This window comes from Toxotes jaculatrix, chromosome 8 (genome assembly GCF_017976425.1).
Source record: "Toxotes jaculatrix isolate fToxJac2 chromosome 8, fToxJac2.pri, whole genome shotgun sequence".
Taxonomy (NCBI): domain Eukaryota; kingdom Metazoa; phylum Chordata; class Actinopteri; family Toxotidae; genus Toxotes; species Toxotes jaculatrix.
In genome coordinates this window covers 16,074,773-16,215,317 of record NC_054401.1, presented here as the reverse complement: position 1 = coordinate 16,215,317, position 140,545 = coordinate 16,074,773, and the positions used below count along the sequence as shown (strand labels likewise).

Genomic DNA, 140,545 nt, shown 5'->3' with positions numbered 1-140,545 from the left:
CCTGGCCAGCTGCTCAGGCAGGGTGCAGGGTGGGTGGGGTGTGTCACACACATGGAGGCTGCAGGAATGTGATTTCCCGCTCACTTTCTGCTTTCCTCCTTTCCATCCACTTTCTCTGTCCAAGTGTCTGGATCTGTTTCTCCTGCTATCTAATCCTGAGAACCTCTTCTCTGGAATTTGAAGAATGACTGCTGCATTTTTGAAATTGTATTGGTAAGACTTGTCTTATTACCAAAAACATTTTTATCACATGCAGCAGCTTCCATCGAACTGGAGTCCATCTTGCCTATACATCATCTGTATGCAGCAGCAACTTAAGGTTTAAACATTGAGGAAAAATGATCAGAAGATTCAAATTTTGAGCTGTAAGAAGGTGGTAGCAATAATGTGGCGAGTGCATAATTTGCCCAATTTGTCACACAGCTAATTTGGTCTCCTTACTACACTGACATTTTAAAATGAACAGACATGACCATGACAAGTAACAACCGTAATGGATCACAAAGCCACATCAACCATCTTAACTTCCGAGAATACACACAGAGACTGGGGTAAATTAAGAAAATATTTCTGTCCTTTCTGTAGCTATTTCAATCATATTACGCAGCCTCAGAGGAATAGAGTAAATTACTTAAACAGAAACTTGGAAAGAAATTACCCAGTGGCAGGAATCAGGGACATCTAAACCGCATTTTTTTTTTTTTTTTTTTTTTTGGATGGACAGGGATCTATTGCAAAGCAGATTCACACAGAAGCCTACATACATACACAGAAACGCACATGGAGACCATAACATTTGAAGAAAAACCCCCCAAAGAAACGCTCACGGTGATGGCATGACATGAACATGGGAACTTACATGCACATATGTGCGCACAAGGGCACTGGCATCGCATGTTCCGGGATGTGGGTGTTCTACATTTACCAGAAACTGTATTAACAATAAGAACTCTAACAAGATGATTATATGATTATTACTCTCTTGGCCAGAGAGAGAGTTTAAATCGAAGAAAGGGCAGTGTCGGTCAGAAGGAAAATGACATGAAAGAATCGGGGTGGAGTTCTGGCCGGCCTTGAAAGGATTTAAAATTTTTCTTTAAATTTCAGGGATTTTCTGATCTTTAAAGACAGGCCTGACCTTAAATGAGACACACGCAAACATAGACCAGTATCTCTCAGTGTACACTGGTAATGTCGCCACGATAAAACCAGGGTTGTTCTTTTTGTTTAATGGTAATACAACAATAAACAATACTTTGTGCTCTTGGTGACCTTAGTTCAAATGCAGCTCACAACATTCATCATATACAATAACTGCTTTTATCTTTGTTTTAGTGTTTCTGTAGAGCTGTCTACCAAAACAGAAAACGTGTTAAAATTGGAAAGGATGTTTGGAACATAGGCGTGAAGAGATGTTTTTGATATAACTTTCCTGAGGGAACAGCCTCACACACATTGTCTCAATTCTTGCACTTCGTTACCTCATTCCAACTTTTGCTCTCACAGTAATCTTGGAAACTCAGATCAAAGGCAGTTGTTTCATTGTTTCGATTTCACTGAATCCTGCCGCAGTACACAAGCACTGATAGATGATTTAAGGCCATCATTGACCATTTGAGCCTACGTCGACACGCAGAGCCGCTTTCCAGATGTTCATTGATAAACTATGGACCCGATTTGGCCAATCCGCTCATGCTGGACCACAATACTCAGCCATCTGAATGGGAGCATGATGGAGTGGCCTTGTCCCCAAACCTCACCGCTGCTTTGAACTTCCAGAAGGTTTAGAGAGAGACTTAGGAGCTCAGCTCATAATATGGTTACTGGTTAGCCACTAGCGACCACACTCTGCTCTCTGATGTTGCCTTCAGAGGCCCTGTGCAGCTGGCTGATGGTCGAGGCTTGGCTGAGCAAAGCTCTTTGTAGTGTGGCAGGTTGCAAAAAAGCACGGAATGCCCCTTCACTGGATTTCTACCCTCTGAAGCTTATTTCTTATCAAGAAATGGAAACAATTGCAACTTTACACAAAGAAAATGTAACTCATTGACTTTCCCAGAACAAAAGGGCTCTGCAGTGTCAAATGCTTATTAAAGGTGATTTTAGTATAAACTAATCTGAGTTGTAGATGGAAGGAAATAAGCTGTGACTTCTGTGGTGGCGTCCCTCTTGCCAGCCTGCACAATAACACTGTAATTCATGGAAAGGATTTAATTTGAACCTGTTTTTGAATAGCTTTTACCTAGAACGATCCTGTAGAACCCCAAAACATAAACTTGTCTCTAATAACATGTTTCATTTGGAAATCACCAAAACCACACTTACTGGGCTGTGTTCTTATCAACTCCTGCAACATCAGATTCTAACTTTGGAATTTAAAAAAGCAAGAAACTCCAAGAGGAGTTGAACCGAGGGCCTCTGGACTTGGGTGTAGATATTTGAAGACGTTTCAGACGTTAGAATCGATGGAGTCACCTGAGGCTAAAAGTGAATGGTTGCTAAATCTGAAAGGATGGCACCATAGGTGGAGGAAAAGTGGTGTCATAGACCTCCTCCTCTGAGGAGGAACAGTTTCTCTACTTTAACGTAAATAGCCTTCCTTCACTCCTCTTTTAAACTACCTGTCCTCCTCACCAGTCAGTAAGAAAAGAAGAAGCCTTGGATGAGAGGTGAAACGTCTTTGGACAACCATGTCCAGCTGCCCTTGATTAAACTCTTCTTGGATAAGTATGACCTGGATGACTGAGAATCTTCACAGTCACAGAGAAAAATCCACCTCTTCTGGCCATGTCCAACTCAAGACAGAGCAGCCTGCCTGCACAGAGCCAATGGTGAGCTGTACAGTCGTTCCAGCTGGAGACTGTCATGGATATTTCTCTCAGCCAGAGAAATCATGGAAGTTTGTTGATTTATGATCATAAGCTAGCAAGTAAGCCCAGCTAGGCTAATTAATACACAGCGCTCCACACTGTGGAGGTCCGACAGAAGCGGTATGTTAATGTTATTTTTTCCACAAAGTCTGTGTCATAACCAAGTGATCAACCCAAACATCCATGCTTTGACTGTCAGAGAAAATGGATTCCCTGTGACTCTACCACCACAGTAATGGCGGGACTGAGAGAGCACCACACGCCACACATGATAAATCACCCCATGTACATGTGATCTTCTTCCCTCTGTCCAGAGGAATCTTTTTTAATGCGGTAAATTGTCCATAGGTGTTAATGTATTTCTCTGTTAATGTAGTGACAGACTCGGAAGCAGTGTTTTTCTGCCTGCTGACATTCTGGGAAGGCTCCAGCCCCCTGTCTTACCCTCAGCAGTTAAAAGTGGGTTTTTCCAAAATGGACAAATCAAACAATTCTAGGGAACCAACCGGATTCAATCTTAAAGGAATAGTTCAAACACAGTTGTGAAATTGAGTTATTTGCTTTCACCTCCCCCCAGACAGTTAGATGAGAAGATCAACACCACTGGCGTGTCTGAGCATTAAGCTGTTAAAGTTAAAGCCAGGAGTTAGTTCGCCTATCGTAGCATAAAGACTGGAAGCAAAGGGAGACAGCAGGCCAGGCTCTGTCTGAAGTTCAATAACACATTAAAACTCATTTGTTTCATACACAGAAATGTAAAACTGATAATTTGTGGTTTTAGATTTACACAGGCAACTATTTCTTGATGAACAACAGTTTATCTTGTCCACACAGCCCTTCTGTTTAACATCTCCACTGCGACCCCTTCAGTCTGTAGCAGCGTACTTAATGCACTGGTATCGATTTTCCCATGTAACTCAGAAACTCAGTGTATTTCCCAAAATGTCAGTTTTCGATCAAATGGGATCGAAGCTGTTGGGTGAAACTGACCTGAGCAGGAGAAACCTATGAAGAACTGAACCAAGATGAGCCCAGCTCAGTGGGCCGGACTACCAGTTCCATGTTATTAGTACAATGACATCTGGGAAATCCAACAGGAACAGGGATCGGTTAACATCAATCACAGTGTGAAAATGCTCAGCCACAGAAACCCATGAATCACACCGTAAATATGTGCTGTCTCGGCCCAGTCATAGACCAAGGATATCCTTCCTGATTCGGTTCACAGACAGAATAGATAGGGCACTTTCACATCTGTGTGTTTGTGTCATTGAATCATTGCACATGGTTCACTTGTGCTTTTACACCCTGGCACAACCACACCCTAACACACACACACACACACGCACGCACACACACACACACTGTAGGCTGTTCTAAGCTGTGCTATCATGATCATTTTGGTTTCTGTATGAAGACTTACCACTCCCTTTCACTTCATAACCTTCATTAAATATTTCACTGGTGACTCGTGTGTTTGTCATAGCACTGATGGTCTTGTTAAAGCTTGGCGAGATATAAATACACGTACTGGAGGTTTCGCAGGGTGATGCTTCCTCTTGGGCTACAGAGAAGTGAGAGTTCTCCCACCTCAGTGACAGCAGACTGCTGCAACTCACTCTGTTTCTCTTTCACTCTATATTAGTTGCTAATGTAATGCTGTAATGCTGCATCATCTCTGTTTCGGGGGTCAGGCAGTCGTGCTGTGAGTCAGGCTTCCCTCGGCCGGAGGTGAGCTGGAGGAGGATGATGAGTGACAGTATCCACTCTCTTCATAAAAGTGAGTGAAAACAGTTTGCTGGAATTAGCATCATAAACAAACTTTTCCTATTAAAATTCGGAAAATGCCCTCGGCCTTGTTTAGGACCGATAGCAGGGAAAATTGTGGAGGGGAAAAAACGGTTTTAAGTGTTTTCCTAACCCAAAGCCTAAAAACATATGCAGACATGACAGTAATTATGACAAACATGACAGTAACAGCACTAGCAAAAAGAGCTGCAGTGACTCAAGGAGCAGTAGAGAGGAGGACTGTGTTGGGAAAAGGGGGCTGGGTTGGCTGTTGCTTGGTTGCTTTGTTGAAGGTGTGTCTACATGAGAAGCACCGTAGCTATGTCAAAGCAAGTTATTGCATGAGAGCTGTTGCATGGTGTGATCTCACACTGCTCAATCACATTTTGTACTCAAATCATTTCGTGAAAATTTCACAACAACCAGATATCACTCAGATTGAACTCTAAGATGTCAGATAAGGATGTTATGCACAGTGAAAGCATTTGATTGAAGAGTATGAATTTTAACATACTAGACAGCTCTACTTGGTGGGTCTGAGTAAACTACAAAGTGCAGCTTTATTACTGTATTGCTGTTTATTACTTTATGACTGATATTGATATTCAAGTGTAAAAAGAAGAACTTCATCTGTATTGAGTGAAACATGTCATACGTGAACAATAAGAGGGTCAGGGCTCTATGGTGGACCCAGTCCACTGCCTGTTTACACGTGCCCAGCCACGGGGATAGAAACCATAGCTCCAAATAGTAATCATAGTAAGCATAAAGAAAAATGGTTAATTCCTGGCTCACTGTCACAATATTACAACCATCAGCAGTTTGGAGAATGTGTATTTCTGCAAGATTATCTCAGAGGCATCCAAGTATGTGAGCTCAACTCAGCTAATCTCATTCAAAATGCATGCGAGAGATATAAAAACTGTGCAGCTGAGTTTTTATCAATCAAGTTAGGGGAGTAACATAATCCTCTCCAGAAACTGAGACAAACCCTTATCTGCAGAATGTCTTTGTTCAGCACAGATTCCATGAGAAAAGCAAGAAAATGAAAACATTTCGTCATTTGTACCCTTGTCACTTTTGATAAAATTTAGCAATTCACTGCCTCTCTGGACACTGCCAATATTAACTAACTGTTTCACTCAGCACTCTGTCTAACCTTGCTAAATGCACTGTTTCTCAGCATTGAAATGCTTCACAAATCACACAGTGCTGTCGGTTACTGCTGGAGGCTTAGGCGTCTTGGTAAAGAGCTGTTTGATACTGGTTCTTCAGGGAGCTGAGACTCTTGTTAATTTAGCTTTCCCACCCAGATTTTTCAGCCTTGCACTGAGATTAGATATGTTAGCGTTACAGTCACCACCCTATTAGCTATGCCAAATGCTGTTCCACATCTGTTGCATCTGTCCACCATGGCTCTAATCTTGCAGAGCCCAACCTCAGCTCATTCAAACTCACAGAGCTCTGCAGAACATCTTGAGAAAAAAAAAAAAAACAAAAAAAAACAGCATAAATCTTCAGCAGCCATTGAATTGAATGAGTTAAAAAGCTTTCGCCAGGAATCAAAACCTCAGTTAATCTTTTGTTGGGGTAAAAACTAATACTCTGTGGTATATTCTGTTGGTTTGTAATACTGTATAACACACAGCAGTCATTAAATGATCCAGGCCACACAGCTCAGTGGCCTGGATCAGCAGTTTAATCACATATTACACGCTTTATGGGTCCACTTTCAACTTATTATTAAGGGCAAGGCATTTTACTTAAGCATTATTTTAAGGCTGAATCAGCAACAGCAAGCTACTATTTTCCTTAAAATAATAATGTGCTGTGTTTGTATATTTTTAAAAAATGCCTGTCTTGCTTCAGTACTTTCTGCCAGGTATGTCTAGTTTAAAAAAAAAAAAAAAGGGTAGGACTTGGGTCATTCAACAGAAACAGAAATGTGTTTGAAAAGAGAAAGAAAGAAACAGTATTTATAGACCTTACACACAGATGCCATAGTTAGTTGTGGAAATAAAGTGCAGTGTTAAGAGTCTACAGCCCTGCGAGCAGCTGTGAGTCTGTTCACAGTCACAGAAGCACTTTAGCTTCTATCACTAAATGCTAATGTCAGCATGGCAACATGCTCACGATGAGAATGCTAACATACTGATGTTTAGCAGCATGTTTACTGTGGCTTATGCACTAATTAGCACTAGTTATGAAGTGCACCTGAGACTGATTTGGATGTTATTGTTTTGCAGGTGTTTGGTCACAAGCCACAGTACTGACAAAGAGGCATTTAGACCTGATGACAGTGCCAGACAACATGTAAGGGGCTCACCACAGTTATTACATGAATTTATGTCTGTACCAAATTTTATGGTGAAGCACCCAGTAATTGTTGAGATACCTTAGTCTGGACCAAAATGGTGGACTGTCTGCCCGACAGGTGGACACAATATCCCCAGAGCCATGCAGCCAGCGTAGGGCAAGCATGAGGTGTCAACAAAACAGAACAGAAATATATCTTGACCGAGGATTTTGTCTTATTTATAATGTAGACTGTCATCCCTGTAAAGACGGTGTTTTTATATATATCATTACTATTATTTTAGAGTTGGATATCTTCCATCCTGGCCAAATGTACACATACTTCTTTTCTACCCGAAGAGAATTAATAGCTACTTGCTGTGGTTATTCCTTTCTAATTCTAGCTTACGTGTGATGCATTGCTGCTAATAAATGGGATTCTAACCGTGAGAGCCTTTGCCAACCATTACAGCAGCAGACCTCACTGTTTATTCACCCCTGACACATTAAGTGCTCTCTACCACCCATTGCTTAGCGTTACCAGCAGAGGCACTGGCTGGCCCACACACCAATTCATGACCTGTATATTCTCCTGGCTGGCCCACACTGCCTTCCCAGCACTGAGCCACTGTGTGATTCCACTGAGGAACATTCATTTATGTTTCCTATGGCCTTTGAATGTGGAAATAAATAGTTTCCGACCAGACAGGGATCACTAAACTGATCTCTAAGGCTGTATTTATACAGGAACAGAAAATCCCATTTTTAACTGTTTATAGCACACACATGTTCTCTGACAGGCTGTCTCAATGTAATGAATTCTGATGAAACTCCTGTTATTGTTTCTTCATCAGTTCTGTCTCGACATCATTTCTGAACAGCAAAGAGGAGGAGAGTTACACTGAAACATAGTTTCAGTGTAAATCCATCCATAAACTCTAACTCAAACAGTAATTTGATGACAAACGCCAAGAGGAATTTCAGAACTAGATCATGTTACACTTACTAAATAATAGTATGTATTTTCCCAGCATCATTTGTTTTCTGTGTGTGGTTCAGGGAGATGATAGGATGGATGGTAAAAACAATAAGATTACACTGATTTACCACAGTAGGAATGCACTGAACTAACTAACTGACCTCAGATTGTCCTTGGAGTCCGAAAAAATGAAGTGTGAGTTTTTCTTTTGAGCACAAAGTCAAACTGGTCATGTCTAATTAGTCCAGAGAGGCAAACTTTGGGAAATACCCCAAATAACTGTCATTATAACTCAAGACCTTGATAATAATATGAACCTGGAGAGAGGAAAGAACAGCTGTTGGACTGCTGTGAAAATACTGAAAGGATGATCTTATACCTTCTTCAAAATGCCTGATACCTGAGAGTTAAATTGAAAATATTAAAAAAAGATACTCGTGCCAGTCACAACCAATACATGACATGACTCATTTGGAATGACACAGACATACTGGATGAGTTGAAAAATAAAAACAGATTAAATATTAGTTAGCTTTCATAACGGAATTGAAATTAAAATGTAAAAATGTCGTTATGAATGTGGAGACATGTTTCTACTTTCCCTACCAAGGTCACAGAGAAACTAGCCGGAAATTTGCTAACAACAAGGGATAATCCAAACATACACACCCTTTGAAGACATCTGATCTAATGAAAAACATAAAATCTGGAGAAGCTTAAGAGTCGGTGGCCTGAAGGTTTGTGGCAGTGGAACCTTAAAGTTAGATTCTCAAAGAATCCACTGAGATATAAAGATTTAATGAAAAACTGACAATGTCAGTGTAGCAGGTAAATTTATGTCTTTGGTTGTTTAGTTTTTAAATGAAATAATCACTGAATGCAAGATACCACGCTGTAAGAATACAGTGCCTTCATTCACTTCAGACATGTGTTTCAGATTATTTCTAGCATTAAGCATGTGACAAATAATCTGGAACACATGTGCTAAAATAAATAAATAATTTCATGCAGCCTGTCTGGAAATTTGGAAACAAACAATGCTGAAAATATTGCTTTGAATAAAAATAAAAAAAACAAAAACAAAACAAAAACAATACAGCCATTACAACTGTCACATTACACCACTTCTCCAGTTCAAAACACAACTTCGCAAAGTTGTTGTGTGCAGCCTAAAGGACTTTTTCAATAAAAGTAATGAGTGCAGATTTGAATGGCGTCAGAGGCTGAAGCACGGTTTCTCTTAGCCTGACACAAAATTAAAGACAGCTTTCCCGCCCACAACCTGCTCGAAGATTAAAATTTCAGACATCAAAAGGAATGTGAGGCATAAATTTCTGACTTCATCCAGTGAGAGCTCAGAGTGATATGTGTGACAAACAAAGACATTAAAGCTCCTGTGCCCAAAATTTTGATTTGTAGAAAGATGAGAAAATCCTGATGAGATGAGACATCTGATGCTGTCCTTGTGTTTCTTTTAACCCTTCGTTTTCAGTGTCCCAACAGCTAGATACATGCAGGGTGAGGAGAGGGGTGTGTATAGACATACACTGCCACCAGACCCTGGTTTCTTTGATACTAACAATGGGAGTCAGAAGAAGAAGAGTCAGCAAAGTCAGAAATTTTCGCTTGCTTCTCATAAGCTTTAAATTTCATTAATTTTATTCACCATGATGATTTCTGCAGTTTCATTACAGACATTGTCATAGATTTAACAGTTTATACCTCTCGAAATTCTTTTCTCAATTGGTCACCCCTGTCAAAGTAGGTCTCTGATATCAGGACCATTAACTTTTCAGGAACTCGTATCATTGCAAAGGAATCAATATTAGGTATTTGAAAAAAAAAAAAGAAAAAACAAACTAATAATTATAGCATAGCTTTTCATTCTGTTTTGTCTTGTCTTGTATCACATCACCTCATAGTGCGTTATTTTGTATTTCATTGTGTCACACTTTATAAAAAACACTAAGGTGGTTCTCACATTGGTCTCAATTCTAGACCTGGATATTGGATCATATTTATAATACCGCTGTGCTGAAACAGTTTTAGTTGTGGCCTGATTTTGTTTGCCTTTATTCACGAAGGCTGTTGTGAGTCGCTGCTCTGTTCTTTCTTCCAAGAGATCCTCATAAAAAACAGGTGGAGCTCACATTTGATGTCAATTAAACTGACAAGCAACAGCAATCTAAGTAGTTAAAGTAAACTAAACAGCAATCGCACAAACAATTGACAAAATTACCATTGAGATACATGATCACACAGTGTACACACACGTCTCCTTTGTTTTCTCTGTTCTTTCACACATCCATGCACAGTGGTGATACTTTTCCTGGCAGGGAGCTGTTTTGGTGATGATTCCCATCCCACCTCTTTCTTCTGGCATAAGAGGTCATTTGTCTGCTCAGGTTTTGTGTGTACGCAAGTGTGTGTGTGTGTGTGTGTGTGTGTGTGTGTGTGTGTGTGTGTGTAAATGTTTCCTGCCCGCCTGCCCTGCACACATGCTTACAGGTCTTCGTCTTCTTTTAACAGAATCATATGGTATTCCCTCTTTCTCTTCATGTGGTCGTAATGACGCTTCCAAGAAAGTCGAGCAGGCCGAGAGTTTGGCCACAGCGTGACCGTCAGCAGACCGCTGCTGTGGTGAGAGAGGGAGACCTTGCTGAAAAGAAAACCTCCCTTAGATCGATGGGGCACAGCTTAACAAAATTCTCCTCTTGACAACCCCTGTTAAACAAATATGGCACTGTGTGGTGAAGGCCCAAAGGAACACATTCATTGATATTTATTTATTCCCTGACTCCACTGATCTCTTTTTCCTTATTTGTCATCTTGGAGATGAGATCTATATATCAGATGAACTTTTCTTGTATTTATTTTCCTCCTTCAGTTTCTTTGCTGTCTCCCTCTTTTTTTCTCCTCTCTCCCTCACTCATTTTTGTGGCATTTTTCCATCAGTGCACCTATCAATTTCTCTCTCCTGAAGGATTCAACAGTTTCCTCTGTGTCGTTTCCAGTCATTCAGACCCCAGTTCAGACAAATATAGTTTTCAACGCCCTTTTACTGGCAGTGAACCCATCAGTGGATTTAGATCACACTCCTTGCTGGCTGGAAGTTTAACATGTAAAAAAAAAAAAAGAGAAATTATGCGTCTGTCTATCTGTCTGTGCGTTTCAGTACAGTCTAGTAGTGTTCTGCCTTCACACTTCCATCACCATCACTGTAAAATTAGCCTGAGCATAAGTACGTCTTGTAAGAAAAGCAAACAAGTATAATTGGTTGTAAATGAAGGAGGGATGTTGACTGGAAGTCCTGTGTCAGCCCCTGGGCCTCCTAAATTTATATATACTGGTAGAAATAAGCAAATGAAATCAGGAAGGCCACATAATTTAGGGATTTTTCCTCTTTTTTTACAACCTGGGTCTTATTTTCCCAACGGTTGTGATCATGTTTTACTCACCAGCTTAACTGCTGAGATTTGGGGAAGGTGACGACATTGCTAGTATAGTCCAATAGGGCAAGCAGCACAAACAGTTAGACAATCAAACAGGCTGTAAACAACCCCCCCATTGTTGCTTGTTTTGGAACAAAGTCAATCTATTACTGAAATTGCCCATTGTAAATGTTCATTAGATAACTTTTATATATCTTTATTAAATTTTAAATAACAGCAAATGTTTTGCACAGGCATGTTACACATACATGCCTGTATCATAGCCCATTCAAATTTGAATAATAAGTAAAATCAAACCAAAGAACATAGATTTTAAGATTCCGAGATTTATTAAAACTCTTTTGCATCACAAAATAAATCTCCATTTGTTAGTGCACTATGAACTGTAGAGTTCATATGTTGATGACAGGTCAGGTTTGGCATGGGTGGCTTAATGAATGTGTTCATGTGTGTTTTTGTTTACAGTAGACAACTACTCATAGTCATGCATTTTGACCAACATGGGACTTTAGTAAGCATCAGGTGATTCCTCTTGTATTAGGTCAGCAGGATTACTTGAAAGCCATTAAATTTTCCACATCTTTTTTTATTAGGTGTGTGACTCACTTAAATGAAACTGTGCATGTATTGTTTTGCTCCTGTTTCTGTTGCGATTTCTGACACCTCATTTTTCCAATTAAATGTCTCATGTTGTCAGCTCAGAGAAGTCTAGAAAACTTCCCAGTTTATTTCCATGTGATCAACTTGACGTTGTCTCTGCAGTTGAGATTCCTTACATTTATATTTTTAATCTTATACAGCGAAGAAAAATCAATTTCAACCACTTTCAAACATGTTGTGCTTTGGTTGCTTTCCTTCTGGCTTCTGGCTGAAAACAAACCAAAAAAAAAATGGTTTACTAAACCTGCCAACATAAAAATTAAGTATTGGTACTGTTTAACTGTGTTGGTACTGTCTCCACCCCATCATCCTGCATCCTGTTCATAATCATAGTGATTATAGGAATATTAAGCCTTAGATTGCTTTAAGCATGGCGCAATGTCATTATAGTGTAATGTTTTTTTAAGGATTGAAAAGGGATGTCTAGGAATGCAGGAATATGCACTCCCTTCATTCATTGACCTAGACCTGTATACTATCTTTTCTTTTTTTTTTTTTATCAAGAGGTGAAGGGGGCAAAAAAACACAAATGAGGGTCAAAAATGTGGGCCACACGTGCCTTCACTGGCACACACGCCCACCCACACACTCCCAGACACACATTTGCTTGCAGACATTAAGACAGGCAGGCAGGCCTTTCCTTTGAGCAGAGCTAAGTGTTTGGTGCTGGGAAAGCCTAGTGGACTGCATGCCAGTGGCATCCTGGTGAGAGAGCAGGAAAACATGCTGCTGTTTCAGAGGCTGCTGGCCTGTTTGTCATCTTTTCCAAGGTAACCAGAGACTGCAGGAGATTAGCCCCAGTGGAAAATACTCACAGAGATAATGATGGAAAAAGACAACAAAGCGAAAATGTACAACTCAAGTGGAAACCCCGCTGTCAAGTCGTGATTATGTCACGTTTGAATAAGCATACTTCACATTAAGTGTAAAATAATGGGGCGATAGTAGGTCTGGGATGGCGAGAAAAAGAAAGCACAGAAAAAATGAGGACAGAGACACATGGAAACCCAGTCTTCAAAGCAGGTCATTTTTACGTAAGCATACGTTTTTTAGCAATGTTAGCAGCATGTCTCTAGGACTGGAAATGTTGGTCTGTGGGTCACTCGGTCAGTCCACCACTTTGGTCCAGGCTGAAATATCTCTACAACTACTAGATGGATTGCCATGAAATTTGGTACACACATTCAAGCCCCCTTAAAGATGAATTGAGAGAACTTTGACAATCCCTTGATTTATCATCTTCTGCCAACATCTGGTCAAAATTTCAGTTTGTCCAGTACTTTGGACTTCATTAACAATTATCTACAAACTAATCACATTCCCATCAGTCTCAGCTGTACTTTGTGTTGTATGCTAACTTTCAAATGTTGGCATGCAAACTAACACAAGACTAAGGTGATGAACATGGTAAAATTATACCTGACAAACATCAGCACGTTAGCATTGTCACTGTGAGCATCTTAGCTTGCTGATGTTGTGATCTCCACAGAGCCTTTCCCATGGCTGTATGCTCTTAGTTTTATTTTCTGGTTTTCTGAAGTTGTTGTGCTTTTTAGTGGTACTTCTGATCTCAAATTATTTAATCATGCTCATGTTTCTGCTTCGTTTTTGTTTTTAGCATTTGTTGCTTCCAGCTTTTTGTAACCTTGTTAAGAAAAGTGCTTTATTTATTTTAAAGTAGTAACACTTCTTAGACTTTATAAAGTCATTTACATTTTTCTGCCCTGGGGAACATCTGGTTTGGCTGAGAGGACTATTAAATATTTCTTAGTGAAACAGAGATATTCCAAAATTATGAGCAAGATTAGAGGCTTGAAGCCAAAATCTACTTCCTCTTTCTTTATGTGTGTATATGTTTTATTTTTACTCTGGTTATTTTATGGAGGTGTGACTGAGGTCGCCAGAGGTGAAGACTTGTAAGCAGACAGTGTAAGCACAGTAGCTTCACAGTAAGACCATCTTTACTTTGGGACCGCGCCACTGTAGATTGTGGCTGGTGAGTAAGAACTTCTTTGCCACGCGCTCGTTTTGGACAGTAAACATTAGGCATAAATACACACATTCAGCGCTCCCCTCATGAAACGAATTAGACAAACAGGGAAGCAGGCTGCTGCCTCTTGTCTGTTGACTTTCCCTGACCTTCACATTTCCCCTGTTGGTGGCAAAATAATTAAAATGCAGTAAAATACGTCCTTGTAATTCAACTGCGAGTTTACTTAAGATTCATGTTACAGTATCCAGCAGCTTCCCCAACAAAGAATTGTCTGTAAAATAGTTAATTCATTCTTAAAATGAATACACTGCAGTCCTCTCTCAATTTCTTTCTGAAACCTGTAATGCTACAGTGCACCTGACTTCATGGACCTCATAAATATCACTGCTTTTAACTTGAAGCTAAATTCCTATTGGTGCATAGTCCACGGTCTAGTTCACAGCGAAGTTTATAATGGCCAGGAGGAGACTCAATATCACATTTCCCATTTAAAACAATACACGTGTTGTTTCAGCAACATCAACTTCAATATCCTTTAATTATGCAATCTCTTTCTCTCTGTGTATCTTTAGCTCTTTTGCCTGATAAGACCGAATTCTGAACAACACACTGTTGGCACTCAAATTGTTTAATATATTGCACTGCCAGAAAGCCCTCATTAGCTTGTCAACCAGTGGTGGGAATGTGAAATATTTCTTATTTTGTACATTACTTCAGTAAAGCACTGCATGCCAGGGAATGTCAAGGTCAACTAGAAACAGGAGAAACATTAATTTGAATATATAGTACACATGCAGCATTTAGCGGAAAGCCACTGCTTAAGAGTGGGTGTGTTTTTAACATGAAAATAACAGTTAACAGCAGTGAACAGTTATAATTGCCTCCTTATTTTTTTGCCCTCTGTTGTGTGGGAGTTTTCCTGGTAGCAACTATGTCATCTGCATGCTGCAGAGTGATTTAGAGAGTCACCATATTCTGGTCACAAAGACAGATGTACTGACCTTAAATTGTAACTTGCAAATCAGGTGGTGCTAATTATTTGAGCAGGGTTGGTATAAGTTAGTTTATCATCCAATATAATTTGAATTTACGGCCCCCGTATGGTTTCAGGGGCTCACAGTATAACCGTGTCACAATTGATCTGGAAGTAGTAAATGTGTATGCACTGCTCAGGTTTCCAGTTTATTGATTGTATTTGTTAAAATCACAAGTACGTGTGCAAGTAACATGAATATCTGTAGCCTACAACATTTCATGGCAATCCATCTAATGCTTGAGATATTTCAGTGTGGATCAAAGCGGTGGACTGACGACTGACCGACCTTTGCTATATAGCTATGTTGCTAGCTTGGTCATAAGCTAATTTTCTTGACCTTGACCTATTTGGTACTTTAAAGACTGGTCCAAAGTATAAAAATACCACACCATGTGCATGGAATATTGAGTATTAAGTTTTGTATTTATTTATTTTCTTAGTCAGTCTCCTGCTGTAGAGTTTGGTTGAAATAAAAACCTGCATGCTCCCCAACCAGATTAAACTGATCCCGAACGTGCTCTGAAAGCTTCTCTGTCAGACAAGCATGCAAACATCTCCTGAGAATGAGTGTTGTTGCATGCGTCATTCTCGACACCACGCAGTCCATAAGCCCAGAAGAGTTTCCTCTAAATCATTTTCAGAAACCTCACCAGAGAAAACAAGGTGACCACATCAGCTGCCGTGGAAGTCCAGGGATCCCTCTGCTGTTATTTCTTCTCTCAAGGTCACAAGTGACTCACTGCTTTGACTGGCAAGACTTCCAACGCTGGGCACAAGGTCTGCTGGAACCCTCATCCTCTTTTCATGCCTGTCTCACTGTTTCTCTCTGCTACTGCTTCCCTTTCCCTCTTCAGACTCTCTCAATGTGTTGCTCATGGGTTTTCATCAGATGAAGTCCTACATCTCTTTTACTTCTACAGCTTCATTCAAATCTGCCGGCTTCCTCCATGTGTCCACATTTTCTCTAGGTATCTTTGCCCCACGTTGATAATTTCAGCATCCTGCTGAGGCTTTTTTCATCAGTTAGTAAAATAAAGACTTGTCCACTGTGATTTCCATCTGAGGGGCCCGGGCAGTGAGAGATATAAAATATCCTGAAACAAGAACTCTGAGGTGGACCGCAGGAAGGCAGAGACGAGAATATGAGAAGGTCAAGAACCTTAACAAGGCAACATGCTTCTTCTCTGTCTGTACAACAACATAGATTAAAGTGGTGTGGCCTGGGTTTCTTGAAAACCTTTTGCATTAAGGTCACCTTACTCCACTGACTTTCAGGAGAACTAAACTGACCTTAAATAAAACAACGCGTGGATTGCAGAGTTTTTTCAGATAACGTCTTTGCATGTCTGAGCACAACTTAGTCAACTTAAACATTTAGTAAAGCTGACATAGCTGATCATAAACCTTTGTTTATGTTGGTTTTGTCAGACAATGTTGCAAAATAATGTTTTTTCAGTTCCTTACCAGATGTTGGCTGCGATAGTTTTGTTGTGTACCGACTGAAACAACGGCAAAGTAGAGAGTTAGCTGTTTCACTGGGGACAACAGTCAATATGTAAAACAACCTGAAAGCTTGCAGATATAAATAATTTTCACACCAAACTGTGTTTTAAAATTTAGTCGCTTTAATGTAGACACAGTTTCAGAGTGCACTAAAATATGAAAATCATAAAGCACCCTCCCAAACACCCCATCCCTTGCCTTTACTTACAGGCAAGATGGTAAAACCTTGAGCAGAACAACAGAGAGATAGGGTTCTTTGAACAGACATGCAATAAGCAAGCAAACACTATATATAACTATAATCTACAATTCAAAGGGATAAATAAATAAATGTAAAAGCTTCTATTAGCCAAAAATATGCTTACACAAGAATCATCAACAATACAAAAATGTGAACTTTTCCACTGTAACTCCACTGAAAAGGTTCAGAAGTATCAGCAACAGTAGCCATTAAGTGGCCTGTAAAAGTTACCACCACAGGCATGTCAGATATGTACAATTCACCAAGGAACTAATGCAAATCAAGGTCTTTGCTGCATCAGCACTTGGAGATACATGGTGGGCAAAACTCTTTCAGAACCAAATCTAACCATTTCAGGTCAGTGAACCATGGAGAAGAGCATCAAGACCTTTTTTAAAATCTTGTACTTCTGAGCTGCTACCATAACACGACCACCACAATGAAGCACATCGCACAATTTTTGCAGTTGATATTATCCCCACTGTTAATTTCAGGCACTTTATGGGCCTGATGTTTGGACCCTCTTGTCCTACTTTGTCTCTTTTTCTTTCTGAGGTTTACCTACAAATATATCTTATTTGCATGAATGGGTAAAAACCTTTGATGCACAAGTGCCAAAAAGTTATCTCTGTGTCTTTCACCTTTCTCTGTCTCAGGTCACTATCAACACAGCAACAGTTATCAGTTCCCTTTTCCATTCATTCGTTTTTCAGATATGTTATGGAAATGAGAAGGACTCTGATGGATTAGGTACCGATCAACATCCACCCACACACACACACACACACCACACACACACACACACACACACACACACACACACACACACACAAAGAGACTGAGGTAATACAATAAGTGCATTCACACACAATGCTGGCTACCACACAACCAAACACAATACATACACAGAAGTTACCATGGATCTGAACAACAGTTGACTATGACAGTGAGAGATCTCCAATTTGCCTGTAGTATGCAAACCATATGGCAAAAGCATTACAAAGAAATAACCTGGGCATCTTTGCAGCTGAATTGAAATCAGGGATTATTCACGACACCTTCACTGCTTACCTTTTGGAGTCACTTTACTGTGACCAGTCCAAATCCATGTAATCAGTGGGGTGTTGTGTTTAGTCTGAAGGGACAAAAACTGAAATACATTTTGACAGACCAAATTAGAAAGTAGCACAATTGTTGACAGGCCAAAACCAGCCAACAATTTATGGACACAAGGCAAGTCAGCAAGTAGGTTTATTTTGATTTAAATGCCAGCCTGTGAGTGTGTGTGTGTGTGTGTGTAATGGTCACTGCAGTTGCATCTGGTTCACCTCGTAACGCCCACGTTTACCCTGCACTTACACTACAGACCTCACCGCCAACTAACACGTCAGGAAGGCGCATACTGAATGTATTTGAATGTGTGTATGTGTTTGAAGCTGTTTGAGTGTGTGTGTGTTTGAGAGGGTAGACGTCCAACTTCCATCCCACTGTTGTTGCGTTATTGTTGCGGTGTACCCTGACCTCGATGCTGAAAGATATGTGTGTGTGTTTTTCTGTGCTTTTGTATTAATGCCTGTGTGTGTGTTCAGTCATCTTGTGGTGAGCTGTGACCTCACCACTAAGATTTCCCTCGCAGGCCTCGGGGGACTTGTAGGTGGGTGAGTGTGTATTTACTCTGATTACGTAGAGACTTTGTGATTCTTCGTCAGCGGGCTGTGACATTTTGTCATGCCTCACAATGGGCTGGACAGCGAGTGGCTACAAAAACAAAAATGGAAAAGCAGATTTGTTTTAGGACCTTTGATGTCAGAGGTCTCGCATCAGCATCATACGTTCACATCACAGTGTAGGAGTGAATGTTTTGGGTTCACTACGTGAGTTGTTGGGTTTCTGTAATGCATGGTGACCTCTGTGTGAGAGTTCTTCTCTTGGCTGAAACCTTGATGAAGGTATTTAAAGCTCTCGAATGGTACAGAACTGATGTAAAATACTGCTGAAACACTTATAATTAAGATAAGAAACAGACCGCTGTAGAGAAAAAAGACTGAAATTTGAACAGTTTTCAAACCTGAAATATCACTGGTAAATGTTAATGGATTGGCCCATTGATCAACCCTGTCTCCTAAGTATGTACAAATCAGTGTGTGTTTCTTTTCTTTCAGAAAAAGGAACGTGTTCTTTTGAGTGAATTGTTTATACCCAGAGTGCTTCGTCAGTTTGGACGACGAACGAAACAAAGAGTGAACATTTCTAAAATGTATTCTTAAGCCCCTCAGTTAACGAGTCAATCCATTCACAACAACAAGAACCTTGAGTGTGTTCCCCCTGTTCATACTTGAACAGGGGAAAAAGGAAATGTTAACTTTAGGTCAGCTTTCAACCACATCTCTTGGTCACAATAGATATATTTTCCCCTCTAGATCTGCACAACAACTGTATGTTATGTGGCTCAAGACATCCTGCCACATTCATATGTGCCATTAGAGTTTGTTTAGTGCACAAAAAGGAATCTCAGTAACATTCAAAATCTGAAACATCTGCTCATGTTTTATTTTCAGAGTTGAAGTCTCAGGAGTATAATATAAAAAGAATAAAACATTGTAGTGTATCAGGGTTAGATTGTCCAATCAAAATGAATTTCCCTACACGAGTCCAGTGCACAGCAGCACAGGAGTGGGGACCAACTCTGGTTAGGGAAAAGTGGAAAAGGGGAAGCTTCCAGATCTGAATGTGTGTGACTGTGTTGGTGTGTTCCTGCAAAAAGATTAGCTTGGCTCTCGGCGACGCTTCCCCGAATGATTAAAGGGTTTAGAAAAATAGTGAAATCAGTTGATGGCTACGTAATTATAAAACATACTGAGGAATGTGAAATATTATAAAAACCACCTGGAGTGTATGGATCAAACACCTGAAAATACACTTCATGGAAGATCCTCAAATATGTTGTCAGCACAGTAAAACTTAATGAACTGCAACTGATGCAGCTTCCTCTCTCAACTTTGTGAGCCGCCATGAAGCCGTGATGGTTCGCAGTTTTAAGATGGACAATGTTTCATTCTTTGGTTCTTAGATCTCAAAGCTAGATCGCTTCTTCTCTGCACATGGACACAGTTTTCCATCCACACTGAGACAACATTTTCCAAGTTCCTTCAGGGGATGTTCAAATAAGCAGAATTCATATCATTAAATGACTTTGGCTGGTCCAAATAAACAGCTGTCAATCATTGTATTTACATGCTGTCAAGGCAGGAGTCAAAACATTTATCCTGGAAAATGTTTATTCATTCACACTGGTTAAAGCTACTCTTTTTTTTTTTTTTACTTTGAGACACTAGGTGTAAAACAGACTGGTTGTCATATAAAAACCACTTGTTTGCACTGTAGAATTTACATATGGAAATAGTTACTTTGGACTTCTACTTCACCACTGCATTATTCTGCCACAGTATTTCAGTAGTCCGGAATATTTTAAGCAAATATGTTACTGGCTTTCTTTTCTCTCTCTCTCTCTCTCTCTTTTCTCTACAAACAAAAAAAAACTTATATTTGAAGTTGATGTTTTATCCCTGGACACTATTATGCCATGGTATGGTCTCGTGTTTGCAGCCTATTCCTCTAAATTGTGCTTCTTTTATCAGAGATTTTGTTTCAGGGAATGTCTGTTAAGCTTAAAAAGTCGAGTCCGTGTGATTTCATTCATGAATGGATCCCCGTCATCTGGATGCTGCTTGTCAGACCCCGCTGCGTTTCCTTTGATGTCGCCCACACCATTCACTACTTTGCGTAATCGCCCAACGCAACTCCTGAGGATGCAACAATTTTATTTTTAGGACTGAAGGGAGAGGGAGAAACACAGAAGCAGACAGAGAGAGGGCTGTGCGCTGGATAACGGTGGGTGGGCACATGCTGTGTCTCTCTCTCTCTCTCTCTCTCCCTCTCTCTCGCTCTCTCTGTACTGTATAAGTACAGATCTGTGATGGAGACCCCCATCACACCGCAGTTGACTTTTACTCAGTGGAGATGAGCGCTCGGATAGCGAAATCCAACCCGGCCATGAAGCTGATAGTGGTGAGTAACCCGAGTATCTGCTGCTCTTCTACATGGTTCGCTGGCCCGATCTGATCCGCCGGAACACGGGGGACTCTTCTTACAGAGGGAATAACACTTAATGTGCTTAAGTTATTTCATGGATTATTATTTCGCTACACGCGGTTTCAGATGCATGCGGGTTCACGATGTATCCACAGTAAAGAAAGATAAAGCAAAAGAAAAGTTCGCTCTTTACAGAGTGCGCCTGTGCAGGTAGTTTTATCATGTCTAATTTTTTTTATAGGGGCCAATAATCAACCTGTGCACTACAGTGCTACAGTGTACCTTCACTGCTTTTATTTTTTGTTTGTTTTTTGTTTTGTTTGTTTTTTAGATTTGACGTTTTGATCAGTCTTATTTTACTCAATCTCTGGTTTTGAAGAAAGGAACGATAAGTTTAGACATGGATCATAATGTCAAGTTCATATTCAGACCGTTTTCCGTACCTGTGTTGCTCATATCAAAATGACATGCATCTAAAGACTCAAAGTAAAATCCCTCCACTATATTACGCTGCAGTATTTGTTTAGTAAATTTGTATGACATTTTCATTAGGCACAGAGAGTCTTCTTTCCCTCACAGGGTAAAAAAAAAAAAATCTACTGTGAAATACCAGCAGGGAATGGAGGGCAAATACACCTAAACCCAGTTTGTTGAGGTTGATGTGAATATTTATGATGTGGAGGGTGTGGACAAAATAACGGGAACACCTGACCTGCACTATTATGCAGTTTCATTTAGCAGCTCCTCTAAAATGAGCTTGTGCAGGTAATATTCAACTTATGTTGAGGCTGTTTCACAGACACCATTCAGCTGTTGCATGAGTTTGCATAATATTGTAAAGTGCTTCTGTCCCACTTCTGTATGTTTATAATACAAATTTTGGCAAAGTATCAAATATAGTATGTTTCTTAGAGCTAAATAGTTGTGAGATCCTTTAAAGGACACAAGTGTACTTTGTTTATAGCGGAGGTTGTTTGATGAATGGAGCTCATGCTTGACTCTCCTTTTTTATTCACTGCTGCAAACGCTTGCCGCCCACAAACTGAACCAACAAACAAGATCTATGATTTAAATCAATGAATGAAAGTTTGCTCAGTGTCACATTTCCTTGCTTCTACTACAGCATGTTTAAATTGAATGAAACTTTACACTCTCAAAATAGAGCCATGTTCTGTGTTGCCAGCAGATAGTGTTTGCTGTAGGTGTATCTTTACACTAATTTGTTCTACAACACTTCTCAAGGGATTTTTTTTCAATGTATGCCTCTGGGCTAAGAGCAGTTATTTCATTTGGTGTGTTTTGCATGTTGTTCTGTGTTGAGGCCTTTGCAGGTTTTGCATATGTTCATGTACAGATGTGTATCAGGGCAGAAACTGATTCTACACACTAGCGACTAAACACTGGAGCCACTATCTTGCCTCGTGGACTGCATGTGCATCTGTGTGCGTGTGTGTGTGTGTGCGCGAGAGGTAGAGAGATCTTTGTGATGTGCATGGTTAGTTAGTAGATTTGACCGTTAGATGTGTTGCTTATTTGTATGTGAAGTAGTTGTACAAGACGGCAAAATATAAATAAATATGTGTGCACATATTTCCTCCACCTCTCTGCAGTCTGTACTCTGCAATTGACCTAAAATAGGCAAATATTTTGTTGTTACAGTTGTGTTCTGACGTAGCATTCTTGTGTTTATCCCTCATTCAGTTAGTCAGTCATTTGGCCAGCCAGACAAGCATCTATTTAGCCAACTAATGAGTCAGCCGTTCAACCACTCAGTCAGTCTCGACTGTCAACATCTAGCTAATAAGTCAAGCTGCACCCCTCTGTATCCCCTATGCCTTTGTGCCTGTTTTTCTGCTTGTCAAACACCCAGCCTGTCCCAGTCTGTCTGTAAGTAATTCTATGTTAAAGGGACACTCTGCAATTTTGAGCCAAAACATTGTTTTGGCTCAAAAGTCCCGGTGGAAAATGCACCTCAGACACCTGTGTGCCCTTCCTGTTCTTCTGCATGCTCCTGAAACATGTTGTTGTTCAGTCTGCTGAAAACCTCTGTGATATCGTGGGATGGTGTATAAACAGCACACCACTTTTAAGGACATTTTACGTGTCATTTCTACACATTTTAAGCTTTTCATGTGTCATTTAACTGGGTTTTAGTTAGGGTTTGTGTCAGGGTCAGAGGTTAGAGATATAACATGGCAGAAATGACACACGAAAAGCCAAAAATTGTGTATTGATAAGATGTGAAACAGTTTAAGAAACTGGCATTTTATTCATACACCATTTGGTGATACCAGGCCACTGAAAACACACTTTTTGCTTGAGTCCTCCTCTCCCAGGATGATGTCTGTGGAACAAACATCTGACTTAGTAATTAATGTTGCCTGTGTTTTTGTTTTTGTATCACCACACCAAATGACCACATGTGATTTGTGGTGGAAAAGTGAGGTATGTATTATCTATTATTGGCCCTATCTTTATCTTTACGCCTCCTCTCTTTTACTCTCTGTTGTGGCCGTTGGCATCAGCAACCAACTTCCCTAAACCTAGTACCAGGTTCACACGCAAACAGGTGAAGCTACAGAGAGGTCACTTGGCCAAACAGACTCAACATGATTTCTTTTTTTTTTTTTTTTTTTTTTTTTAGACAAACACTGTAGAATAGGTGAGGAAGTGAGTGTGACGGGGGAGGGAGACATATACAGAGGGTGTGCAAAGGTACAGGATCGACATGTTTTAAACAAACAAAGTACAAACGTTTATTCAGAGAGCAACGATTACCTCTGGAAGTTGCTTCCGCACACCTAACTTCCCCTTTTCCATCAACAGTAGTACTGATAGCAGACGTGTGTGTGTGTGTGTGATTAAGAGACACAAAGAGCAGAAAGTAGGTAGGCAAAAAACATACAGCTGTTGTATTGGTGTCATGGGCACACACAGGCCTTCATCCTTGTTTTATCTTACTACTGTATGAGTCATATTAAAAACATCATGACTGCTGCGATGCAAATGTTTCTGGTAAAAGTTTATCTGACATTAGATATGTTGGGACGTTTGATTTATTTTGCTTGGAATTTTGACAGCCAGAAAATATCATTCACAAATCCTCCTGTTTAAATGTGTAAAGTATTTGAATAAATGTAGCCACTTTTTTCCCCATATCCACATATCTGCGTGACATATCAGTCTAAGTTACTGTGGTACAGTGTGGTAGTACTCAGTACTCAGATCTTTTTATTAAGTAAAGTTTTAATACTACTCTGTAAAAACGCTCCACTTGCAAGTAAAAGCCCAAGACCAAGTGAGAAGAACTAAAAACATCTTTCTGCTTTTAAAAATTGACATTAGGAAAGAAACTAATGATTATTTTCTCTATTTATTGATTAAATACACCCAAAATTTAAAAAAACCATTTAGTTTAATATCCTAGAAAAGAAAGAGAAATTAAGCAAATATCACAATTAAGAAACTGGAGCCAGAGAACTTTTCTCATTTTTGCACTGATCACTGAGTCAAAAAATCAACTTTTTACCTCTAACTGGCACGACACATACATAATCCATGAGAAAATAGAATTTAAAAATGTGTACACGCACTCAACTTGGTTTGCAATACAGTGTTAAAACCTTTTTCATTTTTGTTCATATTCACACATAATTAACTCTATAATTCAGTTTATAATCATTAAGATTTTTAGCAGATAATGGGACAAGTGTGTGGAGTGAACATGCTGAAAAAGTTAACATTGAAACTCATCAAAGATTACCAATAACTGTGTAATGACAGATGTCCTATGATATAGCAAGGCACCATGTGCTATAGCCTGTCTCTGTCTCTGAGTGAAAACCCGTATTCCATATTGATGTGAACCAACACACACAGACACACACAGACACACACGTACGCACACACACACATGCACACACGCTTCCAAGAGTTGGAATCCCCCCTCAGACCACCTGCGTTCTACAGTTAACTGAAGCCATGTGCCTGGTGGATAAGCTGGTGCAGTGCGGTTTGGTCCCTTTGTGCCATGGCTCTCATGTCGTGAATTTAAAGCTGACCTCAGGCAAGCCAAACTCTGCCTTTCCTCTTATTTAAGATTTCAGTGTGCTCCACATTCAGAGTAAACCTGAGCCTGTCGACCCTATCTGTTGGAAATTAGATAAATACTGTGCATCATTTCTTCTGGATGCATTTTTCAAAATTTCCACTGCCTACGCAAGGGAGAGCATGTTTACTATTTCAAAATGTAGTTTGTGATTTACTGAGTTACATTAAATTGCTGTATGCCCTTTTTTTGACTTTTTCGTCATAGCTGCTGGACGGCCTTTTCTTTTTTGCACAGTTTTTGTTTATCGCCTGTGTTCCAGTGAAAAGCATCATAGCTCCAATATAAATTTATTGATTAATTCAATAATTCTTTACAGATGTGTAAAATTAATAAGCACATCACCATCTAGTGTCTGTAGATGCTGCTCTCTTTCAAGTTCATGTGGAAAACATCATCTTTAAGGCTATTTTTGTCAGGTGTCTCAACTCTGTACTTGTGCTGCTACAGCCCATCTGTCATACAAGGCTCAAATGCAGTTGAGCCTGTGCCATCAAAATACTAGGTCATCATTAGACCTTTCTGCAGATACTAATTTGATAACTGACGAGACACACACTGGGGAAGTAGCCGTTAAAGGAAAGGCCAGTGCAACATCTCACTGCCAGTAAACATCTGACCGGATTTCTCACTTGTGTCTCGTGTGTGTTTCCTGCTGTGGGAAACGTGGTCCGTCTCTTCCATCCAGCCCGGCCTTGTGTATCACCACACTTCCAGACTGGAAAACACTTGCTGTGCTGTTGTTTGTTCCATTCACGAGGATAACATCTGTTAAATAACACATGTTCTTTGTTACAGAACTGGTAAAAATTGTCTTTGTGCTGCATAAACACAAGGTTGTCCCTCAAATGGGATTTTACTGGCATGGATTACTTAAGCAAACTGTACCATATGAAGATGAAGATGATTTAACCACCATAAATATTCAGTGTTTTTGACCAGTGTTAAGTCCATTACCTATTTTACGAAAAGGTAATTGAGTGAGCATGCTTTTTCCAACAAGAAGCTTAATATCCTGCTCTCATCAGTTACAGTCATTTACACAGCAGCTGCTCTGCCTTGCTCAAGGGTATTGTCACAGTAGTTGTTTAGGGAAGGTAAGACTGTATCATTACCTTCGTACTGTCATCCGTCCCTTCCTCTCAGCTGGCTGTGCTCCATGTAGGATATGCCTCTTGCTGAGCTTTGCTCTGATGATGCTAACAGTATAATTATGGCTGTCAGTGGCCCCTAGCTGCTGTGTAATTTGGGTTTCCAGCGGTCGTCCATGATGTCGTCAGATGGCAGCTTCTAAGGCGACAAGGAGGGTGAAAAGTTCAATATCTCTTTTAGCTGCTGATAGATGGACTCTCACACACCACAGGACGTCTTCCCAATAAGTAAATTCTCTAAAAAGTTGACAGTTTTTTCTTGTCCTCTGCAGCAGAAAGCTACTGTGCTGGCCGATTTGGAAAAGTGTGGTTCTGCCTGAAATGTGACGTGACCAGATAAAGAATAAATTCTACTTAAGAAATTAAAGCATTTCCCAGGTTTTTCAAAGAAAAACTTTTATGTGCATATTATGTAATCTTAGATCTAGGATATAAATCTGCTTGAAAGACACTGTTCAAGTGAAAGCCACTAGCTTGTCTTGATTAGAAATGGGCCCCATTTCACTAAATGTGAAAGAAGCTAGTTGCTGAATGTCGAAGCTAATTGATGCCAGACTACAATGGTATTCAGTGTGAGCTCATACGCTTCACCAGTGATGACCTCTAATTTTTGTTTTTCATGATTGTAGTTTAACAGTACACTACATTTACTTTGCTGAACAGGTTTAATAGCTCATGAAATCGGAAAAGATAAAAGGCTAAATACCAATTAGCAAAGTTTGTGCACTGACCACATAATGTTAGCACTGGATGTGTGAGGGTGTGTTAAATCATTGAGTCATCGTGTGCTATTGACTGGTTGAAAGGGATTCCTCAGATCTGATCATAAAGATCATAAACTTACATTACTTTTACTTACTCTTTCCCTTAATTGCTTTGCTCTATATAGTCTTTATAAATTGCAGTCTGGAAAATCTACTGTGCTGCATGAAGGATCTGAAAAACAGTACGAACCCGACTACTTCCACATGTGCTCAGGCTCATTGGCTCTGATGACAGAGGAGGATCCGGCTCTGCCAGTAAACTCATCCTGACTCGAACTAAAGAGGCAACAAGTGTAACCGTTCCCAGATTTGCCAAAAGACCCAGGTGACCCTCCGTCAGTCCCTCAGCGCTCTCCATCTTCCTGATGTTTCCCAATTGATTGGATGTGGTCTCACGGCTTAATAGTGTGTACATATCCTTCTTAATTTGAAAAGCAAGACTGTGATTATGGGTTTGATTCCCGCCGGGGCCACCCATGCTACAAACAAACACATGTAGTCAGGGTACTGCACAGCAATTCACTTGCGGATGAAAGCCTTCTACAAAATACTGTGCTCAGAGGTCGATAGGTTTTGCCGGGAAAACCGCTGCGCTCGCCAGGCTGTTTGAAGCTTGGGTTTCTATTATGGTGTGTAAAACCCATTCGTCTATTTTTACTATCTTTTTCAGTGACCTCCAATTGCAAAAGGAACCAGAAACAGAAGAATTCAAAGTAAACCTACATTATTTTTGTGCTTCGCATCATTTCAGGTTGATAACACCTTAAAAAATGAATAATACAGGAATATGGGTACAGTTATAAATTTTTAAGGGAGAACATGAGTACAACAGATTCATATGCAGATGAATAGCAGATAAGATCAATATGGCAGATGGGGAAGACACAGCTGCACTGCACACTGTCTCTTCCCTCCTTCCTCTGATTTTTATTTTGTTTCACACACTCATACACATGCTATAGTAGATAATGTTTTGTGATTACGAGTTATGCACTTAAAGGTAAATGGGATGAGCACAAATATACACAAGCAGGAAGGAGATCAATGTTGTGCGGCGGCTAAACTGTAGAATAGTGGGTGAGTGTTTTGTATTCTGGTGGTCAATGGGGAAAGCCCAGTAACCTCCAACAGTTCTCTTTATGAACAGCAGCCAGAATAGGAGACCGCAGAGCACAGAGGCCAACACTGAGGAAGACGGTAATGGGACAAGAACATGGACAAACACACATACACACACATGCAGCAACACACTCATTCCCGCAAGCGTGCACTCCTGCACGCACGTGCATGAATGTTTTGTAGTTGTTTGTTGTATGGATTCATTTGTTTTTGAAGATGCACACACAAACATGGTGGAAAGCAGAAAACCACATACAAGCATACGCACACACACACACAATGCAAGGACGGCCTATTGTTAGTTTGTCCAAGCAGTGAGGATGTATCCTGGCCAACGGGAAAGTCCACAAAGCCAATCGCTGAGGGCCTTCAGGGTGGAAGGAGCCTGTTGTGTGACATCTGGTCTGCATGTGGCCTCGACCAGCTGCATGGCTGCATGTCAAACATGCTCACCAACTGATATCTCGGATTTTAGGTTTGGCCAGAGCTCTTCAGTTCCTGCTCAGACGATGATACATGGGCTTGTTTTTGAGGAAATAGCTACATATGTCCGTCTCAGAGGCTCGCCAGCAGCCACCCAGTGTACAGCGTGCCCATATGGATGGGTTTGCTTTCAGGGGGGAAAAAGATATATGGGTGTGGTGTGCTCTCGCTCCAGGGCGTCATTAAAGTGCTGTAGATCACCCTCAGATCACGTCAGATGCTTTTCAACTACAAAGCAGCCTATCTTACCGAGCTGCTGACATGAGTAGGAGATCACTGGTGAGGTCAGAGAACACAGGGCTGAGCAATTAGTGTCTATTTTCCTGTGTCATACACTTTTTTATTTTAATTTAATATGTGCGGAACGCTAGCGCGACTGAAACATCTGAATTCATTTAAAAGCTTGAGAAAATCGTTAAAATGTCGAGAAAAGGTGCCAAGAGTTCAAGAAGATAAATTTGAAACCCTAATCAGGTCTAACAGGATAAAATCATGATCACAGCATTTAGCAGACTAATCATTACGATTTGTGGCAATGTAAAGGGTTGATATCGCCTCCAGAAAAAACACAGAGATTTAAAATGTACTGTCATTATCGTTTAAAGGGTCAGTTCTGTCCAGTCATCTGTGTCCATGAAACTGCTGCTGATTTTCTCCTCTGACTCCCTGAACTCTGTAAAAAGAAAATCTAGCACTGCGTGTCCACCAGGAGCTTCAGCTTTACAGTTCTGACCTTTCTTTCAACTGTTACTTACTGGAAGCTTTGGGTTGGCGTGTGCTCCAAAATATAAAAATATCTGAACCTTTCACCAAAGAGGAGCTGCGCACGATATGGGTTTCATTAGAGATTTTGTCACTGCTGTTGACTCAGTGTTACTTTCCCTCTCTTACAGCTCTTCACAGCTTCTCTGTCATGGGCCTTCCAGCAGCAGGCCGTGCCTCCAAAGTACCAGTACCGCGACCCCGTGACATCTGACCTCCTTCTGTGTGACCAGTGCCCTCCTGGCACAGCCGTGAAACGACACTGCACCGCTGACACACCCACAGAGTGCCAGCCCTGTCCCGAGAGACATTTTGCTGAGAGCTGGCACTGGGGAGACACGTGCCAATACTGCACGCCGGTATGTATGAGACCAACACTTTTACACATCAACTTAATATTTAGTTATCTGGTTTTCTTTTTGATAGACCCTTATATGGCATTTTTTATTCAGGCAATGTGGGGTCAAGTAGTGTTTCTTAAGGTTTGTGTGTGTCCATTTACACTTGTGAGAATCAACTGTTATGATCAGGAAATTCAGCATCCTTTCAATGATGTTGTATGACAGGTTGTCCTTTATGCTACTCCTTTGTGGTTTTTCTGGTGTCTTTTCCTTAGATGCGTGACCATACTGTTTGTTTACAGTTTGGTCTTTATTTTTTTTAGACCAGTGTTTTCACTTCAGTTGTTGTTACTAAAAATAAAGTCAATGTGGTAGAGTGATCTTCCCCCAAAGTTTAGATGTTTTTAGTCCTTTCTGCCACTCTAAATAAATGATGTAATATGACCACTGCTCAGCTCTATAGCTTGTTATGTCCTCCTTCAGGTGTTTTTTTTTTTCAAGATACTATACCAGTGAAAAGGTTTAGAGCACCCCCCCATTGTTGGGGTCCAGTGAACAACCATAAATGGTACAAAGGTCACCAAAATGTGAAAATTCATGTAAATTTAGAAAACACATCTTTTTCAGAGAAGGGGCAAGAGGCTGTTGTCTGACCCTTGATTACTCAGTACTCATGGGTCAGACAACACCCATCTTCATATTCTGCCTTTATTTTCATCTCAGTAACACACCTGTGTAATTTTGTGGCTGCATCTCGCACAGTTTGCACAGGTGACAAAATCTGTCCACAGAAAGAGACAGTAGTGTAGTGGTAGTTCCCACTACAGTAAGTGTCTCCATGACCACATTTTGCCATGATGAAACACACACACTCAAGGAGAAAACAGTTCCTACAGGTGTCCCAAGGTAGATTTGAAACTGTGTTACTAAACCCTCTGATGCATTACTGGACAGCACTGTACCACAGGAAGTAGTACTGTGTTTTGCTTTCAGAACCGTAAGAAAAAAACAAGTAACAAATGAAGACAGACTGGTTGGACAGGGGTTCATCTTACAGCAACATTATGACCCAAAACATTAGAAGAAAAGAACTAGACGGTGGCTTCACATGATGAAAGAGCAGCACAGTTTCCAGACCCAAACACCATGGAGCTGGTTTAGTATGAACTGGACAGAAGGGGAAAGCAAAGCAACCTGAAAGTGCAACACATTTGCGGGAACTTCTGCATCAGTGTTGGGAGAAATTTTCCAAACAGGGTTTCATTTCCATTGCAGAAATAACATCACCAGTGTGTTTGGCTGCTGGATGAATTAAAAATTTATGTTAAAATTAGGATTTCAGATCATGTGATTCCTTCCTTTTTTATACGCTTTAATTTCAAAGTACACTGAGACATTACAGCATGAAAATCTCAGTAACAACTGGAAAAACTGAGGTGTTCTACAACTTTACTGACAGTGAATATATTGTACCTGTACGTTAAGGCAGATAGCTTGTTAAGCAACGCCATGATGCTCACTACAACCTGATTCTGTCTTACATATCACTACCTTACATGTTTTTGTATGTATATGATATTATAAATATTAGTTCTCTACTATGGGTTTTTGTGCAAATGTAGCAGCACCCTCCAGTGCCGGCAGGTTTGCAGTGTGTGTGACAGTGCCCTTCTGTCTTTGTTGTGTTCAGGTGTGTAAGGAGAGGCAGCTAGTGAAGCAGCAGTGCAACAGCACTCATGACCAGCTGTGTGAGTGCGCTCCAGGTTTCCACCTAGTGGTGGAGTTCTGCATCACACACAGTTCCTGTCCACCTGGCTACGGAGTGACAGCTTTAGGTAAGACTCAGATTTACATTAAGATTATTATTAGCTGAAGTCAATCATAAGTAACACACTGGGTTATTTTGTGGGTTTCCTGTCCATCCAGTCAATATATAAATTAGATTTCAGCCGGAAGACCAATGAATAACAGTATGTAACTGTGCACCAGAGAAGTAGAATTTCAGTCAGCACACAGCCTGAAAGGGGACATTGGTTTAGTTTAGTGAATAAATGTCCCATCGCCTCAATGTTATAGCTTAAATTTGGGAGAAGTGCAGCGTGTGTGTGTGTGTGTGTGTGTGTGTGTATTTATGGGGATATATGTGTATCTGTGAGAGTGAGTGTTGAAGAACGTGTACACAGCTATTTACAGCTCAGTATGTACTGTATGTGAGTATACTGAGTGGAATATATTGAGTAGAAATCCAGTGTTGTTTATTTTGTCTGTCCTTCAGTCTTCTCATCTGTTTTACTCTTCTGCTGTCTCAAATGACTTCCCTTCCAAAATGCTGTACTGGCTTGTCAGGAAGAAACCCTTGTGCTCAAAAGTAAAGACACACATTAGATACACATCACACTTTTACATTCAGCTGTCCTGTCCCTTGTGTCAGTGGAAGCTTCTCCTCTGATTCTCTGAATCAGATCTATTCCAGATGCAGACGTCTCTTTTCCAAACGTAACTCTGATTTTTTCTTAGAAACGCAGAAAAGCTCTGCTTGTCTCTCTGTCTGTTCAGTCTCTGTCTCTCACACAGACACACACACGCAGGCGCAGAGGGATTTGAGGCTTAGTTTCTTTTAAGGAAGCGAAATAACTCATAGTCTGTCGTGCTGTATCATAACAAAAAGTCTATTTCCCTCTTTTTCCTCTTTTTCCTCTTTTCACGCGTTCTGCATTTTCTCGCAGAGAATAATTATCTTGTGTGCATACACTTTACCACGAGAAGCAATGACATTATTTTGAGTGCATCTGCATGAATATTAAACACATATGTGCGCTTTTTTGTTGCACTTTCACACCTGGCCTTCTCCCGTGAGGGGGCCATGTTGCTTAAAACATCAGTGTGACTACTGGTAGTAGTCAAGTACAGCAGTCAAGTGCACCAAATCCAGTTATAGCAATTATAGATGTTTCTCCGTTCTGTGATTTCCAGCTCTATGAAGTGATGTAACTCATCACTTAATTTGGAATAATATGTTGTCAGAACTAATTTAGAGCACTGGGTAGTGGCGGGCCATAAAGACAAACAAAGCAAGCAGTGCTTGACCAGTTCAAGCTAAAAAATAGACATCAATTACAACGATACCAAAGTGGAAGAGACATCTCTCCTTCTGTCTCAGAACAGTTGTCCTTTTAAGCTGTTCATCTTGTAATTTACTGCCCTCTTGTGGCCGCAGCAGTCTCTAGAGGCAAGGTTGACTACCAGTCCTTGCACCTATCCTCCTGGCCCATCGACAAAGGCTGGGACTGGTCAAGCAGAGGGGATGAGCAACATATGTTGTTCATGCGCATTGTGGATGATCCACAATATTTGGGATATTTGATGGCTGACTAGCTATAGCTAGCTACAGACAAGTGTGCTTGTCATTTGGCACAGACTAGCCAAGGAGTGCACGACCACCTTAATCTGCCACTGTTTCCATGAACTCCATTACTTGTAAATGCACCCTTCTGTGTGTGTTAACTGTCATGTTGATAACTGTAATGCACCATTATTTAATTTCATTGACGTACAACTTCTACGTATAACAGCCCCGGGATGAATATTTGTCTGAGCTGGCTCAGTCTCCTCTATTATATCCTGTGGTGACGTAACTCCTCACACCATAAGGACGTCACACGGGAGATTAATATTTAATTAATTTTACCTGTGTGTAATGTTTGTCAAATGAATCAGAATGATTTTATGTGCTGTTCTGTAGATTCCAATTTTTACTTCCTCATATTGCTGTATGTACGTGAGCTTATGTCTCAATTTTGATTGCACCTTGTGTTTAATTTAGGCGTGCTTCCTCTGAGTTACAGAAGTTGACTAATTCATATTTGTTTTTATGGGAACTTCAAATAATCTTCATATTAATAATGTGACCACAATATCTTCTTATCATAAATCATACACAGTGAGTTCTGCTTGCAATAATACTAAACTGTTGATATGTTCTGCAACAGTACGATGTGTCTGTCAGCCTTCAGCAAAATAAAAAGTCAAATCAGTTCTAAAACTGTAAAATCTTTTGGAGAAGTTTAGCTCGTCTTTAAAAGTCAAGATAAGTTTCCTTGAATTCTCAAGTTTGCTGTTTAATAAGCAATAGAAAGTGACATTTTTTTCCAAAGTGCCTTATCATTTGTTGCTCTTCATACATCACTGAGCCTATTTTACAGCCTAATTAAAGAGGAAGCTGTAAAGACACAGATCATGAGTTAGTTTTCTTTTGATAAAATGGCTTGACCTTTCCCCGACATTCCTGAACCTGTGCTTCCTCTTCAATTTCACTTAACCTGAACACACTCAAATATATTGTCTACCATAAAGATTTTGTAGTAGTCACTGTGTGAAAGGTGAAAGGTTTCTTACTGAGCTCTCAGATGCTGTTTAAGTCCCAACAAACACTAAGAGACCATCGCTTCAGTACTCAATTTTATACAAATATATAAACACCTCATTCATTTCATGAATCAAGTGCAAAGGAAGGGGATAAATGGAGCAAACAAAATCCTGCACTATTTTCTTGCATTGCCAAATCCCATCCCAGCTAATTATTAAGTCAGGCGCAACCAAGGATGTCATTATCATGGTGGAGAGCTGACCTAATATTCCTTGCAGATTCTCTCCTTGGTGCGTCACTAGTGATTGTGGGCAACATAAAGACAGACTGATGCTGAATTTCAACATTCCAGTGAACAGAATCTGATAGTTCTACTGGAACCACAGCATAAACTGGCACAACATTTCTCATGACTTCATCTTAGACCTGAGACGAGAATCAAGCCGCTGCATATATGAAACAACATTTTCCATGGATGCTAGTTATTATCTGACCCCTGTAGTGCTGACACTGCTCAAAGATGACACAACATTTTCCATAAATTCCTCTAACGTGGATCGGCGACTTGAAAGTCTCATGAAACTCTGCAGACATGAGGCAGCATTTCAGGGGATTCCCCTCCTTGAAGCTGAAGGACTTATTATGTAATGCCTTGAGTTGTGGTTTAGACCTTTAAACCACAGGATGTTATAAAAGGCATGTGTTGTTGGAAGACAACGCAGCGTTGGAAGACTCCATGCCTTGATCTCCTGATTTGCCTGTTTGTAGTTTTGATTATTTCTCTTTCTGGATGCAGGATTTAAAGTCTTTCTCAATGGCTTATCTGTGTTTTTGGGAACTGGTTTTATTGAGCAGCAACAAGGAAAGACACAGGGAAACAGTATATAAGACAGAGACAACAAATCATAGAATGAAACAATACAATTCATTTTTTTCCTTTATTTGAGATCTGCAACAATTATTATCAATTAATATCAATCAATTGGTTATTTTCTTGACTGATCAATAAAATATTAGAAAAATGCACGCTTATGCCATTAAATAGCTTCTTTTGTCCAAGAAATTCAAAAATCAGAAGATATTTCTTTGTTTTATACATTTAATTTTAATTTAACAAGGCCCCATTGAGGTTATAAATTTGTTTTGGAGGGGAGACCTGGCAGACGGCAGGATATAAAGTTGCAGACAAAATCAGACGGCAGGTAAAGGAAGACTAAAAAGAGATAATAATGCTAAAATAATTTTAAGAGAATAGAGCACTATTTGGCCAGGGAAACCAGATTCATCAAGTTCTTACTGAAACAGCAAATCTCCACAGTTGAGATTTTTTTTTTAAAATAATTTTTGCTTGAGAAAAAAACATTAATTGATCAATTGACTAAGTCTTTCAGCTCTTCTTTAAATATAGATGTCTTTTCATTGAATTGTAGCCCATGTAGTTAATTAATTATTATGTAGACAGTAGAATTAACTCCACCGCTTGAAATGACATCTAAAGCCATTTCCTGGTATAGTAAACATGCTGAGTTTTGCATAGACAGAGGAAATTCGAAGAAAAAAAAAAGAAAAAAAGATTAATGAAATTATGTTACAGATAGAATGACGCACTGTCAGATTCGTACTGTACATCCTTTGTCATCAGTGGTAAAGGAAACATAAGCGCTTTGCTGTATGCATATCAGCTGGCGGTTTCATGTTTTAATGCTAAATGGTGATTTGTTTTCAAGAAAGAACACACTGTGCCCTGAGAGCAGGAAACTAGTCAAAGGTTAAATCTGATATCAGCATGATTTGCCCTCCCACAGCGCTTTCACTTCAAAGATAAAAATAAAATGAGGATGTGACATGCGGCTACATGGGTCATCATATCGTCATGTGTACCAGAAACTGCTAAGGTTTACTGTAAAGTTACCATGGCAACTCTTGAATAATTTTGTAAGGTGAAAATATAATATGTTATGACTGCAAATGGGTTAAAATGTTGCAAGATGTGATTAAGGATTGGCAATGTGTAAGGATTGGCCAACTGTCAAATTCATACTCATAGGGGGCACAAATAGGGGGCAGCATATTACCAGAAAGTTAAGGTGTCCATCCCTATCACAAGAAACAAGCAAATGCACTCTCTCGTCCCTCCTTCCAGTCCGGATTGGCCATCCGACATATGGGGACAAATCCTGGTTGGCCGTCAAAAAAAATCCTAAAGTTTTCACTGGCTCTCTCTGTGTACCTGTCATTCATGGTGCACATGAGGGCTGCGTGTGTGGGACTGGGCCAATCACAGCCAAGTTTCAGCCGTCATCCTCACATTGAGCTAGCATTAGGTTGAATAAATCTGACCTTGTTGATTTGTTGTTGTTGGTATGATTAGGTAATAATGTTTTCCACACAGGTCTATCTTGTAATCTGATTATGTAACTGATTGACTGGTTGTTTTCTTCAGTCATTGTTTGACTGATGATGACGATTTCACACCCAGTCTGCCCAATGAGAGAGACAGGGAAGTGGTGGTGATGGCAGGAGTGGCATCAATATGTATTTCTTTGACATATAGACCCTTTAAATAAATAGGTCACATTATTACGTCAGAAGGGAAACATGAACTAAACACACAAACTATCAGTGAAAGATATGAAAGTTATTTAAATAAATTCTCACTTGTTTCACATCCTCATAGTATTTGTGAATATTATTACTTCATTACTATATATATTGTGAAGTAAGTCACATTTTCATACTTTCTAATGCTTTCATGTTTTGATAAATTTGTACACACATTATATGTAATAATATTCTAGCTAAAGGCCTGAGAAGGGTTTCAGTTACATTTTACTGCTTATTACAGCAGTTATTTTACCAAAAAAAATTAACATATTGAAAACTGGGTTTTTCCTGTCAGTCAATCTGAAAAGTTGGCTGCCAAAACTCCTTTGCGGTGCGGTTGAAGTCACATGTCGTAATAGTAATAGTAGTCGTGTTGCATGTTCTACACCAGAAACGTTATGTGGTTTGAAAACAAGATATAGGAACCAAAGAGGTATAGTAGTGAAGAAGACCAATGTGAGTCATTCTCAGAATCACACAGTCATCTGTCATGCTGATGAGCTGTCACATGTCGCTGTGGTCGTAGTTCTTGTAATCACATCATCCTGTTTGAGGAGTTAAATGGTGCAAATCATGTGGAAACTGCTGAGATGTATAAGATGAAACTTGTGATTGCAAAGGTGAGAAAACTCTGTGTGATTGCTCATAGTTTATAATATGACAATTACAAATGTTTAAGGTGTACAAATTCTTTCCCAATCATATTTTCATTCATAAAATTGATATAGCATCCTGTGTGTGTCTCCTCCAGGTACACCAATGAGTGACACTGTTTGTGAGCTTTGTCCCGCTGGTCATTTCTCCACTGCCATCTCGTCCACTGAGCCATGTCAGCCCCACAAAAACTGCTCAGATTTGGGCCTGAAGACGCTGAGATGGGGCACGTCCACCTCAGACAGCCTCTGTGGCAGTCAGACGCCTACTCTGGAGTGCTCTCAGCATCACACTTTGTGCGACACTGGTGAGAACATGAAAACATACTAACGATAATGCTGTAGAATGCAGCAAAGGCACTCTTATAGTAATCATATGGAAGGCTTAAGGATCACAGCAGGCTGGGATCAGGGTAGAGATCAATTGCAGAGTATATGCAACTCACACACACACACACACACACACACGTGATAATGATTTTGAGTAAACCTCAATTGTCAACAACTTAAATTCAGTCAGAACTGAATTATTTCAGACTTGTGGTCATTTTCATTCCTGAAAGCAGGGGATTTCCTCGGTCAGGTTCATTGTCCAGATTCCATTCTTTTCCAAATTCCTCTTCTTGCGTGCCTGAAAACCAACACAAGAGAGAAAAGCCAGACTTAAGTGTTGAATGGGGTGTTTACAGCACTACTGTCATAATGACCCATGATGGATCAATTACCCCTTTAACTGCCACATCCTCAAACTGCAATAACAGAGGAAACTGAGTCAAGCTGAAATGAGACAAGAGACGAGCTGGTTGGTCTTTGTTACTCAGACTGTAACTATGGCAGATGCTGACAATTAATTTCAGAGGAGAAGCCTAAGATATGACACTGAATTCCCAGGGTTTGAATCACTGAGGAACACACACATACAGATGTACAAACCCAGGCACACTCATGCGTACTCTTTACCACACTTAGATGAAATCGCAGAGCGCTGTTATCCCTCGGGGAGGGTGATGCTCTCCTCAAACATTCATTCACAAATTGTCTTCCTGTGAACTACACAACCGCAGATTGTCTGCAGCAAATCCTGGAACAGTTTAGCAGGTTTTTTGAGCAAAAAATGCAAAATTGAAAGCAGTTGGGATTCCCAGTGTTGCTACATGATGTGGAATAACCACCGGGATGTCACTGGCAATTACAGACCAAGCCGCACTTACACCATCCAGACATCTGAGAAACAAGCCTAATATCCTCTTCCCATTAAACTCATACTACGTCATACTACGCTGACATCAGTTTCACTACATGTTTTATTTTTTTGTTTATATTTACTGGTTCTGCTAGTCAATCCGAAAATATTTCCACAAATACACGAACAGAGAAATGTTAAGTAATTATACGAAAGTTGCAATTTCATCATCTTCAGCTTTGACTGTCCTGGATTGCCTGTAATGAAAGCAGGTATGGCTGGGGTTTCCCTAGTTTCAAAAAAGAAAAAAAGAAAAAAAAAATGCTGCTCTTCACAAAAACACTTTTACCTTATAAGGGAGGCTCAGAAGATCTCAGCTTGCAGAAATGTAGGCCACGTAATGGTGAAATGCTGTAGGCGTATGTTTGGTGCAAGTCGACAGTAAAGTGCAGCACATTTCAGGGACGGCTCATCTCCAGTTTGTTTCAGTAGATCGTGCAGCTTTCATTGCTTTGCTGCAGTAAAACACAGGCAGGCTCGGTTTGGTTTGGTTACTCGGAATCATGTGTGATTTGTGAATGGGGAACAGAAAGAGAGGAAATCCTTGTTTCTGTTGCGGTCTCAATAGGAGGCAACATTCTCACACACACACACACACACACACACACACACACACACACACATAACAACAAAACACATAACACGCTGATTGGACTCTATGGAGCCCATACCATGCAATCAGAGTCTAATGTAAACATCATGTGTCCCATGAATGAAACCTTTGTTGAAACAATTGGTCATCGGTCCAGCTGCATCGGTGAAGCCACTATCAGCTAAGTTTACAATTAAACTGGCGAGAATAAACTTTAAAAACACACTTACCTTTTCAGCCCTGTTTCCATCTCATCCTCGTGTACTAAGTCCACAGTCGGAAGACTCAAGTGAGACTGTGAGACTTATGCTCCACAGCAGTCACTGAGGCCACAAGTGACAAATGCTGAATAATAGTAAATGTTAAAATATTAAAAAAGAGTCATTATGTCAGTGAACTGACTCAGTATTTTCAGTTACACAACTATATCTAAATCCAGCTTTCTGTCAGTAGCTTAAGTTTCCACCATAAGCTACTGGTCATGCCAGAGCTCTTGCAACAAAAACCGCTGCGTGTGCTGAATTGACCAACGTTGCATTTCATTGCTTATGAAGTCAGCTTTTTATTTCTTCTTACTTTATGCTGTCAGATGTTCAGCAGCTGCACCAGTTTGTTTCAGCATGTTTTCGTGGGAAATGAATCAACATTGTTATATTTTATTGTATGTTGTAATAATGTAAAAATCGTCACGTTTTTAAAGCCCACTCTCCCCGTCTGCCTCTGTCAATTTATTCCAGACGTGACTCTGTGTGAGGAGGCAGTCTTTCAGTCTCTAGCCTCCCTGCGACTGTCCTCGGTGCCCCTGGAGCGGCTGCTGGAGAGTCTTCCGGGGCGGAGGGTGGATCGTAAGAGCCTGGAGAGGCTGAAGAAGGCCTGCTCTCCTCAGCAGCAGGTCCTCCACCTGCTGCGACTGTGGAGGGAGCAGAACAAAGACCAGGACAAGCTGTATGGAATCATACAAGGTATAAAATCTACCTTTTATTTTAGCCACTTCTCATTCAAGCCCTGCAGTTGTGTATTAATGTTTGTGTTCTGTCTCTCCAGGTGTGAACCACTGTGAGAGGAAGGTCTCCCGATGTAACAGCCTGAAGAACCTGACCCTCGAAGACCTCCTGAAGGTCACCAACAGCCTGCCAGGGGTGAAAGTTCAGCTGGAGGACGTCCAGGCCGTGGTCTCTACCTGCATGCCCAGGCAGTACCTCCTGCAGCTTCTTCACCTCTGGAAGACAGCAAACTACGACCTGGACCTAGCCAAAGGTCTGTCTCACAGTCTACGGGTGCTGCGCAGCCAGGGAGCACCGCGCTACCTGCTGAAAGGCCTGAAGAAGATCAGCCGCATCATAGGAACCACCTCCGCGCACAAAGTGTATGAGAAGATGTTTGTCAGTATGCTTCAGGATGAGCTGTGTTTTAAGGCTCATAAGCCTTTAAATGAATAAAGAAAAGGGAGGTACAAACAGGAACAGATCCAATCTGAAGGGTAAACAGACACTAATGCATTGTCAAATAGTGAACACACAAACACAACGAGGCACACACACAGCGGGGATAAACGTATGTGAAAGAATAACAGACATGGGTCACATGATAATATCAGGTCTTAAAGATATCACCAAATGATATCAAGCTATGCACATAGTGCTTAGAGGTGTTTTGTCATAAAGGCAAGATGGGAATTTACAATCTTCCCTCCATCTCTGATCTTCTATTAAAACCCTACACCAAAATGAGGAGGTTTCATTATATGAGGTATGAGGTAACAAGGGATGCTAATAATGTCACCATGAGTGAACAGTATCTGCCTGCAGTTATGAATCTAATAAGTCTTACAATAAAGAAAAAAAAAAAACTATCACACATCTGTGTATTCCAGGCAGACATAAACAAAAAGTTTTTAAAAAAAATGTTTCCTGGAAACTTTTTGACCGGAGTCTGTGAAAAAAAGAAAAACTATTTAAGATGTAAATAGCACACTATTTTATGGAAGATGGGCTGGCAGATGTTGTGTTTTTATTATTGTTGCTTTCTCGTTGTTTGAGAGGAAGGATTTGGTTTCATAATGAAATACATGTATTTTCTACAGTTTTCCTTTGTTTGTTGGTTTGTTCTGGACTGCTGGCAAGTAAAGCTCATCTGATTTTTTTTTTTAAATGTCAGCTTTATGAATGTACAAAGGAGTGCAATTGTTTTTTTTTCTATTTAAATTTTTAATTTTACTTTCTGAATATGTAAAGGCTTGTTTTTATTACTTCATCAGAAATACTGGATTCCAAATGCTGCAAGTTCATGAAGTGATATTTGTTTTATATTTTGTTCTATCACTTTTATATTATTAAATGTATGATCTTTATTGTATATATGCTTGACTGGTCCTCTTTAAGCTTGTGTAACTTGTGAACACTAATGTCAAATGATCTGATTAAAAATCAGTTTGTAAAACTGAATTGTCTTCATAAATATGCAACTGGCAGACAGATCAGTGGTTGACTTTGGTCCTTTCTGCTGTTTTGATAGCAAAAATCTGGAAAAAACAAAAAAACAAAAACAAAAACTTAACAGGTTAAGTTTCCTTCTTTAACATTTTGCTTTTGTCTTATAATTTCCTGTCATGTTATAAACAATATTTGCTAATAGGACTTTGGCACACTACCACCAGCCACTGATCAGGAGCAAATAAATCTTTAACCACTTTCCTAAACACTTCCATGTGTTACCACACTTCACTTGGAACTACTACTGAATAAGTTACTGACGAACCAATAATGTCAACCTGTGGTCATTTTAGTTTTAAAAAAGCATATTTCCTCTTCTGAAGGCAGATATCCTGAGATGGATGAGAGCCAAGCTGCTGATTTGAATCAAAGGATATCTGATACTCTTCACATGAGTCATGAGTACATGTCATGATACACTCACACGCAGTTTGAATGAGATACATGCCAGGCTGCAGTACAGTGATGTTAACAGGCTGTTGCCATAGAGATGTGTTGTGCTCTCTGCACTGTTTGAAACACAGACACGCATTTCGTTTTCATGTTTGTATTATGCAGAAGAAAAACAATTCATCCATCATGTGGTTCAAAGTGACCTAAAGATAAATTAACTTAGAAACAGATTTTCAGACTCTTTTCTTGTCTGGCCAGAGCATAAACATGAACTTTTCATTACCAAACATGGGCGTACCAACTGATTTAAGATGCTTTAATTCCAAGCATAATACATACATAATACATAAAACATTCAGTTAAATTTTCATTTCAGACTAGGGCTGGGCGAGATGGATTAAACTCATTATAGCACAAGTTATGTTAGAAGTGCCTTGCTGAACCTCTTTACCTCACTTGCCAACATGTTGGTGTTCATTCCTTTCAAACAAAATCTCAGCAGCACTCCATCAATCAGGCCTTTATTGTAGAGTGGCTGGACAGAAGCCACTTTGAATAAAAGGCACATGGTGATGCTTAGAGTTTGCCAAATGGCATTTAAAGGACTCTAAGAGCACGGGGGAAAAGATTCTCTGGTCTGATGAGACAAAAACGCAGAATTCCAAACACTATGTCTGGGGCAAACACCAGGCACTGCTCATCATATGACTGATACCATCACTTATGGGAAAGCGTGGTGGTGGCAACATCACGCCATGGGGGGGCACTTCTCAGCTGTAGGGACAAGGAGACTGGTCAGAATTGAGGGAAGGATGAATGCAGCCAAATACAGAGAGGTCCCTGAATAAAATCTGCTCCAGAGGGCAACAGTTCACCCTTCAGCACGACAATAACCCAACGCGTAGCCTACGACATAGAGACTTACCCAAGAAGACTCTTTGTTCATTTCTAAAAACATGTTTTCATTTTATCATTGTGGGTTACTGAACGTAGATTGGTGGGCAAACACTATGATATTTTTTCTCCATTTACAATTAAATATACAACAGAATAAAGAGTATAAATACTGGAGGGCTTTCAATCCCTTCAGAAGCCACAGTATTTCTCAATTTAAATAAAAAAAAAAAAATTTACATTTACACTTTATTCTATTTAGGCAAACTTCTTGTACATATATTTTCTAAAGAAACTAAGTATGTATGCATTTGAGAAGTTTAGATTATTTCTCTTTAAAAAAGTAAAGAAAAAAGTAAAGAAAAGTAAATTTAAAAAATAAGAGAAATGCTGTAGAAAAAACACTACCCACCTAACACTACCCATGTGAATTAATGGCACACCCTAACATGATTGCATTAGTTCTCAGAAACAAGAGATGAGAGATACTGGTTTGACTCAGTACATTCATCTCAGTTTGTTCAGTCAGCACTTTGTTATAATGAACATACGAATGACTCAGAGACACTAAATTCAATGGAAAAAGGTGACTTATAGGCATGCTGACGCATTTTTTAGGCCCTTTCAACAACCAACGAGGGGAAAATCATCAAATTCTATAATTTTGTTTTTTTGTGTATTACTATTTGTAAAATGATGATGACCCACGTGGAATTTTCTGTATGTCTTTTTCAAGTGATTGTGCAAAAAGACATTTCCCTAAAACTTTTTTTTTTTTCATTAAACAGTTTCAAAACATCTGAGTCATGGGCTCTAATACATTACTGTACCGTGGAACATTGCAATGTAATAAAATACATTTCATGTAGCTAGATTATTAGGAAAATGTAAACACCACAGGCCTTATACTGAGGTTTTTGAGTTGTTTTCTTATTTTTATTTTTTTTTATCTTTTGAGATAAAGTACCTGGTACAGTGGGACAGAAAGTGTCAGGAGAGAGAGCAGTAGAATGATGCCTTGCATATTAGACCCCTAATATACCAGGACATCATAGATGATCAACTCTAAATTAAATTCCGGTAAATGAGAATCTGCATGCGTGAAGTGGAATGACTCTCGTCCTAATACTTCCTAGAACCACCATTTAGTTTTCTGATCCAGACTTCCGATTCCCTCTAAGAAGAAGTAGAAGTTGGAAGTTATTTGACCTTTTCAAAAGACAAATCACTATCCACAACCACAACGCCCACACAGAGGACTGTTCCTGTATGAAGCCTATAAAAATGAACCTGATTCTACTGTCAAGCCCTCTTTGACAGAAGTGACAATCTGCACATCATCAGCATGGTGAGTCTTCTGTATAAGAGTATTTTATTTTTAAGATGATAAAATCCAGCAAAGACAGACGTGATGATTAGCAATACTGTAATTGATGTTTGATTTATTTTTTAAAAAAGAACATGGAAATTAGCCAAATTATTATCAAATATTGAGGCAGTTGATATTTTTAATGCTATTTAAAAAAAAAAAAGTCAGTTCTTAAGGAAATTTCTAATGAGAATAAAAATAAGAAGAGAATACTTAAAGAATCTGAAATTGCCAGATTGAACTAATGGGAAATGTATTAAAACATCATCAAAAATAATTAGAGACTGTTTTTAATAAATACAGATATAACTGGCTCATCTTTTTAGAGAAAGTAAATTTAGAATCTAATTTAGAAACACATTTGGCTACAAGTGAATAATAAGTCCTTAAACAGAAATATTTTGGCCAGTGTGGGAGGTGAATGTCTGAGTGAAATAAAATCTGGCAGAATTACTAAATGTGATAACAGCTGTAGACAGTAGCAACATCAATTATAAAACAAATGCTGCTGCTGCTGTGCTTCAGGCAGCACAATAACCAGTTACAGGGATGAGGGAATAGTCTATTTCCATTTAGAAATAAATCACAGACACTTTTTCAGTGCACTTCCAGTGGGTAGTTACAGTAACACTGGACAAGTGTAGAAGGTGTTGAAGCAATGAGAAACTGAAAAATACCACTAAATGATCAGCTGATCTACGTGATACAATGGTTTAGCATTTAAAGACCCTTGATATTTTTTTAAAATCTGGTTTTCCATGTGACAGCAGTGCTGCAGTGTCAGAAACACTAGGCTGCATCAGCAGGTGTTATGATACTTAATCGTTGTAGTCGCAGTAGTAGTAATACTTGCATGGTTGTCTCCTCAGTTCGCCCTGCCTGCGTTGTTCCTGCTCTCTGGTATCCTCCGCGGTGCCTCGGCTGTGGAGTCCGTTCCCACCTTTGTGCTCCAAGACAAGTTCACCGGGGAAAATCTCACTTGCTCCCAGTGTCAACCAGGCTTTCACATGTCAGCGCCCTGCACCGCCACCACGCCCACCCAGTGCGCCCCGTGTGGAAGCAACCAGTTCACCGACCTGTGGAACTACCTGCCCAGGTGTCTGTACTGCAACAACTTCTGCACCTACCCCCGGGAAGTGGAAACTGAATGCTCACCGATCAACAACAGGGTCTGCCGGTGCAGTGAAGGCTTTTACTTGACCAATGACTACTGTAGGGAACACACGGAGTGCGAGCCCGGACAAGGTGTTCAGGCGAAAGGTACGTATCTGTCCTGGGGCCGCATCAGTCGATAAAACACGCATGTTCTCTTGAACGTGTAAATCTTCAGAAGTGTTCAGAAACAATGCATCAGGTACTCCGAAGCAGCTTAAAACACTGTAGTGACCCCAAATGCATTTTTGTCTTATTTCAGGTACGTCGGAGATGGACACTGTCTGTGAAGTGTGTCCAGAGGGTTACTTCTCCAACTCATCTTCTGCGCTGGAAACGTGCGTACAGCACCAGGAATGCTCAACTGGACAGATTACGCTCCTCCCCGGGTCCGTTTACCAAGACTCAGTGTGTGGCACCTGCGAGGAACTTGCAGAGGGAGGTGTGTAAGCTATTTTTTACAGTTGATTGTTACTGTCCAACATAAATTTATATAAAATGTATTAATATTTAGGACAGAAAATAAACCAAAAAAAATGAAGTCAGAAAGGTAACATTGTGTTTTATTTATTTAATTGTTTATTTATTTTTGCTATGACAGAAAAAAAGAAAAAAAAAGGCTGGATTTCAAACTCATTACAACTTTGTTCCTCAGATAAGACACTCAGGATGTTCCTCTCAGGATTCTTCAGTATGCACAGGATGCGTGTTGCAAAGCTGAAGAAATTTGTCACCAGGTGAATCTACACTGCGATTTCCAAACTTTTCCTTACCTCTTTTCAACCTCTACTTCACCTCTTAATTCACTTAATACATAGACTCTACTAAACCATCATGTTCCTCCAACAGGTACATTGGTAAGTCGGTCCGCAGACAAAGAGATCTTCTCCTGCAGCAAATCAAAGTGTGGCTGGCCCATGCTCCAGAGGAGCAGCTGAGAAAACTGCCACAGATGCTGAACGCTTCACATTGCGGCTCCATGGCAGAAAAACTGGAGAAGAGACTTCTGGAGATTAAACAGCAGAATCCAGGCTGTAGCTTAACTCTGTGAGGTACTCTAAAAGACTGACAGAGTCTGTGGTACAAGTAGCAGTATAACATACCTCTTTCCCTTGGTTTACAACGTGATACAGCAGCAGTTTTTTTATTTTTTATTTTTTTTTTTTTTTTTTGGAGATTTGTGTCCATTTGAGAACAGTTATTTATGTTTTTCATTTGCCTGTTTATTGAGAGTTGAAGTTGGATACTGCAGGAAGGCTGCAATCAGCAAGGTGTTAAAAGATACTTATAAACTGACAACCTATATTTAGTGTCATTTGTGTGACTCAAGACTCCAGTGTTGCTTGATAGGAAGTACATGGAAACGATGTTTGATGCAAAAACTGAGCTATGAGTGAAATTAATGTTATTGTAGAATTGTACAAATTTCTGTGAAATTGTGTGAAACCAAACTGGAAATTGTCCTCCTGCCAGACGCAGCAGCTAAATAAAGAACATATTGTAATCTAAAATGTTTCTGACCATCACAAGCAAGAAAACCAGACTGTAAATTAAACAAATTACCACAAGGTGTCGCCATCGTCCCTCTTTAACTCTTTGGTCATTGTAAACAAAGATGTTCTAACAGGTTACATACTTACAGTTTTTACAACCCGCTTCATAGAAAGTGAACTGAATTATTGAAATAGATTATATCCATTTATATATTCACATATTTTCCTTCATATTCAAAAAAGTTTTCAAACTGACCTATTGCATTCACCAAACAAGTCACTGCAACCTGCCTATCAGTGACTTGGTGAGCATTGGATTATTAGAATCAGATCATCGTCCACAGTCCATAATGTCTGAGTCACTTGAAAGAATCGTGAAAAGCATTTTAAAATGAAGAACAAGACTTTAAACGTTTTAAAGGATATATTTGTTTTGAATGTCCAGGATTCAAAATAAACCCAGTGTCAGGCATGGCTTAGTGCTTTAAAAACAGATGTTATTTGTGAATTTATTTATGTATTTGGCTGTACAGGCCACGTGTCTCTAGTTTATAAATGCAGTGGAAGACGTTGTGTTCTTTAACACTTTTCCTTTTGAAATTGTCTTAACAACATTGACAAAAAAGATTCTTTAAAAACATTCTTCCAAAACTTAATCTAGTAATGCCTTTTTCCCCACAAAGCAGTGATATACAGTATGGGCTCCAGTATTTCTCCAGGTACAGCTGTACAGTTTCTGCTAGAGTTAGAAGGGTAGGCCTCTTTGCAGGAACACAACTTCTATCAGTAAAATTCCCACGATATTCCCTGAGTGATTTAGACTATAAATTTATAATAGCGACTGGGGCTCTGTGAGTCCCACTCAACGACCGCTAGGGGTCACTGGTTCCCAGCTTGGGCACCTCTCGGGGTTGGAGCCTTGCTCATTAATTTTAAGGCTGACACCACTACCACCGCCCCCTCCTGCCACGCCACACCAGCTCCGGCATCGCATCGTCTCCCTCGCTGTCGCATCACCGAGCGAGGGGAGGGGCCCCCGGTTTCTACTATTGGCTGGCACTGTATTACCGACAGCTTTACGGTAGGGCTACGGCCAGAGAGGATGTGCGTGAACGGTGGTCTTTTCATCTCCCTGAAGCGCACAGTCTGCTGGGTTTCAACATGATTTTGAGAAGACCATAGCGGGTTTTTTTTTTGTTCTCAGTCTTTATCGTACAACCTCTGAACCCCGCGCTGTTTAAACCGAGAAGAGATGCGCCCAGATAAACGCGGATACATTGTCCGGACACCGCGAGAGGAGGAGAGGAGCATGTAACCGGGAGAAACGCACCGGCGGCGGCGGCGGTGGTGGCGGCACCACCTGACACTTCTCTCCCTCGCTCCTTGTTTCCTCAGCATTTGAGGCTTCTCGACGTGTTGACTGAACTCTTGTCGTTGTTTTTTTTTTTTTTTTGTGGATATTACCTTCAGCAAAATGAGCGAGGAAGTGTCAGAGGTCCCCAAAGAGCTTCTGGGTAAGAGCAGACGCGGATCATTTGTAGCCATGTGTCCAGCCTGGAACAATCACTGATACATCCTCTGTCCTGTTCCCCACAGGAGCTCACAGTGTGCATGTGCTTCTCTGCTTTAATAAGTTTTCTAGTGGCCTTATTGTGTCCATGCAATTTATTCTGTTCTTGAAATACAACCACACGTATTGTGCTGAGACACAATAGCTGTGTTATTGTCTTCCAGCAGGACCCATTTTTATTGTGATGGTTAATATTCCTTTCCTTGCTATAGGGTCCCCAAATCACATTTCTCCAAAACAGACATTACTTTATAGCTAATACACATGCCGTGGTTTAGTTCTGCCTACATCTTCACTGAGACTGTAAATGCTTCAGCTGCAGAAAAGCTTGAAGCTGTTTACACATATAGTGCTGCTGTTGATAATCAAAGTGCAGTGACTGTAATGTGGACAGCAGCCACCTGCATTAGGAGGAAAAGCCAAATAGTCTAGATGTGAGTGGTCAGCCTGTCATCCCTTAGCACATAACTTAAAAAAAAAAAAAGATTATTTTCCCCCACACTAACTCTTCTCCGCTCTCATATCTTTAGCCTGGAGTTTTAACCTGCTGATGCGGTCCTTGTCCTGTTTGTTTGAGTCTACCATGTTTCTCTTGACCAAGCTTACAGTCCTGCAGGCTGTTTGGCTGAAGCTCAGGCTCTCTTTGCTTGGCAATGTAGTTCAGTTTCTGACACCCCAGTGCAATGTTGGACAAGCACAAGCTCTGGTTTGTGTGTGAGAGAGTGAATCTCTCACACACAAGACTATATCTTCCTTTGGTTCCATTTCTTCCTCATAAGAGATGCAAAGGCAGTGCAGACTGTAGATGAGGCTCATAGGAAAATGTTGCTAGGTCATGTAGTCACTTGGTCAATCACGCATTTACTTAGTGAGTCACAGAATGTTTCAGCCAGGCAGTCGCTTATTTTGCTCTATCACAGTACCTGTTTCTTTGTTTCTGTTATCCAGCCTGTTGTTTGAGCTCTTATTACAGTTAGGATTAGGAACAGAACCGGACAAAAAAATTCAAGATGTGCTGTTCATCATTTTCTATACATTTCCCTAAAATGTAGCCTGACATACCTGGTATCATTAGAGACGTCGGGGTCTGAACAAGAATTAAAGTGGGTTAATATGGTAAAAATGGTCTGTCTTGTCCCCAGATTTCCTGTCCTTTGAAAAATGTTTTGGACCTTTACATCTTGTCTTTTTTAATGACTTTATACAGACCATCCAGACCTTCCACTCAGACTATTAGCAAGCAAGTTCTCTCTTCCTCCCCTCTGTCTTCAAGAAATGTTCCTGATTCTCGCTGACTCATTTGACCAGTGCACACTTATCGTTAGGAATTAGGTTTGGCATGATCCTATTCTCATGTGGTGTTGTCTGGATGAGTATATAACCAGCCATTGTTGGAAACAGTCACTGGCGCTGGTGATTCACCATCATGTAACAAGCAAAAACATTCACACAGCAGATTTCAAGAAATCAATACGGAGCATTGGGGTTCGCACATTCAGAAACTGTATTTGTGTGATAAAAAGATAGTTCACCGAAACATACATGATGTCTGGGAAACATTTTCCACTCGGTGACAAGGTAAAGAAATTACATGGAATGCAGTTTGCTTTTTCCTAGCGGTAAACTAGTTTATGTCTGTGAGAGAGATGGGTTAAAGATAGACCTTTGAGGAAACGAGTGTCAGAGGAAGAGGACAGAGCAAAGCAAACCTGACACTGCAGCGCAGTTTGGTCATCTCATCTCTGTGACGCTGTGTTTGTCATTGAGCTCTGACTTGCTCAGAATGACAAAAGAGCAAGCAGGTGTTAGCTGCTGTTAAATGCAAAAAAAAAAACCTAGAATGAGTTTTTTTTTTTTAATCAAAGTTTTTAAATTCTTCCCTGTTTTTTTTGCATACACAGAAATATAAGTAGATGAGGCTACAAAAGACAAGGAAGAGCAGAGTTGTGGATTGTAAAGGGGACAGAACATGAAAATAGACAAAAGCAACTTCACAATTTTCTTGTGATTTATTAGGATTTATTTATCTTCATGGTTAATATTTATCTGTATTTGTTCATATTTGTCTACAAGTCATTATTCAGCACTGTTATTTCTCTGAACTTAAACACCTCCCAGATGTTTGCCATGAACACACCTCTGTGGCAAAATCTAAAATCCAGTGATCTGATCTGTGACATCCTCAACATACAAATCTCCATAAAATGGAGAGTGACTTTATGGGCTTGTGAATTGTTTGTCTAAGATTTTACAAGGCCATAGGTCTCCCACTTCCCCGCCTTACACACAAGTCTCAACTGAAATGCAACCTGGTGTGACCTCGTGCACACGCCTTAAACTGCCGAATATGAACCACAGGGCAGCTGGCTAGTAAAACGTCCACTCCTGTTACAGTTTTAATGAATTAGCAGAAAAAGAAAAAGAAAACGAATGAGATTCTGTCAGGAACTTTTTTCTGTCTGGGACCAAAAACTGCCCAGGCTCATTAAAACCATTCCATGTCTCATGACCCACTGGAGAAATCTCTATAACTTACTGGTTGTCTGAATGAGGGTTTTTGAAATGCTGCAGTGGGAAATGCTGCACATTTTCAGTGCAGTGTCTTCAGCAAGCTCCAGGCTGGCAGATGAACCGTTTTGCAGTCTCCTTAATTATTAGTTTCACTTTGATCTGATGATGGTTCGAGGAAGCCTGTAGATGAGGATGCATGCGTGCCAGCGCAGATGTGTACACACACGCACACACACACACACACACACAGAATCCTTCTCTGTCTCAGGCACATGTGCACACAGACTGCATCAGCTGCTGTGTGGTGGGTGAATGAGGAGCGTGGAGATGCATCTGACCCAGTTCTGCTCTCTAAGCCAGTTCCCTGGCTGTGTACACTTCTGCTGGGTGTGAACAATCAATCTGAACAGCGGAACAAACACTCAGCATAAAGCTCATTCAGATGTACTGTGTATTTGAGTGTACATATTTATTTATAGATTAGAGTCAAATTATCTATTATTTTATTATATGATTTAGACAATTGTTAAGTAAAGAAACCTTCAGCAGAGCAGTGCTCTGAGCTAAATGATGACACCAGCTTGCTAACATTCTCACAATCACAGTGCTAACATGCTAATGTTAAGCAGGTATAATGTGTATACCATGCTTATTGTCTCAGTTTGAGGGAGGCTGATGGGATTCCCCTTCATTTTCACTATATATATGCTGTTTCTAATCAGTGGATATGGGGAATTATTCTCTCTGAGGAAGAAGTGCACTGGTCTGTGCTCTGCTGATAAAGTCGAATTGTCGACTCAACTTGAGCTTTTGGATTTAGATTGGCTCTGTGTTAAGACTTTTTGGGAAAGTGCCTACTAAGTAAAAAGATGCCTTTTGCATTGCCTGATAAATCACTTGGAAGCAGTTTTGTTTTCTCTGTGACCACTGTCAAAATACCTTTTAATTCCAAGCACAGATGTGCAAAATGTTCCATATTTGAGTTTGAATCTCTCCTTTTATTTGTGTAGAGAGTGTGAGGGATGCACTGGGGAGGAAGGTGAAGCTGTCGCTGAGGAAGAGAGTCAAACTGGAGATCAAAGGAGACAAGACGGAGAACAGAGTCCTGGTGAGTCATCTCCTGCTGCTCTGAAGCTATTCTTCATTAAGGGGAGTACAGTCTTTCTCTTTCTCTCTCTCTCTCTCTCTCTGCCCCATTTCTCCGCTCTTGAAATGTACAGTTTTCGCTACAGAACGTCAAAACCTCCCTGCTCTTCTCTCTCCTGTCTTCAGCACTTGAAAGGCGTCCATTTTTTTAAGCCTTCACAGTGAATATCTCTCCACTGCTCTGTCACTTTTCAAGTGCAGTCATACTTTGATGTTGGCGTAATTTCCTACCAATCAAAGTTAGAGAGAATCTTAGAAATAAAACTAACATCACTCTGAACGTCTTCTGTCTCAGTTAGTGTGACGACTGTTGTTAAGTAGGGTCAGATGAGGACGAGCGGGGTGGTCAGCATTGTAGTAATGGGAAAATTTCAAAACAGTTTACTTAAGACATCATTATTTACACTGTGGATTGGTCTTCCAGCACTTGAGTCTTGGCTAATTTCTCAGATAGTTTTATAAATGACTGCCAGTACGCTTCCCAAGTTAAGTATTTGGATCTGTGTAGGGTAAATGTGCACCACAGCTTTCAAGGCTCTTGTGTAAATTGCACAACTAAGTGTTGCACAAGATCTGAATGACTAATTTGGACTCAAATGTGGAAATAAGATAAATAGAATCAGTAAGCTACACTGTTGTCCACAGCTTTAGCGCCATGTGTTTTTTTAGCCTGGTACCATTAAAGGTATGCTGAATAAGGTATTAGTAGTTCTTGTTTGCACTGTACCCATGTACACTGGGATGACTATCACTGTGATACTGGAGAAAACTTAAAAATGTGGTGATTCTCAAGCAAGTTCTGGAGAAATAAGGAGCCCATGATTTTTAAAGCAAATTTATGGGCATTTATTTCCGATGGACATCAGAGATAATATTATCTTCAGAAAGTGTAAATCACACTGAATCTAAAATATCTTGTAGTAAGGGTTTTAAGAGTTCTTAAAGAGTTTTAAAGCTGTGTCTCACTGCTGCTGCTGCACCACATTGTGTCCTGTCATTTTCAGAGGTCTTTATTTAGCCTCAGCGAAAAAGTCCTGCTTGAACAATAAAAGCTGCTTTTAAAGTTAAACACACTGACTCAGTGCTGAGGTCATTCATTCATCTAGGCACACCTCTGACCGTGTATCCACAACAGCCCTCAGGCTGTCTATTGGCAAGGTGGAAACAGCAGCTCAGGCCATTAACTTTTGGCCACGGAGCAGTAAATCTCCTGAATGCTAAATAATTAATACCTGGGAGATCATTAAACATGCATATTGGCTTTTTTTCTGGGCTTAAAAAAGGCAAAGGAGCTGAAGATAGTTAAGACCGAAGAGTGTCCTCAGTAAATCAGTGTCTGAGTAGGGTCCATAAAGTTTGATGGTTGAATCAGAAAACTTTCAGTTGCTGTGAACGAATCTGCACAATGTTTAATATGTGTGGGTGTGTGTGGAAATGGCAGGAGCCTTTTAGTTATACAGCTCTCAGTGGAACGAGAAGCTTTTAGTTATACAGCTCTGTGTGGACTAAGAGACGTCAGGAGGAAGAGAAAGTTTTAAAAGCTCCGTGAAGAGGCCTACAGCCAAGTTGTCTCCTTTAGCACATGATGTTCTCCCACATTAACTCAACTATCATTCAAACCTGCTGGGCATGATGACTCTTATATGATTATCATTTTTTTTTAAACTTTAACATCCAGACACTTGTAGTTACTGCAGGAGCTTAAATGATATAGTAACCACTGAGGGCAGAGAAACGATGAGCTTCACTTTCTCGTCCCCTGTTCTCGCTAAATGATCTGGGACCACGCTGAGGTGGGAAGCAGCAGGAGGAAGTGAATTTCTGTGCTGGAAAATTGCACTTGTCAGTTTATGTGATGTAGTCATTAATTAGAGACAGATCATTACTGCTGGAATCTGGACCCATCTGTGTTTTAGCAGCAAGAAATATGGACGTGGAGTGTGGACATTTACAACATGCAACATTCATTTAAAGCTTTATGTGATAATTTTTTCCATAGGGAAATATGGATTTAATATTTATAGGTGTTGTATTTTACTCTGATATAATATAGCAAAGCATTAATATTGACTTAAAGGAAAATTCCAGTGTTTCTTTCTGTATCAATCACCTTAATTTGTGATAAAAGAAGTGGCAGAAAACCAGAAAACTATTCTTCTGTACTAGAAGATAGTGCTTGGTTTGAGACAAGCTTTCTTCTTGTGTGACTATAACAACAATGTCAGCATGTGTGAGCTGGAGACAGAGGCTAGTAGTGGTCATACACACACACACATACACATACACAAAACAATGTGAAGAAGTGGGAGTCAGTACTGGGAAGTGAGGAATTTCAGTGGAGTGGTTCTGGTATTTCATCCAGACACAGAGCATGAGAATGATTCTGTGAGTTTGTCTCAACGCTCTGCTTGACCGGACTGAACAAATAAACCGCTGTTTGTTGTTCCGCAGAAAATCAGACTTGATTATGGAGGAAGTGGCTTGGAGAGAAAACAAACATGTCATGGAATTTCAGCCTGTGAGTGGTGTAGTATCTAATGTTAGACACAATGAAAGAACAGTGGATTTACAGGTTGTTTTGTTTTAAGACCAGATGTTGTAATCACATCTAATGTAAATTGAAACACAGTCTTTACTGTTTCTGGAGAATTGTACAAGTGATGCAGCAAAATATTAACGTGTGTCAGCTTTCAGAGGGAGAAACAAGAATTAAACACCACATGCAAAACACATCTGCACTTATAACAAAGATAAGTGGATTGGATAAGAGAATAAGCATGAAATACGCATGGTAGATGGTAGAACAACAAGAAAAGCCACAAAATAAATGAATAAATAATGAAGATGAAGACACTACAAAAGTGTGATTATGCAGGAAATTGCAGTTGAGTCTGTTCATGAGTCAGAAGGTGTAATACAGTAAAGGTGTGTTCTTGTACAAACAAATGTGTGTCAGATCTATTAACACATGAAGGTGCAGCTTAAAGCAGAATAATAAACTCCTGTCTGCTAGAGAAGAATAGAGGAATAGACTGGGCCTGCTGCATGCTAATGTTAAAGGGACTACAGCACCATCACCCTCCCTCCACTCTGAAGATCAGATCACAACCTGGTCCACCATCAGCCCAGATACAGACCACTGGTCCCCCATCAAGACTGTGGGGAGGTATTCGGAGGAGACATGCGTTGTTGTTCTGCAAGGCTGTTTTCAGTGCACCGACTTGGCTGTTTTTTCTCATTTCAAATGGTTGATGGACTGATAGACCATTTGAACTTGGTCTGTCTGCTGGGGTTACTATCAACCCTTGATCAAGAAGAAGGGGGAGCTCAGGTCAGGAGACATGGAGGCAGGAAAGTAGGTCCGGGAACAGCTGTCAGTGAATATCAGCGAAGGAAAGGCTGAGGCAGAACGACACCAGGGAGATCTGGAGGGCTAAGAGGACCATCACTGGTGACAAGCCCAGCAGTCTGATGATGTTTGGGAACATCAGCAGACCCTAGGAGCTGAACTGTTTCCTCTACAGATTTGACACCTCCAACCTGCTGACAGTCTTTGCTGACTGGGTGAAGAGGGTGCTGAGTAGGGTCTGCTTGCAAAGGCTGTTGGTCCGAAAGGCTTCAGCCCAAGGGTGTTCAAGGCCTGTGCCCCACATTTGGGTGTCATAGTCCAGCTCCTCTGTAACCACGGGCCTGCAACCACAGGCCCATACCATTGACCTCACATCATTTCTTTCTACTAGGGGAGAGACAGTGGTGATGTACAGGTGTACAAATACTTGAGTGTCCACTTTGGACAGCAAACTGGACTGGACCAAGAAGTCTGCAGATCTCTATCTGAATGTGGTCGTCCAGATATACATTGACTTCCCTTTTCACTGAAGTTAAATCATTTTTACTACTTCCACAATTTACTGCCATTATTGTTAACTTCCGTTTGAATTACTGTAAATCACTTATTTCTGTACATGTCCATCAGTCCTCTGCTGTTAACCACTGTTAATTTACTGGTGACCCACAATTTCTGCGCATTTCTCCATCCTGCACACATGGCTTCTATTTTTTGAATGCATTTTATTGATTGCATCTAAGGCTCCGTTTTTGCTTTTTATATTTATTTCCTTCCTTTGCTAACTGCGTGTTGAGCAGTCGTAACAAAGCAGTGTTTTTGGTTCTGACTTTGTGGTGTCTGTGTGACTAATAACAGAAGAAAAAAAAGAAAGTGACTAATTTCTGAGGGAGGAACATGGAGGTGTGATATGTAACCACTAAACCTCAGACAAAATTACTGGATGAGGTTGAGTTTCACTCCGTGGTTCTCACTTTTTGGATATTCCATTAAAGCCAGTTTTATTTTATACATCCAGACCAATAAAATCTTAATTAAAAAAAAAAATACACTGGGGTTGTATTTGTCGGCCACCTAAACATGTAGATGGTCTAGAATAACTTGTCTTCAGTTTCACATCAAGTTGGACATTCTGTTGTACTCCACGAGGGTGTATGTTGTTTTGAAATCTCTATATAATGAATACTGAGCATTTACCATTATTACGCATTTAGCTTTCTGATGCATACACTGTGAAAATATACCCTTCCCAGTATGGCCTTTCCAAGTATATATCACCTCACATGTCAAACACACAAGCCATCTGTCTTCACTGAGACTGACAGTCCAGGTTTGCTGATTTTCGTTGACATTTATTGAACTTCCCCTGTCAGCTTACTGCAGCCACATACAGTACAGAGCCTGATTTACTTTAGACAATGCAGGACATCTATCCACAGTGTAAAGTACACAGATAATGAAGGAAGGAATATGGTTATTTCCACTCTCAATTTGGTAATCTGCCAAATACACACAAGGCTTTCCCCCCTTTTTTTTTCCCGCCGAGCTTCTCTCAGACTGGGAGTGGAACACTACAGTGCCCGGGGCGTCTCTTAAGCACACTAAAGCTTGATAGATACAGTCGTCTCCCTCCTTTTGAAGACGGAGGGATGAAGGAGGTAGAGATAATAACATCAGTCCATCAAACACACCCTGGGGAGGGGGAGAGGGGAGAGGAGGAAGGAGAGAGAGAGAGAGAGAGAGAGAGAGAGAGAGAGAGGTAAATGATCAACGAAACATACTGTACAGGGCAGAAGGGATGGAGGGAGCGAGGAAGAACAGAAGAATCATAAAGGAGAACAGCTGTGTGCTGTAAAACTCCTGCAGTGTGACAGAGACCTTTAGTCACTTTTGTCCAGACTGAAATATCTCAGCAGCCTTTAGATGGATTACCATAAACTACATTACAGATGTTCATGGTCCCCTGAGGATGAATCCTAATGACTTTTTTTCGCTAGTGTCACCAGGAGGTTGACATTTTTGTTTTTTAGTGAAATATCTCAGTGGCTGTCTGATGGTTTGCCATGAAATTTGTTACAAAAATCCATGATGCCCAGAAGAGAACTTGTATATCCTACTCATGATGGTGATCCCTGGGATTTTCCAATGGTCAACTTGTGGTTTTGAGTGAAATGTCTCAACAACCATTGGATGGATTGCAGGTTTTTAGTGTGACTGCTGTCCCGCCATTTGTCATATAGCTGTGCTTACATAAACTTTGTTCCCACTTACAACTAAAATACTAGAGTGCTGGAGTACTGTCCAACTTCCTCTTCGTCTCCCAGTGTAAAGAGTGAAATTGTATGGGTGGGTGTACTTGTCCTAGCCAGAGACTGTCACCAATAGTTAACTGCTTTATTGAATCGCATTGTTTGCTTTGTATGTGGCAGTAACATAGCACAGATGACATAGATGACAGTGTGAAACCTGCCACACATCAACACAATAAAATCTAGAATGACAGATTGTAATCTTATTTTCCTGTGACATTAGACAGGAAATTACCAATCAGTGAAATTACAAATATAATCTGCTCTGCAGTCATCTCGTATCACACAAAATTAGGACCTTGGGGATTTACTGTATCTGAGATACATGTTACAACATGATAAAATATGGTTTTATAACAGGACCGAAAGTGTGGCCATTTCAAAGTTTCACAATGCAGGAACCATGCTGCTAGGAAGAAACGAAAGTACACTGAAGTATTTCTATAGCCTTTCCACAAATATTAGGCAAAATTGGTTTCTTTGACAAGAACAATATGTCTTGATACTTCTGGTCACCTCAGTGATATTAATGTACTGAGTCCCTGTTTTTACATTTGAGAAAGCCGAGAATCTTGTCCAACTTGTCTTTCCCGTCGTCCCTGTCTCCTTCTTTCTTTTAAACCTTGAGGTCTGTCATTAGGGACAGTGAGAAAATGGTGGTGACCCAATTCCGGGCTCCCAAATGATCACCTGTAATGCCCTCTCATGGGAACCTGCAGTCCTCCACTTAAAGGCTGCAGAGCAACTATCGTCCACACATGACATTCCTTTTGATAATAGACCATGGCATCCTGTCTTTGCCATAGGCTGTTGATGTTTTTGTGTCTTGTGCCACAAAGGTTTTAAAAATAGTCGTGAATATGAAGCTTCTTTTACATTGTAGGGTATTTTTATATCTGGCTGGTTGGTCACTATGCTGTGATCGTAGAATGATAATCTACAGGAAGAATAAGTGCTGGAAAATAATTGTTTGAGCGAGAGAGAGCTTACTATCTTTTTTATGTTAATGTGAAAGTTGATGGAGTTTCTTTTGTGTGAGATCAAATGAAAATCAGATCAGCAAAAAGTAACAGCAGTCCATGTTAGACGTGTATGATCACATACTTTATGTTGGTAGCTGACAAAATGCTAATTGTCACGCAACATCACACAACTTTATGATTTAGTAATGTCACAGCTAAATGCTTTTTATCACAGAGCATTTATTTTGTTTACTCCACTGCACTACATTTATCTAGCTTTTAAAGACCTACAATGCAAGGCATTGTTGTATTTTCTTGTGTGAAATGAGAGTCTATATCATTACTGTTACAATGAAGAGCTAAGTGTACCATACTGTGGAGAGCAGTCATTTTGTTTCTCAGTTGTTGTAAATGTCAGGCAACTTCATGTGTCTTGATGCAGAGACGTAATATTCCTTTCCCTCCTCTTAACTGTTTTTTATAATTTTTTTCCCTACAAGTTATTCAGTTGGTGTTTGTGTTTTGAGTTTTGTGGTCAGGGTGCGGTCTTGACAAAATCCTCAGTTACCTTACAGGGGTCTTCCCCAGCTTAATAAATCTGTTTTTAGTTTTGCTGCTGAAAGTCATTTTGTATAAATAGTGTATGTTCATACCTTTGCTTGGTTGAGCGGACATGAACATAGAGATACTGTTCTTCGTCTTTTAACCGAGTTTCAGCCCGAGTTCAAACAGTTGTAAGGCACTTGATCACTGTGTCTATTAAATAGTTAACTCTGCTTGAAGGTCCTATGTGTTTTCTGTCGTAATGCTGTGGTGATTATTAACATAATTGGGGTGACATTCAGAGCTAACCAGGCAGAAAAAATGTGTCAAACAGGTCACCATTTCCCTGCTGAGTGCACTGCAGTCACCATATATTCCACTATAGTGTTGTCTTTAATGGTTTGTGTTTGGTCAAATGGACTGGATGGAAAACAGAGTTTATACTAAAAATAAAAAAAACAAATGTAACACTGATTGAAGTGTTAAACCAAAATTATTCATCTGGGTTTCTCTTAACTTCTAAATGATTTAAGAAAATACCCATGAAATTTTCAAGAGCACAAGATGACGTCTTGTTTTATCACATCCACAGTCCAAAACCCCAGAATATTCAATTTATGATATATAAAACAGGAGAAAAGCAGCATATCCTCACATCTGAGAAGCTGGAATCAGTGAATGTCTGAAAACTGACTTTACAGATTAATCAGTGATCAAAGTGGTTGCTAAATAAAGCTGCTAATCGTTTCAGTTCTACTAAAAGTTTTAAAACGGCAGAAATTATTTTTGAAAACTCAAACAGATCATGTACTGGGAATTTTAATATCATGTTTTTGCATGTAGCTTGTGGATCACACTTTAATGTGCCGCCCACTTATACTTTCAAATGCAGTCACAGGGCAATTTTTTTTTTTAGTTTCCAATTCACCTCACTTACAACACGGGAGAAGAAACACACACACACTCCAGCACAGAAAGGTCCCAGTTTAAACCCATCTTGTTGCTGCGAGACATCAAAGTTGACTTGTTTCCTCCCTCACACAGATCAGAATATGGATATATTTAAACATGAAGTGTTCTCAGTCTGAAATAATCTCATTAGGTGTACCACTTTGCTTCTCATCAAACAGAGCGATGGGTTATCTCCTCATGCTTTTAAATAGGATGAACAAACTTAAAAGAAACTTAACCAGTGATTCCTCTCAACTTGAGTCTGATTTGCTGTGTCACACTGTGACCAATTCAACCAGAGTCGTCTGTCAGAACAGGCGGAACGCAGATGCTAGTCAGGGAGTCTAATTTTAGTTCTCTGTGCGTCTACACCATGTTATTTTTTTTTTTTTCAACCTCTTTCTGAGTGGTTTACTTCCTGTAAAGTCCTGAAACAGATTCAGTCGAATGAGCAGGTTAATTAGCTGGAATTCTGCATGGGGCTGGTTCTCAGTGTGTGTGTGTTTCAGAAACAAAAAGAGAGAATAATGCACAGTAAGACTGATAAGAAAATGAAAATGTGTGAAAATAAATACATCTTTGACTCAAAAAAAAAAAAAAAAATCAAAATATCCACTTTACACTTGTAATGTTGGTCTCACATATATAACAAAAATACGATGCTAATCTTCCCACGGAAAGTCCAGAGCAAAGAGGTTAGAGGAAGTGCAACAGATACGGGCTGCTTTGTAAAATAAACACTGAAAGTGTTAGCATGTCCCTTTCACAATAAGATTTTATTGTATCAGTTCACACTGATTCTGTGAATTTCTCTGAATACTTGAAACTGTTTTAGATGCCTACACAGCTTCACAGTGGTGTGTTTTGCGATGAGTAACTCCTTCTCCAAGTGTGTGCTTGTCCATCTTGGCGTGTGGGAGAGAATTTCCATTCCCTGTGCGGCCACTCTCAGAATAGATGGAAAGGTTGAACGTGCTCATTATGTCCTGTAGTCTGTTCACTCACTGTCACATTTTAGTGGCTGAGTATCTGACAGTCTCTGTGTTGTATTAGGCCCCACCAGGCTGAATAAGGATTTTGTTATAGCTTGTTTCCAGCCCACAATGCCCTATAAAAACCTCCCTGGAGAGATATTAACCAGCCACATTGCCTGGCTCCATGCAAGCCCCGCCCACAGTCATTCATCAACATTATCTCATAGGTCAGGGTCGTTGTCACTCAGACAATCTTAGTGATATAGTTGACCCTGCCTAGGGTCATTGGCCTGATAGGTTTGGTTTTTATAATCTCACAATATTGACTTCCAATATGTCTGCCTCTAACCTCAAGGCCAAATGGGGCAAATGAGGCCTGTATGCTTCTTTTTGTCTTTTATTTCCATTTTGATTTTTGAGTTTGTTCAAAATCTGTACATCTCTTCCAACTGGTCCTGCCCTTTGCAAATCCTGCTCGGTCATACTGCGTGAACACAGACTATTGGGTGTTATAATGGAGTGGCCTGGTTGGTACAGTATCAGTCTGCTTTAATGGGTGGAATCGAATGGGGTTTGTAGGTCACAGCAATGCACAGTATTGACTGGATGATACTGACATTTGTGGACAGTGTCATAGTAAACAGCCACAGAACAACCAGATATAATCGATGTGATGTTTTCTGTCAAAACGCTGAAGGCTGTGTGATTTAAAAATAAATAAATAACACAACCAGCATAACTTGTCAGCATAATCCAGAGAGGTTTGTTGTTAGCTCTTATTTTAATCAGAGATTTTTCAAACCATGAGTTTTAAACCACCAGTGCAGATCAGAGGACACTGGAATCATGTCTATGATATTGGACAGTCTGCTCTCTCTGTGTTAAAGGACTCTGTCACAGACATTTGCTGGCGCACATGCAGCTGTTTCTCAGCAAACCACTGCTCTGACTTCACTGCCAGCGATGTCATATGCTTTTGCCGCATGGTTGGTTTTTATGGTGTCATGCAGTTTTTATCGTTGCCTTCTGCAAGCTGCTAACCTTCTTAACTTTTCCTTCATTGTTTTTTTTTAATACTTTATTTCAGTATACTGGTTTATTTGATTTTTGACCTTGACATACAGTACACACCTCTCATAGTGGGTCCCATATAGCAGACTTTGTAGAGGAAATACCCAACCTTTTACCCTCCCTGGTCACTCTGGGTTCTGGGTCTTTGTGTGCAATCATGTGTGTCCATGTTTCCATGAGTGTAGATTTTGACAGATCAGCACTGTGTTGTACTGGATATTGATGTTTCATGACCCTAACTCTTATGAAATATGACACATTTTGTCAACACTGTTTTGATGAAAGGGTTGAAATGAAAAAGCCTTGCCAAATACAGCAAAATCCACTGAGTGTCATTTATTCATTTAGATTTTTGTAGAGATTAAACAAACCGGATATAATGTGTTAATTAGTGAGCTTTCGCTGTTTCTCCCTGTTTTCAGTCTTTGTTCAAAGCTATGCTAACTGCCCAGTGGCTCTTCTAATCTAACTCTCCAGCAGAGGGCAAATAAGCATATTTCTCCAAAATGCCAAACTGTTCTTTTGAACCTCAGGGTATAATTGCTGGGAGAAATGTTCATTTTTCCCCTCCTAAAGTTATTGTTTTTTTCTTTCATGCATGAACCACCCAGTTTATTTCAGGGTTCATTCCAGATTTTCAGGTTGTTCTGTTGTCTTTTTCCTCCGAAATGCTTAAATTCCCATTGGAGTCCTTACAGGAAACCCATTATTAGTCTTACATCATCTTCTTTTGATCATTTTCACTTTGACAACATGAATTTAATCTTGAGAGAACCTTTGCTGAACTTCAGGGAAATGCAGTTCACGATCTAAGTCGCACTAATGTTATCATTTAAATCAGTGTTCAGCACTGAGCGTGTGTTTATGTGCATGTGTGTGTGTTATTAGTGCCAACTGATGTTATCTACCCACTCCAGAGGGAAACCATGGGTAATGCCAGCACCAGCCCAGAACTAAACCCCCCCTCACTCTGCCTTTGTCTCTACGAGTCCTTTCTTTCCTGCCTCACTTTCTCTTTGTCATACCTGTGTATGTCTCTCTCTCTCTCCTTGACAAAGCAGTGTACTTCAGTTTCTCGAGGTTTTCCACTTTGGTTTTCTTTGTTATACTTGACTTGTAGAAATAACCCCTCCACCTCGGTTCTCTCCTTCATTCTCTCTGGTTTTCTCTGCCTAACTCTTTCATCTCTTTGGGCTGCAGTGATATCCTATTTACTCAAAAACCTTGGCTCACCAATACATAGCTACACACACACACACACACGGGAACCAATCCATTGTGTCTGGCTGCCATGCTGATGAATGAATGAACCCTTGTGATTATTCCTTATCTCTGTAACCTAAACACACACAAGGTTCTTGGAGCACACCCTGCAGGCTGACACTGTTCTAAGACGAACCCCCTCAATCAGTCCCACCAGAGTCCAGGTTCTAAAAACCCTGACATCTGTCCAGTGTTAGAGGGCATTCGCCAACCTGGACTATAATCCTAATCTGAAAGGACAATCATTTAATCCCTTTGCCCTGGCCTTTTGAATGCTTGCTCAACCTCAGTTGTGTTGTGTAAGACACATTTAGGAGGTTGGCTGAATATTTTCAGCTTGTTAGTGAGGCAGTGATACACAGGCAGCACACAGAGGTAATGCCTATGCTATCATGCATCAATGTATTGTTTATTGTATCCAATTCAATAAAAACAGGATTTTGTTTTTGGTCCAAACACAAATTTTCAGATGCTATAAAGAATTTTTATTGCCTCCAATGTGTTTCCACATATTTTAATCATCAGGCTTACGTTGTACATGTCTCATTTATTATTGACCACATGGTGCTGACACTTTATATTCTGACTAAATACAAAACCAGCAACAGTGGCAATAAAAAAAAAAAAGAAAAAATCAACTAAACCATGAAATGTAACATAATCAGACACCACATTTATTCATGCCTCAGCTCTCTGCAGCTGTGGTCTGATGAGACCAGCCAATCAAATTTGTTCAGGAAGTACCACTGTCAGCCGCCTTTGTTCCTCGCCACGCTCATCTCCTCAGCAGTAAAACACATAATGATGAGCTGGGCAGTGATAAAAGGAAATTGATGTCTCTCTCTTAATGCTCTCCTTGGCTGCTGGTGCAGAGAGAGGGGGATATGCACTGCAGAGAATGGTTTTATCCATAATTTGAAAAAAGTGGAATGTGTCCTGACAATGTGATTTACAGCTTGGCCATCTGACGACTCACTTCTAGAAAAAAAAAAAAAGGTGTATTATTAAGCATTTGTGGGTTTTTTTCCTAAGGTGTTTTTTTTTTCTTTATCATTTTTATTTTTGTAAATAGTGTTTTGTAATGTTTCTATAAATTCTGTAAATAATAATCCTAGAAATATTTAAGGGAAAGGTAATGCCTTTACTTGCCTAGTTGCTGTTAAGCTAGATTGTGTTATACAGTAGTATTGATGGTTTTGTGTCAGGGTGCAGACTGTCATATCATATCATGTGTTTTGCCTTGGCTGAGACTGTACACATGTTAGCTGTTCTATCACTGAACCGTGCGGTGTTGTGAAAGAGCACTACATGCTCACATTGTGCTGTGGTTTTGGCGCAGTGTGAGTCTGCAGACATTACGGGACCAGACCTCAGCTGCACTGTCAGCAGCTTGTCTTGGCAGTGGAGAATCAATGTATTGTAAAACAAATGATTTTTCTTCCAGGGTTTAGAGCAGTCATGGGGGCTCTTTTCTGGAATCAGATTAAGTTCAAGTTGGCCTCAGAGTGGATCCCACCGTGATGATGTCTCCTGTGTTAGCCATCCTGAGTCTCCATCTCACACTGTATCCGCACTCTTTCAACGCAGATAAGTGATTATCTTTGGCTTCAGAGTCAGTTCCCTCTGTAGGCGTATGGCATGAAAACAGAAGAGCGTGCTTCCCCCAGCAGCTGAGGGGATTAACCAGGTTTGAATCATGTGCTCAGGGTCATTCTCTGGACCTTTGGCCAGATTTGATGGCCGTGTGTATGGTACAGTTTTGGTTAATTAGCTTTTTATATTATCATTAGGGTTAAACCAAACTGTGTCAGGAGTTTTGACAGACCTCTTCCTTGCAGATGGTACTGTACAGCGTTTTTGCCCTCTATAATTACTGCTTTGTATTGAACAGCAGCCTGGAGACACTTGCTCCTCTATTACACGGAGTTACACCATCCCTGATTATTCAGAGATAAAAGCAGGGCTGTGTGTGTGTGTGTTTCTTCTTCTCCTTTGTCTCTAGCTATACACGGACCTTCTCGTTCGAATGCATTCACCCACACACCCAACACACACATACATATTTATATGTACTGTATACACAGGAAAACAGTAACAGGGAGTTATTATGGAAAGACACACTACAAGTAAGAAATGAACTTAAAAAAAAAAACAATTTCAGGTTGCTCTGTCCAATCTGGTAGTATGCTGTGTGATGACTATGGCTTATGTAAAGTAAACAGTTCTTCATGGTTCAGTCCACCAGGCATCCAGTTTGAGATAAGGAAGACAGAGGGAGAAAGAACGTGGAAACGGAGAATGGATTTTTTCAGGGCAGTGATGGTTCGGTTATCTAGGAGTCATACATCTAACAGCATAAAGTGTGTATACATTTTAGAGGTGATAAAATGGTGCATCATGGTCCTTTTTTTACTATCTAGAACCTTCTGTTATCATATAGTGTGAATATGTCTTTAGGCAATTGTTAAAAATACAGAGAGAGAGAGAGGATAGGGCTAAATGAGGGTAATGACATGAGGAGATTAAGGGAAGAAAAGAGTAGGAGTTTAAAGCAGAGAAGTGCAGGAGAGGGAAAAAAAATCCACTGCTCTGGATCCAGGGAAAACTGATTGATTTCAGTGTATCAGACGCTAAGATGGGGTCATCCCAGCAGCACTGGTTTTGACAGAGATGAAACAGCTTTTAAACACTTTCCTTCATTAAATATCTTCCCCACTGATTGGATTTAAATCTTGGCTCCTTATCAGCGAAGCAGCGCTTAGAATCTATTAAGGCATTTCACTTGCTTTGCCCTTCCGCCTGCTCTCTGCCGCTCACTGTCTCACTCGCTGTCTCTCTGGTGTCCACTCTGCTCGTCTCACTGGCCGAGCTCTCTCTCTCTTTCTCTAAAAATACTCACATTTCGACTGCGTTGACGGTTTGAGTTTGCAGACAGCACATCATGACTCATTAATGTTACACACTGACACACATGCACATGAAGGACATCCTGGCATTAATTATACTATAAGGACTCAGTGTCAGCAGTGGTGTGGGGACAAATGTACTTTTTTTTCCCACTATTCACATTCGGGCTGCAACTAATGATTAATTCTCATTGCTGAAACAATTTGTTGATTCCTCAATTTGTCAGTTGACAGCAATTTTGATTAGTGATTAACTGTTTCAAGTAAAAGGGCCAAAATCTGCAAGTTGCAGCTTCACAGATATGAAAATTTCCAGCTTTTTCTTTGGCTTATATAATAATGAAGTCTATATCTTCTGGCTTTGGACTGTGCATTGGACAAATCCAGTAATTTAAAGAGTCTCCTTGTTCTCTGGGGGATTGTAATAGATATTTTTCATAATTTTTGGACTTTATATAGACCAAATGATTAATTGATTGTCTATGCTTGGTTTAGCATAAAGAGTGGGAACAGGGAGGAAAATGCTAGCCTTGCTCTGTCAGGTTATAGGTTATAGTCCTGCACATAAAAATCCATAACCCCCATTCTGTAAACGAGCCCAGGAACTTGTTTTTTTTTTTTTAATGGTTGCCTTATTTCCAGCAGTATGAATCAGGCATACCTCAGGGTAGTCAAACATGAAGCATTTGTAGTTATCATTTTTAGTATGTGCTTTGACGCCACCAGAGTTTTTAAAGAGAATGTTCTGACCCAAACTGACAGATATAATAGAGTGTGAAAGCACCCCAAGTTTAATGATGGATGAACAAAGCATTTTTGGCGGGGGTAGATCTTCTATGGCCGAGTGCTGCCACACCTCAGTTCCAACAGAGACATTCAGTTTAACTACAGGCCAGTGTGAGTGTTGTGTAAGGGGCTGAAAACTCATTGACATTCTCAAGCAAGGCTTGGCACTGCAGCGTGCTACTTTCATGTGTAAGTGAGCGTCTATCAGTGTGTGTATTCGCAAATGTGTGTGTGTGCAGTAAGGGCTAGCTGTTACCATGGTAACGCAATTTGTGTGTCTCGCACATGTGGGGTGGGTAAATTTGGGCGGGGGGGGGCGTTGACAGTTTGACAGAAAAAAAGATAATCTGGGAATGGTAGTGCTGGAGCAGTGGACTATACAGCAGACACACACACACACAGAAACATACACTTCACAGACGTGTGTGTCCATTACTGACCTTTTAATGGGGTTTGAGACCTTGTCAACTTCTCATTTTGTTTCTTCAGTGTGTGTGTGTGTGGGTGTGCAAAGCAGAAATTATGTTGGCATCTGTTAAATAGCTAACAAACATGATATTATTTATCCAGATAAAATAACACAAAAAACTGCATGAAAGAAGTGTGTCAGATTTTCATAATAAAATGGATTTGGCTCATAAATTCCCCCTGCAGACCTCTGTGTGTGTGTGTGTGTGTGTGTGTGTGTGTGTGTGTGTGTCTGTCTGTCTGTCTGTCTGTCTGTCTGTGTCTGAGTGTGTGGCATGTATTGCAGGCCAAGGAGACAAATGGTGCTTTAGAGCCTGTGGCAGTTATCTTGTGTGTGAGCTACCAGTTTTGGTGTGTGTGTGTGTACATGTGTGTGTATATGTGTGTGTGTGTGAGAGAGAGAGAGAGAGAGAGAAAGAGAGACAGTAATAGCAGATGCTCTCTCTGGTCTTGTAGACATGCTCCAATGCTGCTGCCATCTGGTTGGCTGAGTAGAGCTGAAGGCGGGTTGCTGGTCACTGTGAAATCATTGGCTGATGGGAAGGCTCAAAGCTTTAAGTCCACTTAAGACAGAGCAGAAAGGGAGAGGGAAAGACAGAGAGAGAGAGGGGTAGGTAGGAGGGAAGTTACCGGAGGGGGGGGGGGGGGGGGCATGAAACAGGAGGGGTGTTATAGCTTTGTCCACTCAAAAGGGCAGATGGAGAGAGCACTGCACGGGGAAAGTGCAGAGGGGCAGTCATGCATTGATAGGAGGAGGAAGGGTGGATGAAAAACTCAAGGAAAAGCCTAGGAGCTGTGGCAACAGGACTCTCGAATATGTTCACAAGTATTTTAATAAGTTAGAAGGAACAGTCACAGAAGTGCCCTTGTGTCCCTTTTAAAGTGTCTGGCTACTGTTGACTGATCGCTTTAAAGCCTTAATTGATTATCTAAGTACTGATTGATTTACTACCCTCTCTAGTGAGACTGCACAGAAAAGAGGAATCTTCAGTGGACAGTTGGGACCTCCCCTTCGCTCACAGTCAGCAGAGTGTTGGTCATTGCAGGGTGTGATGGCAAATCTCTTGGCCCACTGATGTTACTCAGTTCCACCAGGCACGGGCAACCAGGGCTTCATCTATGGAAGATAAAAAGGAGGAAGTTTGCTTGTGTGACACAGCAGAGGGCATTTTTCTATTACCCAACGTTGCTGCAGCCAAACTCTTATCTCCACAAGTTTCTTTTTTAAAAAAATATGTATTATAGCCACAACAGAAAAGCAGACAACAGAAAAGCTGAAACTGAGAGGGAAAGTTGAGCATAGCAATGGTGACTGGCACTCTTTAGGAGAGGTTATCTTTGGTCTCACAGGCGTGCCTGTCTGTTTCCATCACATCAAGCCACACAGACCCTGCCTGTGGAGCTCAGCCACAGAGGGGCTGGGAGGTACTGTCATCCTTTCTTCCTCCGTCTCTAATCCCTCTGTTTCTTTTTTTCACGTCTTTCAAAAAGATTGTGACTGTTCATAGACTTTCCTTAATCTTGTTTTCTCTTGCGCTTTCTCCTCCACCTCCTTTCCTGCTTTCTTTCCCTCCCTGTCCCTCGTGCCAGTCATTGTTTAGTTGGTACTTGTTAGCATGTTGTGTGCTCTCTCTCTCTCTCTCTCTCTCTCTCTCTCTCTCTCTCCCTTCCTCCCTTGCCTCCATTTATAGTTTTTTATTTTATCTTCAGCTCTTCAGCTTTGAAACCTCATCTCCAGTTTTCTCTCTCCCTTGTTGAATCTTTCTGCTCCCTCTCATCTCTTTACACCTTTCATCTACCCTAACCCCAGTTCTTTTTTTTTATGTTCGCTGTTTCATCCACTGGCATTTGTTTTCTGTGGCTTCAAACCTTATGATCTTTTTGTTGTAGCATTCAAAACCCAACAAGTTTAAGTCAACTTTTTTCTGGGTTCTTAAAGCATCTCTCACACTTGGCCTTTAAACACAATATTACACATGTTCGTAATATCCCAGTTTTGTTTGAGCACACAGTCAGCGCAGATGGAAAGGAAAAAATTAGGAAATAGTTTGTTACATAGGTCATTGTAGCTTGTTCTACAGATAAAAGATAAAAGAAATTTTGATAATCTACTAATTTTAAAAAAAAAATTTAAGCAAACAGCAGCTAACAACTGTTAGCCGCTGCCCTTCTTTGTATGTGCCTTTGCAGAACAAACCAGGGTGTTTTCTTTTATAAAGGTAGACAGCAGTGTCCCTTTAAAGATTTTAAAGGTCAGCCTCTGGTTGCTGTGATATTTTTTGACGAGAGAGAATCCAGTGTCATGGCACCCGCCTTCCACTTTTGAACATGAACTTTGTATTAGACACTGAACTTGTCTGACATTTATAAGACTATAAGTTTTTCCTCATGTTGACCTTTGATCCTCTCATGGATAATTTTATTATATGTAATGATAATTCACTTTGGTGCACTAGGATTGTTACCACAAAATTTTATATTGTAATGCAAATGTCCAGTGATGTATTATAGACACCACAAGAGAATCAGAGTTTGGATTGTTGATGCGACGCAACACTGGGATCTTTCCTAAAAGTACGTCTTTGTTAGGGTTAACACATTTTTGGTTTCACGAGTTGTGCAAATCATTGCTGTCATGATATCACACTCTGCGGCAGCCATCTCAATGAACCAGCCCTTTCAAGGCTGCGTGTCTGGATAGGAATGCCAAGTTTATGTATTCCAGTTATGCCTCCTTGAGCCTTGACTTTCCATAGCTCAGCAACAGAAACAAACTCAGTCCTCACCATGTGCTCTAATAAACAGTGGCAGTTGGTGTCCAGGGCGCTCAGCAGGCAGAGGGAACACAAGCAAGAAATCAAGAAAAAACACACTGACCTATGATGGTCTCACTCCAACAGGGTGTTTTCCAATAAAAACAAAGGCGACTTGGTGACATGTAATATGCATCTCAGTGTGTGGGGCTGGTTAAGACCAGGCACTTCTGTAAATTGTCCTTGAATTATCGTCTGTTTAGAAGTTTGTTTTCGAGTAGAGAGGATTATTTCTCTTCATTGCCATTCCTCGGACAGAGATGTTTCAGAGTCACAAGCCTTTTCATCTCTATGAGTCAGTAGGAGAGCTCTCTGTGTTCTTTGTCATTTCCTTGTTCTTGTCATTCTGAGTGTATATTTAGAGCTACATACTCATTATTCTCTCTGTCCTCTTTCTGTTCCAGGCTCTCGCGTCTCACCGAGCCTACCTCTTGACGGCACGCATTCCCACCAAGGTAAGATCAGCAGCTCAGTTTTAAGTGTTTTTGTCAGCACTTTGATCCTAGAGACCTAGGGAACAAAACACTGTGTACTACACCATAATAATAAGATAGTATTATGTCAGCAGATGTTGTAAAATGTTTGTGTTTCACCTGCCTGAATGTCGAGTCATTAAAATACAGTGTCAGAAATGTCCTTAGAATAGTGGTGGGACTTTGATTGACACCACAGTTGCATTGAACTTCTTATTCTGTCAGTACCAGATGGAAACTATTATAAAACCAGTTTTGGTGATGTCACAGGTTTAATTTCATGGTTTACTTCTCATCTGAATTGTGGCTCCATCCTTTAAGCTTAATTCTTTCAAACTCCATTAGACTAACTCAAAATGTGTTGTTATAATGTTAGATCCATATATTTGTATGGGTGTTAGTGTTTCAGTGATTAGAAACAACATGTATTTTGTGCATATATATACATGTGCTTGTGTGTTTTGTGTTGGTGAGCAGCTGTGTGCTGGTTATAGTGCAGTTTCATAGTTAGTTAACAAGCCTGTGTTTGTGTGCTTTTTTTGTGTGTTAACATGGATCCACCATAACAAATACAGATGGCATCAGTTAGCACCATCACCAGCAATGAAACATCTGGCATCGTCTTTACCAGCATCATTGTCACCACTACCACATAAAAACCAGCAGTGCAGTTATAACATGACACAGATGTTCACTCAAACTTCCAGCTGCACCTGTCAAACAACTATCACTATCACAACTGCCATTATTACGCTTCACATCAGACTCACGCGGCTTTATTGTGACCCCATTAGGTAGGTGTGGCCTTCTAGCTTTTGAAAACAGGCCGACGGCAAATGTAAATAACATCCCTTGGTGAGATTTGCTTCAGTACCTTGTGATGATAACCTTGGATAAGTGAGCATAAAAACTGGGAAAAGATATCATCACTTGTTCATATAGAAATACCTGCTGCAGGCATCTCTATACATGCAGGTATCAGTGGTTAGTGTACAAATCACTTTAAGGATTTCAGAGTTTATTGTTGACCTTTGAAACAGCAGCTGGCCAAACAATCTCACCTCACGCTCCATTTAGTAGCTGTTCTAGGAATTTCAGTCATATCACATGATCTTCATCAGCAGATGGAACTTTTAAGCAACAACTTACACAACAAGCCAGGCAAGGTGGTGAGAACGTCTGCAACTCCATGTTGCACAAACTCCATCTGCCGAGGATCATCTGACTCGATCAGAAGCTCCAGAGCTGTAAAATGAACTGAGAGATGATATAGTTGTGTCAACTGTGCTATATTGTTTTCCCAACCAATGTGCAAACAACATATGTTGTTTTAAATATGAAATGGACACACTGTACTACATGACTGAAATCAGTGGGAACTTCAGAACTAATGAACTTCAGAGTTCATTAGCATCTCTACGTTGCAGTTTTGGCGTTTTCAGCCCATATAAACACCTTTTTTGTAAAACTCCTTTTTTTGCCTGTTCACAGACCAATGTGGTCTTAATGTGGCTTATTGCTCGATCGTTGACATTGGTCTTGTGGCTAGAGAGAGAGTGTGTTGTGTGATGTTGCAGCCAAGTTCATGTGTTATCTTTACACCAGAGAATTTGCTATCAGCTCAAATGTGGTTGTCAGAAGATGTCTGAGTTGATTAAATGTTGCAGACTTCTGACTTTGACTAAAAAATGAGATGCGGTTCTTTGAGTTATAACTTTGAGAAGCCCTGGTACAGTCTGTGAAACAATGTTTTACCTACATTATCTGGACTGATGATCCTCCTGATAGGAAAGAGTAGCACTTAACAGTATTTTCCACTACTGATGAGATCACATAACATCATGTCTTGCACCAGGTCCAGGAAATACTTAACGGTTGCCTTTCAGATAGAAGCTTTCCAGTCCACAGGATACCTCCAGGGACAGTTTAGATGATTGACTGGTTGCTTGAAAACTGATTTATGGGTTTACTGGGGGTAGAAGAGGCCGTAAAGCACATTGAAGCTGACCCTGTTTCACATGACGTCATATGTTTCCAGAGTTACGAACTGTTTATTTACCTGGCTCTGCTGTTTTCTATCTGGGTGCTGTCTTCTGACCTGGAGGGATTAGACACCTGCTTTACGAAGAACTAACCCTTCTGCTCTACTGTCTACTGTGTGTCTTGTCCCGTCTCTGTCTCCATTTTTCCACTCTGTCTTCTTTCTTGGTCACATTTTCTGTACTTCTTGCTGTGACTTTTAAGAGTATTGGCAGTCAAGTCTTTATTCTGCAGCAAAACCTCTATCCCCCTTCTCCTCTCTCCTCTGAGCCGGATAACCTTTGCTCTTCTTTCCTTCTTTCCTTTAAGCCATTCGTTCAGGTTTCTCACTCTCATCCTCGCCTTCGCCTCCTTCTTCGACAATCCAGATTACTTCTTTCGCTCTTCATCCCTTTCTTACTCTCTGTCTCTTCCCCTTTATCTCTGTTTTTTCCTCCCCCACTCACCACTGTGCCAAAGGTCACCACGGATAAACTATTTGAACTATTTAAAGTCTAAAATCCAGTTAAATCTGATGGGTTTTTTTTCTCAAAAGTAACCAGTGCATGGTTTTCCCTCCAGAAACTCTCTGCAACTAAAGATAATTGTTATTATCAATTAATCATTTGCTTAACCAATCAAAGAAAATGGAGAAAAATGCCTGTCACAAATTCCCAGAATCAGAACATGATGATTTTAAAAGCTTTTTTGTGCAGCCAGCAACAGATAATTCAGTAGATATTCAGTTAACCTGGGTAAAATAAGGGGAAAAGCAGCAAATCCCTACATTTGAGAAACTTGTTACAGTCAGTTCATTTTCTGTTAATCAAATAGTCATTTAACTGACTCATCATTTTGGCCCTAGCAAAAAGGTTTCTTGTCAGCAGCACCAGTTTAGAATTAACTGATTACACACTTACTGCCCACCTTGTTGAAACTCAGTATGACTTAAGGATCTTTTTGTGTTCACAGTGTCACATCGCTGCCAGTGGTGCAAGTGCTGGGTGTGTTCTTGCTGCACACTGACATTGTTAAAAGATGAACTCTGCTAACATCCATAAAAAAAGCTGACTGTTACAGTATTTCTCCATCTATTGATTTTTGTGATGTGAAATCTATAGAACTGTGGGGATGAGTCAACTGCTAATGAAGATTAGCTTCTGCTCATTCTTCCAACACATGAACTATTGACTGTGTGCATCCTCTGTGGATTCAGTTTTTTTTTTCTTTTTTACTTTAATCTGTTTTTGTTGACAGTTTTTGGGCATTTCTTTGTGCTTCTGGCCATCTGAATATATCGTAGGTGATGTGTTTAATCTATCATATGTATTTGAAAGTGGAACATCGAAAACACACAAGGGAACAATCTATAGGTAGGGATTTTTCAGGATTGTTCTTCTGAGCCAAGCCCAGTGCTCAGCTACACTCTGGCTGTGTTTTCAGTAGTAGTTGAAATCCCCCTCCAGCTCTCTCATGCACCTCTCAGCCGGTTTTCTGTGTGTTTGCCTCCAATTGATGGTTTCGCCCCTTTTGAGAAGCTGCAGGGCCTTACAGTCTGTTAGTATCACAGCCCAAACATCACACATGCTCTCTCTCTCTCTCTCTCTCTCTCTCTCTCTCTCTCTCTCTCTCACATACATCCATACATTTCATTCATCTCTCCCTCTTGTTTTTGTTTTCCTGCAGCCTCTTGTTGCCGTAGTGTTCTTTGCTCTTTATCTCTCTTTTGTCTCTGTTTAATGTCAGAAGTTGGAGAGTTTCTGTAACAAAAGATTACACTGAGCATGCCTTTCAAAACTACCCGAGACACAACCTAATGTAAAACATTTCATCTAATCTAATCTAGTGCAAAACCATCTCACAGAAACCTGACGTAAAATAAACAAGTAGCACCATCAGACACAGTAACACAGACAAATGTTTATGAATCCCAATAAAGCCCAAATCTACAGTTCACCGCTATAACTGACTGTAGCAGTTTCCTGATGTTCACACTCACTGTACATTAAATCACCCTGAGTGCATGACATTCAAAAATACATAATGAATTTTTCATGAATATACAACAACAAACAAATTAAAAAAAAAAAAAAGAAGAGTGGTTAAAGTGACAGACGGACAGTGAACGAATGAGTGAACGATGCAATTACTCAGGCATTTGGTTCCTCCCCACACCTCCCAGCATGGTGCCTGCCATTGGCCAGAGCTCATATTTCTCAGCAGGCTGGGTTTGCTATATCCACATAAATCAGTTCAATAATTTATGTGTGCTGACTTTCCCATCATACTTGGGTGAGTGTGTAATGAGACATAAGTGATAAACTGTAGTAGCCCCCCCCCCCCCCCCCCCCCCCCATACTCTCAATATGACAAATTGTTCTGCAATACTTTTTTTCAAAATCTGCAGGAAACAGTGGAAAAAACTCCTATAATGACCTGGAACTTTAGCATAACTTTAGCATTATTACCTTTATAACTAACATATTACACAGTTTATGAACATTTTCCCTGACTATTCTTCCCAATAAACTTTTTTTAAGGAACTCCCTCTACTTTATCTGCTCCATCTGTATTTGTGTTTTGATGATGATTTGTTGTTCCATTCAGGATGATCTTACTCAGTTTTTCTCTATTTCTAAGAACTATTTGTTGCTAGTAGACTGATCATGAGTAAGTAACCACAGGCATCACTGAAATACTGTACACACACACACACACACACTGCATACTGTAGTCAGACAGTAGACAGACAGTCTGCTTATCCTCTCCCACCTCTCATCTCTGAGCCAAGCCTCAGGAACACAGCGCCCACCTGGAATAGTCTGGCCTCTCTCCCTGGCCTGCCCTTAGGCACTGTACTGCATGTGTGTGTGTTTTGTGTGTGAGAGAGAAAAAGAGAGAGAGATAAAGAGAGGGTGCGGGAAAACGGTGCGCTGTTTATATAGTAGTAGGAATTTGTATTCAGGGTTCCCCCCTCTCAGATAAAAGAATCTTTTTCTCTCCTTTTTAGGCATGGAAAAACAGGCTGCTGCTTTTCTTTGTTGATCCACAAGTTGAAAACGTGGATGTCAGACTTAGGGTTTTCTTTATCCTGACTCGTTTTAAAAAATATTCTGTGTCCATTCATCTCCTTCTCAATTCAAATAAATCAAGAAGCAAATTGTAAAAGCTGAATAGACAAAATATAAAATAAGTTCTTTAGTGTCTTACCTTTCTGTAACTGTAATTAATACAGAATAAATACTTTCTTTCAAATAAGCAAGCAGATTTATTATTATTTATTATTTTAAAAAGTATTTAACTGCTAGAGATTAAATACTGGAATAAGTGGACTAGAGAGTTTGATTTAGTTAAATAAACTGTGTGTCATCTCCTGATCTTAGTTTTCGTTTGAACTTACAAATGTGTCTCATACTGCTCTGGGAAAAAAAAACGTGTGAGTCAGTGAAGTAGTCTGCACAGGAGCTGAGAAAGAAACAAGGAATTTCTGCGTCCCTGCCTATTAATTATGGAACAGACATATTTTCACTCAGCATTCCTCAGTCAGACTGTCACTGTACTAGACTGTTGTTATTAGCCACAAATACTCTCACAGATAGAGTACACAAACTGCAAGATCTCACTCAAGCAAACAAACACCACATTCATTTTAAGCTTGTGCACCCGTGTGCTCACTAAAACACAACTGCAGCTGTCCCGTGGCGTTTTTGAGCTTAAAAGAAAATTCATCTTTGCAGGATTTTTCTTAAAAAGTAACCATATAGTACCCATCACCTACTGATTTAATTGTGCATTTTTTTCCCTTTTTTTTCTCTCAATATTGTTAGAAGCAGCCTGTTGTTCAAAGCAGGTCAGAAAGATGGTATTTCAAGTATTTTAATGGGATTTCTGTGTTCTCTTTTTAGGTGGAGCACTCCTTTAATTATCTGGATATCCAGGGGATTGCTTGTAACAAGCCTACACAGGTACAGTAAACTTAGACTAAAGCACATTCTGGATTGGATAAATATTAAAGCAATATTTCAACATTAAGGAAGCTTGTTTGCTTCCTTGCCAAGTGTTAGATGAAGATTCTCTAAGTCTGGGCAGCTGTTTCCTGCTAAATGCCAAGCTCTTTACTTAACGCACAGACATCATTTTTCTCACCTAAGTCTCTACAAGTAAGCAGGCCAGTGTGTTTTTGTGATTATGCTCTATCTGTGCATCCAGGAGGATAACAAAAATGCTGCTATTACATATGGGTCTTTTTCCTTTTCATTTTAAATTTAATATCATGTGTAAAGTTTGAGCATTAAACTAATTTACAGGGACAGAAAACTAAATGAAGACATAGAGCTCATGTTTTCGTCCCTCATGAGCTCAGATGTTCAGGACTGTAGTCACAACAGATGCTTTAGTCAATAGGAAACACAAAACCGAGAAGCTGGCTGGCAAAATATCTTGAATTCCAGTATAATCCTGAAAAAAAAAAAAAAATCATTAACATATGTGACACCAGTCAAGTGAAATGATAGCTCTGGGCTGGATGTTCCCCATCTGGAGAGAGCTTCCATTTAGCTTTTTGACCAGAGCTGGGTAGCTGTCAATCACAGGATCTGCCTACAGATGTGATAATCTGACACCAATGACAGTGTTCCTGCAGTGGAACCGCTCTCCTAATCATCTCAAGACATGTCAGTCCTCTTAATATCTTGACTGATGGTCTCTTGTACCATCTAGGATTATGTTAATTTTAGCCTATAGAGGAAGCACGGATCACCTTACATCAGCATTTGCATAATTGCGGTGAATGCGAGATGGTTAGCCAGTCTTGGTAAACGTCATTAAACCTTTACTTTAGCTTCATGCAAAGATGGGGGATGCAGATGTGGCTGAGTAGATAGACTGTGATAATTTAATTCTTGTTATTCATATTGTTGCTAGGTAAATTCAGTGGATAGATCCATGGGAGCAGATGGGCACAAAAGTGGAATATGAAATGGAGAGAAAAGGAGTGTGATAGGAACATTTGTGCATAGACACGTAATGCATTCATGTCACAGCCTTTACAGCCATTAAACTATTCTTGTATGGTAGATTTTATTTTTTAAAAGTAGTCTGATGCAGTGGATGGAACAGAATAAAGAAAAGAAGGGTGACAATCTTTTTATGAACTAAATACTGTAATTATAACTGGGGCTGAAGCAGGTGAAGGTAGAACTACTTATCTATGATGTGTCCTTTTAGCTGCTGATAGAGTACGAGCGTGGCTCCTTCTCTCTGAAGCTGCTCTCCTCAGAGGAGGTTAATGAGGTGGTCGCTCACATAGGAAACTGCCTGCAGAGGATATGTCCTGGTGTGCCACCTAGGTGAGTTCAGCCTCCGAATGTGTATGTGTGTAACACAACAATGTATGCTCTTTTTCATGGATTTATTATGATATTAATGTACCTACAGAATACTGTAGCTCAGAGAATACTTTAATATTTCATATCTGCAGTGTAATGCAGATGTAAATCTCATTTGATATGTCTTGGCGAGAACAGGAATATAAATGCAGAAATGAATGTAGATGTAAAACCATAAACTTTTCTAACCTCGTCTTGTGAACAGGACAAAGTCTTTTACTGAGAGCCTGATGTTTGTGTTTCTGAGCTGGAATCAATTTAATGCTGCTAATGCTCTTTTTTTCCCTACTTTCCCATGGACATTAAGCTTTGTAGTTCAGTTTAATTCAGTCACCTTCATTTCATATTATTGGAGTACTCAGCAATGCAGCGACTACCTTATTGCTTGTTTGGGAAATGTCCATTGACAAGTAAAGGCAGTGAGAAATTAGCATAGGATGCATTTTTGCTACAGAAATGGGGTTTAAAAATTATGTTTTCATTGGTCTTCTCTTCTCAGTAAAGTGATGAAGAAGCTCTGCATGGAGCCTCCAGACAGGCTCACCTCTCTGCAGACTCTGTGGGAGAACAACAAGTCTGCTGAGCCTGGACCCTGTGGTATGAAACCTGTGACTGTGATTTCTTTGTGCCTCTGCATCCCATTGCTCTGATGATGAATGATGTGTGTGAATTGCCAATCATGTAATGGAATAACATAGTAGTTTTACATGGTGAAGTAAAGCAGTTGTGTTGAATTGTGTGCTTTTTTTTTTTTTTTTGCACAATCCACATCTCACAGTCTCAGCCAATGTTTTCTGTAATATATGTTTTTTTTCTATTGAGTTTTCTCTCTCTCTGTTGTGCAGGTGGGTTTTCTCAGATGTACAGATGTGTTTGTGACTGGCTGGGGCTGCCTTACAGAGAAGAGGTGCAGTGGGTCAGTAACTCATATTTCTGTATTTCTCAAGCTCTTCTCCATGCTCTTGCTTCTTCCTGTCCAACACGGAATAACTCCTTCTCTGCTGTATATATTTCATCCGCTCTGTGATATTTCTCGTTTCTATATGGCTCATCAAGTGCTAGAAAATACAGTTTAATGTATGTACATGTTTGCTATCATCACCTCTGATTCAATTGTTTCCTTTCCAGGATGTAGACACCATCTATTTGACACAAGACACCAGAGAACTCAACCTGCAGGACTTCAGCCATCTGGAGAACAGGTGAGACAACATGTTAGCGTAGCACGCCAACATAACACATAACATGGATAAAGGCCACGTGGCACAAAACAGCAGTGAGGTATTGTAGAGGTGACATGATTTATTTTGTAATGTAAAAAGGCTGAAGTCACACATAGTCTAAGGTGGTACTGGTGAAGAAGTATATTTAATTGCAACTGTGGCCTTTTCTCTCCTCCTCAGGGATCTGGTGGCCATAATAGCAGTCCTTGAGTTTAACCAGTGGTTCACCAAACTCTCCACCAAGGACTACAAACTGGTACAGTGCCTGTTTTCACCATCCTCCTCTCACAGTGTCTTTTCTACCCACCGTCTCACTAACTCTGTCCTTGTAAACTACACACACTGACTTCTCTATAATCATATAAATAATGAAAATATAAAGGGGTATTGTGTCCCTTAACACTAAAGGCAGTAAATAGGTTTTATTACCTCTTTAGTTTCCCATTCCAGTAGTTCTTTCACAGTACATCTATCACATACAGATCACTCTATATTTAGTCTTTATGCTGGATAAGCAGCATAATAATATTACTCTGCTTCCACAAAAGCAAATAATCCAAGTTTTATCTTGTCTCAGAGATAAGTTGTGCCTGTCTATCTGTCAGTATCCTCTCTGCTCCTGACCTTTTGGTAAAGGTCCTGCTTCTCACTTCCTTCTTGCACTGCTACTGCACTGGTGCTTCAGCTGCAGTGGTTTCTCCTTTGTCTGTTTCAAGCACTGTGTTATGGGACTTGTAAGCGTAGTAAGCAGCAAAACATGACCTACATTATTTATCTGACATTCAAGGCGGAAGCTAAAGTTATTTTTTATTATTCATTAATCTGCTGATTATTTTCTCGATTATTTGGTGAATCATTTAGTCTAAAAAATGTCAGACAGTAGCAGAAAATGCCAGATTTCCCAGGGCCCAAGTTCACATAATGTGCGGTATTAGCATTACTTTTCTTTGTCTGACCAAGAGTCATAAACCCAAATATTTTCAATGGACAACAGGAGACAAAGAAAACACTTACTGATTACTAAAACAAATACTGGATTATAAAATAGTTGCAGTTTTGTGTTTATTGACTAACAGATTAAACACATTTTTTATCTGTGCTGACATGTTTCACTTGTTTAAGCCTTTTTGTCTCCTCCTACATTATATATTTATAGTATCTGTCTCCTCTCTATCTAATGTGTCCTTTTCTGTCTGCATTAGCTTCCATGTCTGTCTCTACCTTTTCCCGAACAGTGTGTATAGCTATATGCATCTGACTGTACAGAATATTTTCCTCTTTGTTTCTTCCATCGTTGCTCCTGTCTGTTGACTGAGGATCAGTCCAATGTTCTCGTGCGATAAGACTCTTAATCCTAACGAGACAAAGGGGTTCAGTGTCTCAGGCTGTTGCCCCCCCCGCAGCACTCCATTACTAACTCTCCGTCTTGAGGCTTCGCTCAGTCTCACCAATTACCACACGCAGCTTCCTCAGTCCAAACAATTATCTCATGCCTCCGTCACAGACAATTCCTTTTGTATTGAATTTTAAAATCCTGCCCCTCCGCCCATGCCATGTGCATATTTAGTCACAAACACTCACACACGCGCAAATGCGGCCTGTGCCTACCATGTCTTTTCTGTCTCAGATTAGTGTGTATTATAACGGACCCACAGGGGTTTGTGTTAGTATGGTTTGAGTGGATGTTTCAGATGAGTGTATTTTTGTGGTGTTAGCCATAGATGCCACTTCTTATGTTTGCTCAGTGTTTGAGTTGTGTTTGAGGCAGATCTTGTGGGTTTGAGTGCTTATTCAGTTATCGAATAGTGCGACCGAGTCTCCTTTGGGTGTTTTTAAGGAAAATCTAGTTATTTTTCCCCCTTTTTTTCCTTTGTGTGTGTGTTTGCACAGTGATAATGGAGAATCTGAAAAGAAAAGGCTGCAAGGATGTGCTCTGGACCATGATTTTGAATGGTTTTTGATCCTGTGCCAATGGGAACAATAACAAGTTAGAGAGAAGAGTGGAGCAGAGAGGCCAAGAGAGAAAGTGTTGACAGCAAACAGAACACGGAGAGAAAAACATAAAGGTCAGTGGGCAGAATGAAAGGGAGAGATATCAAATGATTAAGGAAATGAGTTAGAGGGTATTTGGAAAGAGAGATCAGATGGAAAGAATGAAGGCAGAGTGGGAGACAGACAGGAGAGGAACTAAAAAAGCTTGGGAAACCAGTCTGAACTTTCCGCAACCAGCAGTAAGTCAGTGGATGTTCCTGCCAAATCTATTGACATGCAAAAGTTCAACTCAAGGGCAACGCTGCCCATCAGCCTGAGCTATTGTGTCTGTGCTGGTGAACCATATATTTGCATCATGAATTTAGTAAAAGACATGTCTGTGGATTATAAAGAAGAAAGAAGAAGAAGAAAGGAAAAAGTGAGTGAGAGAAAGAGAGATGTGGAACATTAAATGCACAAGCCTCGGGCTTAAATAACAATCTAACCATCTCTACAAACAAATAAGGAATATCTGAGTGCAGTGGACTGGATAATATAACACACACACATTCACACACACACACACACCCACGGCCGGCTATCACAGCGAGGGATTATGCTGCTCGTCCTCAGTTCAATCAGGCTGTTTGTCTTGTGGTGTAATCAAGACACTGAGCTGTAAATGAGAAAGGAGGAGAAGAAGAAGAAGAAGGGAGGACCGCAGCGATAAGAGGACTTGCCTTCTGATTACCTCATGATCACACAGCGTGTGTGTGTGTGTGTGTGTGTGTGTGTGTGTGTGTGTGTGTGTGTGTGTGTGTAAAAGCGTGTGATATTGTGGCAGGACCGAGGGTCAGAACAGCCCAGCATGATGAAGCTGTTTTTTAATGAGTGGTAAATGGTGCAATACACACACTGACAGTGTCACCCAGCAGTTTTGTCGTGACGCTTGTGGAAAATACAGACCTCTTTGTACGCTCTCTCTGCTTCTCTGGAAGGCCACAACCGACTCCTCTCTCTCCTGTTTTTCTCCATTTCATCCCTCACTACCCTCATATCTCCTTTTCCAGTATTATGCCATCCCTCGTTGCCCTCCATCACTCTTATTCCTCTTCTGTAATATTCACAGTTTCATAGAGTAAACAACATGAACAAAAGTCCCTTTCTTCTCTCTTTCCCTCTTGCTGTCTCTTTCTCTCTCTCCTTTTCTCCCTCCTTTCTCTCCCCATGGCTGTAGATAACAGTCTGGGACAATGTCGCCAGTGTTTTGGCCACACTGAGGCAGCTGGCTGAGAGAAACAGTCCCTCATAGCAGGAATGTCAATCACAAAGAATAACAACAATACAAAGATCTAGTAAAAGTTCTGTTATTATGATGGAAAATGTTTGTGTTGTGAGTCAGTGCAGATAATTAGAGATTTACTGTAACACTTGAGCAAAAAAAAAACCAAACCTGAATGTGCGGGTGTGTACATGTCTGAGTATGACACAGCACACAGTGAACTGGGTCACTGAATATCTGGGTAGGGCATGGACATTCAGCTGTTGAATTTTTAATTTTTGTCTAAATATGAGTGCTTTCGCTCCCTTCACTCTCCTCTCCTGTGGTGTTGAGACCGCAGAAGCGAGACAACTGTCTCCCTCTTAAGTGTCCATAGTCTGCTCTCCCCAGTCTCTCCTTGTCACGCTTAAGTGGTCTGTAAGTGGAAAAGACGGAATTTACTTGGAAGCTTTTTTTTTTTTTTTAACGTTGTACAGTACAGCTTTAATTAGCATAAATGAACAGCTTTGCAGAGAAGGTTTCGCCGCATTTTGCACAGGAGCACTTGCGGGAAATCATGTGTCCCAAAAGTAAATTTCTGTGTTATTCCCATGACCTTGAATGTTTCAGTACAAGCTGTGCTGTTCTTGTTAAAATAGCACTTTTATGCCTCAGAGCTGGTTTAGTTGATTAGTATCATTTTTGTACTTTTGATTAAAAGTGGTGAACAAAAGCAGGAAGTGGATCAGTGAGATAAGACTGCTACAGTGCTGCTGTGAGTCTGAGGCTCACTGTGAGACTACTAACACCAAAACTGTGGTAGATTTAGAGATGTCTTTTACATGTCACTTTTTAAAATAATACTACCTACAAAAGTATGTAGAACAAAAATTTTAACTGACATCTGTTTTGTGTATGTGTATGTGTGTGTGTGTGTGTGTGTGTGTGTGTGTGTCTTCAGTCTGCAGATGTGTGTGATCAGATCCTCCGGGTGGTGTCTCGATCCAGTCGACTGGAAGAGTTGGTTCTGGATAACGCAGGACTCAAAACGTAAGATTGTCCGAACAATTTAGCATGACTCACTCTGTGGAAACTCTGACAGAGATTTGTCGAGTCTGAGAAAAGTGTATTTGCTTGTGTAATTTCAGCTTGAGTTTGGACACATTTTTTTTAAGCAGAGAACCTGAGTAAGAAAGTAGAGATGCAAAGTTTGAAACATGTTGGTGATTCACAGGAAGGGGAAGGGTTCAGTGGAAGATGCTGCTTTGCATTATGGGAAGCGTAGGATCCAGGCTTTTTGGAGATAAATGGCTGGATGTGTGCTTGGACATCCAGCCACCCTGCTTCTGTCAGCTCTATGAGGGAAATGGATCTGTATTACACTTCACAGTTCAGTTTTGTTGTTCAGTTCAGGGCCAACATGCTGTCTCTGCTTATTTAGCTGTTTAACCAGATTTAAGTCTCGCAAAACTTTTTGTAGCTACATTTACAAAATACACCAAGAAGTTCAGCAATTTTGCAACAGTGCTGATGTAGCATTTCAGTACCCCTCTGTTCTGTTCAGCCCTGCCTTTGGGTATAGCTGGGTTAGGAAAAAAAGCATTTTGATAGGTTGCACGTGTACAGTACATCGGTCATACATACATAATGGATACACTCTTTCACACTCAACAGTGATTTTGCCCAGAAGCTAGCTGCTGCCCTGGCCTGCAACCCCAACTCAGGACTCACCACCATTAATCTTGCCAACAACCCACTGGAGGACAGAGGTACTATCTGCCCTAATCTACTCTAATATAGCCACCTCTGTTACACTCTCTTCTGTTCTTTATTCTAAATGGTTGTTTTCTCTTCTGTTCAGTAAAGCTGTACCACTTATTTTGCAGGTAGTAGGTTTGTTAATGTATATACAGTTTAGGTTGCTGGCTTCAGTGCAGTGACTGCAGCCAGTTTTAATATTTCATCACCTCTATCCTAAGGCCTAAAAAGCATTCCACCAAATATTCAGGCTGTCACATGTAAACGTATAACAGATTTCTGGGGGCTCATCAGTCTCTGGGTTGTTTGTTCTCGTGTAATATTTATAACATGGGTCTATTGATTTCTGTTTTTCATTTGAAGAATGATACCCTATTTTCTGCCATTTTGATTTTATGTTATTTTGCCTTGACAGATATTTATACAATATTTTTTTTGTCTTTTTAAGATGAAGCTGAAAATAATTCCAGCTGAATTGTTGTTTTCCTTGGAGAATTGTGTGTATTGTTGTTGAACCTATGCTGTGTTTGACAAACCACTGATAATTTGGGCAATAATTAACTCCTTTAAACTGAAGGTGGATTTGTACAGGTGATGCTGGATTAAGACATGCACTGTTGAAATGCTAAGCAGAGACGCCACACCTGTAAAATAAAGGTGCAAATTGGTTTTGTGTTCAAAAGTGAGAGGTGGCTATTGTCTCGCTGGCTCTGAATGGAAAAAAAAGCAACAGCTGCCCCATGGGAGAGGACTTGAAGAAAATCATTGACTCTTTCTGTTTCGCCTCTCCTGCTGCAGGTATCTCCTCCCTGGGTGCTCAGTTTGCCAAACTTCGTAAGGGGCTAAAGCATTTAAACTTCTCCAAAACCTCACTATCACCCAAAGGTATGTGCTATCTTCTCCTGTCATTTGTACAAAAAAAGCTGCTACAACTGGCGAATGGTAAATGAAAACTAAGGAGAATGGGAGATAAAGTTGTTTGGTTTATTTTCAAAAAATAAAATAAACAGCGCTTTGTGATCAGCTGTCTTTTCTGTTTGTTCTAATTTACGCTCTCCCCTGTGATCTGATACAATTCACATCCTCCACTAATCTGATCGCACCTACCGCTGGGATGCTAATGACACTCAATTACTGCGCTATTAACACTGTGAGAGAGAGAGAGAGAGAGAGAGAGAGAAAGAAAAAAAGATTTATTTGTAATGTGTGAGTGTGCAAAGATGATCTATAAACAGTATATATGTTTTCATTTGCATAAATATTCTTCAGCAGACCACTTTCCTTTAGACATCAGAGCCATAACTTCGTGACATGATGGACATTCTGCAGAAATGGCCCTTAATGAAATGCGGTGAAGGGGATGATTGTGCAGAGGCTTTTCTGCAGAGGATTTGTAGTTATTCTCATTTTAATTAGCAGATTAAATGTGGCTGTTGTCGACAGCCACTTGCAGGTAAAATTTCCGCTTGGTTCTCATCCAAAGTAAATGTTCCAGGACCAGGCACCATCTGTAGGGACCCAGTGTAAACATGCTCAGCTCTCAGGCAATCAATAAAGATCATATTCCACAGTGTGGAGTTAGTGAGAGGGCTGCGCAGCTTAAACTGAGTCCTGCTCATCTTGCTAAAGGCCCGATCCATAATCCAGACCCCCCCGAAAGTCTCAGTGCTCAGAGCAAAAGTAGAGGATTGAGGTGATTTTTTTTTTTTTTTTGATGTAGCTTGTAATTCAACTGATCAATCATTTGATCTCGTGAATTTTAGTTCAGTTGAATGTAGCTTGAGTATGTTGAATCTTTTGCATAATTCAGAACTCTTTAATACTACGAATATTCCTTTTCTTCTGTATTATTTCCCGTGCGTTTCTCTCATTTTTCCTTTATCATGTGTCTCAGTCATGTGATAAACATGACGCAGGTCAATCGTTGAACTCACAGTATGTCAGTGCAAAATCTGTACATGCAAAGACGTGCACACACATTTTCTCCTTCTCACATAAATACTCATCATTTCAAGTGTTGCAGCTCATGACGAGGCCGTTTAGATACAAATTTTAGATAATTATTAATTACATAATCATGCTTTTATTGACTTTAATTTCACAAATTTTCTTATGATGTATTAAAAAGGGTCACGCATACAAAGACCTAGCATAACATTTACACAACCATGAGAATGTCGACTCTTTTCCATGCATTCACTCTACATTCTGTTCGTGTTCTTTCCTGTCTTCACCCACTGCTCATTTCCTCTGCTATTTCCTTCAATGTGCTGTCAAAACATCAAGGGGAAGATTTGAGGGCTGAGATAATGCTGACACTGTTTGTGTATATATATGTGTGTGTGTTTGTGTGTGTCTTTTAGGGGTGAACAGCCTTTGCCAGTCACTGAGTGCCAACCCGTCCATCCCCAGCAGCCTGGTCCATCTGGACCTCTCAGGGAATATCCTCCGAGGAGACGACATGCAGGTACATACACACAAGCAACCAGTTTCCAATCCATCTCAGAGCTACTATCAATAACACTTAATTGACTGAATCAGTTCAGTGCTGCAGATACGTCGAGGCCTTTTCAGACCTTTATAAATCAGTTAGCAAGTATCTATATAGGAGCGCATCGACTCGGGACATTTGACATCTGTTCTGAGGACAGTTACAGAGACGTGGGAGAAACTCCTTATTGTGGGTTGACTGGCTGACTGGCGGCGAGCGAGTCTTTCGTGTGAATAATTGCGGTGCCCAAAATGTAGAATTGTGCCTTTAATTTACAGTCTGCAGGAAAACATTCACTCTTATTACCAGATCAAGCTGGATCTCTAAAGACAGAAACGAATAATGTCTTTTGCAGTCAACTATACGAGATAAGCCAGTGTAGAATATGAATGGCAGGGTATTTCCAACACAAAAAAATTAAGACCAGTATTAGTTTTATTTTTGCTCTAAACTATCAGTTTGTTAACAGAACATGAGTTTACATGTTACATGTTAACATCCCTCTGCTCCTCATCTCCTCCTTTGTAACACCGTGTCCTGTGTTTTGCCTCGTGCTCTGTTTCTAGCATTTCAGCCACTTCCTTGGTCAACCCAACAGCCTGGTAACCCTTGACCTCTCCAACACTGACTGCTCATTGGACCAGGTTAGTGATATGATTTTGTGCCTGGAGCTCGAGATGTACTATATTAACAATGGAACCGCACAAAATCAGAGGTTTTTTTCTCCCCCCATTAAAAAACAACTTAGAGTTGTATCTCATTACACAGCATTGTAAGATGAAGTGCTAGCGATTAACATCTGTGTTGGAGCGAATGCAATCCAATTTTATTTCATACACCCATTCAATCTGTATTGCTGTCTGCTGCTTGTGTTGTGGTCTGAATACTGTTTGTGATATATTGATGTGGGTCTGAGAGCCAAATACAGCTTATTGATTAGAGTGAGATGTAGCCAGCTGTCACCCTGTCACTGAAGATATTGATTAGCTCTCAAATCATATTCTGTCACTCTAACATACAGCCAGATATAAATACATTTGTACACTTGTAAAGACACAATAGGGTTGGAAGGTGCAAAGAGAAAGTGTTGACAGTAAAAAAAAAATGTCACAGATGTTTAAAGCCCTTTTCAAAATAGCGTTTTAAAATCTAATTGAAACTAACAACTCAATCCTTCAGACAGTTTAAACAGTTTAGATGTTATAGTGATATGTTCGCATGTGTATTACAGGTTTGCTCTGCTCTCCTGCGAGGTTCAGTCCAACACCTTTCAGTTCTCAACGTGTCAAAGAGTGTCTTCCCTCACAGGTGAGAATCCGGTGTTTTACTAACACGTAACAGACGATGAGGAGGCAAAGTCTGTTCTGGCACTGTAGCCTCTGGTATATTTATCGAGAGTATATTGTGTCATGATTTCCCAAATACAAATGAAAGAAGGGCACATTTGTACTTTGCTGTCTCTTCAGTGAGTGATGGAAGATGACACAGTTCCTTTTGCGTGTACAGAAAATTCCTATTACAGGAGTCTACCAAATCCCGTCTGTGCATGCTAGCTTAATGTGATAGTGTTGCCAAGTTTCCTTTTGTCCTAAAATTTAGATTTGACCAGACATGAGTTAGTTTTAGCCAAAAGCCCAGTCTGGATGTTGGTGTGTGACACCTGCTGGTGACAACATGTTATTACAGGAGAGAAGAACTGCAGGATCAGGATGAGATTTGTGTTGAAGATGTGGAAGATCCGAGTGTGTTTAAATTTCATTGCCTGTGTGTGTAACAGATGGATGGTGGGTGGAGTTGTCTTCCCATTATTATCTCTCTTTCCAGCGTGTCTCTAGGGAGTTGAGGACTTCATCAAGGGAAGAGAGGGACAGGGGATGGGAGAGGGGAGGGGCAGCTGGAGGGGTAAGAGGAGCAGAGAAAAGGTGAGAGAGAGGAGGAGGAGAGGACATGAGTGTAACAAAAGTGGAGGGAAAGAAAAGGAATGGAGGTCAGAGGAGAGTGTGGAGGAGGTGAGCAAGGGTTTCAGTGATTCTACCTTCAGTGAGTTAAAACAGTTTCTTAAAGAGTAAAAACCTAAAATGAGTCACAGACTTTTAGGCCATGGAAAGAGCTTAGTCTCAGGCCAGCTAAAGGAACTTTATATGGTATTAGATCAGAAAAAGTTGGTCATCAGTGTATCTGCTTGGCATTATTTTATTTCTTCTCCTCTCTCTGTAGGAAAGGCAAAGAGGTGCCTCCATCATTCAAGCACTTCTTCAGCAGTGCCATGTCTCTCAGCTCCATCAACGTATCAGGAACCAAGCTTCCACCAGAGGCCCTCAAGTGAGACAACGATTCATTTAATGTGTCTGAGCAGAGCAGTTTCTTCTGCTCCACATTCTCTTGTGATTGTACACGTTTTTCTTGTTCCTCATCTATTTTATTACCTATATCACCATTTAAAGCTTTTTGAGGTACAGCAAAAATAAACATGTCTTGTCAGCTTATATCACAGCCAGCAGCTGCAGCAGAGAGCAGCTGCTGCTACCTGGGACACTGCAGTTTAATGTTTTGTTTTGTTTTGTTTTTTTTAGTTGGTATATTGATGGTTGTGCTTACAAATAAACAAATTTGACTAAACAACAAAATGTAACTCATCCAGAGAAACCTGGATTCACAAACAATGCAATCTGCTAATATTTAGTCACCCGATGAAAGCTGAATTATATATCTTTATACCTTTTAACATTTTTTTTTAACTGCCTGTAATAATGTTTTGCTTCAGAGCACTCCTGCTTGGTCTGGCCAGTAACCCCAATCTGAAGGATGTGTCTCTAGATCTCAGCTGCTGTGAGGTGAGACCCACAGAGATGCTCTGCACATCTTTTCCCCCTCATTAATCATTTTATTAAAAGTTAAGGTATCTTTTACGATGTGTATATTTGTACCTGGCTCATGAGGTCATCGTTCCCTTGAGCCCGCACTTTGGATTTTCACTCGTTGGCCAGGATTCATATGGAGAAGGCGGGGTACCAGAGGGGGCGGGAATCTCCATGCATACTCAAAATCCAGATCAAAGCATTTCTGGTTTTGCAGTGCAGCCTATCAATGTGTGCCAGGCAAGAAGGAATCTGGGAACTTTTTGAAACCATGTTCAAAATGAATACTAAATAATGTGAATGCCATGTGAATGATGGGAACACACTTGAAAAATCAAATCTTAATGTGACAAGTTAAAGCCTAAGGTAACCTCCATTAGAAATGAGTTAGGTGTTTTAAATGAATCATCACAGTGTTTTTCCTGATCAGCTGCAGAGGAGTCCAGACCTAGATCCCACAGCTGCAGTTAGATTCAGTGCACAACAGTGAAACAAGTGCAGGGAAAACCTGTTCAACAATTAGGCAACACAGTTTAAACACAATGCTGCAGAACATAGGGAAAACAATATGGAGCAAGTCAAAACACTGCACTCAGTGGATTTTAGGGCGGCATTTGTATAAGTGCTCTTGTCAACTCAAGTTTGGTAAGTGTGTTTTTTATAGTTTGGAGGTAATACTCATCCAATACAATTAGCTTTTTAGGATCCACTCTAAAGCCATTTGACAGGCCAGTGACACTGTTAAGAGGCTGTATAATGGAATACTTGGCAGAGAGGAGGCGGAGGGTGGTGTGGGAGGGGGGGTGGGATGAACAGAGGGTGGGAAGGGTAAAGTTTGGGGGGCAGTGGGGGGTGGTTGGGGTGGGTTTCCCTCTGAAATTGTTTCATCACAACTCTCACGCCCGCGCTGCACAAAGCTCCTCGCCTTCATCCCTGCTCGAGCAGATATAAAGACAGCTTGCTGCAGATTCAGTGGGATTGCTAAAGATAACACATGAATACAAATTACACAGGAAATCCAATTCCAGATTCCCATAGAAATCTTCCGAAATTGAAGCTGCGGGGTGGTGGTGGGGTGTGTGTGTGTGTGTGTGTGTGTGTGTGTGTGTGTGTGTGTGTGTGTGTGTGTGTGTGTGTGTGTGGTTGGGGGATTGGGGGATTGGGGGATTGGGGGATTGGGGGAATGATGAGTTCTGTCCTTTTTCAAAGCCTTAATGAACCGTTTGGTGGGGGCAGCCCAAAACTGTGCTCTGAGTGGGTTGACAGCGTGCAAAAATAAAGACTGTGACTCCCTGTTGAGTGTGTTTGTGCAACTGTGCGAGTGTGTGTGTGTTTGGATAGAGGTATGATCATTAAGCATCTGTGTGTTTTGTTGTTGGTAATTGTTGGCTTGGCTTTGACATGCTGTTCTCTCCCCCTAATGCCTCTGTAAGCTTGGCCATTGTGTAAGTACCAACGTACTCACTCTTAATAATTAACATATCATTCTTCTTTATTTTTGTTGCACCTCTGTTTTGGAAGAAGCTTTATTTTCTGTTGATCCTGTTCTTCTTAGGGCCCATTTCTCCATCAGCATTTCACAAGAAACGAAATGATTAAAACTACAAAACCACATCCAGCTGCAGTTGTTCTGTGTTGTGTGTGTGTGTGTTGTCATTTGCATTACCATGTTACTTACTTAATACTGCAAGTCTGTCCTGCATGATTCCATCTTTAGTTGCATGTTTTGCCTTTAATCTTGTGTATCTTTTGTTCTGAAAGCATCTGCTTTCTTGCCTTTACAGGTGCACACAGGTCCATAGATCATTGAATGTAGTACTGCTGAATTTGCACAGAGGAAGCTTTTCTAGAAGCTTCTTATTCTGTGCATCTAAGTTGCAGTCACAGTATTGGAATTTGTCTTGTTACAGCAGTCGTGCACTCAAGCAATCCCAGTTTTACAGTATTTACTGTTTGTTTTGTGCAGCTGTGTATTTTAAGTTTGCCTTCCCCCCCCCTGTCTTTACAGTTGCGGTCAGGAGGTTCTCAGATCCTTGAAGGTTGTATTGCTGAGATCCCGAACATCTCCAGCCTAGATATCTCTGACAATGGTGAGATGGCAGCTTCCAGGAATATTGTACTGTATGTTTACTGAGCTTTTCAACCCTAACCCCGAACTCTTGGTTAATTAAAAGCTGTGGAAACCTTGCTACCTAAATCATCAGAGATCAGTCAACCTTATTGTCACTTCTAACCTATGTCTCTACCTTCAGGCCTGGACTCAGACCTGTCCACTTTGCTGGTGTGGTTGGCCAAGAACCGGTCCATCAGACACCTCTCACTGGGCAAGAACTTCAACAACATCAAGTCAAAGTAAGAATAAAGGGCAGGAGGAGAAGGTGCTCAGCTGACGTGTACCGTATGTGGCTATGAGAGCAATTTTAGTGGTTGGGCTTAGGATGGGTTTGATTGTGGCTTAGTAATGACTTAGCTTGGTCAGGTGTGGGTGACCAAAGACCACTCCATTACATGCCTGTCACTGATCCAAAACATTAGCCAACATCAAACAATATAATTCAGTAGATCTTTGTTTACTTTAGTACTTAACCCTTGCAGTGCAGCTTTCAAAAGATTGTTGTCTCTTTAGAGTATAATTTTCATCATGTGTATTTTCCTCAGTTTCTCCTCTTGTCTTTCTTCTACCCAAATTAGGAACCTTGCTCCGGTCTTGGACAGCCTGGTTCATATGATTCAAGAGGAGGAGTCGGTGAGTTTTTAATCTCCTTCCTAATGTATGTTTTGCTTTGTCAGGGGCTGTAGAGCAGTGGTAACAGAGTATGTTCTCCAAACACTCGCGTCAGGTCCAAATCCTGTATCAGCAAGCATCCAGCCGGCTGAAACAAATCATTGAATCTCCAGCAGCTGCTCTGCAGATGACCTCTGACCTCTCCGGTGGAGGGTGGCGAGGGTGTAAATAGAATTCCCTATATTGAAAGAGAATTGAAGGGAAACCTTGTGGTTTATGAGAACTATACTCAGATATTGATGCTGTTTCACTGATATGAAGGATGAGGTGAGTGGACAAGGATCAACACTTGGGTGTAACATTTTGTTACATCTAATCTAGATGTCATTTAATTAGTTTTGAACTATTAGTAAAAGTGATTTGTCGGTGGGTTATTGCACTGAGGGAAACCACTTAAGTATAGTACATCATGGATACGACTCATAGGATTATGACCCAAGTATTTTAAACTAAGTACCATAACTTTTTATTACTTTACATATAAGCGGCTGCTCATGACAACCATCCATGTGTCTGTTAGTGTTTAATGGGATATTATACACATATTAAAAGATGCTGGTGGTCATTTTCCTCACTAGCTTGTTCAGAAAACCGGCAGTGAAACAAAGCGATCTTCTAAAGCTTTGAGACATCTCTCCTCCTTCCTGTCCCTCAATCTATCTCACTCCTTTATCTCTCTCTCTCCATCATGGGAGCATTAACACATTTTTGACCCAGTCCCAGCCTTTCTTTGTCTCGCACAGTGCTGGATGTGCTAGATTGATGGTCCTATTGAGCTGCTCTGTGTTGGATTGCTCTCTTGGTGCTTGTAGTCTCTCTCTCTCTCTGTGTGTGTGTGTGTGTGTGTGTGTGGGGGGGGGGGGGGGGGGGGGGGGGGGGTGTCATTATGTGCATAAGAGGATGGCATATGTGTACAAGGTGGTTATCTAGCTGTGCAGGTGGATGTTGGAGTACAAAGGAGGGAGAGGAGGGAGAAACTTAATGAATGGATAGTGAAAAAAGAGACAGGAGGTTAAAGGTGGTTGGTCAAATGATGTATGGATGGCAGATAGAGAGGAAGTGAAAATGAAGGTAGGAAGGAGGGTGGGAAAAAGTCAAGTTTCTTGTAATCCAAATAGGACAGCTGATCTCTGAAGGGTTTGTTGTTGTTGTTGTTTTAAGAAGCTCAGAGAGCAGAGATTTGTTTAGACCTGAGGGCTAAGAGTAATATCTCAAAGGTGCACAGTGTGCATGCATGTGAGATAAGTGAAGGCCTCTAGAGATAAGTTTCAAATTTGATCCAGCAGTACATCTTTTCCTTTTTTCGCCATGTGTGGCCTGGAAAACACTCACACACACAGACACATACAGAGAGTGAGACACAGCTTCAGGCAGCACATTTTACCCTGTTGTGTTTCTGTGTCCTGGCGTGAGTCCAGACAGTTAGACCTGGGATAGCTCCTAGCTGCCAGAATATCAGAGTACCATCATCCCCTCTACAGAGCCACTGTGCACTGTAGTGGAGAGATAGGATATTATATTGCTGAACACACGCCGTGGAACAAATGAGTTTCATCACAGTATTAAACACAATTAATCATTTTATGGACAGACAATAAATAGGTTAATTTGTCTTCGGTATGAGGTCACCTTTATTTGCATGTCTTGGATTACAATTTCTCATTTTCTTGGTTTTATTAAACAAGACGTGCATGCAGATCCAGGGTGATGATTTCAGTGATTAACAAAGACTGAGAATCTGAGCTGCTGTGGCCACTGAAAGTCATGCTCTTCATCCATAGCGAGGAATGGAGGACAAGGTTTTATTCTTGTTCAGTTGTTAGGAACAGTGTGGGAACCCAATGATCAGGATTTTGTTCCTTCTTTACAGCACTGTGGCTACTGGTGCATAAACACGTACTTATTTAAATTTGCATGTTTAATGTCTGCTGTGTGCCCCACAGGAACACATAGGGGCAGTAAATAATTTTCTCTACATCGTCAGACAAGACATAAAAAAAGTAATTTTCTACCTATATAACGGTGCTAATGCCGCTTCTCCACACACTCACCGCCACACATACATTGCTGCCCAAAGTAATCTACCTTTATAAAATCCACCGAGCTTACAGAGCTTAGTAGGAGGGTTTCTTGCATTGATGTGTGGCTTTTTGCATCTGTGTGCACTGTCACAACACGGCACCTACTGTGTTAATCCGTGTGGAGGCCAGAGTCTCCTACTCAGAATCATATTTAGATTTTGTTATGCAGGAAGCCATTATTTTCTTGTGGCTTCCAGCTGATACAAGTCCTAAACATGAAGTAAGGTCATGTTTTTTTTTCTTCCTGGATTTTTGAAAACAGTGACACATTGTTGTTGTTTTTTTTAAAAAAAACAACAACGTGTCATTAGTAGTAAATTTAACTACCCAATACTATGTGATTTACTGCATCAATAATAATAATACTAATAATGATCCAATGGTATATGTAAATTATGTAAAACTGAAAGTTTGTTTTGCCTGCATGGTAAGGTTCTTTTACTTTAAGTATATTTTTCCAATACTTACTTTGATGTAAGTAAGATTTTGAATCTGTTAAGTGTGGTAAAAAGAATTTTACCATAGTATAAGATCTTAATCCTCCAGTATTGCAATGAAGCAGTACTGCAGCGCACATATAAAGTAAAGTAAATTGGACAAATGTGAGTTTTCCTTTTTGTTAGGCCAATGTACCTCAATCATTGTGCATTGTGTCCAAAAAAAGTTTGGATATTAGCACATAAATAAATAAATAAATGAGTGTGTTTCAGCTGGGTGACTCAGCAGACAGTGAAATGACTGGCCTACGGACGGCAGATCACAGGAGTCTCCAGCTGTGTAAATGGCACGCATCACAGAGCAGCTCAAATCTGGCGAACAGACGGACGCTGTTGGGGATTTGTAAACCCTCGTATCGCTCTCTCATCACAAAGAAATCCATTTGATCCAGTGATGAATGTTTCATTTCGCCCCGTGGAGTTTTTAATGATAATATCGCTGACATTTCAGAGAAGTCTCTTGCAAGTTCACGTGATCCTCTGATAAATGTTTAATTGGGGTTTGCCCTTTTGAGTCACAAGCCCCTGCGAGAACATACTGTTATATAAGTGGAATAACTGCAAAAGAGTTAGTTAGAATTTAATCGAACTTCTACATTTATGTTTCTGTAATGACAGTAGTGTAGCTATAATTCTAAGCAGTGAATGAAACCTTCAAGCTTTTGAATATGAAGAAAATATTCTTCTTAAAGTTTTCACTGATTATAAAAAGCTTCATAGGCCTTTGCAGTGTTGTCAAAGTTGCTGTGAACTCTTGCTCACACGTCCTCTAGGGAAGTGCCAAAGATCACAGGGTGGGGTGAAGGAATCAAACAGAGTCAGCATTGAGCCAAATAAACAAGGAAACCAAGCATCCACAGACAGTTGAATCCATTCAAGGACACTGTGACAGGAAAACAAGCTGGAGCTGCATAAAGGAATAATAATAATGCTCTCAATGACATAAATTACAATAGCTTTTGTTCAAGTTGGCAGTGATGTAGAACATGGGCCAAGAAAGCTCCTTTTGAATGCCTGCTGGTGGTGCTAAAGCTGAACAAACACACAGCTGGAGGGATACTCAGTTCTGCCACTGCTGAACAGTCTGCCTGTGTCTAACACTCAGTCATAGTATGATTATATTTTACCTCTTGTCCTCATAATATCAATCCTCTCTCAATACTTTTGTCTTCTCTCTTCCTCCTACCCTACATGTACATTCTGTCCCCCCCCCCCCCCCCAGCCCCTCACCTCTCTGTCTCTGGCAGACTCCAGACTAAAGAGCGACCTGACCATCGTTCTCAACGCACTCGGGAGCAACTCCTCGCTCACCAGACTCGACATCAGCGGGAACGCCATGGGGGACATGGGAGCCAAGATGTTGGCCAAGGCACTGCAGATCAACTCCAAACTGAGGTGAGTTTACAGTGTGTTCACTACCTGACCCCCTACTGGCCCCTGGAGTTTGAGTACAAGTGTCAGACATGTTATGACTATGACGCTGATAAAGACTCGGTGCTTAACTGTGGATCTAATGTGTATGCAGTGATTGCAGGTAGATAAAAAACATAGATAAAAAGAAATAACTTTAAACACTCTCTCAGCATTTAGAAACCGTATACAAACTTTTAATAAATGTTAACTGTAAACAGATATTAGCCCATTTTTAAGTGTTTATTAATGGACAATATTGTCAACAGTAATAACTTATTCTACAAAACTGTACTACATATTATTACATTATATTATTACTGTGTTAACTATACATACACCAACTATACATTATGTTTCATTGTGTGGTTATTTTTTCTTTTTTTTGTGTGTAGGACTGTGATCTGGGATAAAAACAACACCAGCCCTCAAGGTCTTCAGGATGTAGCAGCTGCTCTGGAAAAGTAAGTAGCACTATCTGTATTTATATATTTGCTAGTTTGTGCATATACATACATAAGGTATGCTGTGAATGTAATAATCCTGCAAAATCTTAATCCTGCACTGCGGTTGCTCTGCTGTGTTATACACGCTGAAGGGTTGGATGTGTGGTTAGCTGTTGCAGCTCAGATGTCATTTTGCCTTGTGCTGAGCAGGAGGAATCCTTGAGGTGTGTTAAGACAGGAAGAGAAGGAGCAAGGATGAGAGGCAGGGAGGTGGAGAGGGGAGAGAGCAACAAACAGGGAATACAACAAAGAGACAAGAGCACGAGGAAAGATGCTGAGGGAGGGAAAAGAAGAGGAAGCAGAGCAGATTAATAGAGACAAAAAGTATAAGTCAAGACTGAATAAATCAGATTTTTGTCTACTGTATCTTCTGTCTGTGGATGTTCAATATTCTGTGTGGAGTGTGAAATGACATGTGCGTCTCACTAAATTTGCTTCTGGGACACATCTGTACATCCACCTCTCTCATCTCCAGTCTCTGTTTATCGTATTCTACCAGCAGCGCATTCCAATTTCCCCTTTGCATTATTGAAATAACAATTTTCTTTTTGTTCTTGCTCTTGATCTCCACACTGTTCAGCAGTGCAATGTTGTCTGTGTGTGTGTCTGTGTGTGTGCGTGCAGTTTTGGTACCTTCAGTCAATTTCCTCATGTCTCCTGTGTTTGTCTTTTCTGTGCATTCTGTTTTCTTCACATGTCCAATACTGTGAAAAAATGCTTTCTGCTTTCCATTCTACAGTATCATCATATTTCTATTTTTTTTTCTCCTGTCATTCCTCCCTCTCCTCCAACATGATATGAATATTAATACTCTGTGGTGACCTCTATTTCAAGATCAGTAACCTCTCTAATGGTGCCAGTTCACTGCTCTGTAATAGACCAGTGTGATAGCAGATGAGGGGTTGGGCCACACCTCATGCTATGTCAGCCTTATTACCACACACATGCACAGACAGTGCATTCTAACTATTCTAACCAGAATGACGCTCTTTATAGAGCATCCATACGCCAAGGACAAACAATCCTACACGTCTGTCTGCTTGAAAAAAAAAATAAAAGGGAAGAGGAAGTAGTCTGATAACATAGATGATTTATTTGTCATAAAACAGTACGTATAACTCTGTGGGTGTGTGTGTGTGTGTGTGTGTGTGTGTGTGTCTGTGCGGATTCAGCATTTTTTTCCACCAGATTATTATCAGGATCTGTAATAAATTGTACAAACTCAAAGATCCCAACCCCATAAATGTCTTTTTCATTAAGATCTGAACATTAATTCCTGAGAAACTGACTGAAAATGTCAAAGAATGTTAAGGAAAGTGATAGAAAATATTGTGCTTCCTTTTGCTGACAGGGATGTTTCCTTCTCCTCTCATTCTCCTTTGAAGCACATATTTATTGTATAATGTCATAGCTCAATAAACATGATGCATGAGATCAGCGGATACATTTCACTATGTTTACTTTTGTACTATTGAGCAAAATTACTCTGAACTGCTTGATGTTACTATGTGTGTGTTTAAATGTATCACTTACCTTTGTGTTTTTGAAATACTGTGTTTGTGTCTCTGTCTTCTTCCCTTCCTCAATAATGTGAACGAACTCTGGAATAACGTCCTCTGGCTGTGTGTCCATTAGGAACTTCACCATTCGTTTCATGCCCATCCCCATCATTGATGCCTCCCAGGCTCTGAAGGCCAGCCCTGAGAAAACAGAGGACGCCTTGCTAAAGGTATATCAAGAAATCCCATTGGTTCCTTTACCTTTACCTGCCTATGATATGTTACTGTGTTTTTATAGTTCCATCATTATCACTTTGGTTTATTATCATGACAGTGGCTTTGTCCCCCCTCCCCCCACCAGATTGAGAATTATCTCTACAGGAACCATGAGACCAGAAAATACCTACAGGAACAGGCCTATCGGCTTCAGCAGGGTATTGTGACCACAACCACACAACAGGTGTGTAAACAAAACTGAGATGGGCAAACTGGCCATACAACTTAAAATAGCAAGTAGTTGCTGTTAAATATTTATATTAGTACTGAACCAAATAAACTGAGTCAGGAAACCCACTGGGCCTTTGACATATCACACACACAAACTTTGATTTCTTGTTGCTTTTATTTTTCAGATGATCGACAGGATTTGTGTGAAGGTGCAGGACCACCTGAACTCTCTGAGGAACTCAGAGACAGATGCCATCTTGGAGGACGTCAGGTCGGCAGAGAACCTCATCAAAGATGCCAGAAACTCAAAAACGGTGAGGAGAGACAAGTTTTTCAAGAGTCTCAGTGGCATATGTGAATTCAAACTTTTTATCTACAAGCTCATTTGGAGATCCATTCTCTAGTAGCATCCTATATCTTCTCTCTGTGATTCCTCTATGATTAACCCACTTGTGAGGTATATACATACATATTGTTTTACTTCTACAGGAAAATAGAAAGCAGAATTACTACTCATTTATTTATCGTAAAATATTTGAAATGTAAGCGAAATGTAATTTTTTTCTCCCCTTAGTCTTTAATCATCTCTTTACCCTCCTTTCTGTCTCCATAGCTGCTCCCTAACCTCTACCACCTTGGATCAGCTTCCAGAGAGGAGGTGAATAGCTCCTCAGTGGGACCCATCCAGGAGAAACTAGAGTCAATGGCTGGGGAGGTGATTACTGTCATGGACCAACAACTGCAGGTGGGGTTATAGTTTTTACAAAACATTTGTTAAGTCATGTTTCATTTTCACCCAAAGACCTAAAATCTAATACTAAGAAGGGGTCACAGTCCTTATAGCAGATGTGGTAAATGGACTGGTAAATGGATGCCACTGAAAGTTAACCAACAATCTAAGAAAAAGAATCTTATTATTTAGACCCAGGTCAGTATTGGCACATATGTACATAACGACCTACGCCCTCATCTTCACTCTTTCCAGACTCTGCTGGAGTCCATGGTGGACACAGCAGAGTCTCTGTGTCCCCATGTGATGAAGAGGAGTAATCTTCGTCCAGAGCTGATGAAAGCCAGCTCTGCCAAGATGGTCGTACCCAAAAGCTTTGTCACCAAAACCCTCCTGGAGCAGTCTGGTGTGGACATTATCAACAAGATCAGGTGTGTGTGTGTGTGTCTGTGTGTGTGGTGGTGGTTATATAATGCTAAATATACTGTATATACATATAAGTTTTGGGTTTCCAGAATAAACCACTGGGCTCTCTCTGCAGTTATGTGTAGGTCTGTTGTGAACTTATCTTGGCTGTCCTCTCTCGGTTTTGCTTTGCCTTCTGACCATCACTCGCTTTCTCTCCATGTCAGCGAGGTGAAGCTGAGTCTAGCGTCCTTCCTGTCCGATCGCATCGTCGATGAGATTTTAGAGGCTCTTTCCACTTCACAGCTCACTCTGGTAAGATTACAATCATCAGAGTCCTCAGATGGTTTATTGATTCATTCACAGTGGCTGCTCATTTGAGCCCTCTAAATTATCTGGAACATATTTTCTGTTACAAACACCTTCACTGAACCTTTTCAGATTCTGAGGTAATTCGGAGATTTGGAATCAGTTACATTTAATTACTCACCCATATGATAAATAATTATGTTGTCTATGCATTAGTTCCTCCACTTGTAACTCTCCCCTTTACGTCCTCCCCAGGCGGACCATCTGGTACGTCGAGGTCGCCCCTTGGTGCAGCAGGAGTCGGTGGATCTGGACGTGCCTGAGGAGAAGATTCCTAAACGGGCATCAACTGAAATATTAGAGGCTGAGAGGCTGGAGGATCTGGAGTCATGCATGGTAGGTTTGGGTGGGAGTGTGTCAGAGTTTGAACAACATACTCAAATCCAGTTGGTCAGAGCTTTGTCTTGTTGACTATGTAGATACGTTGATGTTGGCAGCAGAAAAAATGTGATTGATCATATGACAAAAATATGTTGTAAACGCAGTCTGCAGCTGGCAGCAAGCTGCATCTTCTTCTGTCTGTACGTCTGGTCACTGACCAAATACACCTACTGTTTCCTCTATTTCATCCTTTATACCCCGTTCTACCGACCTACCTCTGCTTTCTCCTGTGCAAAGGCTACCCTTAGAGTTCATAGCTGTCATGGCTGTCTCTTTCATTTTTCCCTTTTTGTCTTCGGCCTTACTGTGTGTTGTCTTTCTTTCTCTTCAATCTTCTTTTCCTCTGTTCTTCCTTCTCTCTCTACCTTTGCTCCATGGAGACTTTGTGCTGCACCAGTGTAAGTAATCTCGTACTGTCCCTCTATGCTCTCCTTTCTATCTTTCCTTAAGTCTTACTGTTCTTTTCTCTCCTCACTGTACCCGCCTGCTGTACAGTCCTCTGCTGTAGTTTTTGCTATTGCACAAAGAACCTCCTTTATTTGGATATTTAATTTCTTTGATTTAAAAGACTAGAGTAGAAAAGCAGTATGAATATAGTAGGATGCACAGATCTATTTCTCTATCACTTCCTCACTCACTCTCCAAATTATATTATACACTGCCTAATGCTGATAATTGAAATACTTTATATTTCTGTTTGTATCCAGCCACATTGCACTGCCTCTCTCCACTCAATGCACTCTCTGTCAACACAAGCCTGCAGATGTGAATCACACTATATAATATGCAACCAATGTGGGATGTTAGGATGCTACTGTTTTTACTATCTGCCAATGTGTGAAGAGAGTGGAATTAGTTCTATGTTCCTTTATAAGGAACATAAACAACTGTGCTAATTCATTCAGTTGTTACTTACTGTTTTTCCTCTTGTACATGCACAACACACATGCTGACATGGCTTATCAAACCTTTCAATACTCATTCAGTCATCAGTTGTAGAAATTACAGTTTTAGTTTTTGTTCACAGTTGCCACAAATGTCCATTTTTCTGTTTCTCTCTTCAGATGACTCCCAAATCCAAGAGGAAGAGCATCCACAGCAGAATGCTTCGACCTGTGTCTCGTGCCTTTGGTAAGCAGTTTTTTTTGTTTTTTTAATCAGTCTGTATTTTATGACATTGGGCCGTATAAGAATCAAATAGTAATCTATCTGGTTCATACTGTCAAGTTTGAATCATTCTCTGTTTGGTCAAATCAAATAATCAAATGATTCCTCTGTTGCTGCAGCTTGGACTTGATGAGAGTAGAGTTTAATATTCCACATATATCTTAATTACAAACCTACAGAGATGGAGTTTGACCTGGACAAGGCCCTGGAGGACGTGCCTGTCCATGTGGAGGACACACCAACTTCATCTCAGACTCCATCCACTCCATCTCAGGTCCTGCCCAAACTGGAGCAACGTCCGCCAGGTACGATAGTGGAGCTGCCATCTGAGGAGGAAAAGAAGCTGCAGCACTACACCAAGCTACGACCCCGGAGGAACAAAAAAACACATTCCAGCAAAGTACCTGTGAGTAAAGCTTTGCACGCTAACAAGTTCAAAATGGACGACGACATTAAACAGAAAATACAAACACGTTTTCCTTCTATGAATTGATAGCTACCCTAGAGTGGGCTGTGTACTAAATACTCACACATGCATGGAAACAGTAGATCTACTGTTTGTCAGACATGGTTTCAGATTCTTCAACTTCCTCTTTCAGCAAATTAACAGTGCTTCATCTCAGGATGGGGAGCAGAATGGCCTCATGGGAAGGGTGGATGAGGGTGTAGATGAGTTCTTCTCTAAAAAAGTCACCAAGATGGATTCCAAGTAAGAACTGTGCTGCATCTTTATTCTCCTCATGAAGCACTGTAGTGTATCACCTCTTACATACATTAAACATGTTAAATATTTGTCCTTCTGTCACTTTGCCTTTCTTTCATTCTCTTCTCAGACGTTCCCTGAAGAGTTCAGAGTCTCAAGATGGAGAGAAAAAGAAGAGTAAAGGAGGATTCCTCAACCTCATCAAACGATCCTCCAAATCTGACAAATCAGATAAAGCTGATAAATCAGATAAATCGGAGAAAAATCAGGCGACCCCTCCATCCTCTGGAACATCCTCAGCCTCAGTGCCAGCTTCCACCATCCCAGAGGAGCCTTCCTCACCAAAGGTCGCAGCGAAGAGCCCAGCACCTGAGTCAAAGTCAAGGTAGAAATGAGCAAAAACCCAGTTATATTTCTGTATAGAACAATAGATTACCTACTCACTACATCAGCTTCACTAATAAGTTCTGTCTCCACTATAGAGATGCCTCCAGTCGCTCACAGCCCACTGACTACAGCAGCAGCTCAGACCGATCAGAAGAGCTGAGGACGCCAGACTCCATAGATGAGCCTTGGGAGGGTTCTGACGGCAGGGGCAGTCCTCAGGGAGGGAGGCGGTACCCAGGACTGCAGATGATGGGCAGCGGCCTCCTGGCAGAGATGAAGGCCAAGCACGAAAGGAGAGCACACAAGGTAAGGTGTTGTGGTTTAAACAGTGACAAGAAAGAGGTGAAAAGAAGGGAAAGATAGGAGACAGCAACATGTGACAAAGGTTGTGCTGGAGTAAACAGTGTATATCCTGTGGGGTTGTAACTAATGGTTATTTTCTCAATCAATCTGATGATTATTTTTTAGACAAATCATTTAGTTATAGGAAATCCTCTCATTTGAGAGGCTGGAATCAGAATATTTGGCACAGTTTCACTCTTTTAGCTTGAAAAATGACTGAAACAATTAAACAATGGTCAAAATAAATGGTTGCCAGTAACTTTCCACTCAATCAGCAATTGATGAATTGACTGGTTTGACCATTCATTACTGAACCTGGAAAAAGCTGTTGACAGAAAAAAATCTCAGCTCAAGGTCCACTTACTTTTTTGTGAGCATCTCATATGGTCATTTATGTCAATTTTTTAGTTAAGGTGAGGTTGTTTTATCAGTTAATAAGGGCTTTTCACAGTGACAATTATTAAGTACAAAAAAAATCTTAATGTAATATGTTAAAATAAAGACAATAAAAAATAATTGCAGTCCTTGTACAAGGTTCAGACGTTTAGTCCCTACCTAATGTAAACACTTAACTAAAGTCTGGACTGTTCTATGAATTAATTTTAATAATAATTAAAGACTAACCACAAAATAAGATTAAAGATGTTATGATAGTGATGTGCCAGCATTGAGTCGAGTAGTGAGGTACTGAGAGATGCACATTTAAACCAGGGCACAGTGGGACAAAGTGCTTTGGGTGTTCACTCTCCACTTGTCAAGACTGTTTTGTTCAACACTCACTAACAGTAGATTCTAGCTGGGAGAATACATAAAATAAGAAACACACACACACACAGGCATGCATAGATGGTGAGACTGGTGTATATCTTCAGGCTAGTCATAGTGCCTGTCAACATGTTGACAAACAACCCTGAATTTCTGTCAGAAGACAAGCTGAAAGGAAGAGGAGGAGGAGGAGGAAGGAGGGAAATGTGGAGTGGAAAATATGGGAGCATGAACAGCAAATGGACAGAATGAAGACAAGAAAAAGAAGGCTGAGATGCAAATTATCTGTCATGATTCACTGTAGGATGTAAATGTCGTGGAAATATTTCACCTGCTTTAAATTCCTAAATGCCTTAAACGTGATATTCTCTCTGTTTATATAACTCCTTTGATCTCTTCCATACATTCACTGCTTCATTCCCTCAGAAGCAGAAAAAAATTAGAAAGAAAATTTTTAACATTTGAAATAAATTACAGTGTGTTAGGCAGCTAGTCTGTATTTGTCTGCTTCAGCATTGGTGTTGGCACTTGTATGTGTGTATTCACTAGATGTATAATTGGTCCCTAACTAGTCACTGCACTGTAAACTGTATGTGTGCCTGAGTGTGCAGTAAGAGGTTTATGGTGTTTGCAGCATTAGGGTTTTTTTTTTTTTCCTGACCTTGTATCAGTGGCACTAAAGCTTCTCCTGCCATCTGCTTGTTCTGGCTGGCTTCCAGGTGTGTGTGTGTGTGTGTGTGTGTGTGTGTGTATTAGTGTTTGTGCATGTTTGTCTTTGTACAGGCAGGTAAAATGAAGAGAGCTTTTCAGGAGCCAGGTTGTTAATACAAAGCTTGGGTGTGTGAGATGTATTCTCTGCAATTTCTAACACAAAGGCGCCCCCTTCTGTTAAAATGTTGCTTAGCAGTGTTACATTCAGTATCACAGCACTAAACTAGAATAGGATATTAAAAATATATATATACAAAATTGACTGAAAAGTGTAAAATACACAAAACTTCAAAATACGGTCTCAGCATTATGTCGTGTTTGTAGATTTCATGTTTCCTTTGGCCATAAAACTCAGTAATGTTCTGTCCTTGTGTTTCTTCCAGTCATCCAGCCCAGATAGACCTGACAGCAATGCAACAGGTGAGCTGTGTACCTGGATTTATGTTGTCATTTTTATTTATTTACTCTGTATTTAACTAGAATAAACTTGTAAAAAATAACAAAGAAGAGCTAAAAGGAGCTGTTCCTGTTTGGATTCCAGTTCTGGAGGTAAATATTGGTTATGCTTTACAAGTTTGGCTGTTCAGGTTTTTGCACTGATGTTTTTATGTGTTTCAGCAGGCAAGACTCAGCCCACAACTCAAGAAAACAGGTCTCCCACTGGTTCCATTAATAAAACAGACACTGGTTCACCAGAAAAGACAGCACCGCGTGGCGAGACCAAGCCTGACCCGGCCCCTCGTCTCAGAGCTATGTCCTCTTCGAGCTCCCCTGGGGGACCGGTGAGTCCCAAGCCACCTGTGCCCCAGGGGGCGAAGCCTGCCTTGGCTGCCCGACCCACCATCCCACAGAAGCCCAGGACCACCAGTAGCAGCAGGAGCATAGGTATTGATTAATCTGTTGGGAGTGCTACTTATGATTATTTTCTCTGCTATAAAGACAAATTTAACACAGTAACTTCATGCAACTGCGTTGGCATTGTATGGCATGATAAAATAATTTCACACATTGCTCATCCTGCTCATCTTTTTTGACAGATGAGAGCCCAGAGTCCCCCAGCAGTGGAAGTGTGTCTCCTAAAATCACAGCTCTCCCTCCCACACTGAAGAGGGCGTTGTCAGAAAAAGACAAGGAGGGCCAAACCAGCCTACAGTCAGGAGGCTCTGCCAACAAAACCACTCAGGAAGGTGGGTCAGAAAATCTGTCTGTCAGAATCTTTGAGTATCTCTGCTTTGCTCATTCACGCCGTGGTGTTTATAATAAATAAATAAATAATGAGTTTTAACTGCATTGAAAGTAAAATGAGCAGTTTTTCTTCCCTCCTCCATCTGAAATCTGTCCTTTGACCAGTGGAGACCTTCCCTTTGACTGGTTTCCCTTTGTCAGGATCTGTCAGTGTGCTGACTTCCCTTATGGCCTCATATATTTGCATTGTTCCCACAGAGGCTGACTGTGTACAATGTGACATATATCAGACTGATAGATTCAGGTCACAACTCTCACTCAGTCTCACTGCCTGCCTTTCATCCATTATCTATTATGTAACAGACAGCCTGGCAGCTTGGTGATTTTTTTTTTTTGTCTGTCTTTGCTCCTGTCTCTAATGTCTTACTTTTTTCCCTTTACCCTTCATTCGTTCATTTATTTTTTTTTTTTTAGTGTGTGTTTTGGTTGGATCCCTCTGATGCCTAGCAGGTCACAAACATAATTCCTCCTCTCAGGCACGTGACAATGAATTTTGAAACTAGTGGCTATTCGTTCTGCTCGTTCGTTTCTACGATAAACTACAACAGGAGTGTCAAGAATATTTCGTTTTGTTCTGCATTATCTATATCAATTGATACCAAAGAGATTAAAAAGCTAGAGGGACTGTCAACCTCATTACAGAGTAAATCAAGTGCCATTAGGTGGCAGTATATACACAAGAGAACTCTGATTGCCTCTACACATGTTGAACAAGATCATCATCGGATTCAAGTGACAGTGTGGAGCAGGACCCCTTTTAAGTAGTCACTCTATCACACAGTATATACAGGTACACACATTGCTAGTATCACGGGGGGAGTTCACTGTATGGGTCTCATATTCGGTATTATAGGTTGCAGATTAGTTACTCAGTCCAGTGGGGCTGCTCTTTGGATCCTCAATACTGGGATTTTCCTTAAACTGTAAAGTTAAGGTGGAATTGAGGTCCTTTACATCACTTGACATCATTGCCAACACTTACTGTAAGTTTAGTCTTCTCTCTCTCTCTTGTTGTCAGTGAGGACGGCGTCAGACTCTGTTCAGCGACCCAGCCCTCTCCGTACCAGCTCTGAGGATCACGGCCCCAAGACCAAGGACCAATCTCCAAACCCAGACAAGGATAAGTCAGCAGGCAAGAAGTCATCAGACTCTGGGGAGGAGGCAGACAAAGACTTTATTTTGATATGAGCGAGACATATTCACAACAAAAAACCTGTTGACAAGCCTCACATGTTTTTCTTTGGGAAAAAAAAAAAACAAAGGGGCATGTTTTCATTTATGTTAGATGCACCTGTACTGTAGGTCCTGTCTGACCACAAAGTACACATCATGTTTGCTTTGCAGGAAGACCTGCTGTCGTATCAGGTAACATACAGATTCAAATTAAATTTCATTTGATGATCTATGAATAAAATATTGATACATAATAACACTTTTGGGGAATATCCTCTATAAATTTTTCAGCCACATCATGTCTCCTAGTAAACCAAACTGTGCTAAATCTCCTAAGAGCTTCCTTCTCACAAACACCCTTTTTCTCTAGATCTGGTTTCAGCCCGCTCAAATGGCAAAACCTGAAACTAAGTATACATTTGTAAAGCACTATAACAAAAAAAAAAAAAGAAAAAACAAACAAACAGGCATATTGCTTTCAGAAAACAGCTGACTTTTTGTGCAAAGGACAGTGAGAGAGAGACTGTGAATCCATGAGTGTACACTTAAAATTACTTCCTTTAACTAATAATCTAAAGTCTTTTCACTATTGTTTTGCAGTAGCTTGTCTCCCAGGGACCAAACACACAATAACAATAACAATACCACTGTACTGTACTTGAACTCAAGCATAAAACCAGACCAGGACCCAATGGCATTCATTTCCTTCAATATATTTGTATAGATTTTTCTAGAGGCTATTTTTGGTATGTTCAATTTACTTTTCTGCGGACTGAATCCATTATGCAATTCATCTTTTTTTTTTATTTTAAGTTACAGGAAAATACAGGTTCTGCTGAGAATTTCAGCACAAAAATAAATCAGTAACACACATCTGATGTAGCTTGCCTGACAGTAAAAGGACTTCACTGAAGGATGGCTATAGACTATATCAAACACCCCAGCTGGACCCAGGTGTGTCTCACGTGTGACAGAGTCAGAGTGACCATATGAAATGTTGTTGTGCTTTGAGAGGACTTTGTTGTACTTTGTGGTACACTTGAACTTCACTGACAACCAATCAGCAAGGCTTCAGCACTGTTAACTGTTTACACTAAAACACTGTGGAAGAAACATATTCATCTCATTTTACAGTTAGTTACTGAGGTCTCTTTTTATGCACTAACAGATGACATTTATGAATATCCCTCAGATGTGCTGATGGTCTAATGAAAGCAAAAGAAATTCAGTAGCTATTTTGAGCCAGATTTTGTCACGAACCTCTTCAATTTGTCGTTTGTGTACGAGCAGAACACTGAGGGAACCCCAGCCTTCAAACACACTTCTCTTCCTCAGCATTTTCTAGAGAATTGTTTCCTTCAGGACTTTGAAATTCAGCTCACTTTCACTTCCTTCCGAGACACTTCTTCAAACTCACAGCAAGGTAATCGCATTGCCTCTGTTAAGTAATTGGGAATACAATGCCTGAAGTGAAAATGAACTGAGGGTAGTTGTATTTTGACCACATGGACCTCTGGGCTATTCTGTACATACCATTTTAAGGACCTGGATGCTTCAAAAACAACACCAACAAAAACACAGGTCTCAGGATGATTCCTCTTATTTTTCTCTTAACAGCAAGACAATGCCCGTTTCACACTGCTACACAGTCTGCAACCAGTTTCTCAAAAGGATCTTGGCAATTCCCAGCTTCATTTACAGCCTGTAGCTTTTTTGGTTTGTTGATACAGAATGAGGCAGTTTTCCTTGTGCAGCAAACATAATCTGGGGAAGAAGTTTGGCACATCTACTAATGAGATTGTTTGAAACTCTGGTGTATTGATTTTGTCCACTCTTCCAATATTTATGTTCTTTGGTTGTTGTGTTCTAATCTGTAGTGTAGTATTAATGACCCTCACAGTGCAGCAGACTTCTTATGCATAATCAGTGTGAAAGGGGCACAACTTGTATTTTATTGTACTGTACAAGAGTCAAATTCAAGTCTGGGCCAAAGGTCTTACTGGTGCACCTTTTCCTATGGTGTCTATCAATGTCTTTTTGTAAGGTTATGATTAGGTTTTAGCTTCTTTATCACTAATCGTGGCTTGGAAAAAAACACTGTTCCTGCTGTATATAGTCAATCTGTACTCGATGTCAATGACTACTTAGATTTTCAGTCTCAACATCACTCTTTGTGTGGAAGGTGTTTCAGGACACTGAAAAAAAAATAATAATACTTTGCAATATGTTTGAAACAAACACGTGGCTGTGTGCTGTATTCTGTTGGCATTTTCAACCGTTTTCCTGATCCAAGGAACTTATCTAAGACACTCTGTCCTCTACTGTTTTTTGCTTTCTGTGTAGGATTTCAGAAGCAGCTGGCTGTGTTTCTGTCAAGTTGTGTGAAAGACTGACAATGATTTCCTGTTCAGTTCAGAAAAGTGAGCATCTGCTTCATTTCTGTCGGTGCACAGAGTGGAATACGTGAAAATTAACCAGTAGCATTGAGTCTAGACTCCTGAGTCTACATGTGTGTGACTGCATGATGTGGCTTTGAGTTGTACTGTATGTATATATGTGCTTTCATACATGTAGGTGTATGCGTGTGTGTATATATGTATGTGTAATATATGCACATGTAATATACACACTGTGGTATATTCACACACCTATGTGACCACAGCAAATCCTATATTGTTTTGGTACTAAGTACACTACTATACTAGGGATTTGTTTGTAACTTATTTGGAATAAAAAAAGTGGCCGGCGATGTCTTGATCCTTTGTTGTTTTTTCCGCTCTCACTTGTACATTGTGTTCATAAATGTAGAAATTAATTCTTTGTATGTATTAATTTGTTATTACATGTAATCAAGTTAATGCTACCTTCATCATGATTCGGAAAAGAAAACAATGCAAAACAATGACTGTTTCTCTTGAGCTGGGAGAAAAAATAGCATAAATACTAATGACATATTTGCTCATTTTACTGGTCTTGATCCGTTATTTGTTCCATTTTGTCATGGATCAATATGTTTTACTAAGTCATTCTTCTGGTGTTGGACATTTCTTCATGCAAATATTAATACTGATTAAAATAATTTTACAGGCTTTAATATCTCTGCATTGTCTTTTCTTTGAAGATCTGCTTTGCAGTGTAACAATGCAGCCACCAGATGGCAAATACAATGCTTAACTGTGGTCTCACTCTCTTTCTCTCTCTCTCTCTATCTCTCATACACAGAGGAGGTGCGGTTTTTAAGTCGGAAGGAGCATATGTCAACCGAGCGGGCGACTGAACAGTGCAACAACAGTCTGTCACTTCAGTCTTCTTTGTTTTTTTTTTTCGTGTTAAAGTTGACTGCATACTTTGCTCTTCTGTATTAAAATGGACTGTGCATTTGAAAACCTGGATGCAGCTGGTTTCCTGGAAATCTGGCAGCACTTTGATGCAGATGGTAAGCACAATTATTGGCATGTTCATATTTTTAGATATACCTAAGAAGAGGTAGCACAGTGCTTTTTAATTTATCTTCTGCTGTTACACTGTTACTAGACATTTGGTTATAGCAGCTTAAATTCTTAGTATCACCTGTTAGCTGTTACTGTGTCAGGGGACAGTAAAGCACTATGTAACACGAGAAGAGGAATTAATTCTCTCAGTCACTTCAGTGGGAACTTTGAAGAAACTGCCGACCTGATTAACTTGATTCACAGCCTAACTACTTGCACCACTTGTTCTTTATTTTATTTTGACAGATAATGGCTACATTGAGGGCAAAGAGCTTGATGACTTTTTCCATCACATGATGAAGAGGCTCGGTCCACAGGTAAGTCAGCTTTGTTTGAATGAATTCATCTGTAACTAGAGATTAAAAACTCAACAGCAGTTCAGTACACTGCGATGTAAGTACAGTGGAGGATGTCAAGGGCAGCTGAACAGGCACAAAGCCACTGAATGGAACATCATTTCTATCTGATAATGGCAAATGTCTGTCAGTCTCTATGGCACCCACAATAACTACTAGAAGAGGTAATATAAATACACATTACTGTTTTCAAAAGAAAAAAGATCTTGTGAATTAAGGCCTGATTGCTATAGTCCAGATCTTAAGTATTTGGACAGTTTTGTGCTGGTTTTTAAGCAAGACGTCACAACTTTAGTGATATGTCTAGAGATCAGGCTACTATAGTTGTTGCACAAATAGACTGTGTCAGTGTAATTCAAGTGAGCCCTATAGTCAAGAGCTGTCAAGAACCACAGATTAACACATATATTTGAACAGAGACTTCTACAGAGAGTAACTTGTTAATCTAGGGCGTGATCCCCATCTGCCATACCAACTGTATGTTAATGAAAATGTCCTGGAAAATTACTTCTCGAAAAGAGTGGGAACCCTGTAACACAGTGCTATGAATGGATGAAACAAAAATCACCCTCTGTCAAAAGGAGCAGCTCATTATCCAGACCATAGCACCTCCTGTCAAACACAGTGGTGGGTCTGTTATGGCTTGGGCATATATGGCTGCCAATGAAACTGGCACACTGGCATTTATTGATGATTCCACTGCTGACAGAAGCAACAGGATGAATGCAGAGGTACACAGGAGCAGCCTCTCTGCTCAGATTCAGCCAAATGCATCAGGGGGGCGACATTTCATCACTCAGCAACGACCTCAGCAACGATTCTAGATATGCAACCAAAGCAATCACAGAGCTTTTCAGCATGAAGAGGTGGAATATCCACGACTGTCTGAGTCAATCACCTGATTTCAGTCTGACTGAGCTACATTCCACTTGCTGAAGACTGGACTAAAGGCAGAGACCCCCAGAGCTGGAGGAGGCTCCTGTGAAGGCCTGGGAGAGCATCACCAGGGAAGATACAAAGCATCTGCTGACATCAAAGGGTTGAAGTCTTCGGGCAGTCGTTTCAAAAATGATGATTTTTGATTGACTTCATGAGTATGTTTTATATACACGTGTACCTGCCCAGTTACTTTTGAACCCCTAAACTCTGCAGTGTGTTAAAAGGCCTGTATCTCCCTTCTTTCTTAACTGATCTAAACGACTGGGTCTGGCCTGTATATACCTTAGATAAGTTTATTTATTGTATTGTATGTTATTGCACATGTTCTACAAGTACAGGCAACTGTTTATTTTGAAGTGTTTACACTAAAAGAACAGTTCGGTATACAATGGCGATGAAATTTTTCATGTTTAGATCGATGAGTTCGTGCGAAATAATTTGTCAAAATCAAAGCTTAAATCAGCTTTCAGGAAACACAGTTGGCTTTGGGCACAGACTTTGCAGCATGTGTGGTTTCTGCTGTGTGGGCAGCTAAACCTCTACACAGTTATCTGGTTGGGTGGGGTGACCGTAAGGATGTTAGATACAACACAATTAAAGAGCTCTGGTCCCTGTCAAAGGAAAAGCCCTTGACTTTGTTACAAATTGGCCTGGGGGGGAAAAATACACTGCATATGTGTGTGTTTTTGCATGAATGTGTGTGTGCTAATGGCACATAATGTTTACTGAGCAATTTTAAATGCTATTACGCTGACTAAAGACTGAGCCCTCTCCCTGACCAGTTATAATGGAAAAGCAAATGAGTGTACAGTACAAGTATTAGCACATGTTCTTGTGTGTGTGTTTGTGGGGGGGGTGGGTGACTGGACTCCCTTGGATACTACTAATGGGGTTGTACTAAAACAAACAGACCACCAACCACATGTCACTTTGTCTCTCTGATGTTTGCTCGGTGCATTTCTCTCAAACTGCAATAAAACTGCACAGTCATTCTGTTACTTCCTATTCAGCTGTTGAAGTTGCGGGTAACACTAACCACGGAGTTGTTCGTGTGGTCAATGCAGTATTTCAGCTCAGTAGTGTACATTAAGTTAAATATTAATATGCCTGCTTTAAAAACTTCTGCTTAGCAACAGGAGATTGCTGGTGCCAAACACGAGTGCCTGATAGATAGATAGCTGTCTGTCTGTAATGAGCGAGGGCCAGGCACCTTGCAGTCTGCAGACTATGTGCTCTGCATTGCATGAAATGATGATTCAGACATCAGCACTGTAGATCAACAGGTTTCTATAGTTACAGTACGGTCATCGAGGGGTGTGCAAAGAGACACTGGGAGATTTGCTGCTAAATACGTTTTAAAATAAGAGCTAAAATACGATAACAGCTAAAAATATTCTCACCCTCAGCTGCCTCAAGCTTCTGTCTCAGCTCTGTGGAGAAAAAAAAACTTCACACTAACAGGAATTGTGACTCTTAGATAAGCATGCAACAGACTGTGTCTTTTCTTTTGTATCTCAGTGACAATATCTCAGTTTATCTTTTGTTACAATCCGCTAGAACATGTTTTTCATGTCCTTAAATGCATCACGTTTCACGTGTAAAAGTGCTTCCTGATTCTTCACCATAGATTAGATAGATTTCATATATTTCCTTGAGGCATTTGCAGTGAACTGCCGCTGCAGTCAAAGGTAGGTAAGTCATGGACTTACAAGATACAAGATACATGAGAAAAAAAAAAAAAAAAAAGAATCATGACACTGTGCAGTAGAAATCTCTCTTCCTTAGCTAGATGACAACTCTTCGATGCAAATGTTTGAGGTATACACCATCATGGGTTCTGTACTGTGTATTAGAAAGACAGAGTAAGCCAAGGACAAGCAGAGTCAACTACATAAATGCTTTAAGAATATTTTACCTGGGGTTGAGAAAGCAAACGTTGAGAGGAAAAATGGCAGACCAGAGGAGTATCCATGGTGACACCGCTTAAAATAACTGTGACTCAGCCAGTGAAGTATTTGCCCTTTAACATCATTCTTTTCTGCGATTTTCAAATATATGCTTGATTTAAAGGACTCAGAATGAGTTCAACAAGTTGTTTTTTTTTTCATTATGTTTCATTATATATCTCACTTCCCCATCATGACCATGTAGTGGATCTGTAATGGTGGCTTTGGGGCAAGGAAATCAATGATGCATTTTAATGCATTGTCTCTTTGCAGGAGAAAGTGACTGAAGAGAAAGTTCAGAGACTGAAGCAGAGGTTCATGTCCGCCTATGATGTCACTGCTGACGGGAAGCTACAGATTCAGGAGGTACGACGCGCTTCCTGTGTCTAAAATGACTCCCTCATTTACTAGACAATTCCTTAATACTAAACTTAGGGTACTCTATAGCAAGTAGAAGTGAAGCACTGATTTCTTATTTCTTCATTATTAGGAAATGTGGACTTTTGTTATAATTTAAACTGTTCAGTTCCCTTACAGCACCATCCCTCTCTCTTTCCCACCAATTTCCTCTTTATTCTAGATATTCCACCTCTTCTCCATCCTTCCTCTGTCAAACTCCCACTCACCCCTCTTTAAGTACCACTCCTCCCTCTGCCTCCACTGCATCTCCTCTTCATCTTTTATTTATCTTGTGTATCTATGACAACAATCCAGCTTGTACCATGTTCAGGAAGAACAAAAACTAATTTACAGGACTGCTGAAGGTCAAGCTAAGCCATCCACTCATAGTGAGACAGCCAGGGGAAGAGCACTCAAACCATTTATCTAGATCACATAAAACAGTCTACTCTATGCAAATAAGCATAAAAAACCAATCTATTCTAGATGGCACAACAATTCTTCTAAATGAGTAAGAGCCTAATGATCCTTTCAGATTGTCGAGTGGGACTTTCAAAAATCCGAAACAAATTGCTCTTTATTGATGAAGGTTGATTCTCAAATGGCTTTTTGATTGAGTCAATTCATTTAATTAAATCAAACTTGACTGACAACTTAACAGGCTGTGGCTGTTTCCCAGAAATTTAAAGCCATATTTTGATGACACTGCTTTCTCAGTCTCCACTCTGTGTAATTGATGCAGCTCCTGGCACAGCAGCAGTGCTTCATCACAGCAATGAAGTGCATTTTCTTTTGTCTGGAAAAAAAAAAAAAAAAAAAGAAAGAAACTTTTGCCCCATTCATTAGGGCCAGTCCCTTAATGCATTGCACCCACAGACCTTTTGGCTCTTACTCATAAAGCTGGGGAAAAAAATCAATACATGTATGCAATGAGTAGCCTGTTAAAGATACTGATTTACTGAGGCAGAGTCAAAGCTCTTTGTAGCTCTGTTTGAAGGGATGCACTGTCCCATGCTTTCTCTTCTGAGACCGACTGGCAACTCAACCCAGAGTATATGCAACAAACATAGTGATATCCATCCAATAACTTAAAAAAAAAAATTAAATAAGCTTATTAGAACTCATTTGGGATACTTTTTTATGTAAAGTAACACAAGACCAGGGAGTGCTGGGTACGCTACAACCTTCTGTGGCTGTCCCATAGACTATATTTAATAAAAAAGGGCTGCCTAACCTGACTGAATGAACGTAGCTGAAGGCAGAAACTCTGAACTCAAAACTGTATTTAGTGTAGATCAGTCACATAAAACAGAAACTCCTCTCTGTAGTCTTTATTCCAGGACGGTTGAATTAAACTGATCAAACTTTTGCGAATGTACCCAACAAACTGGCAACTGAATACTGTGTAAATGCTAAATATGTCTCTACTGACAATAGCAAGGAAGTTAGCCAGCCTATGCAAGAGCCACAGTTTCCTGTGTGACAGATATTTCATCTGTATCACATGACTGATCTGTTAGACACGCCAAACAAGAAATACATGACACTAAGTAGTAAGCTAATTTAGGTTTTATTTTATTTCATTTCATTTCGTTGCTGGGGTTTGGACTTTTGCTGGGAAAAAACAAGTAATTTGCAGGTATAGGAAGTTGGGATGAAAATGTATCACTACTTTCCTGTATGTTGTAGAACACATATCAACAGATTAGATAATGAATTAGCTCTTCTGCCTCTTAATTCTTTATCTGAGACATGAGGCAAAGGCAAGGCTTGTTTTTGTAACTGTGTTGACCAGCGCTTTATCCCAGAATGTTTGGCTCGTGTCTGGTTGGCATCACCGTTGGTGCACTGCGCTTGTTCTCTGAGCTGCACTTCAGCTTTGTGACCCAAACGGCTGCAGCATCATCTTGTATTTTAATTAGGCTGATGATGTTGACCAGTTTAATCTACTAATGGAGGACTGATATTGTAAAAAAAAAAAAAAAAGAAGGACAGACAAGAGAAGGGCAATATGAATTGGAAGGAAGCCAGGTGTAGGGATGGTTTATCCAAATGACAGGAAAACATGAATCCCTGCTGGTGTCTAGTCATGTTCACTGTTTCAGCCAGAGGAGGCTTTGAGACACAATGTACTATTTGGACACTTGCACATTTTCTTGTTCTTCAGGCACTGTGTTTCAGCACATTCAATTTGAAATAAAATGAACATTATATTAAAGTTCAAATTCACAGCTTTAATTTGAGTAGGTTTGCATCAATATAAAACAATATAAAGGACTGTGTGGGAGATATAGGACTTTTAACACACAGCCCAAATTACAAGGCTTCAAAAGTAATTGGACACTTGGGGGCCAAGTGTCTCTTGGGCATCTTTTTGTTGTTTCAACTTTAGTTTGTGCACGTTCTACGAAAAAAATATATATTATATAATATAGAACATGGCAAACAGCACCATTTACATGGTAAATAAAAAGAAACCTTCATGACCACTGCACAGGATGTGGGTGTACATGTTTCCTTGTCAGCGATCAAGAAAGGACATGACCATAACCTCAATAAATTCAACAAAAGATCCAAACCCCTGGTAAGCCAACAGAACAGCTGAGACCTGGCACTTTAATGTAGTATTCACTATTTTGTTTCAAACTGAATGCGGTGAAGCATAGAGTCTGAAGACCAAAAACAGTGTGACTGTACTAGTATTTAAAATCAGGACTGTATCTGTGGCAGAGGTTTCTGCTGCCACCTTAATACAATGGAGGTGAATGGAATTGAAAAATGTATTTGTAGAGGTCAAGTTTCACTGAACCATTTCTTCGGTACATTTCATAAAAACTGACTCCTGATCTGATCAAGACTGTATGACTCCTGCAAACTTGGTGGTCACTGTTATTCTCTCCAAAAATAAAATGGGTAAGACATGAGAAATGTAGATCATCATACAGTCACTGCTCTCTGGTCTGACCTCTGCTCTCCATCCTGTTTTGAAGTTGGCCAATATGGTCCTCCCTGAAGACGAGAACTTCCTGTTAATTTTTCGAAGAGAAGCTCCTTTGGACAACAGTGTTGATTTTATGAAGGTAAGATCCCAATTCACAATACATCAGTGAAAAGTAAGAGGAACAGAACTACTGTATTTCAGTAGTTTTTCAATTTTGTGCCTATAAAATGCAAAATACAAACAGGGGGACTAAAACTATTGCTAAGAAAATGATAATGGTAGATAGGATACAGCACTTTCCAGCAACACGTCAACAGAGCAGAGGAGAATTTATCAGTGACCTGGAGTCACACACATGCAGTATGTATGAGGAGGTCTTCTAACAACCTTAAAAACAATAAATTCTTCAAAAGATTCATCCAGACACGCTAAGCTTGAGACTGGAACCAGCACATAGCTCGACTTTCACGTAGTGGAGACACATTGCTCATTTTTTTTAAACTATCCAAATATTTTCTGTCCTATTTTGACTGATATTTTACCAGTAAACTCAGTTCTCATGGTAAATTTCACTATAAAAAAAACCAAAATGACACTATGTCATTGGCTATAGTGATTTTACCATTTCATATTCAAGTTAACTGTACTCCTGCTACCTTACATCACATGTAACCATTTGCTGATTTACTCTCTCCTGCCCATTGCAGATATGGAGGAAGTACGATACTGACTGCAGTGGCTATATATCAGCTCAGGAGCTCAAGGTGAGGTTGTCAACATGAAAAAAAAAAACGCACACCCCCTCACACCACAGAACCAATTACACACCTCTTTTCTGTTCAAGGAACAACCAGCAGCCATGGCACTGGCAGAGAATGACTGCAACCTTTGGCCACTATTTCATGTCATACTCTCAGATGTTTGTCATTTTTCAGCTTCTGACAACACCTTTTTCTTTAGAATAAAGACATTTGGATTTGACTGTTTTGCTGCTTGATTCTAAGATAAACTGTTGTTCCTTAGGCTTTCCTGAGAGACCTGCTCCAGCAGCACCACAAGGAAGTGTCATCTGACAAGCTGGACGAGTACACCGACACAATGGTAGCAATACAATTCACACACACACATTCTTATCTTCCATTAATTGTGAGTACGCTCACAGACATAATGCATCATCGTAGTCCATGCCTAATCCTAACCTTTACCTGACCCAAATCTAAACCACAAAACATTCCCTTAAAGCGGTGTCAGAAGATGAGCCAAAATGTCCTCACTTTCGCACAATGTCCTCCCTCTGTAAGGTCTGTAGCTCAAACTGGACTTCACAAAGATAAAAGTACAAATACACACATTAGTAAAAGTTTCAAGTAAGACTTGATTGCATGCACATAATCATATCTGTAGTGTCTGTATGTCTGTGTACAAGCGCGTACACACCTACTACCACTTTTTCTGGATTCAAACTGTTAGAGGCAGCGTTTTAAATGTTCAGTCAGGTGATCTGACTTGCAATAGGTTTAAGCTAAACCTTCTCTTCTTAACTCAGTGTGCAGCTGGAGTCATTGGACACTGTTATGACTATGGACAAGAGACTGTTTCAGCCACTGTATGAGGGTGGTTGGGAACAGTCTCAACTTGAAGTTTATATGTAGTTTGCAAGTGCTAGTGGGGCTACTGTAGCTACATCAAATGAAATAGAAAAAACATATATAACTGCTGTCCTCAAAACATCCTTTTTGACATTTATTTTTTACAAATAAAAGCTGCAGAAGACTGAAAAGTTTTAAGTAGCTGCAATAAACTATTATCTCAAACAACTATCAAGATCATTGTTTTTAAGAAGAAAACCAGCAACTGTTCAGAAGGACTTTTCACGTGTGATATTATCATCTTGAGATTGTGTGCTACTGCAGCTGTCCAAGGACAAAGAAAGTAGTTAATACATCTAATCATCTGCTTGAGTTACTTTTATGGCAACTCCCAGTCTCAGACAACACAGTCCTACTGTTCTATAGATTTCAATTTTGAAGAGTCAGATCGAATGGTGAGTAGACTCTAGAGTCACAGGTGGTGTGAGGAAAATAACCAGCAACAGGACACAGAGATTCACAATGGCTAAAGGTATTTTCACGCTTATCAATACATCCTCTTTCTCTTGCAGATGAAAATCTTTGACAAAAACAAGGATGGCCGTTTGGATTTGAACGACCTGGCCAGGTATTTTTCAAAAAGCAGGATGAAGAGCTATTCTTAGAAGTCCCTGCAATGTTAAAGTGATTGTAGCCTATGACTCAATTGGTAATGTATTACAAAATTCAAGTGTTGCCATGAACTCATCTTTATGTGTCTGTAGTCCGATGTTTGGACAGCCATGAAAAAAGGCATTAATTGAAAGCGTTAAACTGTATCTTAAATTTCCAACAACTGAAAGGAGGTGACAGTTCCACCACAGGGAATATTTAATACTCCTTGTAAAGTATTTATGTCTTTCTCAATAAGGATCTTGGCTTTAGAAGAGAATTTCCTGCTCCAGTTCCAGATGGATGTAAGTGTATTGTTTGTCTTGGTCTTTAACACTTTTGTCAGATGAAAACAGGAGGGTAAATCAAGTTGAAGCAGGTTAATAAGTTATCATCTATTTTTTTTAATCTAATTTTTCTTTTTTTAACAACTCGTCTCTTCCCAAGGCCAGCAGTAAAGAGGAGAGGAAGAGAGACTTTGAGAAGATCTTTAACCATTATGATGTTGTAAGTACAGTAATACACTGGGAGACAGATGAGGACTGCTATTTCAAATTTCATTATATCTAAGCTAATCACTGTTGTTGTTCATGTTCCTGCAGGGAAATATGTAAGTGTTTGGACAGTGGGTTGTTTGGTTTTAGGAACAACCTCTGAAATATGATCATCCTGTTGCTAGTGCTACTTCAAGTATTACTGCACCTGTTGTATGAGACTGCGATGTGAGGTGTTGCCTTAAGACTCTTCTTGATTTGTTTACAATCTCCTCCAAGTACACAAGGGGAGTATTTTTTTTACACTATAAAAGAGAAGACATCCAAGGCATTTATCACTGCTCCTTAACATTTCCTATGAATTCACACTCTTAGATATGTATGGCAGTGTGCAAAACAGGACTTAGAACAGCGACCATGAATCCAATTAGCTCCCTTACCTCTAATGTAGAGTAATTGAACAAAGCACCCATTATGTTGTCAAGTCACTCGCCTGGATGATGGTGATTCACAGTTCGGCACCAGATAGGAATCACTGACTCCTATGAAGACTCCCTGATAAGCTTCTCCTGTTCTGTGCAATCATATTTATGGCCTTGTCTATAATATCTTACGTGCATGAGAACTGTGGCTTTGTGAGAACTGTGGTTATCATTATCAGCTACCAATTTCACAACCTATTAGTTGGGCTATAAAGCAGTTCTCTACAAGTAACAGCACAGTTAATATTGTAAGTTTGATTTATCAATCTTTAAAGTGTAGGATTATATAGTAGCATTAAGACTGTGATTGGAGACCAAGTATCACTGAAACATTTCGTTAAGTTTCTCGGGTCACACTCATCCTGCTTATTAGTGTTAATACTGTCTGTTTACAACATAACCAAAGCCTCAGTCAGTACGTTTCACACCATAGATGCATTTTCAGCATTTAAATTAACAGCACAGCAAGTGGCACCAAGTATTTGTTTAGCATAGCAACATTTTTTGCTCCTATAGTTGGTAAAAAAAAATATGTAAAAGGTTACAGATTTCAGGTTTGGTGTCATGACAAGAGATAAATATCTCATATAGCACAACATAAAACTGCTTCTTTTGCATATCAGCAGTAAGAAGGAAGGACAGCACAGCCAAGGTATTTACTTTATCCCAAATGTATGTTGGGATGTTTCAGGCCCACCAATGACGTAGACTAATTAAATTAATAAATAAATAATGTGAGTTGGATGTAAATTCTGAGAAGTAATTACCACTTTCTTTTTGTCTTTTCTCTTTCCTTTGGCTTTTTCTTTTGTCTCTTTTTTTCCTGTTCAGAGTAAGACAGGAGCACTGGAGGGTCCTGAGGTGGACGGCTTTGTCAAAGACATGATGGGATTGGTCAGGGTAAGAGTCTGCTGTGTTTTATAATGATCATACTTTTTATGGTAAAGAAACACTGTTGTTTACCTAAAATGTTGCAATATACATAAAATATATTCCTATTAATGGGTATAATGTTATAATATTGCTACTTGCTGCTCTCAGCAGCAGGAGCTCAGTATCAACCCACTGTAATTTTTGAGTCATGATCGCAACGTGTCCATGGAGTCAATCATATTTATACTGCGATACCATTTTATTTGCTTTACAATAATCCATAACCATCTGCTGTTAAATACCACCACGTAGTGCCATATGCATACTGAAAGTAGAATTTAAAAAGACCTATGTTTTGTTTACATCTTTTTCTTGACCATATAATTACTAATATAAGTCAGAACATATCTTATTTTAATTTTAACAAGTGTGACTGTCATCTCAAAGAGATGATATTCTTTACAGTGTAAACACTCTTACAGTGTTTACACTGATGAAACATTTGTTCCACAAACTAGAGCTTAACATATTGAAACAACTTGATTAAAAGCTAAAAAGCATTTGTGCTGCTAAGAAACACCACATTTACAGTATAATGCCTTCTCCACCCTCCTCCCTTCTCTCTCCTCTGCAGCCCAATATCACAGGTCCTGAGCTGGACAAGCTGCGAACCATTCTACTGCGTCACTGTGACGTCAACAAGGACGGAAAGATCCAGAGAAATGAGCTAGCTCTGTGTCTGGGAGTCAAGCCTACACCTTAGACAAAGATCTGTGTTATGATATTGTACTATGAAACATTCACTCTGTATTTGTTGTAGCCAACAATGCTGTGTTTTCATCAGGTTAATAAAGGTCTATATTCACTGTGTTATTTGATGTCGAATAAGACAGAAACACAACTGGATACCGTGTACTATGATTTCAAATTGTGCATGTTTTAAGGCAAAAAGAAAACAATGAGATGTGAATGTTTTTGGGGGCTAAAATGGATGTCTGGTGCTGTAAGATCTGTAGTATATTAATCAGTTTGTCAGTGAGTGAACATGTCAGTGTAGCTTTTGAAAACACAGAATGTTTTTCAATGTTGTATCAAGTTTTATTCTTTTAGTTTGGAGCTGGAATACGGTGGTCATTACTGAGATTTGGCCACTTGCATGTTTCTCAGCCAAATAAAAAATCTTAAGTACAGGATGTGGTTTATCGTCATTTTTAAAAATAATGGGCTGCGGACTATCTACATATTCAATATTTTGATAAACTGAGGGATTACCCGGCATTTACTATATCATCCATAACTACAGGGCAGAAATACTTTAGGATTTTGAATTATTCTTTAAATGATTCAGATACATGAGCTACATAACCCTCACTGATGAGACATAGATAGCCTTTCATTGCAATGACTGAATGATTGCAAAAAGCATTTGTTCACTCATTTTCATCACCCTGTAACTGATGGTTGGACAGACGCAAGGAATTAATGATAATAAACTTGTTCTTTGGATTTCACAGTTTCATGCAGTGACTCATTAACTGCCCCCTAAAAAAACAAATTAATGCATAAAAAACTCAACAGACTGATGAGTCAGTAGGAGAGAGGGACAGGGTTCTTTACACAGGGGACCTAGAGTATAATATAATATGATTTTGTTGGCTGAACAGGATTATAGATTCAGCAAAAAGAAATTAACTTTCACATCTGATAAAGAAAAACAATAGTCCCACAAAGTACTGTAGATTTAGACATTAGTTTAGGCCTGCACAGTTTCATATCTTCTACCACTGGTCACTGTGACCCTCCTCCTGTAACATGCAACAAGCTGACAGGGCCAGTGTTTGTTTGTTAAGCAGGAGACAGAACCAACACGGCTAAGTAGATGGAAACCCCTCTGGCCACTAAAAAGGAGCTAATGGTGCGGACGTAAAAGCTTTACTCAGCCTCAGATTGCCCTTTGTATCCTTACAAAGCTGTGGTGAGTGGTTTGATATTGTCTCTTTCACAGCCTCTGCGTGTGTTCACTCAACAAGCATGGCCTCAAACATTAAAAAGACAACTTTAGATAGTGGGTTTTATACAGTCAATAGATTCATTCGTGTCAGTGTCTGTATATGTTTACTGTGTTGTACTGTTAAGGGCTTATTATTGTGTGTATTTGTGTAGACAGAGCAGCTGCCACACAGCTGCTGCAAAACAAACAGTTTCCCATTTAGCCTGAAAGCTTTGCCTCGTTTACACTGCATGTTTAAATGTTGTTGTGAGGCAGGAGCAGGGAATTTCAATTAAATATTGTCTGATAATTCTCAATCATTATCAGTTATTGATTAAGCTGAAGCAATCTAATAGGGGCAAGATTAATAATATACTTTCAATCAGTGGCAAAAAAAAAACATATTTCTATTATTTAAGATAAAAGGTGAAGAAATGAGCCCCTGTCTCTGACTGTATCCGATCTGTAGAGAAGCAGAACATTTTACTGTTTTAGGCTTATTTTATTTCCTGTCAAATTAAGTCAATTTTAGATGAATAACAGCACTTTCAGAATGAATCTGGACAGTGTCACTTTAATTTCCTTGTGTCCACTGTTATTTCTTGATTGTCAGCCTCCAAAGAAGATATCCTAAGCCAAAAACAGGAAGCTTGGCCTTTTGAGTCTTTTTAGCCCCCGTTTTCATAGAAAAACAACCCTTTTCCAAAGCATCAGCAAAAAGGATTATAATGTACAAACAGCAGCTTCAGATAATATATAATTTCAGTTGCAAAAACGACAGCTGCATGTACAAAAAACAAAGCCTTTTAAGCCATCCATGTTTTTTTTTCCTGGTCAAATAATTTCCAATGCACAAAATTGTTTCCATTAATCCAGCAGTGATGTGGCCCCTCTTGAACTGTGAAACAGCCCTGAACCAGCACTGCTCTGACCTCCTAAACAGGTTATCAAGCAGTTAGGTGGGACTTAAGTCTTAAGTAATGACCCAGTTGGGATGCATTTATTTGGTGGTGTGTTCCATTGCTGTCACATTAACAAGTTCTTCACCTGGGGCGTTGCAGCTCAACTGTGTGATCAGTTGTGGATGAAGCCGGGAACACAACACAAGTGATGTAAAACCAATGATGCCATTTTATTTTTTGCAGCTGAACCTGGTGACAGGTGACTCGATAATCAAAGACATGACAGTGTAATGTAAACAGCTGAAAGGCCCCAGAATATATCAGTAATCAACACCTCACCTGAACCGACAACACAGTACTGGTGGCAATATTAAGGCAACACCTGTTGATCTAATATTGGTGTGTTTGCTGGAAGTGCTTTTAATATTAAGTGTACATGTCTTGAACTAATAAGTTTCTGTGTGTGTGTGTGTGTGTGTGTGTGTGTGTGTGTGTGTGTGTGTGTGTGTGTGTGTGTGTGTGTGTGTGTCTGTGAGTGTGTGAGAAAGAGAGTGTGAGTGGGCAAAAACCTCTCCCCTCTCCCTTCCATACAGAGCATCATTTAAACATTAGATTGTGTGATGCTGCCCTCTAGTGGTTAGGCTGAAGTGTCGTGATTCTTGAAATAAGTATAATGAGAATAAAACAAAAACATTTTTTCTTTTAATATTCTACTGCTGCAATTATTTAAAAGAAACGCTGCAGAACTATTTAATCCTGTTTTTTTTTTCACTAGCTGCCCAAGCATTATATGAATAAACTAAGGAGAAATGAATTGTGAGATGAAAAATTCATTGTGAGTTACACAAAGTGTTACCGTTTGAGGAAGTTCCCACAAATGTGTTGCACTGACAGGTTGATTTACTTTAACCTTCTGTCCAGTTCATCCCAAACCAGCTCCACGGGGTTTAAGTCTGGAGATTGTGCTGCTCTTTCATCATGTGAAGCCGCAGTCTAGTTCTTTTGTTCTAATGTTTTGGGTCATAATCTTGCTGTGGGATGAACGTCTGACCAACCGGTCTGTCTTCATTTGTTACTTGCCTTTTTCTCACCATTTCTGGTTGCAATCATTTAAGGTTAGTCACTGGATGTGTGTATATCTGGTGCACTGTATAGCAGTGCACCAGTTCATGTTAAAACACTTTTCCAACACTATTAAGGGACAAATAATGAGGGACTCCAGTTCAAAAACCAGACAATGAAAAAGTCAGGTAGTCGGGTAGGCTGTTTTCCCAGCAGACATTTGGACTCCCAGCAGGGAACGCACTGGGCTTATTAAGAACATTATCAATGACTCTCTATGCTGTATTCAAGTGTCCCAGGCAGTGAGCCAGCAAGGGCGATGCCAGGACCCTGAAAGTGAAGAACTAAATGGAATTCAGCCATCATTAATGTCCTTGTTTTTTCTTATTGTTTATGCCTTCATTTACATTGATCACCAAAATTTAAATAGAGGAACTGTGTTTCAAATCACTCAAACTCTTCTACTGTATCACATACTACATTAACAGTTTAAAACAATATGCAAAGCATGCACAGCATTGGTCATAACACTTAAATCTAGTAGACTGTAGTCTAATCTAGTAGTTTGTAGTGAAAGTAAAATTCTGAAAACCTTGGAGGGATAAATTAGCCATTTGAAGCTACAATTAACCTATAAAGTTTACCTTAAAATATTTAAGTGTTTCCTGCTGCTTCTAACCAGTAAGTAAATGCATGAGAAGCCTTTCATTTGGTTTGGAGAAGAGAATCAGATTTCAGTGTCCCTTGACTCTGCACCTGTGTGTCATTTCCCAGGTGAGTCCACTAGATGGAGTTTTACTCCAACTTTCTTGATGCAATTTGTAAACAGCCAGCTTGAAGGTAAGAATTTCATCAGACCACTTTACTTTTCACCTGATAATCCTTATTTTTGACATTTGTTTTGTTAAGTATTAGATTTTTTGTCTTTGTTGATGTTTTTTGTCTGTTTCAACTATGTGGATTCTTTGCTTAATGAAAACCTTGGAGGGAGCATGAGCCTCACTCATAGAGTATTGCAAGATATTTCATGTTTGTCATTATTGAGATGAGCTAAAGAGGGGTAGATCTGTTATTTAGTATATAGTAAATTGGGATTTGTTTGCTCTGTACTTTCACATTTAAACCACGAATTTTAAATAAAATTTGGACATTTTCATTTTCTCTTGTAACAATATATTTAAGGAAATGATTTGGAGGATTTTTTGTTGCTTGTTTGTTTTTTGTCATGAAATCCAATGGGGGCGTGGCTGTTCCAAAGCAGAAGGGATGGACAGTGAGATGGAAAGTCAGTTCTGAAGAAAGAAATCTCAGCATATGGTGAAGTGATCATTGAGTTACAAGTATTGATATGTACACTCCTATATAACTGCCTGCACATGTGTTTTGAACATTTTGTGTTGTGGGTTGAAAAGAATCTCATTTGCTTCTGTAACAGCAGATTCCAGCAGAGGTTATGTAACCCACACCTTCTTTCCTTTCTTTTTCCCATACTGCAATTTCCTCACTTCAGGGCACCACACTTACACACATATATTATATAGCTTATATGATAAAGTTGTATTGTCATGCTGACAGCTGGTTGTCATGGTAACTCTTCAGTGCAGGTGAAAGTCCCGCTGTCCGACTCTCAGCTTTCAAAACATTCTAATTATACACACAGCAGCTGCTGCCGCCTGCCACATGCTTGACTGTGTGTATGTGTGTGAGAGTGTGTGTGTTTTTGTTGTTTGTATCTATGTGTGTGTGTGTGTGTGTGTTTGTCAGTAGGTATGCCTAGGATTTTCCCCTGACCCTCATTCTGTGTCAGTGCATGTATGTGAGTTGTCCTGCAAGCATGTTTTTGAGGGTGTGTGCATGTTTATGTGCAAGAACACACAGGCCCTTTCCATGACTCCTTTTATAGTATGATTAGGTGTGAGGATATGTGGTGATATTGTCCAGCAGGCGCACTGTTCTGCTGTTGAGTTCAGGCTTTAAAGTTAGATTCCAAAGACAGTTTTCTCTGCATTTAAATTATTTTTATAGGATATAAAAGTCAAAATCTTTCCAAGTATTCACAAGTGGAAAAGAAAAATCAAATCAAATCAAATGTTCTTGTAATCTTATTGCAACCCTTCACATTTGTCTTTTGATCCTTTCAGGGGGTCCCAAATCCCAGGTTGGGAACCACTACAATAAATATTACAAACATATGATACTGTATATCTCTTTGCACTGTATTGTTGCATTGTGTCATATTGTGTTGTATTATACTATGCAGATTAAACCACTTTAAAACACATCATAGACTGCATTTGAACTGCAGCAAGATGTACTGCAGCCATCCAAAACTCTAAACAGATAAGCCATAAGTAACTCTGATCATTTATTTATCTAGTCTTAGTTAAAAACATTAGCGTGGTTCAAAACTTGAAGTCCCCAGAAAGATCACCTGATCCACCACAGGGCTTACTGCTGCTCCTCCACCTTCCAGTTCTAGCCTATGTGAAGCTTGGTTTTCCAGCATAGTGATGCACCTGTTGTCGCATCACTTCGTCTTTACATAGCTATAAAACTGAAATTTGCCATCATGTGATTATGTGCTATTTACGGGTCATTAACATTTACCAGTCATATGTGAAACATTGAATGTCAGCTCACAGTATAAAAAAAAAATAAAACTGCTGGGAGTGACTACGCTTCCTTTTCATATCCAGTTTCCTCCTAGTTGCTCAGGGAATTACATAGTATTTCACACTGCTGCATGAGTAGTGTGCCTGAGGGACAGAATTACAAACTCCTCCAGGGGAGGGGATACACTGTATAATTGTTTACTTTCGAGTCATTCATCAGGAGTGATTGACACAGAACCAACTAAGACTGAAGTCAGTAGTCCAACTGATTTGTGAAAGATTGACCTAATTTCTGAGTAGTATACAGATAAACATGGGCTGTCAATAAGAAATTAGCTGCTGTAATTACTGTTAGAACTGTCAGTAGTATTACAACCTGTATTAAGGCTGTAGTGGTGGTGGTTGTTATGCAAAGTATCAGTAGTAGTAGCAGTTGTAATTTACTAATAACTTTAAACAGGCTGGCGGGTGACTGGTGAGTTAGACTGTATGTCACTATGTCACTGTAGGTCAGCCATTTATTTGTTTGTTTTACTTGCTATGTTTGTATACATCAGACAGAAAGACAACAAAGTGGGTTGAGAAGGTGCTGAGCCAGATTAGCGCGCCTCTATTGAGGTGATAGGAGGTTTAAATAGCACCAATCGTTGCATAAGGCCAGGAATAGCTTACTGAGAAGAATCTAGCTTTACAACAACATTTACTCAAGCTCATGAGGACTAATTAACTAAGAAACACAATGGGACATCATGTCCACTTTTAAGTCTGTTTATTTGTGCACTATCTTTGTCTTTTTCCAGCAACCAACTCAAACGTTCGCAGCAGCTTGTGTTCAATTCTCACAGCTTTAATGTCAAAACAGTGACATTTATTCATAATTGAATGACTCAGATGTTCTCAGTTCTCATTGTTTGACATTGGAACAGTGAATGATTCTACTTTTATCGGCAAGTCCACCTCCCTTCGACGCCTACAGATGCGCACACACTGACAAAATGAAGGATAAGTTTGGCTGGATTCAAGATCAAGTGACGTAAAGTGCTATGGTCGTATTATTTAGCCGCGCTATTGCTGATGCAATGATTAGAGTTGTTGCACTGAAAGTTTCAATATGAGACAACAAGGCAATAAATTATCTCTGTTCATAGCTGCCCAACTCTGGCAGGCAAAGCTTGAGCATAATGATTCATAATTACCATGATCGTCACCATCAGCAGCATTTGGTTTATAAAAATAAAGCTTGAGCGCTACCTTGGCATCTCCTTGTAACTGTGGTAAAAGGATTCAGTGCTGAAGTCTTTGCAGGTCAGCCCATTGCTTTCATGAATCTGGGAGAGAGGCCACAGCCGGCGCCCAAAGTGTCCTTTAGGCAAAAAAAGCACAAGACTGCCAGCTGAGGGTTGACCTACAGGGTGTCAGCTCACATTCCCAGAAACCATTGCAGCAGCCATGTTTAGGCCAGTGCACTGACATTTGTAGCATCAAAACAGATGGTCGCACTGGACCTGACCGGTCCTCAGGAGGATCAGATAGAGGAAGCCTTGAGAGGAAGGGTATGTGGATCTGGGAATCAATGATGACAAGTAGAGGTGGCAATAACATCTCAAGCGAATGGTGGCTTCCAGTATTTTTATTGGCAGCTCAAAAAGTTAGTTAAAAGTGGAGGATAGATACTTTTTAGGGGTCCCAAGCACTGTTGCAGACCCCCTGCTCTGTCACTACACAGATCACTGTCCAAAAAGCAGAATGTTTCTTCAAAGCCTTCAAATGTGACAAAGAAGTCTGGACTGAGCTTGACACATTCAAATAGTACCAGGATTGAGTCACCATTTTATTCACAATTTTACACCTTTATCAAAAATGGTGTAAAAGTTTTGAACCATGTTTAAAAAAAAAAAAGTTTAATATAAAATGTACAGTATACATGCAAACATTTGACACGTCTGGGTCCACCATAATTATTTTAACTGTAAATTTGAAATTCTGGTTGATGTAGAACACACACCGCTACTTTAATTCTCATAGACGCTCATGAGACACTGAACTCAAACTATGAAGACAATAAAAACCCGTTTCAACTTATTTGTGTCTTCATTTAAGGACAACAAGGCAAAGCTGAGTCATCTCTTCTTCCATCTTATTCTTCTTCTTTCTGAAGGTCCATATCTAACTGTCACTTTGTGTTTGGAGCCTGCTAATCACCACTTGTGGCTATATTTATGCTTCTTATCTGAATTTAAAAAAAGAAAAGGTGACGTGTCACCATAATAAAAATCAATGGAATAACACCAGACCATGATACAGTTGCCAAAAATTTGCAGCAACAATGCATGCAACAAACATAGCTCCAGCCCTGACACCACATACACACAGAGAGAATCACTTTAGAGATAAGCAGCAGCAGGCGTGATCCTGAACAGTCAGATTTTAATGTGATGGACTGGAAAGTGTTCAAATAGTGCTGCAGCTAATTTTAGCCAGTAAGAAGTGTTTTTTTAAAGCTCTGTGCATGGGTGAACAGTCATGTTAACCTCTCCTCAAAGTGATTGATAGTCAGGTGAGGCCCCAGCTTGTTCTGCTTTAAAAAGTCTGTGCCTTGTGACTCTCTGGACTCACATACCCATACCACAGCCTTGTAAACAAACTGGATAAAGAAAACCTAAATGTGTGTCCTAAAAACTCAAAAACCCAAAGCTGCATTGGTTTATTGAAAGCTAGCTTCAGTGGCATGCTTTCATCCCTTTTCATTTTTATTTTAATTTGAAACGAACACACTGACTGATGCCCTGTGGCTTTATACAGCAGTTTGGATGCAGGAAAACAAACAAACAGGTACTATTGTCACTTTAAGGAGAAAGTTAATTCTATGAACAGGGGCTCAAGCGTTTGACTTGTCCAATCTGTCTGGTGGCTCAAAGGACCGTCTATTTTTAGTCATTTAGTCAAGGGAAGGGGGGAGAGAGGGGGGCAGGGAAAACGAGAGGAAGAAAACAAGGTCCAGACAGACATGTCATAGAAGGAAATGTTAATGAGAACAACAATTAAACAAATTTCTTTACTCATACTAGAAAAGAACAGGAACTAAAACACTGATCTGCATCTATTTTGTCACTGTGACCTATTTAATATGTGAGCTCATGGACTTCCTTGACTACACCTTGTAATCGTCAGCCTATACCAAGGGATGAGGAGAGTGGAGGAGCACGTAACAGCACCTCTTCTGAAAGAAGGAGAGTGGATGAAGAGGAGGAAGAGGAGGAAAGGGAGGAGAAGGAGGAGGAGGAGGAGGAGGGGGAGTGAGGCTCTTCTCCTCTCTCTCTAAGAGCATTAACTGTAGAGTGTTCTGGTGGTGACAGGGCTGTCAGGGTCAGATGGCTGCTCAGCCTGATTAGACCAGCTCACAGCAGATCCTCAGCCCAGCACACTGCACTGCTACAGCAAGGTAGAGCCACAAACTGGCACATACTGTACGCCGCAGTGAGAGGCAGGGAGGGACAAGGCTGAGGTGGATAGTTCAGTGTGACAGTGGGACAGAGCTACAGGTTGTTGCAGAAAGTCTTTCTGCTTCTCGACCAGACATTTCAGCTTCTGGAAGGAGACTCAAAGCAGGTGGACTTTACTGTGGCAAAGAGGCAGAAGAACTGATGTTTTGTCTGTGTTTGGAGATGACATTGAAGAGCTAAGCGGTAAGGACACACATTTGTGCATATTGCATTTATTTTATTGCTGTTAAATAAATGTCAGAATGAAATGGTATTTGGTAAAGGTTCCTGATGCTGACACACAGCCAGTGTGGTACCCACCTACAACAGATTTTGTAACTTTTAAGAACATTAACTTGAGTGCCAGATAAGGAATGAAGTCACTGTAGAGAATTTCCATAGAAATTAATTTCCACAGCAGTGTTCCTAGAGATCATAATCAAACTAATCACACAACTTCACTGCAACAGGCAGAGAGCCGGAGGACAGGGCTGCACTAACACCGGAGACTGTGGTTCCCACAAAAATCTGATGTGTCACAGAATCAGCTGCTGGTATAGATACAGCTATAAATACAGCTGCAGGTATTCAGTGTCTACAGGGGTTTACTATAACAGGCAGTCAGCTGGTTGTATGTCCATACTCAAACTGTTGTAGGCTTGCTGCTGCTGTTGCTTCTGCAGGACTTTGGTGGAACTGCCTGTCAGTGGTTTGTGGATTTCCCTGTTCAGCAGCCAAACTGTCCACTGAGGTAAGAGTGAAGGCTGTATAGGTTTGCAGAACTGCTTTAGATTTAGGCATTTAGCACATGTACTTTTTCCAGAGTGACTTGTGACTGGAGCTGTTACAGAAAACCTCCTGTATAGGTGTTAACTTGAAGGCAGTAGAGGTGACTGTACCGTAACAGGATTTAATCTATTTGAGTCCTTGGTTTAGTCTTTACTACTAGCCTACAAGCTTACTGTGTTTCATTCAGCCTTACTCTGTAGAAAGGTTTGGCAACCTAACGCGGCTCTAAAATAATATTGAGATCCATTTTTAACTTCTTCGGGTACTGACCCAGCCTGTGACGGTGAAACAACCAGACAACTAACTGGGGACGCACCTGTTTTCACAAACCAAACTGTGCTCTGAGGTAACTGGGAAGATTGGCTTTACAGTTTTAATTGGAATTACTTCTGCCGTCTAGCCATTTCTCTCATGCTCTTTTATGCTTCCATATTTTTTTTTTTTTTACATTATGTCACTCTTTTATATATCAGCTAAATGCCTGAAGTGAATGCAGTACTTGTGAAGAGTTAGTATTTTTTTTTGACTCGTGTTTAGCTACTTTAGAGCTGTTTATACCTGGTCTGTCTCTCAGCTTCAGTGCAGTCATTGCTTGTCTTTTCTGTGACAGTGTCTTCAGTCATTTTGCTCTGTGTGGCACAAATGAGTTTTTATCCTGTGCGTCTCAGTTTTAATTTAGTTATGCTTGTGTCCCATGAGCCTTTAAAAACAGAAATGACATCTCTATAAAACTCAGTGAGGGAAAATAAATGATGAATTGACTGGATGGAAAATAAATGACCTCTATCCTGATTAGTGGTAACACAGGATAAATTCCTAATTATAGATAGTCAACAACCTGGAATAGACTACACTCTTCTGGAAGAGTGAGTAAGTCGGCATGTGATTATGAAGTGACTGTGTGTGTGTGTACGTACTGTCAGATCTGAGGTGAAGAGGTGACCACAGATTACCCAGATTACCTCTGGGCTTTCCCTGGTTGTTTGTCTGAATGTTTGGGCATGCGAGTGGGTGGAGGGTTACAACTCTGAGCACCTTCCTTCATATTTCCCTCACTACCTCTGCTCGCTGTCCTCAACCTCCACCTATGTAAACAACTATAGTGTATGTTATCTCAGATCTCTCTATCACGAAACAGGGAAATCACCTAGAATTTCAGTGGAACTGACATTTGTTGGAGTGTCAGATAATTACAACTGGCATTTTCTTTCAGGATATTATATTTCTCACTTATTGGGTAAGTTGCTATGATGCCCTGTTTTGAATTCTGAAAAATGTTACTCGCCTATCACAAAGGGGATATAACATGACTTATTCATTTCTGAGGAAATCACATTATTATTTCCTAGCAGTGCCCATCCTTCATCGTTTTACTGCTTTGTATGCAATGAATGGAGCAGATGGGAATTTTCCACAAATGCATTGAACCAACAGGGCAGGCAGTTGGAGTTCAGGTGGCTTAAAAGGCAAAAAAAAAAACAAAAAAAAAACAAGTAGAATAAACACTCAGCCACATAGACACAATCCACCTAAGACTAGGTGAAATAGACATTCACTTTTTAGCTTTTGTTCTCATTTTTCCCCTCAGACCAAATTTAATTTTGTTGATATTGTGCAGGCTAATCTAATACAATTTTCCATATTTTGCTAGCCCCATCATATATTAGATTTTCTCGCTCACGGTGCATCTGTCATCTGTTGCACAGCTTTCTTGTCCATTCCATACAAACAATATTGTACATGTCTATTCAGGTTGTTTATATGTTTCAAACAAGATAAATCTGCCTGCTCAGATAAAGCAGAATCAGTTCCTTGCAAATATCATTTGAATATGTTTGTATGTGTATGTATATGTATACGACAGCCTTGGGCTTGTGAATTTGAACATTCCTTTATAATGATTACCGGGACCAAACAGTGGCTCCAAGGTTTTACTGTCCTGTCTGACAAACACCTTTACTAACATCATAAAAATCTATACACTTTTACAAATTATAGCATTATCAAGAAAAAGGGGGAGGGAAGTGTTTTTTCACCCAGCAAATCCCATGTTTATAATGGGTGTGTTGACTGTCCATTGTGTCAGGAGGTGGGTTTTGTCCTCTGCTCAACAAATTGCCAGGGGAAGCCGGTCTAATGTTATATAGTGGCTTCAATATTATACAACAATATTTTCATTTCCCTGTAAGTTTAATGTATGACCAGTTTATTTTTTTTATTTTTCACTGTAGAAACGCTGGTTGATGGAGTTTGTGCGGCGGAGTGGTGACTACTGCCACGCCCAACACATTTAGACCCTATGTGGGATGAAGCTGCACTTTGCTGTCCTGGGGGCCCTGAACCCTGAAAAACCACTGGCCATTGCCATCTGAACCAGCCAGCTCATGGGGTAACAAGTGGGGTCTCGCACACCGGAAGCCAACTGGAGAGAGAGAGAAGGAAAAGAGAGAGCTACTGAAAAACACAACGAGAGAAAGAGAGGAGGACTGGACAGTTGGAGAGATAAAAACAAAGAGAGGGACACAGCGAGAACTGACACACTGTAGCCTCTTGGACTATAGGATACAGTCAGCGGATGGTGTAAAAGAGTCAACAGGACCTCAGAACTCGGAAAAAAAAAAAACTTAAGTGGCTATAAACAGGAACTTCTACAACGGACAGGAAGTCCAGAATCACCTGGAGACCTGATAAAAGTTGAAGACAGAGCATCTAAGTGCTACAGCTGGAGCTAAAGGTGAGGGGTAACCTGGTCACCAGATCTCAACTAAATATAGTGATACACCAAACACTTTTTAACTCCTGCACTTTACTGGCTTGTTCTGGGATTCTACGTGTGGCTAGTTACTCGATTGTATGGTAGTCTTATAGCTTAGAAATACATTTCCCTATTTTCAGTGTCATTAGGGGTTATGTTCTTTTAGATGTTCTCGTGCCAGCAATAACACAGGTGAAATTTTCTTCTTTGACATCTGAAAGTAATGCTTTGACAAAAGGCACTCAGCTCCCTTCTCACATCAACACAACAGGAAACATTAGTATTTGTACAGCCATTACCAGTAATGCTGGGAAGAGGTGGGACCAGGACATGCCTCTCCTGTATTCTTGGGAAATGTAAACCTGTTGCTGCAAAGCTTCTGTACTATGCTGCACTGTGACATGAATAAGCTGTAATCCAGTGGCTTAGTTTATTCACATTTGGTTTGTTGCCTTCTCTGTTTGTTTACATGCATGTGAGGACTCTGAAAACCCAAACAGTTCTTATCAGTGCTGAAACAGTAGCTGTGTACACCTTGGGGAATGTGGGGCATGCCTCATCAAGATTAATTTTAAATTAAAATTCCATCCAAAAATACACTCACATCCCTCTTATGTTAATCAAAATGCAAGCAAGAGCAATGCAGATCAACAAGAGGCACTCTAAAGAACTGCTCCACTGACAGCTATAATTTTTTATAAGATTATAGTATCCAGTATACTAGTAGTGACAGTGTCATATTAATGAATTTTACTTATAAAATCCACCTTTATCAGTAAAGGTTTACAGCTCCATTCATCACAGTCCAACGTCAGTGAGAGATCATAACAACAGAAAATGAAAACCTTAAATTTTCTCTTTAAGGTTCTTATTTACAGAGGTGTTGTCAGTTATTCTGACTGATTAGACCAGGTCGACAGTTGGGTGGAGCTATGACGGGACTTCAATAATCTCAGTGTAGCCATAAGAATGATAGATGTTGTTTTTCCCACCTTAACTGGTGCAACAGGGTCAGGAGGTAGATGTCAGTCAAGCACAGTCTGTGAGCAGTCACGTAGTCTTGAGAGGAGGTCTGATCTAGCAGGTGGTTGAGGGGGGTGCTGGGGATTTAACTGCCATATTGAATTCCTTTCTGACCAACAGTGTCCCGTCAACAGCTTATTATACTTCTTACTGTTTGCTAATTCTGTGATTTTGTAAATAATTTGTTCAACTTTTTGGGGAACCTGCTTATCTGCTTTCTTGCTGATATTTAGTTTAGTAGATTGATACAACTCTCACGTCTGTAGGGTGAATATGAATCTGAGCTAGGGGTCATGTATTGATAATTGCTATATAAACTGTAAAATGTCTCTTTAAAATGTGTTCCAAGTATAGCTCATGTATTTGAAATCATTTCAGTTTGAAGCTGTATTCAGTATAAACTGTTCACATTTATCCCTGACATGACTAACAACTAACTGCTAACACGTAAAGGTCAGAGGTCATCCTGGGAGGTCAAACGTCATATCGGCCAACATGAACCGTCCAGCTCCAGTGGAACTGTGCCACAAGAACATGAGATTCCTTATCACACACAACCCTACAGACAGCACACTCAGCTCCTTCATAGAGGTAAGAAACAAGTGTACAACTGCCGTTGATACACTGCAGAGCTTCATAAAGATATGATACACTTCCTTTGTTGCTTTGTTGTGAAAATCTTCCTCTACCACTATTGTCCCTTCCAGGACCTGAAGCGGTACGGTGCCACCACTGTGGTCCGAGTCTGTGACATCACTTATGACAAAACACCGCTTGAGAAAGACGGCATTACTGTGGTGGTGAGGATACAACACACAAAACCCACCACTTACACCGTAAATACTCTCAGTCGTCCTGTGATAAAATGCAGAGGGCGAGAAGTAGTAATGGTTCTTCTTCTCTCTCAGGATTGGCCCTTTGATGATGGAGCCCCGCCCCCGAGTAAGCTTGTTGATGACTGGCTGAGTCTGCTGAAGAGGAAGTTTCAGGAGGATCCAGGGTCCTGCGTGGCTGTTCACTGTGTGGCTGGACTGGGGCGGTAAGACACACAGAGAATAAAACATACGCACACACCCTGAAGTTTAACAATCAGTTACACTGGTTTCATACTGAAACCAGAACAACCAAAACCACACACAAAAATTTGTGAGTCACAGCAGCTGTGACCCGTTCATTCAATTTCTCTTTTAAGATGCAGACAAACTAGAGTTATTTTTAAGACATCAGACGAAACGGAAATAGACCTGACATGTTTGTGTGTTTATGCATGCATGTAGGGCTCCTGTGCTGGTTGCTCTGGCTCTGATAGAGAGCGGGATGAAGTATGAAGATGCTATTCAACTTATCCGGCAGTAAGTACATTTCTATACTATACCCTGTGTATTTATCTTCAAGCACTTGTAACATAAGAACATTTGTGCTTATTGCACATTTAAGTATTTTTATTATACACCACTGTGTGATGATTATACACACCCAGAGCAACTGAAACAGTGTTTTTCTTAATCTCTGCCTTAATTTACTGCCAACATGGTTGGATTTACAGAAGCTGTCGGTAGTCAGTGTTTACAGAAGCACTGAAAGCAGGATTTTAAAAGGTTAAAACTCACTGACTTTCGGTATTTTGTGTTTCTGTATATTTCAGGAAGCGTCGTGGAGCCATCAACAGCAAACAGCTGACCTACCTGGAGAAATATCGACCCAAGCAGAGACTCCGCTTCAAAGACTCTCACACACATAAGAACAAGTGTTGCACCATGTGAACACACACACACACACACACGCACACACACACAGACACACACGCTCAGACTCCTCAACAAATGCTCTCAGGAATCCAACCATACAAGCTTTGTCTCCCCTGCATCATTAACCCACGTGTAGCCTGGTAATTGATGAATGCTTTAACAGTAATTTCATTAGAATCCTTCTTTGTTCTCTTGTTTGTAATGATTTCTTGTCTTTTAAAGTTAATTTTATTGGCACTTTTGCTTCATTATACAGTTTACAGTGAAGAAAGATGGGAAAGACAGATGAGGGATGGAAAAACCATGTAAAAATTATGTTATGTAGCTAATTGTTGAGCCGTATATGCTTTATTAGATACTAAAATGGGTCAGGGATGTGTTGAGGCTTTTGCATTGCAAATTTTCAACCAGTCAAATCCATGGTATGTATCCATGGGGACACCTGAACAGATTTAGTGTAGGAGTGATTTATTGTATTTACCTGGAGTATTGGCCTCCAAAACCTCAAATCAACCCTGATATATTGTGAAAATACCATTGAATTTTCATTATTTTGTACAGATGTTCAGCATGTTAAAACCATAATCAGGGTGTATAATTACACACAGTATTTCTGTATGTGTTTCTTTGAGGTTGTTTTTTTGTCATAAAAAATAGATAGACTTTTTAAATACTTTTGGCAGACAAAAACTGTCAATACTCTAGGTTGATCCTCTCTCACATCACTCCTATGCGTCTGTTCTCACTGTATCTGGAGACATAAGGGCTCATTTTCATCCCAGCATTTTCTGCCATTTGTCTATAATCAGTATATAAGTCAGCTTCCACAATGCCTCAGAAGATTAACCATTTTGGTAAACATAAAGCCTTTATTTGGGTTTATCACAGACACCGTTTGAATATTAGCTACATCATACACTGTGCTCAAGTAATGTGTTTACATATCTGTGTGTGCATTATGTTGTGCTCTGTTTACTGGCAACCACAGATGGAAACAAGGCTAAATGTAGTACAAATGTGCTATATAGATAAGAAATGTTAATAAAACTACTGTAACCCTACATGACATCAAGTCAAAAATAATGTAAATTAGATGTAAATAATATGAAATGAGGGATCTCTAATTATCACTTCCTTCTATAAGGCAGGGTGTTCCACTACTCCCATTGAATGACCACAAAAATGTGCAACGATAACTGAATCATTGCTGGTATCACAAGTTTTTTTTAAATCATGTGGTCAGGGAGGAATTTTTATCATATCAGGAGTTAAAGACACTGACTAATCAAGCTCTTAGTTTCAATCCCTGGCCAATTTTGGCCTGATACGTATGTGGATAAATTGAGATACTGGCCTAATCCTATAACAAATGTTGCTGTGCATCATCACATCTTTTAGATTTGGTTACAGTATCAGACACATTTTCTTGTGTGTCAGATACTTTCTTTTTTTCAAGTTTACTTATTCATTTCTATTGATCCTGAATGATACATATACATGACACAAACATGATTTTTTTTTATGGTAGAGCATGCACTTTTTATTTATTAGTAGGTTGCTTATGATAGTCTCCTTATCTACTCTGTTATGAGAAACATCTTCATTGACAATTTGTGAGAAAGAAATGAGAGGAGAGGGGGTAAGAGAATCCTTTATTAGTCCCTCAGTGGGGAAATTGCATAAAGAAGCAGGAGAGATTTACAGAGGAAAGAGGGTCTTCCATCTTTACCTGAAAGCTCAGCTTTTTTAAAAAAACAAATTGGCAACATTCTTGTTCATATGATGTGTGTGCGTGTGTTTGTTTGAATGTGTGTGTGTGTGTGTGTGTGTGTGTGTGTGTGTGTGTGTGTGTGTGTGTGTGTGTGTGTGTGTGTGTGTGTGTGTGTGTGTGTGTTTGGTAGCCTTTAGCTATTGTTGGTCATTGGGACTGGCCTGAGCACTTTTTTTTTTATTTTAAAACAAATGCTGTAAATGTCTGCATGTCTGTAAATTCTTGCATTGTTTAATAAAGGTTTTGTCTTTGTCCCTATATGATAATAAGTTCCATTTTACTGGAAATGATAAAATATAAAATCACAAACATACGGAGTGCAAAACCAAGGAATTGGTTAAACTGTGTTTCTGAAAATAAATATACCATTAAAAGAAAATGCAGCCAGAGAAAACAGCGATTTTATTATCTCTTTAAGGCTATAATAAAACCAACATAGTCACTACTTATGTATTTATAAATGTATGTAAAGCCATCTATCAGCCTGATGATAAACCATTTACTATGGAATTACACACCCAAAAGAGAGCAGTGGATGGGCCTTAGCATTTGATTAACATTCTAGCACAAGCACACAAGCATACTCCATACTTGAAGGTTGTTGCACATTTGTTGGAACAAGAACATTTTGAAGATACTGAAGGTTAATAAAGGTAAATGCCAATGGGAATGACTCTTTCTGTAACCAACAACATAAAAGTG

General features: G+C 40.1%; 5 protein-coding genes and 1 long non-coding RNA gene across 7 annotated transcripts; 5 read left to right on the top strand and 1 right to left on the bottom strand.

Annotated features, from left to right (window-relative positions):
- The first annotated feature begins 20,713 nt into the window (after positions 1–20,713).
- On the top strand, positions 20,714–41,005 carry LOC121185371 (tumor necrosis factor receptor superfamily member 11B-like). The gene is made up of 6 exons (XM_041043415.1): positions 20,714–20,882; positions 29,425–29,652; positions 31,325–31,469; positions 37,356–37,565; positions 39,830–40,054; positions 40,137–41,005. The coding sequence occupies exons 1-6, from the start codon at positions 20,835–20,837 to the stop codon at positions 40,529–40,531; spliced, it is 1,251 nt and encodes a 416-aa protein (XP_040899349.1). The 5' UTR covers positions 20,714–20,834; the 3' UTR covers positions 40,532–41,005.
- A 3,188-nt stretch (positions 41,006–44,193) lies between these two features.
- Positions 44,194–47,132, top strand: LOC121185417 (tumor necrosis factor receptor superfamily member 6B-like). Its single transcript, XM_041043484.1, has 6 exons — positions 44,194–44,219; positions 45,110–45,500; positions 45,655–45,834; positions 46,048–46,129; positions 46,242–46,530; positions 46,565–47,132. The coding sequence occupies exons 1-5, from the start codon at positions 44,217–44,219 to the stop codon at positions 46,441–46,443; spliced, it is 858 nt and encodes a 285-aa protein (XP_040899418.1). The 5' UTR covers positions 44,194–44,216; the 3' UTR covers positions 46,444–46,530; positions 46,565–47,132.
- Positions 47,133–48,055: 923 nt separating this feature from the next.
- LOC121185544 (F-actin-uncapping protein LRRC16A-like) lies at positions 48,056–110,629 on the top strand. The gene is made up of 38 exons (XM_041043764.1): positions 48,056–48,399; positions 51,977–52,074; positions 70,909–70,959; positions 76,902–76,961; positions 78,223–78,344; positions 78,883–78,980; positions 79,229–79,299; positions 79,512–79,585; positions 79,787–79,862; positions 83,800–83,888; positions 84,513–84,607; positions 85,395–85,481; positions 86,960–87,063; positions 87,654–87,731; positions 88,319–88,395; positions 89,305–89,409; positions 89,852–89,921; positions 91,954–92,035; positions 92,198–92,297; positions 92,637–92,691; positions 96,531–96,703; positions 97,114–97,182; positions 98,860–98,953; positions 99,085–99,183; positions 99,356–99,484; positions 99,784–99,915; positions 100,156–100,331; positions 100,533–100,620; positions 100,870–101,010; positions 102,120–102,186; positions 102,402–102,628; positions 102,822–102,931; positions 103,056–103,310; positions 103,408–103,618; positions 105,514–105,550; positions 105,749–106,015; positions 106,168–106,317; positions 107,394–110,629. The coding sequence occupies exons 1-38, from the start codon at positions 48,360–48,362 to the stop codon at positions 107,561–107,563; spliced, it is 4,227 nt and encodes a 1,408-aa protein (XP_040899698.1). The 5' UTR covers positions 48,056–48,359; the 3' UTR covers positions 107,564–110,629.
- Positions 103,452–129,600, bottom strand: LOC121185547. The gene is made up of 3 exons (XR_005894371.1): positions 129,472–129,600; positions 107,358–107,525; positions 103,452–103,576 (listed from the first exon to the last, which is right to left on the bottom strand). It is a non-coding gene; the product is annotated as an uncharacterized LOC121185547 (long non-coding RNA).
- Positions 110,815–122,899, top strand: LOC121185546 (secretagogin-like). Its single transcript, XM_041043765.1, has 11 exons — positions 110,815–110,984; positions 111,286–111,356; positions 114,554–114,646; positions 117,670–117,759; positions 118,328–118,384; positions 118,644–118,721; positions 119,782–119,837; positions 120,120–120,165; positions 120,308–120,367; positions 121,668–121,736; positions 122,344–122,899. Exons 1-11 carry the CDS (start codon positions 110,915–110,917, stop codon positions 122,470–122,472), a joined length of 819 nt encoding a protein of 272 aa, XP_040899699.1. The 5' UTR covers positions 110,815–110,914; the 3' UTR covers positions 122,473–122,899.
- Positions 129,601–131,551: 1,951 nt separating the features above from the next.
- Positions 131,552–138,841, top strand: LOC121186300 (protein tyrosine phosphatase type IVA 3). Of its 2 annotated transcripts, none has more exons than XM_041044989.1 (7): positions 131,552–131,961; positions 134,778–135,280; positions 136,778–136,915; positions 137,032–137,124; positions 137,233–137,363; positions 137,602–137,676; positions 137,970–138,841. In XM_041044989.1, exons 3-7 carry the CDS (start codon positions 136,820–136,822, stop codon positions 138,085–138,087), a joined length of 513 nt encoding a protein of 170 aa, XP_040900923.1. In that variant the 5' UTR covers positions 131,552–131,961; positions 134,778–135,280; positions 136,778–136,819; the 3' UTR covers positions 138,088–138,841. The 2 variants fall into 2 exon arrangements, with proteins under 2 accessions (XP_040900923.1, XP_040900924.1); XM_041044990.1 differs by lacking the exon at positions 131,552–131,961 and adding an exon at positions 132,355–132,508.
- Positions 138,842–140,545: the final 1,704 nt, after the last annotated feature.

Coding starts and splice junctions, on each gene's coding strand:
- LOC121185371 (XM_041043415.1), top strand. CDS start 20,835: ATGAGCGCTCGGATAGCGAAATCCAACCCGGCCATGAAGCTGATAGTG. Junction 37,566..39,829: donor TCACACTTTGTGCGACACTG/GTGAGAACATGA, acceptor AATTTATTCCAG/ACGTGACTCTGTGTGAGGAG. Junction 40,055..40,136: donor GCTGTATGGAATCATACAAG/GTATAAAATCTA, acceptor CTGTCTCTCCAG/GTGTGAACCACTGTGAGAGG.
- LOC121185417 (XM_041043484.1), top strand. Junction 45,501..45,654: donor ACAAGGTGTTCAGGCGAAAG/GTACGTATCTGT, acceptor GTCTTATTTCAG/GTACGTCGGAGATGGACACT. Junction 45,835..46,047: donor CGAGGAACTTGCAGAGGGAG/GTGTGTAAGCTA, acceptor TTTGTTCCTCAG/ATAAGACACTCAGGATGTTC.
- LOC121185544 (XM_041043764.1), top strand. CDS start 48,360: ATGAGCGAGGAAGTGTCAGAGGTCCCCAAAGAGCTTCTGG. Junction 92,298..92,636: donor TTCAACAACATCAAGTCAAA/GTAAGAATAAAG, acceptor TACCCAAATTAG/GAACCTTGCTCCGGTCTTGG. Junction 92,692..96,530: donor TGATTCAAGAGGAGGAGTCG/GTGAGTTTTTAA, acceptor CCCCCCCCCCAG/CCCCTCACCTCTCTGTCTCT.
- LOC121185546 (XM_041043765.1), top strand. CDS start 110,915: ATGGACTGTGCATTTGAAAACCTGGATGCAGCTGGTTTCCTGGAAATC. Junction 117,760..118,327: donor ACAGTGTTGATTTTATGAAG/GTAAGATCCCAA, acceptor TGCCCATTGCAG/ATATGGAGGAAGTACGATAC. Junction 119,838..120,119: donor GATTTGAACGACCTGGCCAG/GTATTTTTCAAA, acceptor TTTCTCAATAAG/GATCTTGGCTTTAGAAGAGA.
- LOC121186300 (XM_041044989.1), top strand. CDS start 136,820: ATGAACCGTCCAGCTCCAGTGGAACTGTGCCACAAGAACATGAGATTC. Junction 136,916..137,031: donor CACTCAGCTCCTTCATAGAG/GTAAGAAACAAG, acceptor TGTCCCTTCCAG/GACCTGAAGCGGTACGGTGC. Junction 137,364..137,601: donor TGTGTGGCTGGACTGGGGCG/GTAAGACACACA, acceptor GCATGCATGTAG/GGCTCCTGTGCTGGTTGCTC.